Raw genomic sequence first — 144,179 nt, 5'->3', positions numbered from 1 at the left:
ATTCGAGGCGTAAAACGCCTCGTTTATGCCTGAAAATAGGTCGTGTGAACCCAGCTTAAAACTGGGCAATAAATATTGAGTTGCATTTCTCTGGTAAAACTTTCTGTTTTAGAAAAAAATATATATATATTAGATTTCACCTCTACTTTGCTTTAATTCCTGTGAAACTAAAGGGTTAACAAACTTTCTAAATTCTGTTTTGAATACTTTGAGGGGTGAAGTTTTTAAAATGGGGTGACTTATTGGGGGTTTCTAATATATAAGGCCCTCAAAGCCACTTCACAACTGACTTGGCCACTGTAAAAATTGCCTTTTGAAATTTTCTTGAAATTTCTGCTAAAGTTCTAAGCCTTGTAACATCCTAGAAAAATAAAAGGATGTTCAAAAAAACTATGCCAATCTAAAGTAAAGTGGGAGATGTTAATTAGCAACAATTTTGTGTGGTATAACTGCCTGTCTTACGAGCAGACACATTTAAATTGAGAAAAATTGTGTTTTTCACAATTAAATACTGAATGTATCGTCTGAATTTTGCCAGTAACATAAATTCCAATGCGTCACGAGAAAACAATCTCAGAATCGCTTGGATAGGTCAAAGCATTCCGAAGTTATTTCCACATAAACGGAAACATGTCAGATTTGAAAAATAAAGCTCTGTCAGGAAGGTCAAAAGTGGCCAAAGAGGGAAGAGGTTAATATTCACCGTAAGGTAAATATTTAGCAATATCATTCCAGTAATTAGGCTAATTAAATCAGTTGCCTCTAATATCAAATAGGAAACAAAAAGCTGGACACCAGAAAAAATGTGCTGCCCAAGATAGCAGTGAATGTATGACTTCTTTCTATGACTCCTATAACAATCTGCTCAGTCATAGCAGCTTATAAATAGAGGATCTCTAGAGGACATTGAGTATTTGTGGACAGAATATAAATGCTTTATAAATGCACGAGCTGTCAGGAGAGCATAAAATAAATAAAATGATATTTAAAATAAAATGATGGGGTGCGGGCAATGAGGAATGTTTATTATAGACCAGTCAATCTCCTGGGTGACTGCAATAGACTTGCAAGGCTGGAGGTGAGGTAGGACCGAGGGGGCATTAGATGTAGAGCACAGCTTTACTGAGACAATTTTAGGAAACATTTTTAGGCTTAATTAAGACTCAGTTATAATGGAACTCCTCACCCGGTTCCTAATGGTAAGTTTAACCGAGTAATATGCATATTATATCTGTGTGTGCAAAATTAGTATGCGTAACGTCCATATATACGTACAGTTGTGTCATTCTGCATTACCTGCCGCTCAGAAACAACGTCCCATTGGTTTTAGAAAGAAATTAAAGGGGTTGTCTCAAGATTAAATTTTTTCCTCTAACCACAGGATAAGTCATAACATGCTGATTGGTGGGGGTCCGACCACTGGACCCCCCACTGATCATGACAACGGGGTCTTGTTCCTCCGAATGAATAGTCGCGTACTCTGCTATTGCTGAATGTAGGGGACTTGGTTAATGGTCTTAATGACTGTAAATCTGTGGATTGTGTACAAAGAAAATATCCTGATGTTTGGCTATACATTAGTATTTTTCATATTTTACCACACTCCTGAATTACACATATTCTTAAAGCCCCACCTTGGGCACCAAAACAGCGCATCCCTCCCCTGATGTGGGCTGATGTGGATTGTGTGCCAGGGCAGTCTTACATGCTAGAACGAGCAGTATCCAATGTATTTGCAAAAGTTGTGAAGTTTTAATGTGAATTTTATGTAAACTTTCATATAGATTCTAACAGTGCCATACATAGAAGGGATTGAGCCCCATAGTGACAATTGAAATGGGCCCCCCAATATATTGCCAGATTTTGCCAGCCAGGATGGGCCCCGCTTGGTGTTTGCTCCACCCCTTTCCATGACACCAGGGCCAATTTCCCACCATTTGCTTGCTAATAATGCAATTCCGGTGGAAAGCAAAGTTGAGCACAAGTTCTCTCAACTCAGTAGCAAAGAGGATGGGACCAAATAAGGCTGAGCCGCATGGCATGGGCCCCTACTATATATACTCCCCTTGGATTTTATCTATATATAAACATTGGTGTTGACCATCTAGGGCCTACTTTACTAGGAGCAAAGAAGGAGAACAGGTTGTTTGTGTCACAAAATGCCATTTGTTCCCGTGCTTGAAAAAAAACAAAAAATCAATATCAGTCTGTGCATTTTTTTCAGATAATTGGATGTGGGTGGGAAAATTACTGAAAGCCTTAAAAATCGAACCTCACACCGCGCACATTGTGCAACTCATTAACAATCAACACATCGCTCTTTAAAAACATGAAATTCATGCGAGACTTTTCTCATTTTGTCACCAAAATCAATGCAGGCTGCCTGAATCTGAAAATCCTCTACCCCAGGTGTTATAATCCGAAAAATCTATAGTGAGACAGGAGTCTTTTTCTATCTTCACTAAACTATGGTAATTCCTGTAATTTGTTCATGACTCAGGATTAATGACAAGGACAGTGGCAGGTAAAAGGTTAACGTAATTTAACACAAGGGGGCTGCAATTTGTCCTTCCCAAAAATAGTTTTCAAAGACGACTGATTCCGGCCTCCGGCCCACAGGTGAACTGACACGTCATCTTTTAATGGCACAGCGATGGCAAGACGTCTGTACCCTCAATGATTGCTGGGCACTAGACTGCCCAGGTATACGTTTTTTTATTTGAGGTGTGGATATTTTTAACTTACTTGAATAAAGTTCTGCTCAATAGAAAACTAAGTAGCATTTAGCTTTTGTGCTAGGTGCCGTCATTCCCAATCAACGGCAAATTGTTCCGCCCATTCCATGTCAGAAAAGACTAGAATTTTATGGTAAAGTGCCGGTTTCCATGGCAACAAACAAAATATGTGCTTTCATAATCGTTTGCAGAAAAGAACTTCCGAGAATGCTGACAAATTCAAATATACGTGTTTTGTTTTTTTTGCTTTTTGAAATGTCTCCACAGGAAGACGGCTTTATGATACAAGCCATTTATTGCATTCCGAATGCCAACTGAAATGCTGGAAAAGATTGAAACAAAACATTACTGATCCTTGCAGTTCGATAGATAGAGATAGTTCGATAGATAGAGATAGATAGATAGATAGATGATAGATAGATAGATAGATAGATAGATAGATAGATAGATAGATAGATAGATAGATAGATAGATAGATAGATAGATAGATAGATAGATAGATAGATAGATAGATAGATAGATAGATAGATAGGTAGGTAGGTAGGTAGGTAGGTAGAGAGAGAGAGAGAGAGAGAGAGAGAGAGAGGTAGGTAGATAGATAGATAGATAGATAGATAGATAGATAGATAGATAGATAGATAGATAGATAGATAGATAGATAGATAGATAGATAGATAGATAGATAGATAGATAGATAGATAGACAGACAGACAGACAGACAGATGATAGATAGATGAGATTTATTCTTTTTTCTAGCAGAAAAAAGTTGCACATTTTGGCACACATCTCTTTTGCACACACATTTGCTATTTATTTTTTATTTTACGCTGCTCATGCTACTTTTCTTTAAAAAAGCGAGTGGGGCTTAGCTGGAGGGGCGGGGCCGGGCTACCCGCACAACAAATTTATTATAATTTATGCCAAAAATTTGCATACGTTATTACGGAAATCTATGCCAGCTCATAGCTATCATAGATTTCATTTTGTGGCACCCTAGCAGCCAGAGATACGCCAAATTTATTAAGAGGGCATCTGCCTCCTAATCAATTTAGCGCATCTTACTTCAGCTGACTTACTTACTGTTCATAAGACTGGTATATAAAACGCCAGTCATAGTACAGTATACTCCCCCCATTGTATCCATGAGTGCACATCTCCCTCCATGGACCCCATAACAACACCATTGCCGCTATGGTAGGTACAACTATGGTTACTGTTATACTTAATTGAAAAGTTTATTAGTTTAATGTGACCAATTTATATTCAAACGTTTGTCCGGTTTAATGTAAATAAAGTTTATTAAAACAAGCAATCTGTATGTTCCCGGTTTGTAGACATCTATTGTATGCAGACCTAGTCCATGTATGCTACACATCGGTTATGTGGTGCCCAATGAGGTTCCATTATTACCATTAGCAACCATTCAGATATGTTCTTTCATTTTTCAACATTGCTCTAGTAAAACAAAAGCTGGAATCTGATTGGCTGCTGTGGGCAACACTGACCCTTTTTCTGCATAGAGCTCATTTCATTAAAACTTAATTAAAAATAAACTAAAATATATTTCCGTACAATCAATGTAATACATCGCTCTTTAAATGACACATAGGAAACAATTAATATGCTATGAAACGTTACACAATATATTTGTAACACTGTGAAATCGGAAGAGTCTGAAAATGCTATTAATAAATTAATTAGATCGCCAAATTAAGTAACGGAATTGGATACAGTCTTTTATCCAATCACAGGAAATATTAAGCCTTTGAAATGTTAATAGCAGAACCTGAGCAAGCAGCAGCATTATCTCTCTGGAAGAAAGTAATTACTTGTCAATTAGTCACGCATCTTAATTAGAAAATCTGCGCTGATTAAAATATGTTGTACGTCATTTTTCAACATGCCGGTTATAAGGGTCTATCGACACACTGCGGCCTAATCATTTTGTGGTAATCAGGGCAATAAACCATAATTTGACCTCACGGTGTGAATAGACCCGAAGGCTGGATTAACATTTTGTGCCCGTAACGTGGACAAAGCCGTGGCCGATATGCAAGTTGGGTGCAGCTAAAAGTAGTTTAGTGGTTAATGGCCGCGCGGTATTGCGGGTATTAGATGCAATACTTCGTTGCCATTAACAATCATACTGTGTTTAGCTACACTCAATTTAAAAACCATCTTGACTTACATGGCGCCGCAGTTTCAACCGTAGTCGCAACGTGTGAATCCAAACTAATGGTGAAGTAACAACAGGTTTAAAGGCTTATAGATGCACGTTTATTAGGTTGGGTTCACACGGTGCGTTTGTGCACCGTATTTACCATTGTTTGTTTTAGTTGATGAACTCCAAATGGGAAACATAGGAATTTATCTACCAAAGCACCAAAAACAAGCATATTAAAAACACAACAAAAATACACAGTATAAACCCAGCCTACCGGTCCATTCAGACTTTGCGGTTGAGGTGCGGTTGCAACGTCAACAAACAAAGTTTCCGAAAACCTGCATGCGTTGTTACCGCGATTTGGTTAGTTTTTCGATGTGGTTGCAGTAGCCGCAATGTAGAAAAAAAACTGTTCGATTCCAAATAATTATTCGGGCACTCAATTCCAAAAATGGAAAAAAAGAATAACAGAAAATATATATTTTTATATTATATTATATATATATATATATATATATATATATATATATATATATATATATATATGTATATATATAAAGATATATATATAGATATATATATATATATGTATATATATAAAGATATATATTTTATAAAAGGAATAACGGCTTTATATATTTTCTGCACACTCAGTATCTGACATTAAAGGGCACAGTTTTACATGACTGAGTCCTTGAGATCATGTAAGATCTATGATAAATCACTTCTACTGGTACAGCAGCATGACATCCCAGTACAGCAATAGGGTGCAGGATTGTCCCACTGAATCCAGTAAATTTGGGAAATCTGGAAGCACAAGAAAGTCACCCACATGGAGAGAGAGGAGGAGGTAGGAGACAGCAGAGTAGTGCTGGTATTCATGGAGGTAACCAGGTGAATCAAATGACTTTTAAACGCTACATATCTGTATATCTGCAGAGAATGTGGGATGGTGCCTAATATACTGAATGCCCGCTCTTTGTGGAAAAACAAATAGAGACTGCCAAGGATAGTCCGACCTGACTTGCCAAAATCTCAGTCGCTGATACATCATTAACAGCTAGCGTTAAATAAAAACCAGGACACCTTGTATGGTAAAGTGGAAGTGGCCACAGCTTTACTATTAATAAACATATTAATAACTGATTTCTTAACCCCTTCCCGACATCAGCCATATATATGCGGTGGTGTCAGGAAGGGGTTCCCGCAAAACACAGTACCATTATGTCGCAGTGATAGTGCGGGCCCAGAAGCTGAGCCCGCACCATCACCGCCGGGTGTCAGCTGTAGAATACAGCTGACGACCTGATGTAACGGAGAGGACCGTAGTTAGTCTCCGATCCGGCCAATTAACCCCTCAGAATCTGTTCGATAGAGATCAGAGCATCTGAGGGTTTTTTAGCCGACCGACACCCCAGCGACGTGATCACTGGGGTGACGATGGTTGGTATGGCAACCAGGGGCTTAACAATAGCCTCCGTGTCTGCCTCATAGTTTTGCTGTGAGTTTATGACTGACAGCTCTAATACACTGCACTACGTATGTAATGCAGCATATTAGAATATAGATCAGAGATGCAGGCCTTCAAGTCCCCTAGTGGGACAAAAAAAAACAGTTCATAAAAAAACTGTCATAAAATAAAAGTTTCAAGTAAAAAAAAAAAAAACTGCCTTTTTCCCATAATAAGTATTTTATTACTAAGAAAAATTCAAAAATATAAAATATGATACATTATACTATATAATTGGTATCGCCGCATACGTAAAGACCCAAACTATAAAACGATGACGTCATTTATCTCGCACTGTGAACGCTGTAAAAATACAAAAAACAACGCCAGAATCACGGTTAAAAAGTGTTTAAAAAGTCACATTTGAAAGTCAATGAATCCGTCTTCTCACCCATATTTGTCTGGCAACGTCATTGCATTATGAACATTGTGAAAATGCAGAGAATTGCTTTATATCTCACAAGATATTGTATTCATGTACCCGTTTCATTATTTTTCATGTATCTGGAAAAAAAATAAAACAATACAAATATTTAAAAAAATAAATAAAAAAGCCACATTTACCACAAAATAGTACCAATAAAATCGACAGCCTCTCCCACAAAAAAAAAATCCCTGCTACAGCTTTGTCCACGCAAAAATAAAAAAGGTTATGAGTCTTAGAATATGGCAACACAAAAAACATGATTTTTTTTTTTTTTTTTTTAAAAAGAGAATTTATTGTGAAAAAGCTGCAATACATGAAAAACTTCTTCGTATTGACCTGCAGAATAAAGTTAAAATGTAATTTATGGCGCATGGTGAATGCTGAAAAAAAATCAATAAAACACAATTCCGGAATTGCTTGTTTTTTGTAATTTCCTCTCCCAAAAAATTAAATAAAAAGTGATAAAAAATTGCATGTGTCCCAAAATGGTACCAATAAATTCTACAGCTTGTCTCGCAAAAAAACAAGCCATGACACAGCTCCATCAAGTGAAAAAGAAAAAAGTTATGACACTAGTAATGCGGTGATGAAAAAAACTTTTTATTTTTTTACATCAGGGGTGTTGCAAATGCCAAATGGCGTCCGCAAACCATTCAAGAATAATCTACGCTCCAAAAGTCAAATACCACTCTTTTTCTTATGAACCCTCCCATATGTCCAAACAGCCGTTTATAACCACATATGGGGTGTTACTGTACTCGTGACGAATTGCTTTACAAATGGTGTGGTGCTTTTTCCTCTTTATACCTTGTGAAATAAAAAATGTTGATCTAAAACTATATCTTATTGGGAAAAAATATAATTTTTAATTTTCACGGCTGAATTCTAATTAATTTAGCTCAAAACACATTTGGGGTCAAAATTCTCACTCTGAAGAAATTGCTTTACAAATGTTAGGCTGCTTTTTCTCCTTTAGTTCTTGTGGACATTTAAAAAAAAAAAAAAATAGTTAAACCTAGATTTTATTGAAATGCGACATGGCCTCCACAAACCATTCCAGCAAAATTTGAGCTCCAAAAGCCAAATGCCGCTCCTTCCTTTCTGAGTCCTGCCGTGTGTCCACACAGCCGTTTATGACCACATATGGGGTATTGCTGTACTCGGGAGAAATGGCTTTACCAAAGTTTGGGTGCTTTTTCTCTTTTTGTTCTTGTAGAAATTTAGAAAATAAAATTGTTAAACCTACATTTTATTGAAAAAAATGTAGGTTTTAATTTTTCACTGCCTACTTCCAATAATTTCTGAAAAAAACATGTTGGGTCAAAATGCTCACTATACCCCTAGATAATTTCCTTCAGGGGTGTAGTTTTCCAAATGGGGTCACTTGTGTGGAGTTTCCACTGTTTTGGCCCCTCAGGGGCTTTGCAAATGCGACATGGCCTCCGCAAACAATTCGATCAAAATTTCAGCTCCAAAAGCCAAATGGCGCTCCTTCTCTTCTGAGCCCTGCTGTGTGTCCACACAGCCGTTTATGACCACATATATTGCTGTACTCAGGAGAAATTGTTTTACAAATGTAGGGGTGCTTTTTCTCCTTTAGTCCTTGTGGAAATGAAAAAATTCTACGTTTTATTGGGGAAAATGTTTTTTCTTTTATTTTTCAAAAAAGTATGCCAACCTAAAGTAGACATATGGGAAATGTTAGCTAGCAACTATTTTGTTTGGTATTACTATCTGTCTTACAAGCAGAGACATTAAAATTTATAAAAATGCTAATCTTTGCAATTTTCCGCTTCATTTTGGGGTTTTTCACAATTAAATACTAAACGTACCTACCAAATTTTCTCACTAACATAAAGTCCAATATGTCACGAGAAAACAATCTTAGAATCGCCTGGATAGGTAAAAGCATTCCGAAGTTATTACCACATAAATTGTCACCTCAGATTTGAAAAATGAGGCTTTCAGGAAGGTCAAAACTGGTCGCAGCGGGAAGGGGTTAATCAACAGAAAACGACTGCCCCGAAGGCTTTGTTCATTATGTTGTCTTCTTACTGTCCTTTGATGCCAACCAACCGCTGTCAGGCAGCGGGCATGTAGGGTATTTGAGCCGCCTTCAGGCCATAACCCGCCAGCTGTGACATCTGCAAGAAAGAAAAAGACCGAAAAAAACCGCAGTATGCAAAGGTACACCGGCAGAGCATAAACAACCATAGCACATCAAAATACATGCACAGAAAACAAGGGGAGGGAGGACGGGTTTAACCTCTTGCTGCAGCAGAATGTATGAGGGTGTTATGCCCTTTAACCCATCCTTTACCCTTATACTACGCCCCCCTCCCCCCTTAATCTGTAGCCAATTAAGCTCCTGGGAATTTTTCCATTTTAAAACATCCTCCTCCCTTCTCCTTGCATTCCCTGGCACTCTCCCTATGCGGTTCCCTGCCGTCAAACATCCCCTGTGGTAATAGTATAGTATGACTGTAAATTTCTAAAGCTGACTTGAATTTCCACCAATCAGAGAGCAGCACTGACCAGAAGAGCCAATTAGAACCACCCCTGAGGTAATAATCAGGCTGACTGTGAGGTCATGACTTGGAATTGCACCAGAGAGCAACACTGGGTATAAATAGCAGCCACCGCCTGCTCTGCTCATTCTGGATTATTGTTTTATGCAGTAGTCCTTTTGTTTCTTGTGAACATGTCAGAAAGAGAAAGTCTGAGAGGAAAGAGAAGAGCCACAGCCAGGAGCAGAACATCCAGGGCTGGCCTGAAGTTTCCAGTTGGCCGTATACACCGCTTTCTGAGGAAACGGAATTATGGCAGACGCTTCAGTTCTGATGCTCCAGTGTTCCTGGCCGCTGTGATGGAGTATATGACTGCAGAGATCCTGGTTGGCGCCGGCATCGCAGCCCTACGTCGTAATAGCTGCCGCATTACACCTCGTCACCTACAGCTGGCAATGCATCGAGATGTGGAGCTGGACGATCTGCTTAAAAATGTCATCATAGCGCAGGGGGGCATCGTGCCTAAGATCCAGGCCGAGCCCCGCTGGTACGTCCAGATAAACCAACGCTCTCCAGGCATCTAAAAGCCTCTCTTATTGACCCAAAGGCCCTTTTAAGGGCCACCCACATGTACTAAAGAGCAGATACCTGTGTTATTATGTGTGTTATTATGTGTGTTATTATGTGTGTATTATGTGTGTGATTATATGTGTTTTATTATGTGTGTGTTGTTAATGTCTGTGTTATTATGTGTGTTATTATGTCTGTGCTATTATGTGTGTTTTATGTGTGTTATTATGTGTGTGTGTTGTTATTGTGTGTTATTATGTGTGTGATTACGTGTGTTATTACGTGTGTGTTATTATGTGATTGTTGTTATTGGTTTGTTATTATGTGTGTGTGTGTGTGTGTGTGTGTGTGTGTGTGTGTGTGTGTGTGTGTGTGTGTGTGTGTGTGTGTGTGTTATTGTGTGTGTTATTATGGTTGTATTGTTATGTGTGTTATTATGTCTGTTATTACGTGTGTGTTATTATGTGTGTTATTACGTGTGTGTTTTTACATGTGTGTTATTATGTGTGTTATTTATATCTATTGTTATGTCTGTGCTGTTATGTGTGTTATTATGTGTGTTGTTATGTCTGTGTTATTATGTTTTGTTATTATGTGTGTTATTATGTGTGTTATTATGTGTTAGTGTGTTATTGTGTGTTATTATGTTTGTATTGTTATGTCTGTGCTATTATGCGTGTTATTATGTGGGTTATTATGTCTGTGTTATTATGATTGTTATTATGTGCGTGTTAGAATATAGATCAGAGATGCAGGCATACAAGTCCCCTAGTGGGACAAAAAAAAAACAGTTCATAAAAAAACTGTCAAAAAATAAAAGTTTCAAGTTAAAAAACCCAAAACTGCCTTTTTCCCATAATAGGTATTTTATTACTAAGAAAAATACAAAAATATAAAATACGATACATTATACTATATAATTGGTATCGCCGCATACGTAAAGACCCAAACTATAAAACGATGACGTCATTTATCTCGCACTGTGAACGCTGTAAAAATACAAAAAACAACGCCAGAATCACGGTTAAAAAGTGTTTAAAAAGTCAAATTTGAAAGTCAATGAATCCGTCTTCTCATCCATATTTGTCTGACAACGTCATTGCATTATGAACATTGTGAAAATGCAGAGAATTGCTTTATATCTCACAAGATATTGTATTCATGTACCCGTTTCATTATTTTTCATGTATCTAGAAAAAAAATAAAACAATACAAATATTTTAAAAAATAAATAAAAAAGCCACATTTACCCCAAAATAGTACCAATAAAATCGACAGCCTCTCCCACAAAAAAAATCCCTGCTACAGCTTTGCCCACGCAAAAATAAAAAAGGTTATGAGTCTTAGAATATGGCAACACAAAAAACATGATTTTTTTTTTTTTTTTTTTTAAAAAGAGAATTTATTGTGAAAAAGCTGCAATACATGAAAAACTTCTTCGTATTGACCTGCAGAATAAAGTTAAAATGTAATTTATGGCGCATGGTGAATGCTGAAAAAAATCAATAAAACACAATTCCGGAATTGCTTGTTTTTTGTAATTTCCTCTCCCAAAAAATTAAATAAAAAGTGATAAAAAATTGCATGTGTCCCAAAATGGTACCAATAAATTCTACAGCTTGTCTCGCAAAAAAACAAGCCATGACACAGCTCCATCAAGTGAAAAAGAAAAAAGTTATGACACTAGTAATGCGGTGATGAAAAAAACTTTTTCTTTTTTTACATCAGGGGTGTTGCAAATGCCAAATGGCGTCCGCAAACCATTCAAGAATAATCTACGCTCCAAAAGTCAAATACCACTCTTTTTCTTATGAACCCTCCCATATGTCCAAACAGCCGTTTATAACCACATATGGGGTGTTACTGTACTCGGGACGAATTGCTTTACAAATGTTGTGGTGCTTTTTCCTCTTTATACCTTGTGAAATAAAAAATGTTGATCTAAAACTATATCTTATTGGGAAAAAATATAATTTTTCATTTTCACGGCTAAATTCTAATGAATTCAGCTCAAAACACGTTTGGGGTCAAAATTCTCACTTTCCCCTAAACCATTCCTCAAGGGGTGTAGTTTTCCAAATGGAGTCACTTTCAGGGTGTTTCCACTGTACCTTTTACTTCAGGGCCTCAGCAAATGCCCAGAAACCATTCCAAAAGCCAAATGGCTCTCCTTCCCTCCTGAGCCCTGCCGTGTGTCCAAATAGTAGTTTCGTTTATGACCACATATGGGGTATTGCCGTACTCGGAAGAAATTGCTTTACAAATGTTAGGCTGCTTTTTCTCCTTTAGTTCTTGTGGACATTTAAAAAAAAAAAAATAGTTAAACCTAGATTTTATTGAAATGCGACATGGCCTCCACAAACCATTCCAGCAAAATTTGAGCTCCAAAAGCCAAATGCCGCTCCTTCCTTTCTGAGTCCTGCCGTGTGTCCACACAGCCGTTTATGACCACATATGGGGTATTGCTGTACTCGGGAGAAATGGCTTTACCAAAGTTTGGGTGCTTTTTCTCCTTTTGTTCTTGTGGAAATTTAGAAAATAAAATTGTTAAACCTACATTTTATTGAAAAAAATGTAGGTTTTAATTTTTCACTGCCTACTTCCAATAATTTCTGCAAAAAACATGTTGGGTCAAAATGCTCACTATACCCCTACATAATTTCCTTCAGGGGTGTAGTTTTCCAAATGGGGTCACTTGTGTGGAGTTTCCACTGTTTTGGCCCCTCAGGGGCTTTGCAAATGCGACATGGCCTCCGCAAACAATTCCATCAAAATTTCAGCTCCAAAAGCCAAATGGCGCTCCTTCTCTTCTGAGCCCTGCTGTGTGTCCACACAGCCGTTTATGACCACATATATTGCTGTACTTGGGAGAAATTGTTTTACAAATGTAGGGGTGCTTTTTCTCCTTTAGTCCTTGTGGAAATGAAAAAATTCTACGTTTTATTGGGGAAAATGTTTTTTATTTTATTTTTCAAAAAAGTATGCCAACCTAAAGTAGACATATGGGAAATGTTAGCTAGCAACTATTTTGTTTGGTATTACTATCTGTCTTACAAGCAGAGACATTACAATTTATAAAAATGCTAATCTTTGCAATTTTCCGCTTCATTTTGGTGTTTTTCACAATTAAATACTAAACGTACCTACCAAATTTTCTCACTAACATAAAGTCCAATATGTCACGAGAAAACAATCTTAGAATCGCCTGGATAGGTAAAAGCATTCCGAAGTTATTACCACATAAATTGTCACCTCAGATTTGAAAAATGAGGCTTTCAGGAAGGTCAAAACTGGTCGCAGCGGGAAGGGGTTAATCAACAGAAAACGACTGCCCCGAAGGCTTTGTTCATTATGTTGTCTTCTTACTGTCCTTTGATGCCAACCAACCGCTGTCAGGCAGCGGGCATGTAGGGTATTTGAGCCGCCTTCAGGCCATAACCCGCCAGCTGTGACATCTGCAAGAAAGAAAAAGACCGAAAAAAAACGCAGTATGCAAAGGTACACCGGCAGAGCATAAACAACCATAGCACATCAAAATACATGCACAGAAAACAAGGGGAGGGAGGACGGGTTTAACCTCTTGCTGCAGCAGAATGTATGAGGGTGTTATGCCCTTTAACCCATCCTTTACCCTTATACTACGCCCCCCTCCCCCCTTAATCTGTAGCCAATTAAGCTCCTGGGCATTTTTCCATTTTAAAACATCCTCCTCCCTTCTCCTTGCATTCCCTGGCACTCTCCCTATGCGGTTCCCTGCCGTCAAACATCCCCTGTGGTAATAGTAATAGTATGACTGTAAATTTCTAAAGCTGACTTGAATTTCCACCAATCAGAGAGCAGCACTGACCAGAAGAGCCAATTAGAACCACCCCTGAGGTAATAATCAGGCTGACTGTGAGGTCATGACTTGGAATTGCACCAGAGAGCAGCACTGGGTATAAATAGCAGCCGCCGTCTGCTCTGCTCATTCTGGATTATTGTTTTATGCAGTAGTCCTTTTGTTTCTTGTGAACATGTCAGAAAGAGAAAGTCTGAGAGGAAAGAGAAGAGCCACAGCCAGGAGCAGAACATCCAGGGCTGGCCTGAAGTTTCCAGTTCGCCGTATACACCGCTTTCTGAGGAAACGGAATTATGGCAGACGCTTCAGTTCTGATGCTCCAGTGTTCCTGGCCGCTGTGATGGAGTATATGACTGCAGAGATCCTGGTTGGCGCCGGCATCGCAGCCCTACGTCGTAATAGCTGCCGCATTACACCTCGTCACCTACAGCTGGCAATGCATCGAGATGTGGAGCTGGACGAGCTGCTTAAAAATGTCATCATAGCGCAGGGGGGCATCGTGCCTAAGATCCAGGCCGAGCCCCGCTGGTACGTCCAGATAAACCAACGCTCTCCAGGCATCTAAAAGCCTCTCTTATTGACCCAAAGGCCCTTTTAAGGGCCACCCACATGTACTAAAGAGCAGATACCTGTGTTATTATGTGTGCTATTATGTGTGTTATTATGTGTGTTATTATGTGTGTTATTATGTGTGTATTATGTGTGTGATTATATGTGTTTTATTATGTGTGTGTTGTTAATGTCTGTGTTATTATGTGTGTTATTATGTCTGTGCTATTATGTGTGTTTTATGTGTTATTATGTGTGTGTGTTGTTATTGTGTGTTATTATGTGTGTGATTACGTGTGTTATTACGTGTGTTATTATGTGATTGTTGTTATTGGTTTGTTATTATGTGTGTGTGTGTGTGTGTGTGTGTGTGTGTGTGTGTGTGTGTGTGTGTGTGTGTGTGTGTGTGTGTGTGTGTGTGTGTGTGTTATTGTGTGTTTTATTATGGTTGTATTGTTATGTGTGTTATTATGTCTGTTATTACGTGTGTGTTATTATGTGTGTTATTACGTGTGTGTTATTATGTGTGTTATTACGTGTGTGTTTTTACATGTGTGTTATGTGTGTTATTTATATCTATTGTTATGTCTGTGCTATTATGTGTGTTATTATGTGTGTTATTATGTCTGTGTTATTATGTTTTGTTATTATGTGTGTTATTATATGTGTTATTATGTGTTAGTGTGTTATTGTGTGTTATTATGTTTGTATTGTTATGTCTGTGCTATTATGCGTGTTATTATGTGGGTTATTATGTCTGTGTTATTATGATTGTTATTATGTGCGTGTTAGAATATAGATCAGAGATGCAGGCATACAAGTCCCCTAGTGGGACAAAAAAAAAACAGTTCATAAAAAAACTGTCAAAAAATAAAAGTTTCAAGTTAAAAAACCCAAAACTGCCTTTTTCCCATAATAGGTATTTTATTACTAAGAAAAATGCAAAAATATAAAATACGATACATTATACTATATAATTGGTATCGCCGCATACGTAAAGACCCAAACTATAAAACGATGACGTCATTTATCTCGCACTGTGAACGCTGTAAAAATACAAAAAACAACGCCAGAATCATGGTTAAAAAGTGTTTAAAAAGTCAAATTTGAAAGTCAATGAATCCGTCTTCTCATCCATATTTGTCTGACAACGTCATTGCATTATGAACATTGTGAAAATGCAGAGAATTGCTTTATATCTCACAAGATATTGTATTCATGTACCCGTTTCATTATTTTTCATGTATCTAGAAAAAAAATAAAACAATACAAATATTTTAAAAAATAAATAAAAAAGCCACATTTACCCCAAAATAGTACCAATAAAATCGACAGCCTCTCCCACAAAAAAAGTCCCTGCTACAGCTTTGCCCACGCAAAAATAAAAAAGGTTATGAGTCTTAGAATATGGCAACACAAAAAACATGATTTTTTTTTTTTTTTTTTTAAAAAGAGAATTTATTGTGAAAAAGCTGCAATACATGAAAAACTTCTTCGTATTGACCTGCAGAATAAAGTTAAAATGTAATTTATGGCGCATGGTGAATGCTGAAAAAAAATCAATAAAACACAATTCCGGAATTGCTTGTTTTTTGTAATTTCCTCTCCCAAAAAATTAAATAAAAAGTGATAAAAAATTGCATGTGTCCCAAAATGGTACCAATAAATTCTACAGCTTGTCTCGCAAAAAAACAAGCCATGACACAGCTCCATCAAGTGAAAAATAAAAAAGTTATGACACTAGTAATGCGGTGATGAAAAAAACTTTTTATTTTTTTACATCAGGGGTGTTGCAAATGCCAAATGGCGTCCGCAAACCATTCAAGAATAATCTACGCTCCAAAAGTCAAATACCACTCTTTTTCTTATGAACCCTCCCATATGTCCAAACAGCCGTTTATAACCACATATGGGGTGTTACTGTACTCGGGACGAATTGCTTTACAAATGTTGTGGTGCTTTTTCCTCTTTATACCTTGTGAAATAAAAAATGTTGATCTAAAACTATATCTTATTGGGAAAAAATATAATTTTTCATTTTCACGGCTGAATTCTAATTAATTCAGCTCAAAACACATTTGGGGTCAAAATTCTCACTCTGAAGAAATTGCTTTACAAATGTTAGGCTGCTTTTTCTCCTTTAGTTCTTGTGGACATTTAAAAAAAAAAAAATTGTTAAACCTAGATTTTATTGAAATGCGACATGGCCTCCACAAACCATTCCAGCAAAATTTGAGCTCCAAAAGCCAAATGCCGCTCCTTCCTTTCTGAGTCCTGCCGTGTGTCCACACAGCCGTTTATGACCACATATGGGGTATTGCTGTACTCGGGAGAAATGGCTTTACCAAAGTTTGGGTGCTTTTTCTCCTTTTGTTCTTGTGGAAATTTAGAAAATAAAATTGTTAAACCTACATTTTATTTAAAAAAATGTAGGTGTAAAGGATCTGCCAGGCACAGCGGGGTTAACTCCCAGAACTAATCAGTCAGCACCTGAGAATACATCCCTGAGACTGACTCCTGCTTCCACCATTCAGGCTGGCAGGCTTAGGAGTGGGAGAGCCTATCGTAACCTGGCCAGACTCAGCTAGCTCCCGCCCTCGGTCTATTTAAGCCTGCACTTCCTGTCCCTCGGTGCTTGTTATTGCTTGTGTTTCCCTCCTTGTGGTTTCCTGGCCCAGCTACAGCTCCTGCTATTTTTGATCCTGCTCCATACAGACCCTGGCTTACCGACTACTCTTCTGCTTTTCGTTTGGTACCTCGCACACTCCTGGCTTGACTCGGCTCGTTCACCACTCTGGTTGCTCACGGTGTTGCCGTGGGCAACGGCCCCTTTTCCTTGCTTGTGTTCCTTGTATGTTTGTCGTGTTTGTCGTGCACTTACTGAGCGCAGGGACCGCCGCCCAGTTGTACCCCGTCGCCTAGGGCGGGTCGTTGCAAGTAGGCAGGGACAGAGTGGCGGGTAGATTAGGGCTCACTTGTCCGTCTCCCTACCCCCTGCCATTACATAGTAACAAGCCCATACCCCTGGTCCCTGACACCACTATGGATCCCCGTGAGACCCTGGCTCAGCAAATGCAGGGTCTCTCCCTACAGGTCCAGGCCCTGGCTCAGAGGGTCAACCAGCCTGATGCTACCCTGGTAGTTCCCCTCACCGCACCTCTTGAACCCCACCTCAGGTTGCCCGACCGGTTCTCAGGGGACCGGAGGGCTTTTTTCTCCTTTCGGGAGAGTTGTAGGCTTTACTTTCGTTTAAAGCCTCATTCCTCAGGTTCTGAGAGCCAGCGGGTGGGTATAATTATGTCCCGGCTCCAGGAAGGGCCCCAAGAGTGGGCCTTCTCCTTGGCTCCTGACGCCCCTGAACTTTCCTCCGATGATTGTTTCTTTTCTGCTCTCGGACTTATTTATGACGAGACTGACAGGACTGCCTTTGCCGAGAGTCAGCTGGTGACCTTAAGTCAGGGTAAGAGACCTGTTGAGGAGTATTGCTCTGACTTTCGGAAGTGGTGCGTAGCTTCTCGGTGGAATGACCCTGCCTTAAGGTGCCAGTTTAGGTTGGGTCTGTCGAATGCCCTGAAAGACCTGCTAGTTAGCTATCCCTCTTCTGACTCCCTAGACCAGGTTATGACTTTAGCGATACGACTTGACCGACGTCTCAGGGAACGACAACGTGAACGTTTATGTGTTTTCTCCTCCGACTCCCCCATGATGCCTCCCGAAGCTCCGTTGCTTCATTCCTCCCCGAAAGATTCAGAGATACCTATGCAACTCGGGGCCTCCGTGTCCCCCCAACAACGTAGAGAATTCCGCAGGAAGAATGGTCTCTGCTTCTACTGTGGGGACGACAAGCATCAAGTGAACAACTGTCCTAAGCGTAAGGTTGCAGCCAGAGAACTTCCGCGTCTAAGTGATCATCAGGGAGGTCACTTGGGCGCACAGGTATTTCCAGTAAATATGAAACGTACTAAGATCTTGCTTCCCTTTCAGGTCTCTTTTGGTGGTAGGTCTGCTACCGGCAGTGCCTTCGTGGATTCAGGGTCCTCTACTAATATCATGTCTGTGGAATTTGCTATGTCCCTTGCTATGCCTCTTATTGATTTGCCTAAACCTGTCCCGGTAGTGGGTATCGACGCCACTCCTCTTGCTAATGGTTATTTTACACAGCATACCCCTGTTTTTGAACTCCTTGTTGGCTCCATGCATTTGGAGCAATGCTCTGTACCGTTGATGCAGGGATTATCGTACGATTTGGTTCTAGGTCTTCCCTGGTTGCAGTTGCATAATCCTACGTTTGACTGGAATACTGGGGAGCTAACCAAATGGGGTAATGAATGTTGTACGTCATGTTTTTCTGTTAATTATATTTCTCCCCCTAAGGAGGCGAATACGCTACCCGAGTTTGTTCAGGACTTCGCTGATGTTTTCTCTAGGGAGGCCTCCGAAGTGTTACCTCCTCATAGAGAATACGATTGCGCTATCGAATTGGTACCAGGAGCTAAGCTTCCTAAGGGTAGGATATTTAACCCCTTCCCCCTGCTGGCATTCTGGGCCCTAATGTCCAAGCCATTTTTTAGATTTTTCCATTGTCACATTCGAAGAGCTGTAACTTTTTTATTTTTGCATAGCTGTATAAGGTCTTGTTTTTTGCGGGACGACTTGCAGTTTTTATTGGTACCATTTGAGAGTAGATGCGACTTTTTGATCACTTTCTATCACATTTTTTTTAAGTCAGGATTAACAGAAAACAGCAATTTTTCCATTGTTTTTTATTTTATTTTTTACGGCGTTCACAGTGCGGGTTAAATAATGTAACAGCTTTATAGTCGGGGTCGTTACGGACGCGGCAATACCAAATATGTGTAACTTTTTTGCTTTATTGTAGTTTTTTTTAATAGTAAAGCATTTTGTAAGGGGAAAAGCTGGGTTTTTCATTTTTTTTTTTTCACTTTTTTTTTTTATTAACTTTATTAAACTTTTTTTACTTTTTTACTAGTCCCACTAGGGGACTTCACTATCCTCCGATCGCTATTATAATACACTGCAATACTTTTGTATTGCAGTGTATTACTGCCTGTCCGTTTAAAACGGACAGGCATCTGCTAGGTCATGCCTGCGGCATGATCTAGCAGGCATTCGGACCCCCGGCTGCCATAGAAGACACAGACACTCGGCGATTTTATCGCCGGGTGTCAGTGAGATGAGAGGGAGCTCCCTCCCTCTCTCCAAAACCATTCAGATGCGGTGCTCGCTATTGTGCACCGCATCTGAAGGGTTAAACAGGTGAGATCGATACTAATATCGATCTCACCCGGCAGAGCAGGGACGCCCCCAGCCCTCAGCTGCTTCTGGCAGCTGAGAGCAGGGAGATTTCACGGCTCCCTGCTCTGTTTACTTTATTCTACAGCAGCGACGTAGTTTGGCGGCGCTCTAGAATAAAGCCCACTAATGACCGCCGTAAAAAGACGTATCGGCGGTCATTAAGGGGTTAATCTTTCTTGTCCCGAACGTGAAGCTATGAGAGTGTATATCCAGGAATCCCTGGCCAAGGGTTACATTCGTCCCTCTTCTTCTCCGGTAGGTGCTGGCTTCTTCTTCGTGGGGAAGAAGGATGGTGGTCTTAGGCCATGCATTGACTACCGTGGCCTGAATAAGGTCACGGTAAGGAACCAGTATCCCCTTCCTTTGATTCCTGATCTCTTTAATCAGGTTCAGGGGGCCCAATGGTTTTCTAAATTGGATCTACGGGGGGCGTATAACCTTATTCGCATCAAAGAGGGGGATGAGTCGAAGACTGCGTTTAACACGCCCGAAGGCCATTTCGAATACCTCGTCATGCCCTTTGGGTTGTGTAATGCCCCTGCGGTCTTCCAGAATTTCATAAATGAGATTTTGAGAAATTACCTGGGGATTTTTCTGGTAGTGTACCTTGATGACATACTGGTGTTTTCCAAGGACTGGTCCTCCCACGTGGAGCATGTCAGGAAGGTGCTCCAGGTCCTTCGGGAAAATAAACTGTTTGCCAAAACCGAAAAATGTGTGTTTGGGGTACAGGAGATTCCATTTTTGGGTCAAATCCTCACTCCTCATGAATTCCGCATGGACCCCGCCAAGGTTCAGGCTGTGGCGGAATGGGTCCAACCTGCCTCCCTGAAGGCGTTACAGTGTTTTTTGGGGTTCGCTAATTATTACAGGAGATTTATTGCTAACTTCTCGGTCATCGCTAAGCCCCTTACGGACCTCACTCGCAAAGGTGCTGATCTCCTCCACTGGCCTCCTGAGGCTGTCCAGGCTTTTGAGGTCCTTAAGAAGTGCTTTGTCTCGGCCCCGGTGCTGGTTCAGCCCAACCAAATGGAGCCATTTATCGTGGAAGTTGACGCATCTGAGGTGGGAGTGGGGGCTGTCTTGTCCCAGGGTACCAGCTCCCTCACCCATCTCCGCCCCTGTGCCTACTTCTCCAGGAAGTTTTCGCCAACTGAAAGTAACTATGATATTGGCAACCGCGAACTCTTAGCCATTAAATGGGCATTTGAAGAGTGGCGCCACTTCCTGGAGGGGGCTAGGCACCAGGTAACGGTCCTTACCGACCACAAGAATCTGGTTTTCCTAGAATCTGCCCGGAGGCTAAACCCGAGACAAGCTCGATGGGCGTTATTTTTTACCAGATTTAATTTTTTGGTTACCTATAGGGCTGGGTCTAAAAATATTAAGGCCGATGCACTGTCGCGTAGCTTCATGGCTAGCCCTCCTTTGGAGGAAGATCCTGCTTGTATTTTGCCTCCAGGTATAATCATTTCCTCGATCGATTCTGATTTAGTCTCTGAAATTGCTGCTGATCAAGGTGCAGCTCCCGGGAACCTTCCTGAGAACAAGCTGTTTGTTCCCCTGCAATTCCGGCTAAGGGTACTTAGGGAAAATCATGACTCCGCACTATCTGGCCATCCAGGCATCCTGGGTACCAAACACCTCATTACCAGAAATTATTGGTGGCCTGGGTTGCCTAAAGACGTTAAGGCCTATGTCGCCGCTTGTGAGGTTTGTGCTAGGTCCAAGACTCCCAGGTCCCGACCAGCGGGCTTACTGCGTTCGTTGCCCATTCCCCAGAGACCTTGGACACATATCTCCATGGATTTTATCACCGATTTGCCTCCATCCCAAGGCAAGTCGGTGGTGTGGGTGGTGGTGGACCGCTTCAGTAAGATGTGCCACTTTGTGCCCCTCAAGAAACTACCCAACGCCAAAACGTTGGCTACCTTGTTTGTCAAACACATCCTGCGTCTCCATGGGGTCCCTGTCAATATTGTTTCGGACAGAGGGGTACAATTTGTTTCATTGTTTTGGAGAGCCTTCTGTATGAAGTTGGGGATTGATCTGTCCTTCTCCTCTGCCTTCCATCCTGAAACCAATGGCCAAACGGAGAGGACTAATCAATCTCTAGAACAATACTTAAGGTGTTTTGTCTCTGACTGTCAATTTGATTGGGTCTCTTTCATTCCCCTCGCCGAATTTTCCCTTAATAACCGGGTCAGTAACTCGTCAGGGGTCTCTCCTTTTTTTTGTAATTTTGGGTTTAATCCACGGTTCTCCTCCGTTTCACCTGGTAGTTCCAACAATCCTGAGGTAGAGGTCGTTCATCGGGAACTGTGCACAGTCTGGGCCCAGGTTCAGAAAAACCTAGAGGTGTCCCAGAGCGTACAAAAAACTCAGGCTGATAAAAAACGTTCTGCTAACCCCCTGTTTATGGTCGGGGATCTGGTGTGGTTGTCGTCTAGGAACTTGCGTCTCAAGGTTCCGTCCAAGAAGTTTGCTCCCCGGTTTATTGGGCCGTATAAGGTCATTGAGGTCCTCAATCCTGTTTCCTTCCGGCTGGAGTTACCCCCGTCTTTTCGGATACACGACGTGTTTCATGCCTCCCTCCTCAAACGCTGCTCCCCGTCCTTGGCGCCCTCGAGGAGACCTCCTGTTCCCATCCTCACCCCGGAGGGGGTGGAATTCGAGGTGGCCAGGATTGTGGACAGCAAGATGGTCCAAGGCTCCCTCCAGTACCTGGTCCATTGGAGAGGATACGGGCCCGAGGAGAGGACTTGGGTACCCGCCCGGGATGTTCACGCTGGGGTATTGGTCAGGAGGTTCCACCTGCGTTTCCCCAGTAAGCCAGGTCCACTTAGAAAGGGTCCGGTGGCCCCTCATAAAAGGGGGGGTACTGTAAAGGATCTGCCAGGCACAGCGGGGTTAACTCCCAGAACTAATCAGTCAGCACCTGAGAATACATCCCTGAGACTGACTCCTGCTTCCACCATTCAGACTGGCAGGCTTAGGAGTGGGAGAGCCTATCGTAACCTGGCCAGACTCAGCTAGCTCCCGCCCTCGGTCTATTTAAGCCTGTCCCTCGGTGCTTGTTATTGCTTGTGTTTCCCTCCTTGTGGTTTCCTGGCCCAGCTACAGCTCCTGCTATTTTTGATCCTGCTCCATACAGACCCTGGCTTACCGACTACTCTTCTGCTTTTCGTTTGGTACCTCGCACACTCCTGGCTTGACTCGGCTCGTTCACCACTCTGGTTGCTCACGGTGTTGCCGTGGGCAACGGCCCCTTTTCCTTGCTTGTGTTCCTTGTATGTTTGTCGTGTTTGTCGTGCACTTACTGAGCGCAGGGACCGCCGCCCAGTTGTACCCCGTCGCCTAGGGCGGGTCGTTGCAAGTAGGCAGGGACAGAGTGGCGGGTAGATTAGGGCTCACTTGTCCGTCTCCCTACCCCCTGCCATTACAGTAGGTTTTAATTTTTCACTGCCTACTTCCAATAATTTCTGAAAAAAACATGTTGGGTCAAAATGCTCACTATACCCCTAGATAATTTCCTTCAGGGGTGTAGTTTTCCAAATGGGGTCACTTGTGTGGAGTTTCCACTGTTTTGGACCCTCAGGGGCTTTGCAAATGCGACATGGCCTTCGCAAACAATTCCATCAAAATTTCAGCTCCAAAAGCCAAATGGCGCTCCTTCTCTTCTGAGCCCTGCTGTGTGTCCACACAGCCGTTTATGACCACATATATTGCTGTACTCGGGAGAAATTGTTTTACAAATGTAGGGGTGCTTTTTCTCCTTTAGTCCTTGTGGAAATGAAAAAATTCTACGTTTTATTGGGGAAAATGTTTTTTATTTTATTTTTCAAAAAAGTATGCCAACCTAAAGTAGACTTATGGGAAATGTTAGCTAGCAACTATTTTGTTTGGTATTACTATCTGTCTTACAAGCAGAGACATTACAATTTATAAAAATGCTAATCTTTGCAATTTTCCGCTTCATTTTGGTGTTTTTCACAATTAAATACTAAACGTACCTACCAAATTTTCTCACTAACATAAAGTCCAATATGTCACGAGAAAACAATCTTAGAATCGCCTGGATAGGTAAAAGCATTCCGAAGTTATTACCACATAAATTGTCACCTCAGATTTGAAAAATGAGGCTTTCAGGAAGGTCAAAACTGGTCGCAGCGGGAAGGGGTTAATCAACAGAAAACGACTGCCCCGAAGGCTTTGTTCATTATGTTGTCTTCTTACTGTCCTTTGATGCCAACCAACCGCTGTCAGGCAGCGGGCATGTAGGGTATTTGAGCCGCCTTCAGGCCATAACCCGCCAGCTGTGACATCTGCAAGAAAGAAAAAGACCGAAAAAAAACGCAGTATGCAAAGGTACACCGGCAGAGCATAAACAACCATAGCACATCAAAATACATGCACAGAAAACAAGGGGAGGGAGGACGGGTTTAACCTCTTGCTGCAGCAGAATGTATGAGGGTGTTATGCCCTTTAACCCATCCTTTACCCTTATACTACGCCCCCCTTAATCTGTAGCCAATTAAGCTCCTGGGCATTTTTCCATTTTAAAACATCCTCCTCCCTTCTCCTTGCATTCCCTGGCACTCTCCCTATGCGGTTCCCTGCCGTCAAACATCCCCTGTGGTAATAGTATAGTATGACTGTAAATTTCTAAAGCTGACTTGAATTTCCACCAATCAGAGAGCAGCACTGACCAGAAGAGCCAATTAGAACCACCCCTGAGGTAATAATCAGGCTGACTGTGAGGTCATGACTTGGAATTGCACCAGAGAGCAACACTGGGTATAAATAGCAGCCACCGCCTGCTCTGCTCATTCTGGATTATTGTTTTATGCAGTAGTCCTTTTGTTTCTTGTGAACATGTCAGAAAGAGAAAGTCTGAGAGGAAAGAGAAGAGCCACAGCCAGGAGCAGAACATCCAGGGCTGGCCTGAAGTTTCCAGTTGGCCGTATACACCGCTTTCTGAGGAAACGGAATTATGGCAGACGCTTCAGTTCTGATGCTCCAGTGTTCCTGGCCGCTGTGATGGAGTATATGACTGCAGAGATCCTGGTTGGCGCCGGCATCGCAGCCCTACGTCGTAATAGCTGCCGCATTACACCTCGTCACCTACAGCTGGCAATGCATCAAGATGTGGAGCTGGACGAGCTGCTTAAAAATGTCATCATAGCGCAGGGGGGCATCGTGCCTAAGATCCAGGCCGAGCCCCGCTGGTACGTCCAGATAAACCAACGCTCTCCAGGCATCTAAAAGCCTCTCTTATTGACCCAAAGGCCCTTTTAAGGGCCACCCACATGTACTAAAGAGCAGATACCTGTGTTATTATGTGTGTTATTATGTGTGTTATTATGTGTGTATTATGTGTGTGATTATATGTGTTTTATTATGTGTGTGTTGTTAATGTCTGTGTTATTATGTGTGTTATTATGTCTGTGCTATTATGTGTGTTTTATGTGTGTTATTATGTGTGTGTGTTGTTATTGTGTGTTATTTTGTGTGTGATTACGTGTGTTATTACGTGTGTGTTATTATGTGATTGTTGTTATTGGTTTGTTATTATGTGTGTGTGTGTGTGTGTGTGTGTGTGTGTGTGTGTGTATGTGTGTTATTGTGTGTGTTATTATGGTTGTATTGTTATGTGTGTTATTATGTCTGTTATTACGTGTGTGTTATTATGTGTGTTATTACGTGTGTGTTTTTACATGTGTGTTATTATGTGTGTTATTTATATCTATTGTTATGTCTGTGCTATTATGTGTGTTATTATGTGTGTTGTTATGTCTGTGTTATTATGTTTTGTTATTATGTGTGCTATTATGTGTGTTATTATGTGTTAGTGTGTTATTGTGTGTTATTATGTTTGTATTGTTATGTCTGTGCTATTATGCGTGTTATTATGTGGGTTATTGTGTCTGTGTTATTATGATTGTTATTATGTGCGTGTTAGAATATAGATCAGAGATGCAGGCATACAAGTCCCCTAGTGGGACAAAAAAAAAACAGTTCATAAAAAAACTGTCAAAAAATAAAAGTTTCAAGTTAAAAAACCCAAAACTGCCTTTTTCCCATAATAGGTATTTTATTACTAAGAAAAATACAAAAATATAAAATACGATACATTATACTATATAATTGGTATCGCCGCATACGTAAAGACCCAAACTATAAAACGATGACGTCATTTATCTCGCACTGTGAACGCTGTAAAAATACAAAAAACAACGCCAGAATCACGGTTAAAAAGTGTTTAAAAAGTCAAATTTGAAAGTCAATGAATCCGTCTTCTCATCCATATTTGTCTGACAACGTCATTGCATTATGAACATTGTGAAAATGCAGAGAATTGCTTTATATCTCACAAGATATTGTATTCATGTACCCGTTTCATTATTTTTCATGTATCTAGAAAAAAAATAAAACAATACAAATATTTTAAAAAATAAATAAAAAAGCCACATTTACCCCAAAATAGTACCAATAAAATCGACAGCCTCTCCCACAAAAAAAATCCCTGCTACAGCTTTGCCCACGCAAAAATAAAAAAGGTTATGAGTCTTAGAATATGGCAACACAAAAAACATGATTTTTTTTTATTTATTTTTAAAAAGAGAATTTATTGTGAAAATGCTGCAATACATGAAAAACTTCTTCGTATTGACCTGCAGAATAAAGTTAAAATGTAATTTATGGCGCATGGTGAATGCTGAAAAAAAAACAATAAAACACAATTCCGGAATTGCTTGTTTTTTGTAATTTCCTCTCCCAAAAAATTAAATAAAAAGTGATAAAAAATTGCATGTGTCCCAAAATGGTACCAATAAATTCTACAGCTTGTCTCGCAAAAAAACAAGCCATGACACAGCTCCATCAAGTGAAAAAGAAAAAAGTTATGACACTAGTAATGCGGTGATGAAAAAAACTTTTTATTTTTTTACATCAGGGGTGTTGCAAATGCCAAATGGCGTCCGCAAACCATTCAAGAATAATCTACGCTCCAAAAGTCAAATACCACTCTTTTTCTTATGAACCCTCCCATATATCCAAACAGCCGTTTATAACCACATATGGGGTGTTACTGTACTCGGGACGAATTGCTTTACAAATGTTGTGGTGCTTTTTCCTCTTTATACCTTGTGAAATAAAAAATGTTGATCTAAAACTATATCTTATTGGGAAAAAATATAATTTTTCATTTTCACGGCTAAATTCTAATGAATTCAGCTCAAAACACGTTTGGGGTCAAAATTCTCACTTTCCCCTAAACCATTCCTCAAGGGGTGTAGTTTTCCAAATGGAGTCACTTTCAGGGTGTTTCCACTGTACCTTTTACTTCAGGGCCTCAGCAAATGCCCAGAAACCATTCCAAAAGCCAAATGGCGCTCCTTCCCTCCTGAGCCCTGCCGTGTGTCCAAATAGTAGTTTCGTTTATGACCACATATGGGGTATTGCCGTACTCGGAAGAAATTGCTTTACAAATGTTAGGCTGCTTTTTCTCCTTTAGTTCTTGTGGACATTTAAAAAAAAAAAAATAGTTAAACCTAGATTTTATTGAAATGCGACATGGCCTCCACAAACCATTCCAGCAAAATTTGAGCTCCAAAAGCCAAATGCCACTCCTTCCTTTCTGAGTCCTGCCGTGTGTCCACACAGCCGTTTATGACCACATATGGGGTATTGCTGTACTCGGGAGAAATGGCTTTACCAAAGTTTGGGTGCTTTTTCTCCTTTTGTTCTTGTGGAAATTTAGAAAATAAAATTGTTAAACCTACATTTTATTGAAAAAAATGTAGGTTTTAATTTTTCACTGCCTACTTCCAATAATTTCTGAAAAAAACATGTTGGGTCAAAATGCTCACTATACCCCTAGATAATTTCCTTCAGGGGTGTAGTTTTCCAAATGGGGTCACTTGTGTGGAGTTTCCACTGTTTTGGCCCCTCAGGGGCTTTGCAAATGCGACATGGCCTCCGCAAACAATTCCATCAAAATTTCAGCTCCAAAAGCCAAATGGCGCTCCTTCTCTTCTGAGCCCTGCTGTGTGTCCACACAGCCGTTTATGACCACATATATTGCTGTACTCGGGAGAAATTGTTTTACAAATGTAGGGGTGCTTTTTCTCCTTTAGTCCTTGTGGAAATGAAAAAATTCTACGTTTTATTGGGGAAAATGTTTTTTATTTTATTTTTCAAAAAAGTATGCCAACCTAAAGTAGACTTATGGGAAATGTTAGCTAGCAACTATTTTGTTTGGTATTACTATCTGTCTTACAAGCAGAGACATTACAATTTATAAAAATGCTAATCTTTGCAATTTTCCGCTTCATTTTGGTGTTTTTCACAATTAAATACTAAACGTACCTACCAAATTTTCTCACTAACATAAAGTCCAATATGTCACGAGAAAACAATCTTAGAATCGCCTGGATAGGTAAAAGCATTCCGAAGTTATTACCACATAAATTGTCACCTCAGATTTGAAAAATGAGGCTTTCAGGAAGGTCAAAACTGGTCGCAGCGGGAAGGGGTTAATCAACAGAAAACGACTGCCCCGAAGGCTTTGTTCATTATGTTGTCTTCTTACTGTCCTTTGATGCCAACCAACCGCTGTCAGGCAGCGGGCATGTAGGGTATTTGAGCCGCCTTCAGGCCATAACCCGCCAGCTGTGACATCTGCAAGAAAGAAAAAGACCGAAAAAAAACGCAGTATGCAAAGGTACACCGGCAGAGCATAAACAACCATAGCACATCAAAATACATGCACAGAAAACAAGGGGAGGGAGGACGGGTTTAACCTCTTGCTGCAGCAGAATGTATGAGGGTGTTATGCCCTTTAACCCATCCTTTACCCTTATACTACGCCCCCCTCCCCCCTTAATCTGTAGCCAATTAAGCTCCTGGGCATTTTTCCATTTTAAAACATCCTCCTCCCTTCTCCTTGCATTCCCTGGCACTCTCCCTATGCGGTTCCCTGCCGTCAAACATCCCCTGTGGTAATAGTATAGTATGACTGTAAATTTCTAAAGCTGACTTGAATTTCCACCAATCAGAGAGCAGCACTGACCAGAAGAGCCAATTAGAACCACCCCTGAGGTAATAATCAGGCTGACTGTGAGGTCATGACTTGGAATTGCACCAGAGAGCAACACTGGGTATAAATAGCAGCCACCGCCTGCTCTGCTCATTCTGGATTATTGTTTTATGCAGTAGTCCTTTTGTTTCTTGTGAACATGTCAGAAAGAGAAAGTCTGAGAGGAAAGAGAAGAGCCACAGCCAGGAGCAGAACATCCAGGGCTGGCCTGAAGTTTCCAGTTGGCCGTATACACCGCTTTCTGAGGAAACGGAATTATGGCAGACGCTTCAGTTCTGATGCTCCAGTGTTCCTGGCCGCTGTGATGGAGTATATGACTGCAGAGATCCTGGTTGGCGCCGGCATCGCAGCCCTACGTCGTAATAGCTGCCGCATTACACCTCGTCACCTACAGCTGGCAATGCATCAAGATGTGGAGCTGGACGAGCTGCTTAAAAATGTCATCATAGCGCAGGGGGGCATCGTGCCTAAGATCCAGGCCGAGCCCCGCTGGTACGTCCAGATAAACCAACGCTCTCCAGGCATCTAAAAGCCTCTCTTATTGACCCAAAGGCCCTTTTAAGGGCCACCCACATGTACTAAAGAGCAGATACCTGTGTTATTATGTGTGTTATTATGTGTGTTATTATGTGTGTATTATGTGTGTGATTATATGTGTTTTATTATGTGTGTGTTGTTAATGTCTGTGTTATTATGTGTGTTATTATGTCTGTGCTATTATGTGTGTTTTATGTGTGTTATTATGTGTGTGTGTTGTTATTGTGTGTTATTTTGTGTGTGATTACGTGTGTTATTACGTGTGTGTTATTATGTGATTGTTGTTATTGGTTTGTTATTATGTGTGTGTGTGTGTGTGTGTGTGTGTGTGTGTGTGTGTGTGTGTGTATGTGTGTTATTGTGTGTGTTATTATGGTTGTATTGTTATGTGTGTTATTATGTCTGTTATTACGTGTGTGTTATTATGTGTGTTATTACGTGTGTGTTTTTACATGTGTGTTATTATGTGTGTTATTTATATCTATTGTTATGTCTGTGCTATTATGTGTGTTATTATGTGTGTTGTTATGTCTGTGTTATTATGTTTTGTTATTATGTGTGCTATTATGTGTGTTATTATGTGTTAGTGTGTTATTGTGTGTTATTATGTTTGTATTGTTATGTCTGTGCTATTATGCGTGTTATTATGTGGGTTATTGTGTCTGTGTTATTATGATTGTTATTATGTGCGTGTTAGAATATAGATCAGAGATGCAGGCATACAAGTCCCCTAGTGGGACAAAAAAAAAACAGTTCATAAAAAAACTGTCAAAAAATAAAAGTTTCAAGTTAAAAAACCCAAAACTGCCTTTTTCCCATAATAGGTATTTTATTACTAAGAAAAATACAAAAATATAAAATACGATACATTATACTATATAATTGGTATCGCCGCATACGTAAAGACCCAAACTATAAAACGATGACGTCATTTATCTCGCACTGTGAACGCTGTAAAAATACAAAAAACAACGCCAGAATCACGGTTAAAAAGTGTTTAAAAAGTCAAATTTGAAAGTCAATGAATCCGTCTTCTCATCCATATTTGTCTGACAACGTCATTGCATTATGAACATTGTGAAAATGCAGAGAATTGCTTTATATCTCACAAGATATTGTATTCATGTACCCGTTTCATTATTTTTCATGTATCTAGAAAAAAAATAAAACAATACAAATATTTTAAAAAATAAATAAAAAAGCCACATTTACCCCAAAATAGTACCAATAAAATCGACAGCCTCTCCCACAAAAAAAATCCCTGCTACAGCTTTGCCCACGCAAAAATAAAAAAGGTTATGAGTCTTAGAATATGGCAACACAAAAAACATGATTTTTTTTTATTTATTTTTAAAAAGAGAATTTATTGTGAAAATGCTGCAATACATGAAAAACTTCTTCGTATTGACCTGCAGAATAAAGTTAAAATGTAATTTATGGCGCATGGTGAATGCTGAAAAAAAATCAATAAAACACAATTCCGGAATTGCTTGTTTTTTGTAATTTCCTCTCCCAAAAAATTAAATAAAAAGTGATAAAAAATTGCATGTGTCCCAAAATGGTACCAATAAATTCTACAGCTTGTCTCGCAAAAAAACAAGCCATGACACAGCTCCATCAAGTGAAAAAGAAAAAAGTTATGACACTAGTAATGCGGTGATGAAAAAAACTTTTTATTTTTTTACATCAGGGGTGTTGCAAATGCCAAATGGCGTCCGCAAACCATTCAAGAATAATCTACGCTCCAAAAGTCAAATACCACTCTTTTTCTTATGAACCCTCCCATATATCCAAACAGCCGTTTATAACCACATATGGGGTGTTACTGTACTCGGGACGAATTGCTTTACAAATGTTGTGGTGCTTTTTCCTCTTTATACCTTGTGAAATAAAAAATGTTGATCTAAAACTATATCTTATTGGGAAAAAATATAATTTTTCATTTTCACGGCTAAATTCTAATGAATTCAGCTCAAAACACGTTTGGGGTCAAAATTCTCACTTTCCCCTAAACCATTCCTCAAGGGGTGTAGTTTTCCAAATGGAGTCACTTTCAGGGTGTTTCCACTGTACCTTTTACTTCAGGGCCTCAGCAAATGCCCAGAAACCATTCCAAAAGCCAAATGGCGCTCCTTCCCTCCTGAGCCCTGCCGTGTGTCCAAATAGTAGTTTCGTTTATGACCACATATGGGGTATTGCCGTACTCGGAAGAAATTGCTTTACAAATGTTAGGCTGCTTTTTCTCCTTTAGTTCTTGTGGACATTTAAAAAAAAAAAAATAGTTAAACCTAGATTTTATTGAAATGCGACATGGCCTCCACAAACCATTCCAGCAAAATTTGAGCTCCAAAAGCCAAATGCCACTCCTTCCTTTCTGAGTCCTGCCGTGTGTCCACACAGCCGTTTATGACCACATATGGGGTATTGCTGTACTCGGGAGAAATGGCTTTACCAAAGTTTGGGTGCTTTTTCTCCTTTTGTTCTTGTGGAAATTTAGAAAATAAAATTGTTAAACCTACATTTTATTGAAAAAAATGTAGGTTTTAATTTTTCACTGCCTACTTCCAATAATTTCTGAAAAAAACATGTTGGGTCAAAATGCTCACTATACCCCTAGATAATTTCCTTCAGGGGTGTAGTTTTCCAAATGGGGTCACTTGTGTGGAGTTTCCACTGTTTTGGCCCCTCAGGGGCTTTGCAAATGCGACATGGCCTCCGCAAACAATTCCATCAAAATTTCAGCTCCAAAAGCCAAATGGCGCTCCTTCTCTTCTGAGCCCTGCTGTGTGTCCACACAGCCGTTTATGACCACATATATTGCTGTACTCGGGAGAAATTGTTTTACAAATGTAGGGGTGCTTTTTCTCCTTTAGTCCTTGTGGAAATGAAAAAATTCTACGTTTTATTGGGGAAAATGTTTTTTATTTTATTTTTCAAAAAAGTATGCCAACCTAAAGTAGACTTATGGGAAATGTTAGCTAGCAACTATTTTGTTTGGTATTACTATCTGTCTTACAAGCAGAGACATTACAATTTATAAAAATGCTAATCTTTGCAATTTTCCGCTTCATTTTGGTGTTTTTCACAATTAAATACTAAACGTACCTACCAAATTTTCTCACTAACATAAAGTCCAATATGTCACGAGAAAACAATCTTAGAATCGCCTGGATAGGTAAAAGCATTCCGAAGTTATTACCACATAAATTGTCACCTCAGATTTGAAAAATGAGGCTTTCAGGAAGGTCAAAACTGGTCGCAGCGGGAAGGGGTTAATCAACAGAAAACGACTGCCCCGAAGGCTTTGTTCATTATGTTGTCTTCTTACTGTCCTTTGATGCCAACCAACCGCTGTCAGGCAGCGGGCATGTAGGGTATTTGAGCCGCCTTCAGGCCATAACCCGCCAGCTGTGACATCTGCAAGAAAGAAAAAGACCGAAAAAAACGCAGTATGCAAAGGTACACCGGCAGAGCATAAACAACCATAGCACATCAAAATACATGCACAGAAAACAAGGGGAGGGAGGACGGGTTTAACCTCTTGCTGCAGCAGAATGTATGAGGGTGTTATGCCCTTTAACCCATCCTTTACCCTTATACTACGCCCCCCTCCCCCCTTAATCTGTAGCCAATTAAGCTCCTGGGCATTTTTCCATTTTAAAACATCCTCCTCCCTTCTCCTTGCATTCCCTGGCACTCTCCCTATGCGGTTCCCTGCTGTCAAACATCCCCTGTGGTAATAGTATAGTATGACTGTAAATTTCTAAAGCTGACTTGAATTTCCACCAATCAGAGAGCAGCACTGACCAGAAGAGCCAATTAGAACCACCCCTGAGGTAATAATCAGGCTGACTGTGAGGTCATGACTTGGAATTGCACCAGAGAGCAACACTGGGTATAAATAGCAGCCACCGCCTGCTCTGCTCATTCTGGATTATTGTTTTATGCAGTAGTCCTTTTGTTTCTTGTGAACATGTCAGAAAGAGAAAGTCTGAGAGGAAAGAGAAGAGCCACAGCCAGGAGCAGAACATCCAGGGCTGGCCTGAAGTTTCCAGTTGGCCGTATACACCGCTTTCTGAGGAAACGGAATTATGGCAGACGCTTCAGTTCTGATGCTCCAGTGTTCCTGGCCGCTGTGATGGAGTATATGACTGCAGAGATCCTGGTTGGCGCCGGCATCGCAGCCCTACGTCGTAATAGCTGCCGCATTACACCTCGTCACCTACAGCTGGCAATGCATCGAGATGTGGAGCTGGACGATCTGCTTAAAAATGTCATCATAGCGCAGGGGGGCATCGTGCCTAAGATCCAGGCCGAGCCCCGCTGGTACGTCCAGATAAACCAACGCTCTCCAGGCATCTAAAAGCCTCTCTTATTGACCCAAAGGCCCTTTTAAGGGCCACCCACATGTACTAAAGAGCAGATACCTGTGTTATTATGTGTGTTATTATGTGTGTTATTATGTGTGTATTATGTGTGTGATTATATGTGTTTTATTATGTGTGTGTTGTTAATGTCTGTGTTATTATGTGTGTTATTATGTCTGTGCTATTATGTGTGTTTTATGTGTGTTATTATGTGTGTGTGTTGTTATTGTGTGTTATTATGTGTGTGATTACGTGTGTTATTACGTGTGTGTTATTATGTGATTGTTGTTATTGGTTTGTTATTATGTGTGTGTGTGTGTGTGTGTGTGTGTGTGTGTGTGTGTGTGTGTATGTGTGTTATTGTGTGTGTTATTATGGTTGTATTGTTATGTGTGTTATTATGTGTGTTATTACGTGTGTGTTATTATGTGTGTTATTACGTGTGTGTTTTTACATGTGTGTTATTATGTGTGTTATTTATATCTATTGTTATGTCTGTGCTATTATGTGTGTTATTATGTGTGTTATTATGTGTGTTATTATGTGTTAGTGTGTTATTGTGTGTTATTATGTTTGTATTGTTATGTCTGTGCTATTATGCGTGTTATTATGTGGGTTATTGTGTCTGTGTTATTATGATTGTTATTATGTGCGTGTTAGAATATAGATCAGAGATGCAGGCATACAAGTCCCCTAGTGGGACAAAAAAAAAACAGTTCATAAAAAAACTGCCAAAAAATAAAAGTTTCAAGTTAAAAAACCCAAAACTGCCTTTTTCCCATAATAGGTATTTTATTACTAAGAAAAATACAAAAATATAAAATACGATACATTATACTATATAATTGGTATCGCCGCATACGTAAAGACCCAAACTATAAAACGATGACGTCATTTATCTCGCACTATGAACGCTGTAAAAATACAAAAAACAACGCCAGAATCACGGTTAAAAAGTGTTTAAAAAGTCAAATTTGAAAGTCAATGAATCCGTCTTCTCATCCATATTTGTCTGACAACGTCATTGCATTATGAACATTGTGAAAATGCAGAGAATTGCTTTATATCTCACAAGATATTGTATTCATGTACCCGTTTCATTATTTTTCATGTATCTAGAAAAAAAATAAAACAATACAAATATTTTAAAAAATAAATAAAAAAGCCACATTTACCCCAAAATAGTACCAATAAAATCGACAGCCTCTCCCACAAAAAAAATCCCTGCTACAGCTTTGCCCACGCAAAAATAAAAAAGGTTGAGTCTTAGAATATGGCAACACAAAAAACATGATTTTTTTTTTTTTTTTTTAAAAAGAGAATTTATTGTGAAAAAGCTGCAATACATGAAAAACTTCTTCGTATTGACCTGCAGAATAAAGTTAAAATGTAATTTATGGCGCATGGTGAATGCTGAAAAAAAATCAATAAAACACAATTCCGGAATTGCTTGTTTTTTTGTAATTTCCTCTCCCAAAAAATTAAATAAAAAGTGATAAAAAATTGCATGTGTCCCAAAATGGTACCAATAAATTCTACAGCTTGTCTCGCAAAAAAACAAGCCATGACACAGCTCCATCAAGTGAAAAAGAAAAAAGTTATGACACTAGTAATGCGGTGATGAAAAAAACTTTTTATTTTTTTACATCAGGGGTGTTGCAAATGCCAAATGGCGTCCGCAAACCATTCAAGAATAATCTACGCTCCAAAAGTCAAATACCACTCTTTTTCTTATGAACCCTCCCATATGTCCAAACAGCCGTTTATAACCACATATGGGGTGTTACTGTACTCGGGACGAATTGCTTTACAAATGTTGTGGTGCTTTTTCCTCTTTATACCTTGTGAAATAAAAAATGTTGATCTAAAACTATATCTTATTGGGAAAAAATATAATTTTTCATTTTCACGGCTGAATTCTAATGAATTCAGCTCAAAACACGTTTGGGGTCAAAATTCTCACTTTCCCCTAAACCATTCCTCAAGGGGTGTAGTTTTCCAAATGGAGTCACTTTCAGGGTGTTTCCACTGTACCTTTTACTTCAGGGCCTCAGCAAATGCCCAGAAACCATTCCAAAAGCCAAATGGCGCTCCTTCCCTCCTGAGCCCTGCCGTGTGTCCAAATAGTAGTTTCGTTTATGACCACATATGAGGTATTGCCGTACTCGGAAGAAATTGCTTTACAAATGTTAGGCTGCTTTTTCTCCTTTAGTTCTTGTGGACATTTAAAAAAAAAAAAATAGTTAAACCTAGATTTTATTGAAATGCGACATGGCCTCCACAAACCATTCCAGCAAAATTTGAGCTCCAAAAGCCAAATGCCGCTCCTTCCTTTCTGAGTCCTGCCGTGTGTCCACACAGCCGTTTATGACCACATATGGGGTATTGCTGTACTCGGGAGAAATGGCTTTACCAAAGTTTGGGTGCTTTTTCTCCTTTTGTTCTTGTGGAAATTTAGAAAATAAAATTGTTAAACCTACATTTTATTGAAAAAAATGTAGGTTTTAATTTTTCACTGCCTACTTCCAATAATTTCTGCAAAAAACATGTTGGGTCAAAATGCTCACTATACCCCTAGATAATTTCCTTCAGGGGTGTAGTTTTCCAAATGGGGTCACTTGTGTGGAGTTTCCACTGTTTTGGCCCCTCAGGGGCTTTGCAAATGCGACATGGCCTCCGCAAACAATTCCATCAAAATTTCAGCTCCAAAAGCCAAATGGCGCTCCTTCTCTTCTGAGCCCTGCTGTGTGTCCACACAGCCGTTTATGACCACATATATTGCTGTACTCAGGAGAAATTGTTTTACAAATGTAGGGGTGCTTTTTCTCCTTTAGTCCTTGTGGAAATGAAAAAATTCTACATTTTATTGGGGAAAATGTTTTTTATTTTATTTTTCAAAAAAGTATGCCAACCTAACGTAGACATATGGGAAATGTTAGCTAGCAACTATTTTGTTTGGTATTACTATCTGTCTTACAAGCAGAGACATTACAATTTATAAAAATGCTAATCTTTGCAATTTTCCGCTTCATTTTGGGGTTTTTCACAATTAAATACTAAACGTACCTACCAAATTTTCTCACTAACATAAAGTCCAATATGTCACTAGAAAACAATCTTAGAATCGCCTGGATAGGTAAAAGCATTCCGAAGTTATTACCACATAAATTGTCACCTCAGATTTGAAAAATGAGGCTTTCAGGAAGGTCAAAACTGGTCGCAGCGGGAAGGGGTTAATCAACAGAAAACGACTGCCCCGAAGGCTTTGTTCATTATGTTGTCTTCTTACTGTCCTTTGATGCCAACCAACCGCTGTCAGGCAGCGGGCATGTAGGGTATTTGAGCCGCCTTCAGGCCATAACCCGCCAGCTGTGACATCTGCAAGAAAGAAAAAGACCGAAAAAAAACGCAGTATGCAAAGGTACACCGGCAGAGCATAAACAACCATAGTACATCAAAATACATGCACAGAAAACAAGGGGAGGGAGGACGGGTTTAACCTCTTGCTGCAGCAGAATGTATGAGGGTGTTATGCCCTTTAACCCATCCTTTACCCTTATACTACGCCCCCCTCCCCCCTTAATCTGTAGCCAATTAAGCTCCTGGGCATTTTTCCATTTTAAAACATCCTCCTCCCTTCTCCTTGCAGTCCCTGGCACTCTCCCTATGCGGTTCCCTGCCGTCAAACATCCCCTGTGGTAATAGTAATAGTATGACTGTAAATTTCTAAAGCTGACTTGAATTTCCACCAATCAGAGAGCAGCACTGACCAGAAGAGCCAATTAGAACCACCCCTGAGGTAATAATCAGGCTGACTGTGAGGTAATGACTTGGAATTGCACCAGAGAGCAACACTGGGTATAAATAGCAGCCACCGCCTGCTCTGCTCATTCTGGATTATTGTTTTATGCAGTAGTCCTTTTGTTTCTTGTGAACATGTCAGAAAGAGAAAGTCTGAGAGGAAAGAGCAGAGCCACAGCCAGGAGCAGAACATCCAGGGCTGGCCTGAAGTTTCCAGTTGGCCGTATACACCGCTTTCTGAGGAAACGGAATTATGGCAGACGCTTCAGTTCTGATGCTCCAGTGTTCCTGGCCGCTGTGATGGAGTATATGACTGCAGAGATCCTGGTTGGCGCCGGCATCGCAGCCCTACGTCGTAATAGCTGCCGCATTACACCTCGTCACCTACAGCTGGCAATGCATCGAGATGTGGAGCTGGACGAGCTGCTTAAAAATGTCATCGTAGCGCAGGGAGGCATCGTGCCTAAGATCCAGGCCGAGCCCCGCTGGTACGTCCAGATAAACCAACGCTCTCCAGGCATCTAAAAGCCTCTCTTATTGACCCAAAGGCCCTTTTAAGGGCCACCCACATGTACCAAAGAGCAGATACCTGTGTTATTATGTGTGTATTATGTGTGTTTTATGTGTGTTATTATGTGTGTGTTGTTATTGTGTTTGTTATTATATTTGTGTTATTGTGTTTGTGTTATTATGTGTGTTATTACGTGTATTATTACGTGTGTGTTATTACGTGTATTATTATGTCTGTGTTATTATGTGTGTTATTACGTGTGTTATTATGTTTGTTATTACGTGTGTGTTATTACGTGTGTGTTATTATGTGTGTTATTATCTGTTTGTTATTATGTGTGTGTGTTATTGTGTGTTATTATGTTTGTATTGTTATGTCTGTGCTATTATGTGTGTTATTATGTGTGTTATTATGTCTGTGTTATTATGTTTGTTATTTGTGTCACTATGTGTGCCGGGTTCACACAGAGTTTTTTGCAGGCGGAAAATCTGTGTCAAATTTCGGTTGGGAAGTTTGAGGCAGATTTTCCTCTGCCTGCACGACAATTTTTGCGGCGTTTTTCACCCGCTGCCATTGAGCGCCGAGGGAAAACACTGCGAAATACGCTTTCTCTGCCTCCCATTGATGTCAATGGAGGGTCAGAGGTGTAAACGCCCAAAAACAGGGCATGTCACTTCTTTCTCCCGCGAGGTGGTTTTACCACTTGCGGGAGAAAACCGCCTCCGCCTCCCATTAAAATCAATGGGAGGCATTTTCGGCCGGTTTTTGGCGAGTTTAGCGGAGCTGTTTCCGCGTCAAAAAACTCGTCAAAAAACTCTTTCTGAACATACCCGTGTCCGTGTTTAATTTCTCACATTTTTAGAAACAGCATCTAATAAACGTTCTTTCTAAATCACATCAATTTCTGCCATTATTATATAAAATGTGCCCTGTAGGCAAATTAAGGTGCCTCACTGTCTCATTGGTCATGGGGCACCATGATTGTGTGGCTGCAACTACATGGTGCCTCTTGGCCTATCGGACTGGAAGTTGGAGGTGCCATTCAGCAGGTGCAGTTGTACTCGGTGATGTAATTTAAAGAGGTATTTGAATTTACAGCAGGATATATGCTATAAATACCTGATAGGTGGCAGTCTCCTGCCAGCAGCTGCTTGATGCATTGGCGCCAATGTTTTTTTTTTGTTTGTTTTTTTAAATGCCCCATTTACAAGCTCCAGAAACAATGCATGTAGAATAATGACCGCACCACAGATTTTATAATCCACAGCATGTTCATTATTCACTTGCACTGAACTTCGCTGAATATTCTGAGTCACTAAAAATCCACGTCGGTTTTGCTTCTGCAAATCCTGACCATGTGAACGGAGTCTTATGGGGACACTGTGTCTGTCACTATTTTAGGGGGATTGTGGCTGGTAATGTTAAGTGTTTTCTGGGGATCCAGTCATGATTCAAGGGCACTAAATTGGTGGTTGGGGAGAATTTTAAATGTGTGTGACCTATATATGAATTTGTTCATTATAAAGGTTTGGACAGATAAATGCAGGTAATAGGTATATACTATGGAGGAGATATATCAAATTTGGTGCAAAGGAAAAATTGAGTAGTTGCTCTTGGCAACCAATCAGATTACACTTCTCATTTTTCAAAGGCCTTTTAGAAAATGAAAGCAGCAACCTAAGTGGTTGCCACGGGCAACTACTCCACTTTTCCTTAGACCCGTTTTGATATATTTCCCTTAGTGTTGTATAAACTGAAGAACACAACAAACGTGAGGAATTTCCCATAGCAACCAATCCGGATAACTTTATTAACAACTTCACAACCCGCCGAAGAAAATATCTATGTGCTCCTGGGCCATGTTAGCGGTGCGTTCTAGGTTTTATAGGGCCTTCAGTGTTTGTGCTTTGTTCGTTTACATAAAGTTCTTAAAAAAAAAAAGAAACGTGAGCCGTAAAGAACCTGTGATCCTCCCATCATGCTCCTAGAGCGCTGCATCCGGAAGTAGTGCTACAGGAAGCACATGGTGGCCGAGAAGGAGGCGTGCAAGTTCAGTGGCTGGAATCTTTGACTCTCTGCATCATGGTGAAGCGCGCCATCTCTCTCCTGGCTCTCATTCATCAACATCTCCTGCAGAATGGATACTCCAAGGCAGCTAGGGAGCTGCAGGTTGAGAACGGAGAGGTAACGAGGAGACGCTGCGTCTGTCTGTCTGTCTGTCTGTCATGTGCTCTGCTGTACCTGCACGTTGAACTCTGTAGCCACCTGTTATGTTGCAGTTCTGTGCATTTTCCTTTAACCCCTTCCCCCTGCTTACATTCTGGGCCCTAATGACCAGCCTATTTTAAACCTTACTGACCAGGCTGTTTTTTTACGTTTTTCCATCGTCCCATTTGAAGAGCTATACGTTTTTTATTTTTGCGTCAACATAGCTGTATAAGGTCTCGTTTTTTGCGGGACAAGTTGTATTTTTTTTTTTAATAGCACCATTTTGGGGTACCTATAATTTATTGATTAACTTTTTTTGGGTGGGTAGAAGAGAACCTGACATTTTGCCGCACTTTTTTACGTCCTAAATCTACGCTGTTTACGGTGTGGTATAAATAACAATAACTTTATTCAGGGGGTTGTTTTGATTGCAACGATAGTAAATTTGTATAGATTTTGTATGTTTTGCTACTTACACAGTAAACACTTTTTTTCAAAATTATTTGTTTTTGTGTCTCCATATTTGAGGAGCCATAACTTTTTTTATTGTTCCGCCGATGCAGTTGTATGAGGGCTTGTTTTTTGTGGGAAGACTTGTCGTTTTTATTATCATTTGAGTAGATGTGACTTTGATCACTTTTTTTTTTAAGTCCGGATTCACAGAAAACAGCAATTTTTCCATTATTTTTTTTTTACGGCGTTCACCGTGCGGGTTAAATAATGTAACAGCTTTATAGTCGGGGTCGTTACGGACGCGGCGATACTAAATATGTGTAACTTTTTTGCTTTAGTTTTGTTTTGTTTTTATAGTAAAGCATTTTGTAAGGGGAATAAGTGGGTTTTTCAGTTATTTTTTTTCACGTTTTAACTATATTCAACTTTTTTTATTATTTTTTACTTGTCCTACTAGGGTACTTCACTATGCGATCCTCCGATCACTATTATAATACACTGCAATACTTTTGTATTGCAGTGTATTACTGCCTGTCCGTTTAAAGAGGCTCTGTCACCACATTATAAGTGCCCTATCTCCTACATAAGGAGATCGGCGCTGTAATGTAGGTGACAGTAGTGCTTTTTATTTAGAAAAACTATCTGTTTTCACCACTTTATTAGCGTTTTTTATTTATGCTAATGAGTTGCTTAATGCCCAAGTGGGCGTTGTACAGGGGAGTGTATGACGCTGACCAATCAGCGTCATGCACTCCTCTCCATTCATTTAGGCAGCGCATAGGGATCCTGCTAGATCAGTATGTGCTGTCTTATACTAACACAATGATACTGGAGTGTTTAGACATTCCACGGGATGTCTATTCACAATCCCTGCACTTCGTTACTCTGTCTGTGGTAGTTACAGCAGAGGAAGCGTGATCTCGCGAGATTACGCTGTAAATGACAGGTTACAGCGAGATCACGCTTCCTCTGCTGTAACTACCATAGAAACAGTAACAAAGTGCAGAGATTGTGAATAGACATCCCGTGGAATGTCTATTCACTGTCAACACTCCAGTATCATTAATGTGTTAGTATAAGACAGCACATAGTGATCTAACAGGAACCCTATGCGCTGACAAAATGAATGAATGGAGAGGAGTGCATGATGCTGATTGGTCAGCGTCATACACTCCCCTGTACAACGCCCACTTGGTCTAAAGTAAAAACACGCCCACTTGGGCATTAAGCAACTCCTTAGCATAAATCTAAAATCGCTAATAAATTGGTGAAAACAGATCATTTTATTAAATAAAAAGCACTTCTGTCACCTACATTATAGCGCCGATCTCCTTATGTAGGAGATAGGGCACTTATAATATAGTGACAGAGCCTCTTTAAAACGGACAGGCATCTGCTAGGACATGCCTCCGGCATGACCTAGCATGCATTCACTACAGGCAGACCTGGGGGCCTTTATTAGGCCCCCCGGCTGCCATAGAAGACACAGACGCTCGGCGATCTTATTGCCGGGTGCCAATGGGATGAGAGGGAGCTCCCTCCCTCTCTCCAAAATAACTCTGATGCGGCGCACGCTATTTAGCGCCGCATCTGAGGGGTTTAACTGGTGAGATCGATACTAAAATCGATCTCACACGTTCGAACAGGGATGCCCTCAGCTACCTCTGGCAGCTGAGAGCAGGGCATTTTAACAACTCCCTGCTCTGTTTATTTATCCTGATGCAGCGGCGTGAAACGGTTATTGCATCAGAATAATGACCGCCGTGAAAAGGCTAGTTGGTGGTCGTTAAGGGACTGAATTACTTTTTATTATTTTTTTTCAACCTTTTTTCCTTACACGGCCAGGGTTGCACAGAGAAACTTGCTATAGTAGCTGCATCCTCACATTGCAGTGGTGGTCATCTAGAAATACGTGGTGCTGCCATGTGAGAGGGGCTGATGGCATTGCACGAGCCATAGGGCTTGTCCACAGGTAACGGAATTGCTGCAGAAATATTCTGCAGCAATTCCGTTGAATGTAGCACACTTTTCGCTGCGGAAAAAAACGCACCATTTCCTTTGTTTTTGACTGCAGAAAATGGTGCGTATTTTGCTGTGTTTTTCTCAATACTGAGGGATGGTGATATCTCCTCTGAAAAACGCATCAATTCAGTCCACTTTCAACAGCAGGTTTTGAGATGCGGTCTGAATAATACGCACCGCAGTTCAATTTATGCTCCGATTTGTTAAAGAGGCTCTGTCACCAGATTATAAATAAGTGCTCTCTCTCCTACATAATGTGATCGGCGCTATAATGTAGATAACAGTGGTTTTTATTTTGAAAAACTATCATTTTTGAGCAAGTTATGAGCAATTTTAGATGAATGCTAATTAGTTTCTTAATGCCCAACTGGGCGTTTTTAACTTTTGACTAAGTGGGCATTTTGGATAGAAGTGTATGTCAGTGACCAATCAGCGTCATGCACTTCTCTCCATTCATGTCCATTTGTACAGCGTGATCTTGCGAGATCACGCTGTGCTGTCACATACACCCACATTAACTTTACTGAACTGTCTTGAGTGAATAGACATCACCTCCAACCAGGACGCGATGTCTATTCACACTCCCGACACGTCGGTAAAGTTTTTGTGGGACTTACACACACAGGACAGCGTGATTACGCTGTGATGTCATTCACAGCGTGATCGTGCTGTAATTAAGTCCCACACAAACCTTACTGAAGTGTCGGGAGTGTGAATAGACATCGCGTCCTGGCTGGAGGTGATGTCTATTCACTCTCAAGACAGTTCAGTAAAGTTAATGTGGGTGTATGTGACAGCACAGCGTGATCTTGCAAGATCACGCTGTACGGAGTACAAATGGACATGAATGGAGAGAAGTGTATGAGGCTGATTGGTCAGTGTCATACACTTCTCAACAACGCCCACTTGGTCAAGAGTTGAAAAACGCCCAGTTGGGCACTAAGAAACTAATTAGCATAAATCTAAAATTGCTCAAAATAACGTTTTTCAAAATAACCATGTTTCCTACATTACAGTGCCAATCAGATTATGTAGTAGATAGTGCGCTAATAATCTGGTGACAGTCTCTTTAAATCTCGCCCGCTTTGCTGCTGCTGTATTTTCCATCCACAATTCCAGACGGAAAAATATGCAGCAACTCCGCTACGTTTGGGCAAGCCATTGTGGTTCCACCCTTTTGCGATTTGAATGCATATCTGTGGACTTGAATCTGTGTAATCTACAACCATCGTCTGAGTAGCGTGGGTTTACGGCTACTGCTCCATGCGGATTTCTGGATGCAATTAAATCAGTCACCATGGTCTCAATGCTCCCCTATGGAGGAAATAGTTATGGCAACTTGTGACAATTGTAAGAATTGCAATCTTTGGCATTCTTGTGGTTGTGATACAATTTTATCTCCCATAAGAAAACATTCAGGTGGCACGACAGTTTGTAGTAGCCTGAAATTGTCAGAGATTGTGGACTTGTCATGTGCCTTAAGCTAGGACTACATGGTGAATTTGGCTGCAACACAGGGTACGCCAAATATTGCACTATTGCCCTACCGCAGGTAATTAAGTCAGTGGGGTCGCTTTGTGACCCTCAAGTGACCGTGACACCACATTTGCTAGGAGTCCAGTGGGTTTGAATTTCTTGCGACAGGAGTTGCAGCAACTTGCGGGCTGAAAATGCGACAACATTGACTTTCATAACCTAGGTTGCAGACGGGCTGACACAGGCCGCACAGCTTATGTTGTAGCAAATCTCACCGTGTAGCCAGCCTTAATTGGGTTTTACACTGGGAGATTATAGTGCCCTGTGTAAACAGGGCAGCGTCAGCAGATGAACCAGAAAACGCTCGATCAGCTGCTGATTGTATAGTTTTAAAAGAGTTAAATATTATCGTTAGCACATCTCCCTGTGTAAACAAGGAGACGCGCTGCTGACATGATGTATGGACGCGCTGCTGACATGATGTATGGACGCGCTGCTGACATGATGTATGGACGCGCGCGATCGGAGTAACGACCGCTCGTCCCCATCTGTAGACTGGAGAAAACGAGCGCCGATCAACGATGTCTCGATCGCCACTCGCTGCACCAGCTGATTATCAGCCGGTGTAATAGGGCCTTTAAAGCTGCTCTCTTTGGATGCCCATAAATGCCTAATGCACTGGTCAGAGTTCAGGGGTGCTGTTTCTGCTTCCTTTCTGCAGGTGGTGCTTGGTGAGGCGGCGCTGTCTGTTACTGGATCTCCACCAATCGGTAGTGATGAGCTTTGTAGCTAGTCATGCAGGTAGTGGTTGAGGGGAGCCCTGTCTATCAGAATCTCCCCTTCAATCAGTGCTGCCGCTAGGATTGCAGAAGAGCCAATTGCTAGTCTTTGGTTTTTTTTTCTCCCCCTATATCTCCCATAGGAATTTATGGAAAGCACCTTGCGCATGCGCGGCCACCTCCACTAATTCTCCACCGATTGGCGGCCACCTCATCAGGTCGGACAGGTAACCCCCGTTCTGGAGTTAGGTGCTTGTCTCATAGCTTGGACCCATCGATCAGAATTTTATGGCATATCCTTTGCCTCAAACTACTATGGTGGATGTTCCCATTTAATAGCTGTGTGCGGTCTCAACCATTGATTTTCAGCCATGGCTATATCCGTGTACATACACAAACAGCTGCTAATCATTGGATAGGACGCCCACTGGACTCTTAAACCCATAGGGAGTAGGGATTTAAATCAATAATTTACAGGTTATCCTGAATCTTTAGGCACAAAATTATATATCAATGTAGCTCTTTATAACACTGTGCCCACAGAACAGACAATGTTTTTTTAATATGACGGGTTCCCCTTAACCCCTTCCTGCACCTTGCCGTTAATGCACGTCGAAGTGTGCAGTAACTTCGCGTACCGCGATGTGCAGTTACGTCTGTGCTTTGACAGTTAACCACAGCGTGGCGCTGCACCGCAGTGGTGGTTAACTGTGCAGGGTGTCTGCCCTGCATTCCCTGTTGCTGATCAGCGGCTCATCGCCGCTTATTTCGGCAGTTAACCCCTTAAATGCGGCGTTCGATTGCAGTCGCCGCATTTGAGGTATTTAGCGCAGAACGGCAGCCCCCACGTGAAATCACAGGGGCTGGCGATGGTACCCATGGCAACCGGACGCCAGACCATGACTATTCTCGTAGGCTTCCTGTCAGTGACTGTCACGTCACAATGATAGTTGGAATGCATTACACTACGTGTGTAGTGTAATGTATTCCAGCAGCGATCAGAGCTGGAAGTCTAAGTGTCCCCTAGTGGGACAAGTAAAAAAAAAAAAAATGTTTAAAAAAAAGTGAAAAAATAAGTTACGTTACATAAACAAACAATGCTTTTTTTTCCTATAATAAGTCTTATATTATATGAAAAAAATGAACACGTAAAAAAAGTACACCTATTTGGTATCACTGCGTTCGAAACGACCCCCAACTATAAAACTATAATATTATATTTCCCGCACGGTGAACACCGCAAATAAAATAAACAAAAAACAATGCCAGAATCACTATTATAGTACAACCCTCATGACAGCACTACAGGAGGTTGCCCTATTGACCTCTGTAGGGACAGGAAAACAGAGAGGTTAAAAGGCCCCTCCCACCACCCCTTGCCAGTGTTCTTCCTGTCCCCACAGGGTCAGGAGCAGAGAGACGTCGCTCCTGTATTGTGCAGGAAAAGAAACTCGGGCAGGGGGCAAGATCGGGGGGTCCGTGCACTCCCCCTTCTCTTCCCCCTAATGCCCAGGCTAACACCCCTCGAACGAGGGGTCCCTTAGCTCCCACCCTGAGATACCTACCAGAGGAGTCCTAGGCAGGGTTCGGGTAGTGTGTGGGGGCTGGGGTTTCCCAAGCAGGCTTCGGCCTGGCCGCGGACCAGGCAGGGACCGGCAGCTCCATAGACGTGGATGCATCGGCAGGGATCCTTGCTGCGCCGCATAGCAAGCCTCAGTCGCCGGCTATGGCGGCTGCACTACAAGGAAAGACGAATAGCCGACCGGAAATGACGTCGGGCTACTTCCGGTCCGCGGCCATCTTGGAAGGCGGGAAATTCAAAACTACCGCATTTAAAGGGACCCGCACAGGTATGTAGTTAGAGCTGATAACTCTAACTTGGATTATTTTTGTGGATTGCATATTGCATTGCCTGTTACCTGTCGCGGTATGGAACTTCCTCGTCCTGATGGAACTCCAGATATGTACCAGGGTCACGTGAGTCTCACCCTTGGGGTAAGGGTTATGACTCCTTATGTATGAACACCATACTTTACCTACCTTCTGTTTTCTCTAGGATAAAGATTCCTCTCAGAGACAAACTGATAAAAAAGGTTAAAAATTGTCCGACTTGTGAAAAAAAATTGCCAGAATCACATAGGAAACAATTGTGTCAGGATTGTATTGCAAAAATACTAAAGGAGGAACAACCAACGTTCATGTCCGAACTTAGGGCTATGATTCGTGAAGAAGTGGGTCCGTCAGTAGCCTCCCTCGCCCCTCCTCAAGAAACTCCCTCCCACTCCTGGGCAAAAAGACCACGGATGGAAGTGGATCAAAAATATTGTCCCCCCTCTCAGGGGTCTGACTCGGAGCAGGAGTGTTATTACCTATCAGAGGATGAGTTAGACGAAGGAGAGGAACTCTTGCCTTCAACTTCTTCCACTCAAGAGAAAAAAATTTCTTCTCTTCCGAGATGTCTGATACCTTAATTCAAGCAATACGGGAAACCATGGATATTCCCGAAGAAGACCAACCACATACCATCCAGGATGAGATGTTTGGAGGTCTAACGGAAAAGAAAACAAAGGTTTTTCCGGTTAACGAAAACCTCAAAAGAATGGTGACAACTGAATGGGAAGATTCGGAAAAAAGGCTCTTCATTTCAAGAGATTTTAAAAACAGACTTCTCTTTGATCCAGAAGACACTAAACCTTGGGATGAGATCCCAAAAGTAGATGTCCCAGTATCCAGGGTTGCTAAACTAATCGCAATCCCATTTGAAGATTCCTCTTGAAGGATGCCATGGACCGAAAGGCAGACGGGCTACTGAAAAGAGCGTGGGAATCTTCCTCTGCTTTGATCTCGACTAATATCGCGGCCACATCAGTAGCAAGAGCAATGTTTATATGGTTAAACCAGCTGGAGACCCATTTGATGATGAAGACATCACGACAAGATCTATTAGAATCTCTACCCTTACTAAAAATGGCAACCGGATTCTTGGTAGACGCTTCAGCGGAATCTATTAGATTTGCTGCCAGGAATGGGGCTCTCTCGAATGCTGCTAGAAGAGCATTATGGCTCAAAATGTGGTCAGGAGATACGAAGTCCAAGAACAAATTGTGTTCTATCCCATTTACAGGGTCTCTGATGTTCGGTCCTCTCCTCGATAACATGCTGGAGAATGCAGCAGATAGAAAAAAGGGGTTTCCTGAAGAGAAACCCAAAAAAAACCCTCAGTTTGGGAGGTTTCGCCAACAGAGGGATCCTACCTTACAGAACTACAGCGGGAAAGGGAAGTCCGGTCGCTGGAGTTACCCCAAAGGGAAAAGGGGTAGAGGGTATCTCCTTAACCCAAATAATTGATTCCAGCCCTCAAAGCAATGACGCCAAGAGCATAGGAGGAAGACTCCTACAATTTTATCCCAAATGGTCGAGAATAACCCAGAACCCCTGGGTTCTAAAGATCATAGAAGAAGGGTACAAAATAGAATTTTCCTCCATTCCTCCAGAAAAATTTCTAATAACCCAGTACCAAGCAAAATACCTTCATCAGATCCTTATCCAGGACGTCCAGAAACTACTCAAATTGAGAGCCATTTCTCCAGTTCCCCACAACGAAATATGCAAATGCCACTATTCAAAAATCTTCTTAGTCAAAAAACCAAACGGTTCCTACAGGACAATAATCAACTTGAAGGTCCTAAATGGGTGATATATCGAAAATTCAAGATGGAGTCTATCAGATCGACTATTCCTCTAATAAGGGAAGAGGCATCAATGTGTAAGATCGATTTAAAGGATGCGTATTATCACGTTCCTATCCACCCCGCGTACCAGAGATTCCCCAGATTCGCAATTCAGGACGGTCCTTCCATTCTCCACTTCCAGTTTGCCTCCCTTTCGGCATTTCCTCCGCCCCCAGAATTTGTACAAAATTTATGGCAGAGATCATGGCATTCGTAAGAAGTCAGGGTATAGTAATTATACCATATCTAGACGACTTTTTTTGTTAACGGCAGATACTCCGTCTATCTTAGACAGTCATCGGTCACAGGTTCTTTATCCATCCCAATTCCTGTAGTAGGGAATCAACTTTCAGAAGTCGAGTCTTCCTCCCCTAAAACAGAAGGTCGTCTTAGGAGTACTGCTAGACTCCTCCCTTCAACATTTCTTCCTCCCAAGAGAGAAACAAATACTCCTACTGGCAGAAGTAAGGAAATTTTGGGGAAAGACGCCTGTTCCATTAGGGAATGTATGTGGATGTTGGGAATGATGACGTCTTGCATCCAATCTATTCCATGGAGCCAATTTCACTCCAGACCCTTACAGAATCTGATCTTGTCCCAGTGGGATCGAAAACAGAACTCCCTGAATTCAAGAATTCAAATTTCCGAGACTGTGAAATCATCCCTCCTGTGGTGGCTCTGCACAAACAACATAGACAAGGGAGTCCCCTGGAGAACTTCTCCTTATGTAGTGATTACCACAGATGCCAGCAAACACGGCTGGGGGTCGGTAATCCAAGACCAGCACTTTCAGGGCACATGGCCTGTTCAAATGAAGATGTCCTCAAACTTCAGAGAACTAAAAGCCGTATGGGAGACACTTATAAGAGCTTCACCCATCATAAAAGGGAAGCATATAAGAATTTTATCGGACAACACGACAGCGGTGTCCATTCTTCGCCATCAAGGGGGAACAAGACACACGCTTCTTCAGGCCCTCTCTACACAAATTTTCAGTTGGGCAGAAGAAAATGTCCGATCAGTCTCTGCAGTCCACCTAAAAGGCTCAGCAGATTTCCTGAGTCTGGAAAAAATAGACCCTGGAGAATGGTCCCTAAACAGGGAAGTCTTTCTGTTCTTAACCCGAAGGTGGGGTTATCCACAAATAGACCGGTTTGCCACGAGGAAAAACTCCCAGGTAGAGACATTCTTCTCCCTAAATCTCAGAGACAACCCATTGGGAGTAGATGCATTGTCCCAACCCTGGGGCATGGATCTGGCCTATGCCTTTCCTCCGTTTCCTCTAATACCAATGGTATTAAGAAAAATCCAGGAAGATTTGACAAAGCTCATCATTATTCTTCCCTATTGGCCAAAAAGAAGTTGGTTTCCAATCGTAAAATACCTAGCGTTGGAAGACCCTATCATGCTCCCAGTCAGAAAGAATCTTCTCTCCCAGGGTCCCTTATTCTTTCAGGGAATATAAAGTCTGAAATTATCAGCCTGGATCCTGAAAGGTAGATCTTGAGGAACCACGGTCTGTCAGATGAGGTAATTTCAACTATCTTATCAAGTCATAAAGAAGTTACCTCAAAAATCTATCAAAATTTGGAAGAAATTCTGTTCCTGGTATGGAGACCCAGGACCAGACCCATTTTCTCCCAACATTGCGAAAATCCTAGATTTTTTACAATCGGGATTCAAAAAAGGGCTTAGTCCTAGTACCTTAAAAGTACAGATTTCAGCCTTAGGAAAAAATTTTAATACTCCCCTGGCTGAACATCGGTGGATCAGAAGATTCACTCAAGCGGTCCCTAAACTGAAACCTTCCCTAAAGAAATCTGTTCCTACCTGGGATTTGAATGTGGTGTTAACGACTCTTTGTGAGCCCCCCTTTGAGCCGCTCGACACAATTATTATGCATTTTTTAACTCTAAAAGCTGCATTCTTAGTCGCTATTACTTCAGCAAGAAGGATTAGAGAAATCCAATCTCTGTCAGTCATAGAACCGTACCTAAAAGTACAAGAGGATAAGATCATCCTAAAGCTGGATCCCTCCTTTATTCCAAAGGTATCTACTGCTTTCCATAGAGAACAAGAAATAATTCTACCTTCCTTTTATCCAGATCCAAAAATCCAACAAGAAGAAAAATTCCATTGCCTGGATGTCAGGCGAACAATTCTTCAGTATCTGGATAGAGCCTCCTGGAGACGAGATAAAAATCTATTTGTCCTGTTTGGGGGAAAGAATAGAGGAAAGAAAGGCTCTCTAGCGAGATGTGTAAAAACTACCATACAAGAAGCCTACAAGTCCCAAGGACTATGTGCCCCACAAGGCATCAGAGGGCAGTTTCGGCATCCTGGGCAGAAAGAAGAGAAGCCTCTATGGACCAAATCTGCAGAGCTGCCACTTGGTCAAACCATCATACGTTTTGCAAACATTATAGGCTCGATGTTCTGTCCGATACGGATTTAAGTTTTGGACGGAAAGTCCTTCAATCCGTAGTCCCGCCCTGAGCATTATAATCTGGTATTGCTCCTGTAGTGCTGTAATGAGGGATGTACTGGAAAATAGCAGTTAGACCTACCGGTAATTGTATTTCCAGGAATCCATCATGACAGCACCATTATATTCCCTCCCTTATTGAATTCTGATTTGTGCAATTAACATGTCAGTTATTATCCCTAGAAATAAAATTGGGTTGCATCCATCCTGGTGTAGTAATTGAAAAACACTGGCAAGGGGTGGTGGGAGGGGCCTTTTAACCTCTGTCTTCCTGTCCCTACAGAGGTCAATAGGGCAACCTCCTGTAGTGCTGTCATGATGGATTCCTGGAAATACAATTACCGGTAGGTCTAATTGCTATTTTTTGGTCACCACCCCTCCCAAAATATAAAATAAAAAGTTATCAAAAAGTCACATGTACGCCAAAGTAGTACCGATACAAACTACAACCCGTCCCGCAAAAAAACAAGCCCTTACACAGCTTTTTTGACTGAAAAATAAAAGTTACGGCTCTCAGAATATGGTGACACAAAAAATATTTATTTTAATAATAAGTTATTTTATTGCACATACGCTGCAAAATGTAAAAGCTATATGCATGTGGTATCGCTGTAATCGTACCGACCTGCAGAATAAAATATAATGGTCATATATAGCCCACGGTAAACGGCATAAAAAATAAATAAAAAACATTGTCAGAATTGATGGTTCTTGGTCACCTGGCTTGCCGAAGAATGGAAAAAAAGTGATAAAAAAAAAAATTGCATGTACCCCAAAATGGTACCAATGGAAAGTATAGATTGTCCTGCAACAAATAAGCCCTCACACGGCTCCGGTAGTGAAAAAATAAAGTTCTGGCTCCCAGAATATAGCGATGCAAAATGTGCATAGCGTTCCAAAAGCGGATAAGGTATGCTATTAAGCCTTGACCTTCAGAAAGCCTTTGACTCGCTATCCTGGGACTATTTGTTTTATGTCCTTGAAAGAATGGGCTTCGGTTCAGGCTTTTTGTCTATTCTTAAGATCTATTCTTAAGATCTTATATTGTCTTTCAATTTCGAATTGGACTGTGTGGGAGCGGCGCATGCGCAGTTCCCACACAGACGCCGTACACTGAAGTCAATGGGACGGGAGCCGTTCGCAGTCCCTATGGGACTGTGGCTGCCGTATTCCATGTCTGTATGTGTCGTTAATCGACACAGACAGAAATGGAACAAAAAATGGCAGCCCCCATAGGGAAGAAAAAGTGTAAAAATAAGAAAAAGTAAAACACAAACACACAAATGAATATAAACGTTTTTAATAAAGCACTAACATCTTTAACATATAAAAAAATAATTTGTGATGACACTGTTCCTTTAAGGTCAACCACTCCAAGTCGGTGGCAATGAATCTTACATTGCCAATCGGGGTAGTGAAGCTCCTAAAACTTAACTTTGATTTTCATTGGGATGCACGTAGATTGACGTATTTAGGTATCAAATTGACGCCCACCATAGAGTCCCTCTACAAGGACAACTTCCCTCCACTTTTTCAACAAATAGCTACAGATCTCACTAGATGGTCCCCTCTTAATCTCTCATGGTTTGGTCGTATTGCCTCCATCAAAAAGACGATCTTGCCCAGATTGCTATATTATTTTCGCACGCTCCGTATTGTGGTCCCTCAGAAGGCACTTCGACAAATCCAAGGGCTCATTATGTCGTTTATTTGGGGTTCTAAAAGACCGAGAATACAGAGACAAACTTTATTTACCCCTAAAACTGCGGGGGGACTGGGGGTTCCCAATATCCAACATTACTACCATGCAGCACGTCTGGCGCAATTTACAGATATGTATGCGAGACCATACTGCCCCCAGTGGACGCAAATTGAAACGGCCGCATGTACCAGTTTCCCGCTGGAAACGTTACTGTGGATGGAGTCCTCGGACAGGCCTCCGGTTCTCTCCCCTGTGCTTTCTCAGATGTTACAGCTGTGGGACTCGCTTAGAAAGAGATTTCATATTAAATCACCCCATAATCCGCTCATGACTATCACGGGTAATTCTGCCTTTCCTCCGGGTCTGCGTAGAATGGAATTCCGGTGGTGGCTCAATAAGGGGTTTTACAGGATTAAGGACTTCTTTATAGGGGGGGACATTAGAACTTTGGATTACTTTAAGGACTCACACTCGATGCCCCCATCGGAGCATTTTAGATACATCCAGATACACCATTTCCTGTTGGACTGGAAATCCAGGCGGGGGGACATCAGTACATTGACCACTTTTGAACGGCTGTGCTGGCTTTCTGGCCTACGACGTAAAATATCCACGATATATTCCGATCTGGTTACTCCGGAAGGTAAACTCCCTTACATGACTCGATGGGAACACGATTTAGGTACGGGGGTGGAATTGGAGCAGTGGCGGGAGATGGCATGTACGACCTCGAAACTATCTATCAATACATCCTTGGTGGAAGCGGGTTATAAGGTATTAATGAGATGGTATATGGTCCCTACTCGTATAGCTCGATTTAACCCATCGGTGGATATGCACTGCTTTAGAGTGCCCAATGGTTGCCACCTTTTGGAACCAGGTATACCAGCTTATTAACACAGTGATCCAAGTCAAACCCCCCCAAGGATGTGATTACGGCACTGCTATGCGGTCCTATTCCGGAGGTTCGGGCCCCCGCACGTAAATTTCTCCGATATGTGTTTCTGGCAGCTAAAATAACTATTGCTAGGGCTTGGCGAACACCCACGTTGTCTATGGATATGTTGATCGCTAAGATCTCATGGATAATGGTTAATGACCGCCTAACACATCTGCTGGCTGGTACTTTAGACAAATTTGATGCCATTTGGGACCCATGGAGGAATCACACATCTTCGTGAATACATAGAGATGGTTATGAAACCCTTCTACCCTACACCTTTCCTTCCCCCCCCTCCTTATCCTCCTTTTGATTATTGTGTGTGTTTTGTTTTTTTTTTTTCTTTTTCTCTCTCATCTTTCTTCCATAGAGGCCATGTTAAGGTACTCTATAAAGTAATGTGATGTCAAGGATAGTTACCTATGTTAGCAATGAATACATTTATATACTATATATTTGGCAGGAGTGTTGACATCATGACAGATATATAATGTGAGATTTATTGGAGGCCATGTTGGTCTAATACTTTGTTTAATTGTATTACTGAAATGCAAAAGTTGAGACTCTGCGAGTCTGTTTTATTACTATATTATTATTTTACAAAACTGTTTAATAAAAAACTATTGAAAACAAAAGCGGATAAGATCGGACACCATTTATTAGTGCGCCCATTATTATTATACCCTCTTATTATTCCCTGATATACTCTGCCCAGCCTATATATGCCCCCACATTATTAACTGAAATAGCCGCAAAACGCCAGAGCTACTACCAAGCAAAGTCTGCGCTCTTTAAAGCCAAATGCCACTCCTTCCCTTCTGAGCCCTACAGCGTGCCCAAGCAGCAGTTTACGTTCACCGACATGGCATCGCCATACCCGAGAGAACCCGGTTAATATTGTGAGGTGTTTGTGGCACAAACAGGGCACAACATATAGTGCACTAAAATGGCATATCAGTGGAAAATTTAAATTTTCACTGTGCACTATCTGCTGTGCATTAAAACCTTCGCGCACCACGACTTAATAGCGTGGTGTGGGGGTGATGTATAGAGCGTCTCACATCTGAGCCCGCGCCATACGCTTCGGGTGTCGGCTGTGTATTACAGCTGACACCCAGGACTAATGGACAGAAACAGCGATCGCGCTGTTACAGGAGCCTGTAAAAAAATTACAATACATTAGTATTGCAGTGTATTCTACCAGTGATCTAATGATTGCTGGTTCAAGTATAGGGGGACTAATAAAATATGTAAAAACAAAAGTAAATAGTTATTAGTGGAAAAAATTAAATAAATGTTTAAAGTCTAAAAAAAAAAAACCTTTTCACATTTTTTTTTTCTCTAAAGTAATGTAAAAAAAATACACAAAATTGGTATCGCTGCGTCCGTAAAAGTTCAAACTATTACAATATACCATTATTTAACTCGCTCTGTGAACGCCGTGAAAAATAAAGAATTTAAAACGGCAAAATCGCTGATTTTGGGTCACCTTCTCTCTACCAAAAAATGTCATAAAAAGTGCTCAAAAAGGTGTATGTGCCAAAAAATGGTGCCAATAAAAACTACAGCTCGTCCCGCAAAAAAATAAGCCCTCACACCACTCTATTGACGGAAAACTAAAAAAGTTATGTCTCTCGGAAAGAGGGGTGAGGGAAAAAGGAAAAGCAAAATCTGGATCAGTCCGGAAAGGGTTAATTACTTTCTAATGAAGTACCGTTTGACCACATGTGGGGTATTGCCGTACTCGGGAGAAATTGCTTTACAGATGATGGGTCACTTTTTCCTCCTTTTATCCTTTGTGAAATAGAGAAAATTCAACATTTTAGTGGAAATGTTAATTTTCACGGCCTAATTCTAATAAATTCTGCAAAAGACCTGTGGGGTCTAAATGCTAACTACCCCTAGATAGATTCCTTAAGTGGTGTAGTTTCCCAAATGGGTTTACTTTTGGGGGGCTTCCACTGTTTTGGTCCCTTGGGGGGCTTTGCAAATTCGACATGACACCCAAAAACTATTACAGCTAAATTTGAGCTCCAAAAGCCAAATAGCGCTCTTCTAAGCCCTGCTGTGGGTCCAAACAGCACCTTATTACCACATATGGCGTGTTTACGGAATCGGGAGAAATTGTTTTACAAATGTTGGGGTGCTTTTTCTCCTTTATTCCTTGTAAAAATTAAAAATGTTGATTTTTCCGGAAAAATGTAGATTTTTACCTTTACAGAATAATTCCAATGAATTTAGCAAAACTGTGGGGTCAAAATGCTAACTTTACCCCTAGAAAAATTCCTTGAGGGGTGTAGTTTGCAAAATGGGGTCACTTTTGCGGGTTTCCACAGTTTTTTCATCCCTCCAGTGCATTTCAAACGCGACACGGCACTGAAAACTATTCCACCAAAATCAGAAATCCAAATGGTTCTTCTCTTCTGAGGCCTGCTGTGGGTCCAAACAGCAGTTTATTACCACATATGGGGTATTGCTATAAACCGGAAGAAATTGCTTTACATATGTTGGGGTGTTTTTTCTACTTTATTCACAAAAAAAGCAGATTTTCATCTTCACATACGAACTCAAATAAATTTAGGAAAAAAAACTGTGGGTTCAAAATGCTAACCATTACCCCTAGATAAATTCCTTGAGGGGTATAGTTTCCAAAATGGGGTCACTTTTGGGGGGGGGGGGGGTTTACTGGTTTGGCACCACAAGACCTATTCAAACCTGACATGGTGCCTAAAATATATTCTAAAAAGGAGGCCCCAAAATCCTCTAGGTGCTCCTTTGCTTCTGAGGCCTGTTTCAGTCCATTACCGCACTAGAGCCACATGTGGGATATTTCTAAAAACTGCCGAAGCTGGGAAATAAATATTGAGTTGCATTTCTTGGGTAAAACCTTCTGTGGTACAGAATTTTATTTTTTTTATTATAAATGAATTTTGGCAAAAAAAATAGAAATTTGTAAATTTCACCTCTACTTTGCTGTAATTCTTGTGAAACGCCTAAAGGGTTAAAACACTTTCTGAATGCTGTTTTGAATACTTTGAGGTGTGCAGTTTTCACAATGGGGTGATTTATGGGGACTTTCTAATATATAAGGCCCTCAAAGCCACTTCAGAACTGAACTGGTCCCTGAAAAAATAGCCTTTTGAAATTTTCTTGAAAATATGGGAAATTGCTGCTAAAGTTCTAAGCCTTGTAACGTCCTAGAAAAATAAAAGAATGTTCAAAAAACGATGCAAACATAAAGTAGACATATGGGAAATATAAACTAGTAAGTATTTTGTGTGGTATTACTATGTTTTACAAGTAGATACATTTAATTTTTGCAAATTTTCTCTACATCTTGGTGTTTTTTACAAATAAATATTGAATTTATCGACAATTTTTTCACTGACATAAAGTACAATGTGTCACGAGAAAACAATCTCCGACTCACTTGGATAGGTAAAAGCATTCCAAAGTTATTCCCACATAAAGTGACACGTCAGATTTGAAAAATCTGCTTCGTCCTGAAGGCCAAAACAGGCTCAGTCCTGAAGGGGTTAATATGGGAATGGTGGAGGATGAGTGCAGGTGATCTTTGATCAACAGCTATCTTATACCCTGGCAATGTGTGACTCTTCTATTGATGTTACCAGTCCCAGAATGCACTGCCAGATATAGCTGTGCTAAGGTCGTAACCTAATACGTAGTGGGCCTGGATATGTGGGGACTTGTACTTGCTGTGCTGGTTGTCTTGTTGTAGTGTTATGTCGTGACATGGCCTTCAGGAAACCTAGATACATGTAATGATTGTGTGATAGTCGGTGCAAGTAAACTGTATGTAGTGCGTTACCCCTGCTGGGTTTTTAATATTAAAGAATATATTTAAATAGAGTTTATCCATTTTTACCCCTTGCGCTTTTGGAAATGACAACTGAGCTCTGGTTGCTATGGGCAACAAGGCCAGTTTTTCTGCTGGGCAGCGTAGTAAAGTGAGGCCTACTGTAATCATTTAGTCTCCATAAAAACCTTGTTGTTTGTTCATGAACAGTGACACATTTTTTCAAGCGTTTTGTGAAGAAAAAAAGTAAAATTAAACACAGGGTATGTGCACACGATAACGTCAATTACGGCTGAAATTACGGAGCTGTTTTCAGGAGAAAACAGCTCTTGAAGTTCAGACGGAATTGCTCGTACTCGCGTTTTGCGAGGGGTCAATTACGTACGTAATTTGGAGCTGTTCATTGGATTCAATTAAAAACTGCTCCAATTACGTCCCAAGAAGTGTCCTGCACTTTGACGAGGTTGTTTTACGTGCCGTCTTTTGACGGCGACGCGTAAAACTACAGGTCGTCGGCAAACCCATTGAAATGAATGTGCAGATGTTTGCCGACGTATTCGAGGCTTGTTTTCAGACGTATTTTCGAGGCATAAAACGCCTCCATTACGTCTGAAAATAGGTCGTGTGAACCCAGCCTTAGAGAAAAAGAGCACGGAAGCGGCACTCAAAAGAAAAAAAACGTGAAGTTTATTCACCCAACAAATGCGACGTTTCACTTCCTCAATGGAAGCCTTTTCAAGCAAACAGTGGTAGTAACACACAGGTTATTAACACTGAATGTCCTACTTGGACTCTTATATTATATATTTTTATGTACGTGGTCACATTGTTACATTGTGCGATTTTTATGAGTTTTGTATAAATTGCTATTAATTAGTCTTTGTTCACTGAACTATGTTCTCGGTATTTATACCTGTGTGTTACTACCACTGTTTGCTTGAAAATGTTTCTATTGAAGTGAAACGTCGCATTTGTTGGGTGAATAAACTTCACGTTTTTTTCTTTGAGTGCTGCTTCCGTGCTCTTTCTCTTGCTGTATACTATATGGGGAGAAGTCACTCCTACTATTTGAAGCTTGGCACCGACCATTCATCTGGTTTTTTACACTAGTGCTGCTCCTACCTGCCTTACGTTTTTACATTTACTACAGTGGTGCACGCTATCTAATATATTTGGCGTAACTCCTAAAATAATAGACCCACTCATGGCTGTCATGCGTGTAGACAAGTATTTTGCGCCCAAAATAGCGCTATTTCCGTAGTCATTTTGACACCATTGTGAGCCATTTAGCCATGCCCCTCTGATACGTCGCTTGCGCCATGTTTGTAACGTCAACTGGAAATGTGGAGGTGTTGCTGCTTTCATTTTCCAAATCTCATCTGAGAAATGGAGCTGAAATCCGTTGCTATGGGCAACTACTCCAATTTTTTTTAAATATTTTTTTGGCCATATTAACCAGTCACAGTGCAGCATTTATTATTCCCGAGCTGGTTAAAAAAATTACAGCAGAACTTTAGTTGCTATGGGCAACAAGGCCATTTTTTTCTGTTCGACCGTCTTGGTAAATTAGGCTTTTTGTGCCACGTGCAAGGTATGTATAGGAATGGCGCAGTCTTTGTAGCAGTAAAATCTCCCCTCGGACAGAATGACTGTACATTACAGCTGGGAGTGTGTGTCACTTTTTTCAATTGGCTTTATTTATATATAAAAAAACAAAAAACCTGCCGCCATTAAGTGGTGGTTTATACCAGATTGTCTTCTAAATGGGAGGAATTATTATTATTATTTTTTTGTAAGTTTCAATGCACCGTGAATGATCTGGTCAGTTACCGCTATTGCGTTATAACCAAGACTCATTTCTTTTCATCTGTACAGAAATTCCCGTCAGAGACTGTGTCACTCAATGAGATCTTCGTGCACTGGAAAAAGTAAGTTATTGGCTTCTTACCCTGATCACATGAAGGGTTAGAAGGAATAAACAAAATTTAAAGCTGCAACTTTAAACATGACCCGGTTTATGGGGTGCTGAATGGCTTTAGATGATTCTGGTATTAGAGGTTTTCTTTAGGCTAGTCAATCCATGTGTAATCGGTGGAGGTCCAACTACCGGGACCCCTACAATCGGCTACACAAATGGGCATTGACATTCCAGAGAGTGCAACAGCCCCTCAGATGTTTATCCAGGCACAGCAAAAAAAAAGGGGGTGTTTTGGGTGCGTGATTTCACATTGTGGGAGGTCTGGCGGTCTCAGCCACACAATGACTCGCTGCTCTCACTCCTCCTTCAGCCTCCACTCTTTGCGTGGCACATGTCCTGCTGCTGAATATGAGCGGTTGGCTCTCTGTTGCCTTGCCTGACGCAAGTCCTGCCGGCACCAATTTGGCATTTTACCTAGTCCTGACGCTTCTGATGGTTTTTAGGGCTAGGTGGGCCTGGCAAAGTAGGAGTGTCCAATCAAAATCAGACAGCACACACACTTATTCTATTTTTAGGTACTTGCTGGAAGTCCTACCTTCACCGATCACACATTAACGGCCTATCCTACAGGTAGGCCATCAAGGAGTTTTCTCGGAAAGACCCCTTTAAGACGTAACATTGGTGTGTTGACCGAGCATAAAAGAGTAATAACTTGTATGTAATTAATTATGAGGTAGTGGACAGAATGTCTCCAGGCCAGTTTCACACACAGCATTTTGGCGTGTTTTCGGTGGCGTCTTGCGTTTTTTTGTTTAAAAAAAAAACCTGCTGAGGTCAAACATTAGTTCAAAGTATATAGTGAAGTATGAGCGCCAACGCACTTAGGGGGGAATTTAGTAAGACTAGCCTTTCATACACCAGTCATAATACGAACCAAGTTGGTGTAAGAGGCGACAAATTTATTAAGATCTTATCAATGGCTGTGTATCCTCTGTCAAAACAATAGTCTCTGCAAATACGTTTTAATGAAGTTTCTTCGTACTCGCCCTCCTAAATAACCCGTGCAAAGTCTGTTGTCCCCTCGTTGCTACTGGACACGTCCTCTAGGAGTTCTTCACCAGTCGAGCATGCAAAGATCATCCCTGCTGTTTTTCTATGGCATCTCTAGCTCTCCCTTTGCAGTGAGTTTGCGCATATCCAGATTCCTTGTCCTCGCCACTCGGGGCGAGCAGGCGCAGTGAAGACTGTAGATTGCTCCCCAGCATTCACTCTGGCGTTAGGCTTCCAGCCCCAAAAGGCTCAGAGGTGCTCACTGCAGGACGCCTCATTGGCTGTTGTGCCTCCATCTCGCCTTCTTGGTGTTTCTAGTGTTATGGGAAAAATCGAGGTAAAATGCCAAGTTTTTTTTGCCGCAAATTTTTGATAAATTGCAGATGAGTGATTCCAGAATTGTATCCACCAGAGCCACCAATAAGAAAAGGAGAGCACAGGGAGGAGCTGGGCAGGAGGATGCTGGGAAATGTAGTTTCCCAGTGCAAAGTGGGAGTCACGTGTAGCGAGTTGCAGGTCTCACAGCAAGCAAATGAAGGAACAATAATTACAATGTAACAGCACAGATTTAATTCACGTAGTAAGGTGATATGGGGACGTGGCTGTATGTTTCTGAGTTAGGGATGTACAGGGCTTTTAAAAAAAAACAAAACATAAAACGTGCTATTCTGGTCTAACCCCTTTAAGAGGCGCATGTCTCTTAATAATTTTGTTGCATCTTCATCAGTCCGTGAGTCACTGAGTAAAAATCTGCCAGCCAAGACCTGGCATAGATTTTATTTTATTTTTTTCCTCTAGATTTTTCCACCATCTTCTGGCGTAAATTGTAGTAAATGCGTCATGCGCTGGTGCTCCTCCCACTTTTTCGTAAGGAGGCCCAAAAGTGCATGTTTTTAGACTTTTTTGCCATTTATATCTTTCCTACACTAAAAAAACTGGCACAGAAAAGTTGATAAATGCAGCAAACTCTAGGTATGGCTGTTTTTTTTTTTTTCTTGCAATTTCCCCATAAAATTTTTCCTATAGAACTTACAGGAAAAAAAAAACTGTACAAAGTAACTTGAAATAAAAATGCTTCAAATGCATGCCACTTTTTACACTTGAAAAAATAGTGCGTGTAGGCCTAATCTAATACCAATGTGATTTATTTTCTTCCGCCTAGGAAAGACAAAGAGGAGGCGGCCAGTAAACTGAATGTTTCTCAGAGCAAGAAACCGCGGGTTCAGGATCCCGTCAGCTCTTCTGAATCCTCTGAGGAAAAAGGTAAGAAAGGAGCAAAGATCTTGTCCCTGAGGCCACTTTCACACGGCAGTATTTTGCTCCAGTGTTTGTAAACCAAAATCAGAAGTGGATGCAAAATTTTGAAGAGGTGCAAATCTTTGTTCCGCTTTTTCTCTGACGCAGATTAGTGGTCTTCTGGGAATCATTGGACATAATAGCTTAGTGTTCACTTATCGAACTTCATGGCAATAACTACCAAAAGTCAGGAGCTCGTTATTAGTTTTATTTCTATTTTTATTAGTCTAGTTAGTTTTTGTTTTGTTATATTTATGCCACTAGTGGACGACTAGCGAGGATCACACTCTGGGTTCAGATGTTGTGGATTTAGCCGCATGTTCACGGCTGATTTGACGTAGATTTTGTAGCAAATGTTGCCCTTTGCATTGCAGGGTTAAATCTGCGGTGAAAATCTGCAATTGAATTTGAAAAGCACGTCCTATGTGCCACTTCTTTTTTTTTTTTTTTATTAAATGCTACATGTGGAAGTATTTGAGGCTTTTGTGTGAAATATCTGCACTGAATCTGCTTCAAACCTGTGACATGTAAATTTACCCTAATGAGTTGTGACCAGTACATTTTTAAATTTTTTATTTTAAATGGTTTTTAATTTTTATCTTGGATTTCTATTATCAATCTTTTTTCACTTAGCTCATCCAAAAGGAGCAGGTCTGGTGGTCAAAAGCAAAAAGGTATCTGTCAAGAAAGCAGCCAAGGTAAGCGTTTTTTTTTTGTTTTTTTAAATACATTCGTCATACTAAGTTTTTTTTTTTTTTTTTTTTTGTTTTTGTTTTTTTCAAAAACAAGTGTTTACTTTTTGAGATACAGCTTCTATGTATCCTGGATACATAGAAGCTGTATCTTGCCCTCAAATCTGAATGTCACGTCAGCAGGACTGACTACTTCGGTGACAGCGGGTCCTGCGTGTCTGCTATCGGTCACATCGAAGTTCATAACTTGTGATCAATAACAGGTGGATTCTGGTTTCAAGGCAAGATACAGCTTCTATGTGTCAAGGATATATAGAATCTGTTTCTCAAAAAAAAAACTTTTTTTTTTTTTTTATCCAAATAACAATTTTGTACTATACGCTATAATACACTGTTATAGTCTTTAACGGTTTAGATGGCCTTTGAACTTTTTTTTTATCGGACACACTAAGAATAATCACGTTCTTGGGGCAGTGCTTCAGCTTTGCTTGTACACTAGAAACCTCTTCCATTATTTATTTGTTTTTTTTACTGGTCACCCTATAGCTCCAAAGTGGCTGATCTCCTTAAAGGCATCAGTTCAGTTATTGACCTAACTACGTAAGATAGAATAGGTGAGCTATAAAAATATAGTCTAAGGGTCCTTTTACACCGGCCAATATTGGACATAAAAATGAGCACCGATCAATGAGACATTTCTTTTATCGCACTCGTTTGCGCCTTTCACGACTAAATATATATAGGGGACGAGTGAACATCACTACGATCGCTTGTCCCCATGCATTTGCATCAGGTTTACACAGGGAGCTGTGCTGCCCACAACGACAATATTTATTGCTGCGTAAACAACATGATCAGCCAATGAACAAGCGTGTATTTATCGGCTGATACTTGTCCTGTTTACACACTGCGGTGATTTGGAGCGAATGTTCATGTAAACGCTCGTTTGCCTGATAATTGGCGCACGTAAAAGGGCTCTTAACCCTTTCCCGACATTTGACATATGGGTACCGCATGGAAAGCTAGTCCTTCCCACATTTTGCCATATTTATACGCCAAATGCTTGGCACCGGCTCAGAAGCTGAGCCGATGCCATCATCGCCGGATGACAGCGGTATCATACAGCTTACATCCGGCTGTAATGGCGGGGACCGATATTAGCTTTTATCCCCGCCATTAACCCCTTAAATGCAGTGCTCAAACGCGATCACTGCATTTAAAGTGTTTGCAGCTCATCGGAACCCCAGCAATGAAATTGCTGGGTTTCCGGTGGCTGCAATGGCAACCGGAGGCCTAATATTGGCCCTCTCGGTCTGCCTAGCACGGAAGCCAGTCGGGACCCACCCGGCGGCGGAGCCTTAACGGCTTCCGTAGCCGCCGGCAGGATGGCTCCGGCTCAGCTGACATCCACCTGTAACGGCAGGAACCGGAGCTAGCTCCGATCCCTGCCATTAACCCCTTTGATGCAGCGATCGCTGCATCTTAGCCGTTGCTATCAGACCGCCAGCCCTGACAGGCAATCAGGACTGGTGACTGCTGCTATGGCAATAGGAGACACAATGGGCTCCTGCTCTGCCATTACGGAAGCCGATTAGGCCCCGCCGGGAGGCGAAGCCTAATCGTCTTCCTGTCAGCGAATAACTGACCGATCTAATACATTGCACTACGTAGGTAGCGCAATGTATTAGGAAAAGAAAAATCTGACCGTTGGACCTTCAAGTCCCCTAGTGGGACTTGAAAAAAAGTTAAAAAAAAACAGTTTCAAGTAATAAAATAAAACACAATCGCCCTGTTCCCTTATCAAGTCGTTTATTATTGAAAAAAATAAATAAACCATACGTATTTGGTATCGCCGCGACCGTAACGACCTGAGGTATAAAAATATTATAATGCACACGGTGGGTAGCGTAAAAAAAAAACCCGTAAACTATACCAGAGGTTTTTTTTTTTTGGTCACTTTGCCCTATAAATATTGGAATAAAAAGTGATCAAAAAGACGCACATATCCAAAAATTGTATCTATAAAAACTATAGCTCGTCTCGCAAACAACAAGCCCTCATACACCTCCGTCGACAAAGTTAAAAAGTTATGGTTCTCACAACTTGGCGACAGACAGAATACATTCTTTTTACAAAAGTAATTTTATTGGGCAAAACCTTGTAAAACATAAAAAAGTGCTATGAAATATATTACCGGAGTCGTCCTGACCCGCAGAATAAAGTTAACATGTCATTTCTAACACATGGTGAACGCTGTATAAAAAGAACTAAAAAACTATGCCAGACTTGCTGTTTTTTGGTCCCTTGCCTCCCAAAAAATAGGATAAAAGGTGATCAAAATGTCGCATAAACCCCAAAATGGTACCAATAATAACTACAGCTCGTCCCGCAAAAAACAAACCCTCATACCACTACGTCTATGAAAAAATAAAATTAGTTATAGCTCCAGTAAGTCAAGAAATAAAAAAAAATATGCGGTTGTGCAGCCTGAGGGGAACATTTCTTCTATTTCAAGAGGAGATTTATCAAAGCCCTAAAATTAGGGAACCAGGAAGGGGAGGGCCCAAACATATCCGCTGGAAGCGAGGGTGCCTGTATTATACCAGGACAACACTTTAACAGCAAAATTCCCCAAACTACAAAGGTGTCGAGTGTGGACCAAAAGGGGAATAAGAAAGGACGCCATATATCAGTGCGACACTGGCCTGTGCAGAAAGGATTGTGTCACAGCGTAACACACATCTATGGATTATTTTATTGTTTTTTTTTTACCCCATTATTATACCACCTGACTATGCCCCTGATGTACTCTGCCATTATAAATGGAAACACCAGCAATACTCAAACAAATCTACCAAGCAAAATCCGCTCTCCAAAAGCCAAATGGCACTCCCTCCCCTCTGAACCCTACAGTGTGCCCAAACAGCAGTTTCCTTCCACATATATGGCATCGCCATACCCGGGAGAACACTTTTAACAATTTTTTGGGTGTCTCCAGTGGCATAAGCTGGGCACAACATATTTGCCACTGGCATATCTAGGGAAAAATATAAATTTTTAATTTGCACCATCCGCAGCGCAATCATTTATGGAAAAGACCTGTGGAGTGAAAATGCTCACTACACCTTAATAAATGCCTTGAGGGGTGCAGTTTCCAAAATGGGGTCACTTCTCAGGGGTTTCTTTTTATTATTTCACATCTGAGCCTCTGCAATTGTGAACCAATACTTTGTAAATTGCCAAATTAGGCCTCCATTATACATAGTACTCTTTCACTACTGAGCCTGGTCGAATGTCCAGGCAAAAGATTAGGGTCACATGTAGGGAGTTTCTAAAACTGTAACACCGCATAATAATTAGAGGGCTGTCTTGTTATGGTGGCACAAGCTGGGCACCACATATTGACATATCTATGGAAAAAATCTAATTTTCACTCTGCAACATCGAGGGCACACTAATTTCTACAAACACCTGCAGGGTTAACATGCTCACTACACCCCTAGGTGAATGCATTGAGGGGTGTAGTTTCCAAAATGTGGTCACTTATGGGGGGTTTCCACTGTTTTGGTCCCACAGGCGCCCAGAAACCAATCAAGCAAAATCTGCACTCCAAATGGCTCTCCTTCCCTTCTGAGCCCTGTCGTGTGCCCAAACAGCAGTTTGTGACCACATATGGGGTATTGCTGTACTCAGGAGAAATTGCTTTACAAATGTTGGGTTCTCTGTTTCCTTTTTGTTGAGAAAATGAAAAATTTTAAACTAAAGCTACGTCTTATTGAAGAAAAAGGATTGTTTTTATTTTTACTACCCAATTCTAATAAATTCTATGAAACATCTGTGGGGTCAAAATGCTCACTACACCCCTAGATGAATTCCTCAAGGGGTGTAGTTTCCTAAATGGGGTCACTTGTTTGGGTGTTTTCATTGTTTTTTTCCCCTCAGGGGCTTTGCAAATGTGACATGGCCGCCGCAAACCATTCCTGCTAAATGTGATCTCCAAAAGCCAAATGGCGCTCTTTCACTTCTAAGCCCTGCCGTGTGTCCAAACAGACGTGTATTACCACATGTAGGGTATTGTTTTACTCGGGAGAAATTGCTTTACAAATTTTGCGGTGCTTTTTCTCCTTTAGTCATTGTGGAAATTAGAAAAAAAATCGCTAAACCTACATTTTCTTTGAAAAAATGTTAGTTTTTAATTTTCACGTCCTAATTCTAATTTCTGTAAAAAACCTGTACGGTCAAAATGCTCACTACCCCTAGATAATTTCCTTGAGGTGTGTTTCCCAAATGGGGTCACTTTTGGGGGATTTTCACTGTTTTGGCACCGCAAGAGCCCTTCAAACCTGACATGGTGCCTAAAATATATTCTAATAAAAATAAGGCCACAAAATCCACTAGGTGCTCCTTTGCTTCTGAGGCCGGTGCTTCAGTCCAGTAGCACGCTAGGGCCACGTGGGATATTTCCTAAAACTGCAGAAACTGGGCAACAAATATTGAGTTGCATTTCTCTGGTAAAACTTTGTTATAAAAAAAATTGGATTAAAAATGAATTTCTGCAAAAAATACTACTTTGCTTTAATTCCTGTGAAACGTCTAAAGGGTTAAGAAATTTTTTAAGAAATTGCGGTTTTGAATACTTTGAGGGGTGAGGTTTTTAAAATGGGGTGATTGGGGGTTTTTAATATAAGCCCCTCAAAGCCACTTCACAACTGACCCGGCCCTTGTATAAATAGCCTTTTGAAATTTTCTTGAAAATGTGAGAAATTGCTGCTACGGTTCTAAGCCTTGTAACGTCCTAGAAAAATTAAAGGATGATCAAAATACGATGCCAATCTAAAGTAGACATATGGGGATGTTAATTAGCAACAATTGTGTGGTATAACTGCCTGTCTTATAAGCAGATAAATTTAAATTGAGAAAAATAAAAATGTTAGCAATTTTTCGCTAAAATTTGGTGTTTTTCACTATTAAATACTGAATGTATTGAGCAGATTTTGCCAGTAACATAAAGTCCAATGTGTCACGAGAAAACAATCTCAGCATTTCTTGGATAGGTGAAAGCATTCCGAAGTTATTTCCACATAGAGCCTCATTTCTCAAATCTGACATGTTTCACTTTGTCAGGAAGGTCAAAAGTGGCTAAAGAGGGAAGGGGTTAATGTAGGTTGCTGCCCTCATTTAGACACCGATGTCAGTGCTATCACCAAAACAGTTTTTTATGCACTCATATATAAACCTTTTCATGCAGCTTTCCGTAGGCTGTACTATGGCATATGGACAGCGTAGAGCCTTCTATGAGCCAGAGCATAGAGCCGTTAATGAACAGTCTCTTGACTGACCCACCATGTTGTCCTTGCAGCAACTTCTGAAGCCGGAACTGCGGCGATCAACTGATCACGGAGACACCGTCGCTTGAAAAATGGGTTATCATGGGACAAACCCTTTTAAATGGGTTGAGTGGACTATCCTACTGTTGGTAATCCCTGCAATCAGCTGTTATCACCTAGGAGACACTTCATAAGTGATCACTTTACCTGCAGTGTAAAGCATTACATAGTGTTCATTGAAATCTGTTTCTTTCTCCAGAGTATCTTCTGTAGCTGTCTCCACTTTGGTTAATTGCTACTTTGGCAGACATCAAACTTCTAGGCCTATTGGCTACGTCACTCCTGGGATTCGCACTGCCTTAATAACTTATTTGGAAAGGTTGTCTATAGGGGACGTTTGTTTTTTTGTTATTTGGGTTTTTTTTTAACCCCTTAATGACCGCCGATACGTCTTTTTACGGCGGTCATTAGTGGGCTTTATTCTAGAGCGCCGCCAAACTACGTCGCTGCTGTAGAATAAAGTAAACAGAGCAGGGAGCCGTGAAATCTCCCTGCTCTCAGCTGCCAGAAGCAGCTGAGGGCTGGGGGCGTCCCTGCTCTGCCGGGTGAGATCGATATTAGTATCGATCTCACCTGTTTAACCCTTCAGACGCGGTGCACAATAGCGAGCACCGCATCTGAATGGTTTTGGAGAGAGGGAGGGAGCTCCCTCTCATCTCACTGACACCCGGCGATAAAATCGCCGAGTGTCTGTGTCTTCTATGGCAGCCGGGGGTCTAATAAAGACCCCCAGGTCTGCCTGCAGCGAATGCCTGCTAGATCATGCCGCAGGCATGACCTAGCAGATGCCTGTCCGTTTTAAACGGACAGGAAGTAATACACTGCAATACAAAAGTATTGCAGTGTATTATAATAGCGATCGGAGGATAGGGAAGTCCCCTAGTGGGACTAGTAAAAAAGAAAAAAAAGTTTAATAAAGTTAATTAAAAAAAAAATGAAAAACCCAGCTTTTCCCCTTACAAAATGCTTTACTATTAAAAAAAACTACAATAAAGCAAAAAAGTTACACATATTTGGTATCGCCGCGTCCGTAACGACCCCGACTATAAAGCTGTTACATTATTTAACCCGCACTGTGAACGCCGTAAAAAATAAAATAAAAAACAATGGAAAAATTGCTGTTTTCTGTTAATCCTGACTTAAAAAAAATGTGATAAAAAGTGATCAAAAAGTCGCATCTACTCTCAAATGGTACCAATAAAAACTGCAAGTCGTCCCGCAAAAAACAAGACCTTATACAGCTATGCCGACGCAAAAATAAAAAAGTTACAGCTCTTCGAATGTGACAATGGAAAAATCTAAAAAATGGCTTGGACATTAGGGCCCAGAATGCCAGCAGGGGGAAGGGGTTAAAGGAAGCTTCTGTGAATGATTTTCAACACTAGGACAGCCCAGGTGTACCTTCTGGTGGACGAGATAAAGTCCCTCAGAGTCGGGAGGCGGTGTCACTCCTATGTGGGAACGCTCCCTTTTCCATCCGGTTCTGCATGCAGATCCATATGCAAAATTTCACAAGGGGCCCCTCCAGAAGACTATTCTCGTTCGCTAGAACAAATCTCAGAACGCACTAGCCAAGTTGATCCTCCTACCCTCTTTGGTTTGTCAGGAGCTTCTCTGGTGGGAAGCTTTGCAAGCCATTCTTCATGTTCGTTTCTCTCTCCCCCGCCAATGGATCGCCATCTCGACTGATGGCAGCCTATTTGGTTGGGAAGTAGTTTTCAACCTTCACAAATTTCACACGGTTCAGGGCACCAGGGGAGTCAATCAACCACCATGAATTAAGAGCTGTCATTTGTGGCCCTCTCCCATCGGACTCAACTTCTCCAAGGTCGTCGAAAGATAAATCCAGAGTGGTTGCCTATCTAAACCATTAAGGCAGCACCCGGAGCCCGGCTGTATGTTACAGCTGACACCCTGTTGTAATGGCAGGGAACGGAGCTTGCTCTGATTTCTTGCCAGTAACCCCTTAGATGCCCCGATCAAGTGATTGCAGCATCTTTGTCGTTTGAAGCTGTCTGGCATCGCCCAATGTGATCGTGGGGGTGCTGATTGTTGCTATGTGGCTAACAATGGCCTCCTGGTCTGCCACTTATGGAAGCCCAGAGGAGGGCCTAATAGACTTGCTGTCAGTGAATGACTGACAGCTCTTGTACACGACTGAGGTCTGGCAGTGAAAAACAGTCCGTGTTTCGGCTGGATTTCCCGGCCCACCCACTGTACAGGTGAACAGGACTGGTGTTTTTTTTTTATAGGTTTTATGCATTTGATATCAGTCCAGTCTGTACATGATCACAATTTGGAATGTATTTTTGAACGAATAGATCATAACATGTCGACTGGTCATATATATATTTTTTTCTTTTCTTTACTTTTCTGTGTCCATTTATTTTATTTTTTTCCCACGACATGAGCCATCTAGTTTGATCTAGTTTGATCTAGTTTATATCCATCCATCCTGTCAAGCCAGTCGCTGACTTTCCTCGTCACTGAGTTTTGCATTATTAAAATGCAGACACTCGGAAGAGAATGTGTCTGGTTCTATTCTGTTTCTCAGGGTCATGCAGATGAGAGGTAGATGCGCCTTTCTGACTGTTCAGGAAGTCGTAGTTACATCTAGCAGAGCGGACACTTGGAGCTTGGGTTCTGCTTATTATTCTGGGAGAAGTGCCATGCGTGTGTGCTCACGTGTTCATTCCTACAATGATACTTCATTAAAGGGTAAGGAAGGGATATTCTCATCCTTGAATGGAGCAGCACGCCCTACATTTATTGCTCACTGAGCCCACAATATCTTGAGCAAGTGATATGTGCTGACAATGTTCTCCACCTGGAGAAGCAACTCCCACCCAGCTGTTTACCCCGAAGGGAGCTCCATGGAAGGGCTCGTCTTCTGCTTGCGTGTCTTCTATGACAAGTTTTGAAGGTCGGCATCATTGTAATATCTGCAGGTCTCGGCTCCTGTTGTGTAACCTTTGAAACCACTTCATCTGGGAAAGAAAATTTGCAACTTGAGGGATTCTTGCTGGACTTTTTAATAAATATATAATGTGTGTTTGTCTTTTGGGTATATACATTAATAGCTCCTTTCAGCAAATGGCATTCCTTGGTGTTTTTTTTTTTTATTGCCCAACTGATTTAACCATTTACAGCAACTAAGAAACTGAAAAAAATGGGCTTAATTTCATGTCTTCTGTCTTTTGGACCAGGTCAAAACTGAGCTTGTCACACCCAAGAAAATGAGTTCTGCTAAAAAGTCAGCAACAAAAGTGAAAGCCACCCCGAAAATCGACACATCGTCTCTAAGTGACAAGCTTGTGGCTACTGAGACTCCAGCCGCAGCTTTGACAAAAAGCAGCAGTGACTCTGACAGCGAGGAGGAGTTTGTTCCACCAAAAGCTGCATTGGTAAAAAGTAAGTAGTGGCTGAGGGGGGGTGGTGTTAAATGTGTGCTTGGTGTCATTTATAGTGTTTAGTAGGTTATTTTAACAAAAAAGCTAAACTTTAGGACTTCTCAGATGCGTTTGTCCTAAGTAGTCTCCTCTGTCAACCCTTCCCTTAAAGGAACAGTGTCATGGCAAATAATTTTTTAATATGTTAAAGATGTTAGTGCTGTAATAAAAACGTTTAAATTCATTTGTGTGTTTGTGTTTTACTGTTTCTTATTTTTACACTTTTTCTTCCCTATGGGGGCTGCCATTTTTTGTTCCATTTCTGTGTGTGTCGATTAACGACACACACAGACATGGAGTACGGCAGCCACAGTCCCATAGGGAATGTGAACGGCTCCCGTCCCATTCACGTCCGTGTACGGCGTCTGTGTGGGAACTGCGCATGCGCCGCTCCCACACAGTCCTATTCGAAATTGGCGCCGTCCGGCGCCATTTTCCTGTGGACCGGAAGTCGCGGCCGGACTGTAATATTACTACTTCCGGTCGCGGCTTCCGGACTTGTGCACATGGAACAGCGGCAGCAAAGGGAGCGGACGGGCCGGAGGGAGCCGCGGCGGCAGGAGCAGGTAAGCGATTTCAATGTATGTTAGTGTTTGTGTGTGTTTACTACTGTATGTAAACCTACTACACTGTGGGTTACCTCAAAAAATGGCGACACACAGTGTAGGAGGTTAAACCTTTCAAACCCCTCGTTTATCCCGGCACTAGCCAGGATAAAGGAGGGGGGGATGCTGAGAGCTCACTAGAGCGAGAGCTTTTAACCCAATGTTGCAATGCTGCAATTTTGGGAACTAGCTCAAACTAGCTCCATCTAGTGACCAAAAATGGGTAGTATTATAAATTTGAAAAAATTTATAATATTTCCTGACTCGCGAAAAAAATAAAAAAAATTTGAACAATGTTTAATCACCCACACACTAAATGTTTAAATTTAAAAAAAAAAACATGTTTTTGGGGCGACACCATGCCTTTAAAGGGAATGTGTTGCCAGCAAAACATGTTGTTTTTTTTTTTTTTAATTAAACATTTAGTGTGTAGGTGATTAAACATTGTTCAAATCTTTTTTATTTTTTCACGAGTCAGGAAATATTATAAATTAGATTCTAATTTATAATATTTCCCAGTGCTGGTCACTAGATGGAGCTATTCCCAAAATTGCAGCATTGCATGTGGTAAAGCAACCACATTGCTTTTTGCTGCAAAATTGAGAAAAAAGCACTCGCTCTAGTGAGCTCTGAGAATCCCCCCCTCCTTTTATCCTGGCTAGTGCCGGGATAAACGAGGGGATTGAACGGTCTAACCGCCTACACTGTGTCGCCATTTTTTGAGCTAACACAGTGTAGTAGGTTTACATACAGTAGTAAACACACACAAACCCGAACATACATAGAAATCTCTTACCTGCTCCTGCCGCCGCAGCTCCCTCCGGCCCGTCCGCTCCGTCTGCTGCCGCTGGTCCAAGTGCACAAGTCCGGAAGCCGCGACCGGAAGTAGTAATCTTACTGTCCGGCCGCGACTTCCGGTCCACAGAAAAATGGCGCCGGTCGGCGCGCATTTCAAATTGGACTGTGTGGGAGCGGCGCATGCACAGTTCCCACACAGACGGCGTACACAGAAGTGGATGGGACGGGCCCCGTTCGCAGTCCCTATGGGACTGTGGCTGCCGTATTCCATGTCTGTATGTGTCGTTAATCGACACATACAGAAATGGAAAAAAAAAATGGCAGCCCCCATAGGGAAGAAAAAGTGAAAAAATAGAAAAAAAGTAACACACAAACACAAATAATTAAAAACGTTTTTAATAAAACACTAACATTAAACTGACATGAGAAAATTTTTTGTGGTGACTGTTCCTTTAAGCTTCAGGAGCTTAGAAGCTTTATGGGTACTGCCTATGATGAACCAGCTTGCTCTGGTAGCTTAGGAGACTGTAAGGCATCTACATCGGCAACTGTGTGCAGTTGCACACGACAGAGGGCCACTCGGGCCGTTTTCCACGGCATACGAGTGGCACCTGATAGTTTTCACGGACCTGTTCACTTTAGCTGGTGAATTGGGTCAGTGAAAATTTACCCGAATATCCAGTCTGTGGAAAGATAGGACATGTCCTATCTACACGGATCACAGATGGGACCCGGCCGACGCACACAACAGTTGTATGCATTAGGCATAAGGAGTTTTGTATGAGAGGCTTCTAGCATTGTACATTGCAAAATCATCAAGACTGCCTGCTTTCCTGGCCACGTTTCCCACCATCACATAAACCTTAGACAGTATACGTGGTGGGCCACATTGGTTTTATTATGTATATGGTCATTCTCTATTTTATAATTTTTGGCGCCACTCCTTTCAAGATGAGATTTTAAATATTTACTTGTAAAGTTGTTGCCGATTTCCTGTGTAATCTATGAGCAAAACCGTACAAGTTCTTTCTACACAAGTCAATGCATTGAGTGAATGTTGCTACTAGTTGGATCTTGCTGGCATCACTAAAAACACTACTGTATTTCAAGTTTGTCAATGCAGGTTTTAATTAGATCTTGATTGTGTTCACTTATCCTATAGAAACCCCTGTAAAGCCTACCCCAGCAGCAGACCTGAAGAGCGCCATATCACCCATGGACTCTAAGGCAGCGAAACGTGTAAGTGACCAATTTACATATGCAGTTCTTTTTAACTCACAGATTTCCTACCGGCTCTTATTTCCATTGGCCTCCGTTCTGTACAGTCTATACAGTTACCAAATTAGTCCGAATGGTTCCCTGTGCTTGAAGCTGTGTTAAAGCGGTTGAATGGAAAAGAGGTACAATATTTGAAACATCCCATGGACAAGAGTGATGCTGTTTCTTGGGGAAGAAGTAGACCCTTTATTTTTCTAATCCTGGATAACTCCTTTAACAGGTTTAAAAGGTTATTTATACGGCCAGCGGTCAGGGTCTCTAAAGTCCGCCGTATAGACTATTTACGGCGGCACTTCAGAGACTGTGCACGCGCAATCGCGTGCACACAGCTCTATGCCCTAGCTGGCACTGGGCAGAATGTCAGGGGTCAATCTTTTGGCCCCTGAACATGTGATCGCTGTGACAACCAATCACAGCGATCACATGCATTTCTGCATAGTAAGCAGTGTGCACGCGATCGCGTGCACACAGCCCTGTGCCCACGCTGTTACCAACAGCTCTGGGCACTGGGCAGAGTATCAGGGACCAATCTGATGGTCCCTGAACATGTGGTCGCCGTGAAAACCTATCACAGCGACCACATTTGTTTTATTTTGACTTTTCTGGCAGTAAATCTCCTGCCTCTTTTCTTCTCCTCAAACATTGTTTCAGTTTGAGGAGAAGAAGAGACTCGGGAGAATTGCTGCCAGAAGATTACAGTTACAGTTACACAAAAAATACAGTTACACTCTAAAACATTCTCTGTATAGATAGATTGTATAGATAGAAATCTATCTATCCATCTATCTTTTTTTTTTCTATCTATCTACCTACCTTTCTATCTTTTATTCTATTAGAATAGGCAGGTAGGGAGTATATAATTATATATATATCCACATATATATAATATATATAGCAATAGCGGTTTATTTTTTTGTTAGCGGTAGTGTAGATATATATAGCAGTTAGTTTGTGTGTTTTATAAAAAAAAAAAAAAATTTGTTTAGTTAGTGTTAGTTACGTTATGGCGAGGAAGTTGTTTAGCGCCGTGGAGGCATACGCCATGCTGTGGTCTGAGTCGGAGACCGCATCAGAGATAGCGTCAGAGATGGAACCTGTTTTAGGTAGTGACGATGACGGCGTCACTTCAGGTTCATCTTCAGGGGACGTTGTCCCTGATGCAGTTGAATCTGCAGAACATGAACGCGCAGGGTCAAATAGCGCTGTAGCACGGGACAGCCTGGTCCCTTCAGTCCAGGCTCTTGTATGGGCACCTGCCCCATCTTTTGGGCCTAGAATCCACGGATTTACTGCCACTCCTGGCATAACCGTGGACAATACAAATTTTGTCCAAATGGATTACTTCCATTTATTTATAACGGACGACATCCTAAATCAGATTGTCCACGAAACAAATTTATATGCCACTCAATATATAAGGCAGAAACCTTCATCCACCCATGCCAGAGATTGGACGCCCACCAATTTGCAGGAATTAAAATAAATTTTGGGGCTCACCCTAAATATGGGTATTGTCAAAAAGCCCTCCATTAGGTCTTACTGGTCAACAAGACCCGCCCAAGCCACCCCAGTATATTCTGCAGTAATGCCCAGGTCTCGTTATGAGACAATAATGAGGTTCCTCCACTTCAATGACAACGCACAGGCCCCCCCAAGTACCGATGCAAACCGGGATCGGTTGTTCAAAATAAGACCGCTAATAAATTCCCTCAATAATTTATTTCTGCAACTCTACACCCCTGAGCAGAATGTAAGTGTGGACGAATCCCTCCTCAACTTTCATGGCAGACTTCGCTTTCGCCAATATCTACCTTCCAAAAGGGCAAGATATGGCGTTAAGCTCTACAAATTGTGTGAAAGCGGGTCAGGATATACCACCGCCTTCAGGATTTATGAAGGGCGGGACCGCACAATAAATGTTCCTGGATGCCCCCCTGATCTTTCCACCAGCAGTAAGATCGTGTGGGAGATAATGCAGCCTCTGCTTCACAAAGGGTACCACCTGTACTGTGAATTTTTATTCCAGTGTGCCCCTGTTTAGGCATTTGCATGCTGCAAGGACTGGGGCATGTGGTACCATGCGCAAAAACCGAATTGGTTTTCCACAGCAATTAGTGGGGAAGCGCATGGTAAAGGGGGACTCCTGTGCTTATGCATCTGAGGAATTGCTAGCGGTCAAGTTCAGGGATCGCAAAGACGTGTATGTGCTAAGCACGATTCATACCGCAGGAACAGTGGCAGTGAGGGAAACGGGGGCAACATCGGACAAGCACAAACCAGTGAGTGTCCTAATATAACAAGTACATGGGGGGGGGGTGGATTTAAGCGACCAGGTTTTACAGCCCTATTTAGTAAAACGCAAAACTAAAACCTGGTACAAAAAGGTGGCCATTTATTTGTTACAGGTGGCCATCCACAACTCATTTGTGCTCTACAAAAAAAAGAGGCAGAGACACATACCTGGATTTCCAGGAGAAAATTATTGAAGGCCTCATATTTGATGTTCAGGACACCCGAGAATGCCCCCAGTCTGAGGATGTCACGCGACTGACTGAAAGACACTTCATCAGTCGGATTCCCCCAACACCAACCAGAAGCAACCCTCAGAAAAAGTGCCGCGTCTGCAGAAAAGACGGGCACCGCAAAGATTCCCGATATTTCTGTCCCTCATGTCCCTCGCAACCAGGCCTGTGCATTGAGCCATGTTTTAAAAAATACCACACTGTTCTGCATTATTAGATTTTAGTTAATTCGTTGAAAATATATTTGCCCTACATTACTTTTTTATTTTTCCCCTGATTTTACTCCAAGGGTGAGGGAGGGAATGGGTGGGGGGTGGATGTCATGTTTGCATATTCTCTAAAGTTCATCTGCTGGAGAGCTCCATTTGCATAAACCTGCAATTTCTTATTTTAGAAAACCCAAAAAAATAAATTCCCATTATACCCCTAGATGAATATTTTGGGATTTCTGCTTCAAGAGCAGATATTTTGGACGTGTTATAGAAACTCTGAGTTTTGTAAAACCAGCTTTGAAAAAAAGCGATTTGGGAAATAAGCTTCTTCTATCGTCCGCCCTCCTACATCTCTATGTGATAAATTAGGCACATGTATTGGGTATCCCCATGCACGGGAGAAGTGGCAGAATGTGAAAGGAGATGAATTTTGGCCGTGGTCTATACCGTGTGTGAAAAATGCTGGTATAAACTGACGCATTTGCTAAAAAATTGCAAATTTTTTTTTGATCCATCTTATTCAAGAAACTTTCAGAAGAAAACTGGACTGTCTAAAAATATGATAAACCCCTTGAAGAAAACCTTGTGGGGTCTACTTGTGTGAATGAAGTCATTTATGGGGTGTTTCTAATGTTTCAGCAGCATTACACCCCCCAGAAAACAGTACGCGGCTCTAAAATCAAATGCAAAATTCCTGGGCCGAAAAGGCCAAAAAGCTTCCTTTTATGCCAAGCCCTGGCACATGCCCGCACAGTGAATAAGGCACACATATTTGGTATCCCCATGCACGGGAGAAGTGGAAGAATGTGAAAGGAGATTAATTTTGTCCGTGGTCCATACCGTGTGTGAAAAATGCTAGCATAAACTGGCGCAATTGCTAAATTCTTGCATTTTTTTCCAATTTTGCCCACTTTAGAGAAAAAAATAAAAATGATATATACTGACAAATGCCACTAAAACAAAGCCCTATCTGTCCTTTAAAAAGTGTAAAATTCAAAGATGAACTTTATTCACCTGCTGAGTTATAGTCATCTAAAGAAGCGCATAGCAAAATTGTGACATTTGCTCTGGTCATTTAGCTGTAAAACAGCCTAGTCCTTAACCGGTTAAATTGCCTGATAAAAGCCATTGTAAATTTGATATTTGCTTGATACCTGCAGTCTAGAAAGATACCTCACTTGGTTAAAGCCTAACTCCGCTGAAATTACAAATGCAGGGTAGCATTAGTGTCCTTTTGGCCTGTTGTAGGCTGGTATAGGTCTGTATATTGCATAAAATACAGTGTGGTAAAGCGTAGTAGTCTGCGCTATTTAAAATAAAGAGAGATCACGTAAATAAAACAAAACGCGTGTTTTTTTTTCTCAAACCTGGCAGTAAGAGATGCATTCTAAGTTATAGCATCTGTCACAGGCATAAACTTAATGTATAAATCAGGATCTTTTCACGACTTATACATAACGTGGATGCCAGATTAGCCTAGGGTGACGGTTGCCACTGTTAGACACCCGTCACGTGCTCGGCTTAACATATACGTTGGGAGCTTTTCCTGCTGTATACCTGAGACCGATGTCACAGGACGTGATTTGATCATAGTGGCCTGGTCAAGTCATTAGTTAAATTAGAACGTGGTTTTCTGATTTGTCTTAGACAAAGACTGTCGCTGCTAAAGTATCAGCTGCCGCTGCAAAATCCCTTTCAGCTTCCAATGGGAAAGCCGTGGTTAAAAAGGACGTCAATGAGAGTTCTGGGAGCAGCGATGAAACCGACATTGAGAAACAGGTGATTATAAATCTGAAGCATAAATGAGGGGATAAAGACACATGGGAAGGGGGGGGGGGGGTTCTCTGCCATGGACAATACCTCTTTATTTAAGTGGTTCCTGTAAAATAAACTAAATACAGTGTCTATCTGTTGGAAGCCCCGGCAATCTGCTGTGATCTGTGAGGAAACCTGGCAGCAAGTGTTCAATTCCCCTGCAGTGACACTAAAGGGAAAATGGACTGACGTGAAGCTCAATGGGCTTTCTGTGTAATTCATGGGCATGTTGGGTGCTCCAGAGAGAGATTCTCTTTGTCATTGATCTCCACTTTCGCTAGTTAATGGTGGGCTAGGATCCGCGACTGTGCAATGTTAAAGTAACCGTAAACCCAGAAATAAAGGGGTATTTACGTAGTCTTTTTCTTGCAGTTTCGCTGCAGTTTTTTGCCACAAAGAAAAAACGATTTGTTAAAGTGTTCTGTTTCACCACATTCTGAGAGCCATAACTTTTTTTATATATATTTTTTCATCGATTAACCGGTGTGAGGGCTTATTTTTAGCCGGACGAGCTGTAGTTTTTATTGGTACCTGTTTCCGTAACTCCCATATGAACTGAATAGTAGTTACGGAAATAGCATGCATGCCACGCTGCTTCCGTAACTGCCATTCACTACTATGGGAGTTACGGAAACAGCGTAGCTCAGCGAGTTGCACTATTTCCGTAACTCCCGACCATGTGATCAGTAAGTGGCCGGGAGGCAGCGTGAGCACAAAAAGCTAGAACAGGGTTTAGGGGACCCCGTTCCAGAGATGGGTGGAACCTGCTTCTATCTGACATTTGACATATCGTGTGGATGGCATAAATGTCCTTCATCTGAAAACCCCCCCCCCCCTCTGTCACCAGATGTCCGTATTGAACTATCAACAGGCTATTATAGATTAGGCTAACCTGATACTCAACGTGTATGTCTTTCCAGAGTGCCTCCTTTGAAGACAAAAAGCTTTTTGTATTTATAGAAAATGAGCATTTTGGAGCAACGAGGGCATCACTGCTGCTCAAACACCCTCTCCTCATTTCCCAGTCCCCCCCCCCCCCCCATTGCTTCATTTTGATTGCCACGTGCCAGACAGCGTACTGGGCGAGTTCACGCCTGGCCCCGTAGTGAATGAGCGCGCATTCCACATTCTAATCGGCGCATGTGCAGTAATGCTGATTAGAAAGATGAGCATAAAGATTACACTGCGCATGTTCGGATTAGGATATGGCGTATGCACCGCAAAACCATGCGCGCTCTTTAAACGAGGCACTCTGGAAAGACATAATACGTGTCCGAATCAGGTTAGCTTAATCTATAATAGCCTGTTGGTGGTTCAATACAGATATCTGGTGACAGACTCACTTTAACTAGTTTAACGGCCAGGAACCGTGCGCTTGCTGTTCCTGGCAGAGCAGCATGTCCGCTCCAAACATCCCCCCGGTCCATGGGTCAGGAAGGAAGCGGTCAGTGACTGCCGGCTATAAGACGCAGGGACTTTTTAGCAAGATTTATTCTTGCTAAAAATTGCGTCTTATAGGCCGAAAATTACGGTAAATTGTATACGGGAGATGGACATGCTCACACGAATACTGGGTCTGCAGGATAGTCTACATTTTCCTGAAACAATCTTCTCAATCCTGCGGAGAACGGGGCTCATTTCCTGCTGATCTGTTACATTTTTTGGCAAGTAAATGGGTGGAGTTAAGCAAAGGTGGTGGGGCTTAAAAAAAAGTTCTGTCTTCTGATGTAGCTACTTACCTGCAAACGCCGATGCTGCTGCAGAATCATCTGTAGCCGATGTGGCCGACACGATGCAGGACCTGTGAGTGACGTCACAGTGCTGCACTGCCAGAAGCTGGGCGTTGTGAAGAGAAGTGGATGATACTTCTATACACAACGCCCAGCTAGTAAAAGTAGTAAACACGCCCCGATGTACGCACATAATACACGCCCAGTTGTACTTTTACTTTTAAACATGCCCAGTTGGACTTTTGCAAGCCTCATTTGCATAAATACGAAAATGGTCATAACTTGGCCAAAAATGCTCGTTTTTTAAAAATAAAAACGTTACTGTAATCTACATTGCAGCGCCGATCTGCTGCAATAGCAGATAGGGGTTGCAAAATCTGGTGACAGAGCCTCTTTAAGCGGTTAAAATGAAAAAAGTTATCCATTTACCCTTTTGAGTGGCTGCTGCCATACGTAAACATGACATCAATGATGTTTTATTTGTAACACAATATCCATAAGGTCACATGGGATAATATTTGGCCATATCATCCAGTCAGCGGAGGGTTGTACAAGTCCAGCAGTCTAAGATCAGGTAAATAGAAGGCCCCATCTTTCATTGTATCCCATAGTACTGGAAAATGTAGTGAGATTTCATCCTGATTCAATGACCACACAATATTTGTACATTTCCTTCCAATAAAGATCCTTATTTGGGCCTCTATTATGTCAGCAGCAATGGCTAGATAGTGTAAAATACCCCACCCTCAAAACCCACCTGTATGTGACACTGCTGGCATTATAAGCGCAATAATATAGACTTAAGAATTACAAATTAGAAAAAGCAATTGGCCAATGTGCTAAATAGAGTTTGCAAATTAAGGTTGTGTTTTTAAATGTAAAGCTATGTAAATTCTTAGTAAATCCGTATACACGAAAGTTCCCTCAATCTGGCATCTGGTAATCCAGAAATCCTTCTAGTCTGCAGCAGAAGTACAGCTATGTTCACCCCTGCGTCGGGTCTTTTCGTTCTGCTCTGTCAGAGGCGCAGCACAAGAGAACTGGAAGCGATGGTTGTTTCACCACGGACACCGACGGAAGTCATTGACTTTTAATGGGTCCTGTCGGGGTGTCCGTGGCTTTAATGGATTTATTAGTGCAGCATACTGCGCTACTGTTTCAGGTATTCACAGCCAGATCTCAACGGTGACCCCTAACTGATCCTCTGACACAAATGTGAACAGAGCCTACAAGATAACATGGTGTTTCATGAGACTGAAATCCAAACACTGAAGAGAAATCAGTTGTAACTCCTTTAAAAACCAAAATTATCGTAGCCTTTTATTTCTAAGAACCGGTTCACTTCAGTTTCTTCCCGCTAAGGGGTTCCGTCGGAGGCTTCCATTGAGAGGTTAACCTAATGGAAAACCTCCGACGGAACCCCTGAGCGGAAAGGAACGATGATGTGAACACCGCCTAAATATCTTCCGAGATTATGTAATCTTATTTTAAATCCAAGGAATGATGCTCTGAGTATTGTGTATTACAAGGTTTTCACTCCCTGTGTGACGTCCACAGCGCGACCTCTGCGTCCAGGAGAGGGGTGCCTGCCCATTTACAGGTTGCGGTGGTTTCTGCACTTGCATAGTTTATGCCTGTGCAGGATTTTTATGTCCTATATCTGCTAATCTGACATGGGATGTTTTTGTTGCATGCCAGATTAGCGCACTTTTCAGACCGTTAAGAGCTAGTTTAACGATTTCACTGTATATAGATGTTATAATGTATTTTGTCTGTCTTCATATTTCTCACTGTAGCCAGTGACTGTGACTCCAAGCGTCCCAGCGCCATCCAGTGTCAAGGCCTCCAAGAAGAAAAATCCCGTCGTTGTGACACCAGTAAAGGGAGATAGTTCAGAGAGTAGTGAATCCGAAAGCGAGGAGGAGCCAGTGAAACCGGTAAAAACATTTGCTAATTTCCTTGGGTTTGTGAGTATGTAGTGATTTGTGTCCTTCACATTCATGGGATACGATCAGTAAGGAGCACTGATCCCTACATACTACTGGTCCAAGTTCTCGATTTCAGTCAATGTTGTTTTTATGTTATATGCAGGTTAAAGGCTATGTATTTTTTTACTGTTTAGGATACAGTTGCTAAGTATCCTGTATACATAGAAGCTGTATAATTATACTGACGGTTCTGTCAGTTCATCTGAAGTGACGGCTCGGCTGAGAGCTTGTCCTGCAAGTTATGAACTTAGACGCAATCGATATTTGCTGGATCTTGTGTCAGACGCACGCAGGACCCGTCCTCCTCTGAGCCGTCGGTTCACATGAACTGACAGAATTGTCGGCGAATGATACAGCTTCTAAGTATACAGGATGCCTAGAAGCTGCATCGTAAAAAGTCAATTTGAACTTTACTTAAAAACACATTGATCTATTTACAAAGGTGTACATGGCTTTTAAGCCTTGTTCTGTAGGTGCTAAATTTGGTTTAATGGACCCATACTGGATTAACAGGAATTTACTAGACAGTCTGTCATCTCTTTGCGCTCCAAAGTGCTAAGGGTAAGACCACACTAAGCGGGGGTTTTACCTGCAATAATTGCACCAACAAACACAGCCATTCCAGAACTGCACTGACTTGAGGTAGAACTGCATGCCGGTGTGGCTTTTAGCTGAGACGTGGCCACTAGGTGTGGCCTTGCCCTAACACTAAAGTAACTTGTGGAAAACCGCAGGGCTCACATGTTTGCAATGACGTGCATCATCCGCGACAAGCCCGCGCACTATGGAGTCTGCAGCGTCATTAGTATATCCGTGTCAGTGCCTTTAGAGCCTTTCTGATCCTTGGGCAATGAGGAGCCGCCTTCATGGTAGTGGCCAGTACAGCCGATGGGTTGGAATTAAACACCTCAGCGGTTTTGAGATGCCGCATTCTCAGAATTGCTATATGTGGCTTACTTGTCGAACCTTTGTAGTGATTTTCCAGCTAAGGGGCCTATAATTTTAACAAAAATCTTATACATCTTGATTTGAGAAAAGGAAGATGTGGGAAATACTGACACTATTCATTTTATTATCCGTGGAAGTTTGTGGGTGTAAGACTGTATGGAGCCGTAATACGGCCGTGTGCAATGTCGCTTCTACATCTTACTTTTTATGTAGATTCAAACTTTGCTTGAAGATGTTTTACTTCCTTATCTAGGATTGCAGTATTTTATATCCTTTTTTAATATTCCTTATCTTTTCTGACCTAGCAGAAGGTGCCCATCCCAGCAGCTTCTCAGGTGAAAGTTGCCAAGACCCCAGTATCACAGGTGAAAGCCGCAAAGAGGAAATCCATAATTAAAGCTACAGTTACCACGCCAGCATCGCAGACAAGCACTGCAGCAGTGAAGACTCCTGCCAAGACCGCGGAAGATGAGAGCAGCGAGGACTCGGACAGTGAGGAAGAGGTAATGCTCCTCCTTTTTAAAGACCGTGTCTGTCTGACCTGCTATGTAGATATTTTTATTTGCCAAAAGGAATTGATGGTATAATGTAGAAAGTAGCAAACGCCAAGTCTGTCTGTATCGGGTATTGCATGTTTTGAAGGGACCATAACTTTTTGTGCTATTGATTAAACTTAAACATTTCACACTATTTAACCCGTTAGTGACTGCTAATATGCCTATTCACGGCGGCCACTAACGGGCTTTATTCTGATGCAACGCTGTGAAAAGACGTATGCATTAGAATAAAGTAGCGGTGCTGGGAGCAGTACTGGAATTAGCTGAGGGCTTGGTGCAGCACTGCTCGAGCGGGCGGATTGAAATCTGCCAGTTTAACCCCTTAGATGCAGCGCTCAATAGCGAACGCTGCATCTGAGTGGTTTTGGAGAGGGGGAGCTCCCTCTCACCCCACCGGCACCCTGCGATGCGATCAATCGCAGGTTGCCGATAACTTCTATAGCAGCCTGGGGTCCAACAAAGGACCCCAGGTCTGCCTCTAGTTAACGCCTGTTCGGCCATGCCAGCCAGAGGTGTGGCGTAACAGATGCTGACAGGCATAATACACTGCAATACAGAAGTATTGCAGTGTATTATAAAAGCGATCAAACTATAGTGAAGTTCCCTAGTGGGACTAAAAAAAGAAGTCGATCGGAAAAAAAAAAACCTTTTCCCCTTACAAAATGCTTTATTATGAAAAAGCAAAAAAAGGTTTGGTTTCGCCACAACCGTAACGACCCCAACTATAAAGTTATTACGTTATTTAACCTGCTAAAGTAAAAAAACAATTCCAGAATTGCTTTTTTCTGTTCATCCTGCCTTCAAAAAACACTGATATAAAGTGATCAGAAAGTCGCATGTACTCAGGACGACTTCTAGTAATAACTACAAGTCGTCCCGCAAAAAAAAAGCCCTCGAACAGCTGCATCGGCGGAAAAATAGTTATAGCTCTTCAAATATGGAAACGCAAACAAATTTTGGAAAAACTGTTTTTACTGTGTGAAAGTAGTAAAACGTACGAAAACAATATGAATTTTGTATCGTGTACAACCCGCTGAATAAAGTAGTTTGTTTACCGTGTGGTAGAAATAAGTAAATTGAGGACAGAAAGAAACAAAAAAAACATCCATGCCAGTGATTTAAAACCTTTCTAACCCATTGACGATGTGACCAGAAACTTAACACTGGGATATATATGATCCAAAGAATAGGCCAATACCTGTCCCTTCCATCAATGGAGTACTGGACGCATATGAGCGGTCCCATTCTTCTTACATGGGAGTTATGACCTTTAGAGGTTCTTAGAACTACCATTAATTTATCACTCGTATCCCCTTCTCCATATAAAGTATGGGATCTGCTAAAAACAAGCACATGATGGTTCCCATAACTCTCTGCTTTAATGGATGGGCCTGAAGCCAGACCGCTCTTGGAATTAGAGGGAGGTCGCAGCAGCCCGACTCCCACCAATCATAACGATTAGAATAGGATTTCTTTACGTGTCTTATGTTTTTAACCCATTGTGTAGAAAATGTTTTTTCTTTATTTGCAGTTGGCACCATCGTCTCTCAAACCTACAGCTCCAAGTAGTGTTCCGACCCCAAATACAAAGGTGCAAATCCCACATACTGTGCAGATGTCGGAGACGGACAGTTCTTCAAGTAGTGAGGAAGAGAGCGAGGAGGAGAGTGAGGAGGAACCTATAAAACAGGTATGAGCTATTAGTATGAGCTATAACCAGAAGAAATAAGCATAATGAGGACAAGGACCACCAATAGCCTGCACGGTGACACTACAATCCCTGCAGAATTGATTGTCCATGTCCTGTAAGGTTGGGATATGTACAGGACTAAAGTGGTTTACACTAGCCAATTATCATGACGCTTTGCTAGTTCCCGTGCCTTTGTAACAACAATTGACCAGTGTGAATGAAGATCAATAAGAACTCTTTCTTGTGTCTCCGTAACATGTATCACTGCACGATCAGTATATTCTACTCATGGTAACCTCTACACAGGGCATTGCTGTCTAGCCCACTGTTCAATTGAGTGATAGCCTTCGCTATGCAAAAATGTCACTCCTCGCTGTGACTTAGGCTTGTTCACACATTCATATCGCGCGGTTTGTGTAACTCCTGTAGAACACTGCCTTATGTTCGATATTCATTAGATCTTCTACCGCGATTGTTTAAACACTGATCATTTGTTGGTGGTTTGAAAAATGGGGTGTAAAAAAAAATGTGTTATTTTTTTGGGGGAGATGGAAGTGCCTGTTGCAGGTCAGCACGATTCAAGTAAATAGAGCTGACCTGCAATACCAGACACCGCCTATAGACAAGAACGGCAGTTTTTTTTGCTGTTTTAATCTTGTACAGCTACTTTAAGCCATAGCTGCCTGCGTTGTAGTTAATATTGCCAATCTCCTGTAGAGGGCGCAAGTGTATATATACTCTGTGGGGGATTCTTTCTGTAATTCAGTAATTTGTGAGCGGAGGTGCACTTTTTTTTTTTTTTTTTCCCAGAACAAAACAAAGGGTCCATGATATTGTGCAAGTTTGAGATTTCTGTAATTCATAAGTCATTGATTTCAAATGCCATGTATAGCCGATGTAATGCCATGGAAATAATTGGTGCTTTCTGGATTTGCTCCATAAATGTTAACTGGAGGGTCTGTGTAAACCCTAGAATATTGTGAAACTGCGATGGATTTCATAAATGACAGATTAAGCCCTTGTCGCGCATCACGACATTACTGTACTTCGTGGGGAGGACTTCTGCTCCTTGACCTAGGTTTACATCGAGGTGATGGCACGGGCAAAGAAGCTGTCAGCCCCATTAGCAGTGGGTACCGGCTGCTGATCCTTAACTCACATGCTGGCTGTTTAACCCCTTAGATGCTGTGGTAAATAGCAACCGCAGAATCAAAAAGTTTAAGAGGGAGGGGGCTCCTGAGAGAGAGAGAGAGATATTCTACACATGACTTAAGCCGTGAAGAATTGGTACACTAGTTAGTTACTGTGGATGTTTCTGCACATTGAGTAGAGAATAATTCTATCTCGTTAGAATTCTCAATCTGGATTTTTTTTTATTTTTTTTTTGCAGAAATCGAAGACCACGGCATCGCCAAAGAAAGGAGCTACCCCTGTGTCTCGTGCAAAACCCGCTAGTTCCCTGGCTTCTAAGCCTGGGCCTGAAGGCTCGGAGGACAGTGACTCCTCGGATAGTGAGTCAGAGGTAAAAGCACCCGTGGTAAAATTGTTAAAGAATATATATGGTCTTGGATTCCAAATAGCCACTATCCATATTGTAGTTTATTGGTAGGTTCTTTAGGATATGCAGCCAATCTTCTAGCTATAGTTAGTTTAACTTTACCCTGATTTCTGACCTAGTGAAAAACTGATCAGAATACTGGAAGCTAGTGTCCGTTGCATGACCGAAACCATCAACATCAGACGGAACCTATTGGTCCCGCCGGTTCTCCGTTATTTTGACTGACATAATTTCGCTGTATGATCTATCTTGTCCTGCAAAAAACAGACTCTGACGTCAGCCCCAACAGAGCTCTGACGCAGATGTGAAGAGGGACGAAGTGTCCCTATATGTATCCGGTAGTCACTCGTCTCCTTCCATAGAAATAACACGCCTATTCCTATAGGGATAAGGTAGAGACCAAGGTTTTAACACTACACAAATCCCAGCTCTCTGCTTAATCTGCGTATATGTGGTTCATTTCAACAGAAAGCTGCCAATGATCTCCCTGCTTCAAATGCGAAAAAAACAGTTCCATGTGCAAAACAGCCAAAGGCTACATCACTTACACCAAATACCGGAACCCCACTGCCTGCCCATGTAGATGACACTTCAGAAACAGACGACTCTGATAGCTATGAGGAGCCGGCGGCCGAGGTATGGTCGTGCGTGCGTGTGTGTTGCTACTGGAAAGACCAGAACCCTACTGGAAACAGCAGTAGCTGAAAGCTCCGAAATTGACAGCTCTGATAGTGATGAGGATCTATGATATTCACTCTAATACCAGCTTGTCTGTATATATTCTATGAAGTCGTGTCTAAAATAGAAATGTACATTATACCCTGCAGCTCTCCCCAAATAAGAAAACCCAACCCGTGAAACCATTGAGAGCAACGGCAGCTGCTAGTAAGGCGGGAAACTTACCGAAAGCACCAACAACCGCAGATGACACTTCAGAAACCGAAGACTCTGATAGTGATGACAATCAAGAGGCGGAGGTATTGACTATGCGCAATTGAATTGCCGCTTGTGTTAAAGGGGTTTTCACATCAGGACAACCCCTGTCCATATGCTCTATGGGGACACATGGATGTCGACAAGCAGCGGCTCTCGCTGTAACACAGACCATTAATGTCTTACATGGAAAGTCATACATTCATTGGCTGCCGTGTAATTCTAGATTGCCCCTGAAGCAGACACTGCTTAGGAATCGTCTGGCTAGCCGTGACTTCACACGGCAAAATCGTCTCTTTCTTGGTCCCGTAGCGATTATCTAATCGCTGCTGCAGCCGCAATGTTAAAGGGGGGGTTTGTGATCAGACAAACACCTTTCATGTCTCTCCGATCCCTGTAAATGTGTTAATGGTCTATAATTATTGTGTTCACCATGGACAACTATTTGTTTGTTTTTGCCAGAAACCAGCCAGTAGTCTCACTGCGTCGATCTTGAAAACACCATCCAGAGGTGCCAAACAGCCTGTGACACTGGCAGCAAATGAGGGAAAGGCCAGAACCGCACCGCTTGCAGATGACCGCTCCGAAACAGAGGATTCCGATAGCGATGAGCCGTTTGCTAATGTACCAAAACCTCACAGCACTATCCAGTTTGAGAAAATAGTGAGACAAAATTTGTCAAATCTGACTCGCCTTGTCCCGTATGGCTCCTCCCCTTCCCAGGTTTGATCAATATACAGTTGATAGTAAGCTTGTTCTGTGAATAACACTAAGGGTATGTTCACACAATGAACAAAAAACGTCAAGGGAAAACAGCCGTTTTTTGCAGGGCGTCTTTTTCGGTACAGGACTCCGTATTTCCCAATGAAATCAATGGGCAGATGTTTGAAAAATCGGAAGCAGAACGCCTACAGACGTTTTTCGGGACATTTACGGCCTGAAAAACGGCCGAAAATAGCCCGTGTGAACATACCCTTATGCCTCATGCACACAACCGTTGTGCTACTCAGGCTGTCTTTGACAGCATCCGAGTGGCACCCGATAGTCTTCACGGACCCATTCACTTTAGCAGGTAAATCGGATCCGTGAAAAATGGTCAGTCTCCGATCCGAGGAAAGATAGGACATGTTCCATCTTTCCTCGGATCACTGATGGGACTCGGCCAGCGCACACGGTAGTGTGCATGAGGTGTAACTATGTATTTTAGGGCATAAGTGACTAGCAGTTTGCAGTGTGGTCTGCGGTTATCAGAGCTGAATGCTCATTTGCTTTAGGGAGAAGCGGCATTATAGGGGTTTGCCCATCACGGACATTTATGACCGATCTACAAGATATGCCATTAATGTCAGGTAGATGCGGGTCCCACCCCTGGGGCCCCCTAATCCCCGTTCTAACTTTCTTGGTTCCCACTACCTCCCAGTCCACTTTGTAATTTCCAGCCATGTAATCCGGAAAACCCATAGAAGTGAATGGCAGTTACGAAAACAGCGTAGTTCAATGTGCTACACTGTTTTTGGACTTTCCGTTCATGTAATCGGGAGGCGTTGGGAACCGAGAGAGGGGGAGCTTTAGGGGCACCCGTTCTACAGATAGATTCAGGTCCCAGCTCAGACCCGCACCTATCTGGCATTTATGGCATATCAAATGTCCCTGGTGGGAAAACCCCTTTAAGAGAGAGCTGCTTATTGTATAAGCGCTCCGCGATATTAAAAGGGGAGGGAGAACATGAAAGGGTTATCTGAACCAGACAACCCTCCAAAAATAACAGTACAGCATTACTGTTAAATATACACGAACAATGCGTCGTCTATGTAAATACTTTGCTTGTCATCTTCGATTGATCGGGAGTTACATGATTTCTTTTATGTCTGAAGCTAAATTCAGAGTCTTGCTGGTTTCCAGAGAACAGTGGATTGCTGGAGCAACGCTATCAATGTGTTTACAAATGGGGAAAACATTGTAAAAATACAGTATGTTGTGAAAGTATTCACGCCCTTGATGATTTTCCTGTGTTTTTGGGGGTTTTTACCATTTTGATTTTACACAACATGCCGACCACCTTAAAGTTGCGATAATTTATTTAATTTTTTTACACCGTACCGGACAAAAAAAGGAGATGACTGTGCATAAGTATTCACCCCCTGAAAGTCAGTACTTTTGTAATTGCAGAAAAGGTGGCTCCACAGATTCAATCATGCCAAGGATTCTCAACTGGATTGCTGTCTGGGCTTTGACTAGGCCATTCCAAGACCTTTAAATATTTCCCTTTTAACCCTCACCCGTCACTAACATGCCTATTTACGTCGGGAAAGGGTATTTAAAGATGGTACCCGCTCAGAAGCAGAGCGGGTGCCGGATCTCAGCTGTGTTACACAGCAGGGACCCGGCGGCAATGCTTGCTTTAAACATTTCTGATCGAACATTTAACCCCTCAGATGCCAGTGTCTGATGTGACCACCGGCATCTGAGGGGTTTTTGCTGCCCCTTTAACTTCAGTGCCGGTCACCGGCTCCAACACAGCGGGAGCCGGTGTACTCCTAGAGCAGCTGGGAGCCTTGTGAACGCTACCAGTCCTGTTATAGGAAGGTTCCTGTTACCTGCCTATGGCAGGTCTCAAAATTAGTGCAATGCTATTGGCATAGACTGCAATATTGTAATATTGCAGCCTATGGCATAAGCAATCTAATGATCGCAGGTTCAAGCACCTAGGGGAGCTAAATAAAAGTGAAAAAAAAAGTTTAAAAAAAAATAAATAAACACATTCTGTATCCCCTCGTACAAAAATGCCCGAACTATAACAATTTAAAAATACTTATCCAATACGGGGAACGTCGTAGCGGGGATAAAGGTCAAAATGGCCGAATCGCAGTTTGTTTTTTTGCCACTTCAACCCCCACAAAAAATTTAATAAAAAGTGATTGAAATGACCGACATTCTCAAATGGTATTAATAAAAACGACATCTTTCCCCATAGAAAGACTCCTTACACAGCTCTGCACACAGAAATATAAGTTATGTATTTTTACTGTACTAAAACGATATAAATCTGGTATCACCGTGATCGTAGTGACCCGCTGAATAAAGGAAATGTCATTTTCACTGTACATTGAGCACCGTAAAAAAGAAACCCATAAGAAAATGGCGTAACTGCTGGTTTTTTGTTTTTTTTCCCAATTCCACGCTAGGGTCCATAACTGAAACAATTGAAACCTATTGGTCCCGCCAGATCTCAGTAATTTTGACTGATAGAATAGCGCTGTATGCTGCTCTATTTTGTCCGGCAAAAACGGAATCTGACAAGTCAGCCCCTAATGGAGCTCCAATGCAGAAGTGTCCCTATAGGTATCCGGTAGTCACTCGTCTCCTTCCATAGAAATAACACGCCTATTCCTATAGTGATGCGGTAGAGACCAAGGTTTTAACACTACACAAATCCCAGCTCTCTGCTTAATCTGCGTATATGTGGTTCATTTCAACAGAAAGCTGCCAATGATCTCTCTGCTTCAAATGTGAAAAAAAAGGTCCCATGTGCAAAACAGCCAGAACCCCATTCGGAATACCTTTTTTTTTTTTTTCTCTATTTCCCAGTACATCTAACACATAAAATTGGTGCCATTAGAACAATTTGTCCCTGTAAAAATCAAACCCTCATGTCTGCGGCAATGAAAAAATAAGGGTAAAGCCTAAAAACGAAAATTAGTCTGGTTCTGAAAGGATTAAACCCCTCCAGTGTGGCTTTATTAGTATGCCCTGTATTTTACTACCATCCATCTTTGCTTTTAATTCCGATCAATTTTGCAGTCCCTGCTGGTAAAAAGCATCTACCCACAGCATGAATCTGCCACCACCGTGCTTCACCGTGGGCATGGTGTTCTTGGGATGATGGGAAACGTTGGGTTTCTGCCCAAACTGTTTTCCACGATGGCCAAAACGTCTTATTTTAGTCTCCCCTGACCACGGACCCTTCTTCCATGTGTTTGGGGAGTCTGCCGCATGCTGTTTGGCCAACTCAAATTGTGTTTTCTTATGTTATCTTGAGGTTGTATATCATTGGTGTCTTTGTTGAAGCTCTGATTAACCCTTTCAGGACCAAGGGTTATCGATGCCTCAATGACCAGGCCTAAATTTAAAGTTTTGCCATACATTATTTAAACTGTCAGAACTGTTAAACTACTTTGGATAACGTAACCTTTTGTTCTAAAAAGAAAAGGGAAAAAAAATCCCTTTCAAAAAATATATAGTTTTACTACATACGTAACAGATATTTTATATTACAAACAAACAATTGATCGCAAAAAGTGGGGGGAAAAAAATCACTTTTTTTTTTATTTTGGCTATTTTTTTTGCCTTTTTAAATTTGTAGAACATTTTAATCAAGGCCTAAAACACAGTAGGCTACTTCTCCTAAGTTTCAGGATACCACAAAAATTTGCGCAACCCTTCCTTTTCGCCATGTTATAGCATCCAGAATCACAGATGCCCCTATTTACTTTCAGTTGGCATTTTTTGCATGAACCATTTCATCACACCACACTGCGTTTGTGCTAAACCTGTGGTACCAAAATATCAAAAGTGGCCAGCAATGTACACCATTTAGTAGACCACTTAAGGTATTCAAAAAGGGGTGTATCAGAAAATTGTCACTTTAAATGTTGTTTCTAATTTTGCTAGAGGATGACACCAAAAAATTTAAATTCACATTTTTTTTTTTTACTTTGGTGTCAACTCGGCGGCATTTTTCTTGCACACACCACACATCATGGTAAAAAATCACCATATTAACTATACGGCAACTTCTGCTGAGCAAAAAGATACCCCAGTTGTGCATGTAACCCGCTTTTTGGCCATGTTATGACGCCCAGAGGCAAACATGTACCTTTTATCGTTCAAGTTGCGTTTTTTGCATGAACCATTTTATGGTGCCACACGGTCGTTGCATTCCACCTAAGGAGTAAGAACATCAAGTGACCTTAAAAGTACTCCACTTAGTAAAGTACACCACTTATAGTATTCAAAGAGGGGTCTATTGGAAAATTGGCATTTAAATTTTTTTTTACCAGAAAGCAAAAGTTATTCCACCCACCCTCATCAGTTTAAGTGGCTACGTTTGTATGAAAACACAAAATAAGAAAAATAAATAAAAGAATGATGGCATATATTTCTAAAGTTGCTGATGGAATTTAAAAGCGGACCTTAGTGTGGTAGGTTTTATAGCATTCAATCAGACACAGGGGTGGCAGGGACGGGCAATCAGGGCAATGATACAGAGTATCCCTCCTTTTGCCCCTTTTGGTGCAGACACGGCATTTTCTTTTTTTTTTTACAATGCCAATTACTAGTGTAAGCATCAGAAACTTTTCCTTTTTATTTGTGGGTGTCCATTTTCCTGCCCTTGTGTAGTAGGAGGATGAGTTGGCTAACAAAAATTGCTCAGCATAGAGGTTTGTCTGAGGAAATAGATTTAAATAAATGGTCATCAAAAAAATGATGGAAAAATTCTAAAGGGCCAAAATCTGTAACATCAGCTGTTACGCCAGGGTCAACAGTAAATTCAGGAACAAAAGGAGTGCCAGTACTTGGGGGTTCCCAATGTAGAGCCAACTCAAGAACTTCAGGTTCTTGGCCATATACAACTTCCATCTGCCTTTACGCTTCTGCGCTAGTACAAGGCGGACTTGCCGGCTGGAACAGAGATCTGTATATACACGCCCTGGCAGCACTGGGTAGGTGCGAAAAGTACGTGTATCTACAGATTGTCGGCATGAAAGGGTTAATGACCTCCTTGCCCGGTCTGTGAGTATTGGTGGGCGGCCTTCTATTGTCAGGTTTGTACTTGTGCCATTTTCCTTCCATCTTATTATAATGGATTTAATGGTGCTCTGTGGGATATTCAAAGTTTGGGATTGTTTTTTTGTTTTTTCTTTACCTAACCCTGATCTAGGTTTCTCCACAAGCTTGCCTCTGACCTGTTTGGAGAGCTCCTAGGTCTTCATGGTGCTTTCTTAGTGGTGGTGTAGACTATAGGTGCGTTTAAGAACAGATTGTATAGACGTCATGTGACACTTTGATTGCGGACAGGGAGACCTTCAACTAATTATGTATCTTCTGAAGTTTATTTGGTTTGACCAGACCTTTACTCAGGGGTTGGATACAGACACACTCGCAACTTTTCAGGTTTTGTTTCTTGATTAAAGAGGCTCTGTCACCAGATTTTGCAGCCCCTATCTCGTATTGCAGCAGATCGGCGCTGCAATGTAGATTACAGTAAAGTTTTTGGTTTTTTTAAACGAGCATTTTTGGCCAAGTTATGACAATTTTTGTATTTATGCAAATGAGCCTTTCTTAAGTACAACTGGGCGTGTTTAAAGTTATGTACAAGTGGGCGTGTTATTTGTTGTTTTTTTGTCATTCTGCTGTAACAATTTGGTCTGTTAGATCCATTACATGAAATCTCATTTCAAATCCATTTTAGTTCCAGGTTGTAATGTAACAAAACAGGAAATACACCAAGGGAGGTGGATACTTTTGCAAGGCATAATTAACATTTTAATCTAAAACGGTGGAACGCTTTACGCCCTTATCTGTGATTGCAGTATTACACGTCTAACCTTTTTTTTTTTTTTTTTTTTTTATCGTTCAATAACATGGAATGGACTGTAACTGCACGGATATGCCACCAATGTCCCATCAGTGGAGCTCTGACCTCTGACACCCATTGATTGATGGGGTGAACTGGCAGCTGCGCTGGGAAGCACTTTATTCATATTCTGCGCAAGTCGGCTTTTATTTTTTTTTTGTACTCTACACGGTTGGTAGATGCGGCCTGTGAAAAGCCAAGATGCGTTTAGGGGCAGCTATTTCCTACTGCCACTGTGTTCAGCTGGGGTCAAAGCTCCAGCATTGAGCATTGATTGCATATATCTCTCTGCTGAATATTGATTTATCTTTTTACCTTTATTTTATCACACTGAGGAGATGGCTAATGTTTTGTCTTTCTTTTTACCGTCTTTCTCTAGCCTAGTTCTGCTATAAAAGCTTCAGGTCTGACCACAAGCACCCCATTACCTAAACCATCTGCAGCAGCCGCTGCATGTGCTCCAGACTCGGATGCTGACTCTGAAAGCAGCGACTCCTCCGACTCAGAAGAGAAAACGGTTTGTTTACAATTTCGCTGCCAAAAACGTATGTAATATGTCCTAACTAGAGCTTGGATCTTGGTATTAAAATAAAAGCTCTTGCTGCAATAGTTGGGGTACACCACTTTTTTTTTTTCTTTTTATTACATTTTTACAGCAAGCCGGATTAATAATGCATATAGCAAGCATAATAATCTGCTCAAATCTGACATGGTAAGGCAAAGAAAAATTAGGTAGGTGTAATTAGGTTTTCTTTCCCTTTTCTCTCCCTCCCAGAGTATAAATTTTTTTGAATTAGGAACAGATTGAAAAGTTTACTTCTGGCTCTGTGCATGGGAGGGGGGACTGCAATTCATAGGAAGAACACAGCCTGTTCAGGCCAACTCTAACCCTACACAACCCCTTCCAGTTACCCCAAGGTGGGGGGTGTAGAAACTTTATCACCCCTATTACAAATGAGTGAGGATATGTGTGCTCTGATAGTCACCCCTTCGCCTAATTAGGACACATATTGACTTTGTGTATCTGATGCTTACTTTCATCTGGATCGGAGGTTTTTGGTGTCAGTTTTGGTGAAGATGTAGGCAGAAGTGGCAATTATGGTCATAGACTATTGCTTTAAGGCCAGTATCACACGCAGTTTTGATGCAGTTTTTGGGCCAGTGTTTTTTTTCGTTTGTTTTTTTTTTTAGCTTGGGCCAGAAGTGGATCCGAGAGGAAGAAAAGGTGTAAAGATAAGACTAATGCCTCTCTTTTCTTGTGTGTCCACTTCTGTGTTTGACTCAAAAAAACAGAGCCAAAAACTGCATCAAAATTGTGTGATCCTGGCCTTAGGAAGTTTTGTGGGTCTCCGGCTCTGCTTGGGTTAGACATTTAGCTAAAAACGTAGTTTTATTTTTGGTGGTTTGTTTTCTTTGCATTTTTCTTTCTTTAGACTACATTACGCTTTTGATGCAGAATTGCATGAAGGTGCCTATTAAAGAGAATCTGTCACCATATTATAAGTGCCCTATTTCCTACATAAGGAGATGGGCGCTATATTGTAGGGGACAGCAGTGATTTTTATTTCGAAAAACAATCTATTTTTACCACGTTGGGAGCGATTTTAGATTTATGCTAATTTGTTTCTTAATGCCCAAGTGGGTGCGTTTTTTTACTTTAGACCAAGTGGGCGTTGTACAGAGGAGTGTATGACGCTGACCAATCAGTGACCATTTAGCGTCATGCACTTCTCTCCATTCATTTAGTCAGCGCATAGTGACACTGCGTTATTCACTACGTGCTGTCTTATACTGACACATTAACGTTACTGAAGTGTTTAGACAAGGAATAGACATTCCTTCCAGCCAGGACGGGATGTCTATTCACAATCCTGACACTTCGTTAACGTTTCTGTGGTACTTAAAGCAGAGCAAGCGTAATTTCGTGAGATCTCGCTGTAGATGACAGGTTACAACGACATTACGCTTTGCTCTGCTGTAAGTACCACAGAAACGTTAACTAAGTGCAGGGATTGTGAATAGACATCCCGTCCTGGCTGGAAGGAATGTCTAGTCACTGTCTAAATACTTCAGTAACATTAATGTGTCACACTGCGCTAACTAAATGAATGGAGAGAAGTGTATGATTGGTCAGCGTCATACACTCCTCTATACAAAGCCCACTTGGTCTAAAGTAAAAACACGCCCACTTGGGCATAAAGAAACGAATTAGCATAAAGCTAAAAATCGCTCAAATTGGCAAAAATAGATCGTTTTTCAAAATAAAAAGCACTGCTGTCCCCTACATTATAGCGCCCATCTCCTTATGTAAGAGATAGACTGTCACCACATAAGTGCTGGTGGCATTTTGACACTGTGCCAGATGTTTACTTTCAGAAAATATCTAAGACTTTTTGTTTGTATGTCAAGCATGAAAATGGTCTTGGCCATGAAACTTAAACGGAAAGTTCACTGTCGCAAATGAAGTTGCTACATTTTAAACGCGCTGAAACCAAAAAAATAATTGCAAAATTTCTCATCAATATCATTGGGGGACATAGCGCTATTGGTATAGGGCCTTTCCACCTTATTCTGCGGCAGTCCCATCGCCTCTGCAGAAATTAGCTTCTTGCTGTGGCCTGTGGGGTGCCATGCTGGCCTGTGAGACCAGTTGCTCCCTGGAGAGAGGTGCTCTATCAACTACATTTGTTAGACCATGGCACAGATAGCTGGTGTCCATTGGTATGGCCTTGCTAATTTAGCCCCCCCGGCGGGCTAAGCTGCAGTTTTCCTGCCCACTATTAGTCACGTGTCTCTTGTTGGCCGCTCTGTCTGCTGTCCTAGCATCCTTAATGCAGGCTTTCTCTTGGGCGGTATTCCTCTGCAGTGTGGCCTTCCAGCGAAGCGTTCTCTTTATCTGCACCATACCGGTTGTCAGCGCCATCCAAGAGGAGTTGTTCAGACCTCCTCCAGCCTGCCAGTCTGCCCCCAGAACTCCTCAGCCTCCTGTTATCGTGACTCCGAATCAGGGATCCAGTAGGCCAGCTCAGAGACCTATTTTTAAAAAAAGTTTTCCTAGGTCAATTGTTTTTTTTCCCCTCTGGTAAAATGGCAACGACTTATCAATAATTGATTTGTGCTGTCAAACACCTCACATGTTAAAGATGTCTTCTCCCTCCTCTTACCGGGGAGTGTTCTTTCTACTGTCGTTGGCGCCAGCCTCTGGTTTTTCCAAATCACAGCGAGGTAGAGTATATCCTCTCCAAGGAATCGAAACACCCTGACAGGTACTTGCCAGCCTCCAAGAGGACAGATATGCTGTTCCCTTTCCAGGTAAATTTGGTTTCAGAGTGGGTGGACTCTCCCTTTTTGGATCTGCCTGTGTCTAGGCTTTTCAAGGACATTACTCTTCCACTATTAGATGCAGCATTCCTAAGCAATTCTCTTGTCAAGAGATTGGATTCCCTAGCCAAATTTGTTGTGCCAGGTTTTCCCCTTTGCCCAGAATTCGCTGCCTACTGGGTTAGTGAAGCTTGCTCTGTCTTTGCTGAAAAGCTCCACCAGGGCATTGCAGGAGGACCTAACTGAACTGAGCTTAGCCTCTTATGCGAGGCCTCTCGAGTTAGCTCATTTTGTTCGCAGTGACTGCTGATTCGGTAGTGATACTCTGCACAGCTTGGCTCAATTCCTGGGTGGTGGATCCTGCGTCTAAGAAAGCTCTGATTCGCCAGGATGCTTTCGTTTCCGCTCACTTTTGCATCTGGGTGCTGGGCAGAATGGTGTCCTCCTTCGAGGCCATCTCTTATGCCCAATTTCAAACTAGGAACAGGTTACAGAATTCCCCTGGTCAAGTCGACCCTCCTGCCGCCATGGGTTCACCAGGAGTTGCTATCTCCCAGGGACAATCCTTCGTGCCTCTCCAGTGGCTTGTCAACTAGATGAATTCCAGCCTTTCAGGCTTGTGGGCGGTGTTTTGCCTACTCACACCTGAAAGCACATGGTCCAAGGATGAAGCGCTGCTGTACCATCAACCAGAGTTGATGTCCATCTTCCTGGCACTTGGCCATTTCACATCTCCTCCTTTCCAGGGTCGTCTGAGTCCAGACTGAATTCTGCAGTGGTCACCGATATGATTTATCAGGGTGGCACCAGGAGCAGAGCGGCAATGTGGGCGTACTCTTGGATTCTCCACCGTAGACTGCCTCATACAGGAAACTGGTCACATCATGCAAAGACTTTCCTCAAGATCTACTGGAAATGGGGCACATCTTGGTGTCTTCCACTATGACCCGACCTCCTTTCCCAAGGTCTGCTATTCCAATCCACTTTACCTCAGATGTGTTTAATGGCTTGCAGTCTCTGAACCAGTAATTCCAACTGGCTGACTTGAGCATAAATTATACCCAGTACTTCTTGGAGGTCTTGAACAGGGACTTTGCTCATCTTTCCCTAAGGGTCAGGTCTCTGCTCTGTCTATCCTTTCAGTGAGCGTTGGCATTTTCGCTCTCAGATAAAGACCTTTTTTTTTCTTTTTTTTTTTTTGCTTAGGCAGTTTCTCTTTAAAGGAACAGTGTCACCAAATTTTTTTTTTTTAATATCAGTTTGATGTTAGTGTTTTATTAAAAACGTTTGTATTAATTTGTGTTACTTTTTTTTATTTTTACACTTTTTCTTCTCTATGGGGGCTGCCATTTTTTTCCCATTTCTGCATGTGTCGATTAACGACACATACAGACATGGAATACGGCAGCTCAGTCCATAGGAGTCAATGAACGGGACCCGTCCCATTGACTTTGCACTATGGCTCTGTCCTGCGCAGACGCAGGTCAGAGTCAGACAGAGCAGAGCAGCTGTTTGCAGGGAGAGAGCAGGCGCCATCTTGAAGACCAGCTGCACTGCAGGTAAGATGTGTGTCTCTGCATGTCCCACTCTCTACCTCACAGACCCCCGCTCTCGTGACCCCCGACGGGCACCCCCACCCGACCTCCCCCCGACGCCCCCCCCCCCCCCCCGAAACGGCCCCCCCCTCCCTTGTGTGAAGCCCGTCCATCCAGCCCTTTCCTGGTTATATCTGCGTCTGGGAAAGCTGGGTGACCACCATTACCCCTCATACTGGAGTGTTTAGGGATGTGACTAATGAACCTCTCACACTCCAGTAGGAGGGGTAATGGTGGTCACCCAGCTTTCCCAGACCCCTGAACGGTAAATCCCTCTAGTTGTTCTGAGACTGTTTGGGGATGTGACTAATGAACCTCTCAGTCTCAGCACAATTAGACAGATTTACCGTTCAGGGGTCTGGGAAAGCTGGGTGACCACCATTACCCCTCCTACTGGAGTGTGAGAGGTTCATTAGTCACATCCCTAAACACTCCAGTATGAGGGGTAATGGTGGTCACCCAGCTTTCCCAGACGCAGATATAACCAGGAAAGGGCTGGATGGATGGGCTGAGGGTGCACAGGGTTTTTGGTGACCCCCTCTGTCATGTGATCGGACCTAGGTTACCGGTTCATCAGACGGGGTTCATGTGACTATAACTCTGTCCATAACAAGAGACAGTGCACTCGGGACAAGCCCTGCCCTCATGCCATAGTTGTGTGGTTCTGTCTGCGGTGATGGCGGTGGGTGGCTCTGACACCCGCCTCCCCCGTTGGGTCATCTCAGGACAGAAGGGGTGTCCGGATTGGAGACACAGCGCCGCACCTGTCCTCAGGTTGTGTCTGGTATTGCAGTTCACCTCCATTGAAGTGAATAGGACAGAGCTGCAATACCACACACGACCTGAGGACAGGTGTGGCACCATGTTTTCCTGGACGACCCCTTTAAGACTTTTCCCGTGTGTGTGGCAGAGTGGAGTGTGCACGGGCGCAGCTGATACTTCATAGCCGCTTATCAGCTGTTTTGAAGAATCAGCGGCGAGAACACACACACACATCCCCCAAACACACAAAATCAAGTGTAATCAAGCGTTTGTGTTTTTTTTTGCACGTAAAATGTGCAAAAAAAAAAAAACATGTCAAATACACGGCGTGTGAACTGGTCAACTGAAAAGTCATTCACTTCACTTTCATCATTCTAAGGCTGGGTTCACACGACCTATTTTCAGGCGTAAACGAGGCGTTTTACGCCTCGATTTACGCCTGAAAAGACGGCTCCAATACGTCGGCAAACATCTGACCATTCATTTGAATGGGTTTGCCGACGTACTGTGCCGACGACCTGAAATTTTACGCGTCACTGTCAAAATAACAGCCTCGGCAAAGAAGTGCAGGACACTTATATACATTATATGCAGGACACTTCTTGGGACGTAATTTGAGCCGTTTTTCATTGAATTCAATGAACAGCTCCAAATTACGGCCGTAATTGACGCCTTGCAAAACGCAAGTACGAGCAATTACGTCTGAAATGACGGAGCTGTTTTCTCCTGAAAACAGCTCCGTCATTTCAGACGTAAATGCAGTTAGCGTGTGCACATACCCTAGGGGTATGTTCACACACAATGTTTTCAGCTGAAAAATCGGAAGCAGAACGCCTACAAGCATCTGCCCATTGGTTTCAATGGGAAATACGGCGTTCTGTTCCGACAGGGCGTTTTTTACGTGGTAGTTTTCCAAAAACGGCACGTAAAAAGACGCCCGACCAAAATGAAGTGCACATCACTTCTTGGGACGTTTTTGGAGCCGTTTTTCATTGACTTTATAGAAAAACTGCAGTTAAACGCGAGTTTGATTAAAAAATGGCTGAAAATCAGGAGCTGTTTTCCCTTTGTTTAGTAAGCGTGTGAACATACACTTAGCCTTTTGGTGTGTCCTATAAGGCCTCATTCACACGAGCGTGGCGTTTTTGCGCACGCAAAAACGCGGCGTTTTGTGTGCGCGAAAGCCACTTAACAGCTCCGTGGGGCAGCAGCATATGATGCGCGGCTGCGTGCTTTTCGCGCAGCCGCCATCATTATGACACTCCATTTGGATGTTTGTAAACAGAAAAGCACGTGGTGCTTTTCTGTTTTCATTCATCCTTTTGACACTGTTGCGCGAATCACGCTGTTCGCACGGAAGTGCTTCCGTGCGACATGCGTGGTTTTCACGCACCCATTGACTTCAATGGGTGGGTGATGCGTGAAAAACGCCCAAAGAACGGACATGTTGTGACTTTTTTTCAGCGGACTCACGCTGAGTAAAAATCACGGACATGTCAGCACAGCCCCATAGACTAATATAGGTCCGTGCAACGCGCGTGCAAATCACGCGCGTTGCACGGACGTAATTCACGTTAGTCTGAATAAAGCATAACTTCTTCCAGCTGCAGAATCACACCCAATATGGCTGCCAGACACTGCTTAGCAATTTGAAGACACCTTTACCTGGCTTGTGAGAGGGGGGGTGAGGTTCCCTCCCACATTTACAGCAGCTGTGAGTCAGGTTGCTTTGCCTTATTCACCTTGCTGTAATTCTGGGAAGTGCTCCCTCTGGTGGCCAACATTGGAAAACATGTCAAATTATTATTTAATTTTTAATACTTTCCACCATACGGAAAAAAAAAAAAAAATACAGCAAAAAACTTAAAAAATATAATAGAAATAAGTAACGACACTTAAAAAAAAAAAAAGGTTTCATTTGCGACACATTCCCTTTAAACATCCCACTGAGCCTTGGTGTACTAATTTGGTCTTAAGGGGGCTCTTCATGTAGCTCCTTTCAAATCCATGAGAAGTTTTCCTGGAAAGTTACCTTCCTGTTGGTTATTGCATGCGTCAGATGGATATCTGAACTAGCTGCTCTCGACGTGGTAAGATCAGTCCGCATCTATCAGTTTAACGCTTCGTTTTCCTTCACGTTCTTCCAGAAGGGCAGCCCAAGGGATTGGCAGCATTGCTCGTTTGATCTGGTCTGATTTCGAAAGCCTATTGTTCCATTGATAAAGCTCCCGCCCTTTGGGTCACTGTTCGTTCCACGAGGGCTGTTGGTGCCTCCTGGGCAGTAATTCACTATTCTTTAGTTGCTTGGGTCTGTAAGGTTCTAATTGGATTTCTGTGCACATCTTGACAATTTTACCACATCCATTCTTTGGCCTGATGCCAGGGATGGGTTGCAAGGTGCTGCTGGCAGCTGTGCATTAGAAGGGTTGCATGGCTGGTTTCTTACATTCTTCTTTCCCACCCTCTTGGACTGCTCTGGGGTGTCACATGGTGCGGTGTCCCCCAATGATATTAGCAAAAGGCTGACTTTTTCATTTAATTTTTCTGCAGGCCCGCACCTGTTAAATTTGTATTTTTAAATGTATTTTTTTTTTGGACATGTTTTTGTTTTTTGTCTTTTTTTTTATACAAATTGATTTACTCGGTCTGTGGGAAAGGTTTGGCCTGTCTAGGCAGAGCCAAGACTCTTCTTACCTACTGTCAGCCTCCTAGTGGAAAGGGCCTATACCCATAGTGCTATGTCCACCAATGAATTCAATAAGAGAATGTTGATGTCAAGGAATAATTGGATTCTTGTACTCCACATAGAATCCCTCTGAGTAAACAAAGATCGGAGATGTTTGAATAAAAACCTGTGATCGTTTTACCCCTGGAGCCAAACGTTTCTAGAGAATTTGGGAAAGATGGCTGTTTCCTCAGCAAGAATTTGTTTTTGTGTATATTGCCAGTTTAACGGGGGTTTCATCACACACTATGGGGGGGGATTTATGATAAAATTTTGCACCTGTACTTTGCCGTAAAGGCGCAAATTTATTCGCACACTTTGCGCAACAAATTGTGTATTTTTTTCACTTGGTGCCAACACTACTTTTCTTAGTGGGTGGGCTTAGCTGTAGAGGCCACCAGTGGCCTGGCAAACTTACTATAATTCACCCCAGAAATTGGCATAAGTTGTAGCTGAAATGTACACCAGTTCAAAGCTACTGCAGATTTCAGTTTGACAGCCTAATATGCAATAAGTGTAATAAAGGGGTTGTCCGGGTTCGGGGCCAGTTTTTTTACTGATGACCTATCCACAGGATAGGTAATCTGTATATGATCGATGGGTGTCTGACATTCGTACCCCACACCAATCCGTTGTTACGGCTGCCTCCGGGCATCGGAAGCTATGCAATGATACCAGAAGCAAATGGCTCCAGTCACAGTAAAGTGGCCGTGTTGGGTTACTGCAGCTCTGCTCCCATTCACTTGAGTAGGAGCAGAGCAGCAGCACAGCCATTATGCAGTATATGGAGCCTCCTGCTTCCGTAACTGACCACTATATATCTTCCGGCTCCACCCCCCCCCCCCTGAAAAACAGCCCTGAACCTGGACAACCCCTTTAAGAGGCGTGCGCCACTTAATTTAATTTGCATCTCATGCAGCCGGCTACTGTCTGACTGGTGTATGAAACACCAGTCTTGGTTAATTTAGGCCCATGTCCTGGTGACTCCATTAAACATTTACTTTAAATTAGTGAGTGGCTCCCAGCATGCCATGCCATTTATTTATAGTGATTGGCTTAAAAAATGACACATTTTTCTTGTAAATGTTCAATTGTTGTTTTTTGGACCTTTTGTATATAAGTATCTTTCTTTTTACTTCCCTGACTGCACAAATACAGAAAGCAAAAGTAACCGCAGCAACTCCATCAGCGCCAAATAGAGCGGCCAATGAGAAGACGCCCACATCAGGCAAAGTCACATCTGCCCAAAAGCCATCAGCCGATACTTCAGAGTCCAGTGACTCCTCAGATGATGAGATTTCTCCACCAGCCCAGGTACATTGCCTTCAGTAGGTGTTCATGGGTGGAAAAATTCAATAGCACAAGCTAAGCATTTAGTTATTTTCTCCATTTTAATGAGGACCAGTCACTTTTCCTGACATGTATGTTTTTTAGTAAATACTTGTATTCTCTATAAAATAAGAATTCTGGAGCATCTTTTCTTAGAACTTTACGTGGTGCCGTTCCTCTGTTTATTCCTACTACAAATTTACAAATAATTTGACTGCTGGGTGTTATTAGTTGGGGTTGTCCTTGCAGTCAGACTGTCCAATCAGTGCTCATGGTCTCAAAATGTAGGACCACGCCTCCTTGATAAAGGGAATGGTAACACCCAATTGCCAATTTTGTGTAAATTTCTAGGCGTAAGAGGAATGGCAAAATTTAGAGTTCTTAGAAAAGATTTGGTTTTTCTTTTAATGGGAATTTAAAGTACTAAAACAGACATTTTAGGAACGCTGACAGGTCTTCTTTAAAGTGTCACTTTATGATGAGACATGGTGATCTATGCTAGCTTGTGTTGCTTTTCCATTCTATACTGTATGTAAATTTGTACAAGTTAATGTGTAGCTTCAAAATGGTATTAAAGGGAGTCACCAGAAATGTACCTATCAAACTAGTAATTGGGTAATCTGAGGCCTAACATGGAAAACTTCCAGCCCCCGCACGGAGGCGGTGCCTGAAAGGCTTCCGTAGCCGCCGGCAAGATGGCGCCGGCTCAGGAGATGAGCCGGCCTCATCAGCGGTGGATATCAGCTGTATGTTACAGTTAACATCCACCTGTAACGGCAGGAACCGGAGCTAGCTCCGATCCCTGCCATTAACCCCTCAGATGCAGCGATCGCTGCTTCTTTGTGGTTGCTAGTAGTTTGCCAGCTGTGCCCTGCAGACTGCTGACTGCTATTATGACAACAGGAGACCTAACAATGGTCTCCTGCTCTGCCATTACGGAAGCCGATTAGGCCCTGCCCGGAGACTAAGCCTAATCGGCTTGCTGTCAGTGAATGACTGACAGATCTAATACATTGCACTACGAAGGTAGTGCAATGTATTAGAAGAAAAATCAGACTGTTGGACCTTCGACTCCCCTAGTGGGACAAAAGCAAAATGGGAAAAAAAAAATATTTAAAAAATATAAGTTAAGTAATAAAATAAAACTCCCTTTTTCCCTTATAAAGTCCTTTTTATTATTGCAAAAAATAAAAATGAACCATACGTATTCGGTATCGCCGCAACCCTAACGGCCTAAACTATAAAAATATTCCACGCGGTGAACGGCGTAAAAAAAAAAAAAAAACGTAAAAAATAATGGCAGAATTTCTGGTTTTTGGTCAATTTGCCATACAAAAATTTTAAAAAAAAGTGATCAAAAAGTCGCATGTACCCCAAAATGGTACCAATAAGAACTACAGCTCGTCCGGCAAAAACAGCCCCTCATACCACTACGTCTATGGAAAAATAAAATTTGTTAAGGCTCAAATAAGTCAGGAAATAAAAAATATGCAGTCTCTGAAAACCATTCCTGCTAAATTTTGGCTTCAAAAGCCAAATGGCGCTCTTTCCCTTCTCAGCCTCGCCGTATGTCCAAACAGCCGTTTATTAGCACATATGGGGGGTACTGTTTTACTTGGGAGAAATAGCTTTACAAATTTTGCAGTGCTTTTTCTCCTCTCCTTGTGGAAATGAGAACAAAAATAGCTAAACCTAAAATTTTGAATACTTGGAGGGGTGAAGTTTTTAAAATGGGGTGATTTTTTTGGGGGGGTTTAATATAGAAGGCCCGCAAAGCCACTTCACAACTGACCTGGCCCCTGTAAAAATAGCCTTTTTGAAATTTTCTTAAATGTGAGAAATTGCTGCTAAAGTTCTAAGCCTTGTAACGTCCTAGAAAAATAAAATGTTCAAAAAACGACGCCAATCTAATGTAGACATATGGGGGATGTAAACTAGTAACTATTATGTGTGGTATTACTAACTGTCTTACAAGCAGATACATTTAACTTTAGAAAAATGCTGGTTTTTACAATTTTTCGCTACATTTTGGTGTTTTAAACATTTAAATACTGAACAGATCGAGCAAATTCTGCCAGTAACATAAAGTCCAATGTGTCACGAGAAAATAATCTCAGAATCGCTTGGATAGGTGAAAGCATTCCGACGTTATTACCACATAAAGTGACACATGTCAGATTTGAAAAATGAGGCTGTCAGGAAGGTCAAAAGTGGCTAAAGAGGGAAGGGGTTAAAGGGATTCTTGACACTGACAGCCTTGGCTCCCTGTCTTGCTTTTGGCTACAACTCCTGGTTTAGCGGCTCCGACACAAAGCCAGCTGCAGGGGAGGAAAGCTCAGATGGCAGTGACTCTTCAGATGTCAGAGGAGCAAGCAGATACTCTGGTACTGCGTTTTGCTTGATACTACACCAGTAGCCAATATGTACCGTTAATGTTACGTGATGTCTCAGTGATTGTTACCTAAACATCGCTACGTTTTATAGAAGAAAATAGATGTGACTCCTTTGTCAAAGCGGAAGAGGTCTACACCTAGTTCCCTATTGATGTCCCCTCCATCTACAGCCAGTCCAGGCAAGAGTAAAGCGGGCCTGCCTGCAAAGAGTCCAAGAGCTGTGGCCTTACAGAGCAGTAAATCAGAGAGCGATGGGAAGAAAACGAAAAAGGTATATTATGGGCATGAAGTAGAATATTTGGGATAATTGGTTTTGTGGGTGCCGAATTCACAGACATGCTTTTGGCAAATCTAGGTTGGGGCTGCAGCAACAACTCCTGCTAAGGCAATGGTCAAAAGAGGAATAGACTCTTCAGCTAAGACACCCACACCTTCCAAGGTGGGAACAGTAAAGTCTTCAAGTCGAGATAAAACTCCTGTTGCACCGAAGCAAGTGACTCCAGAAGTGTCCGGCCAGTCCTCCGAAAGTAACGCCTCAGACGAGCCATCCCCTAAGGTACATGCTGATTTTCTTTTTTATATTTGATTACACTACGAGAGAATATCATCCCAGTAAACGAGTATATTAACCTCTTAACGCCGAAGGACGGATATATCTGTCCTCTGCAGCTACTAGTTCGCGCAGGAAGACTGATATATCCGTCCTGTGATGGCGCGGGTACTGCCACTGTACCCACGCGATCAGCGGCAGGAGCACGGCTGTTATACACAGCCTGGCTCCTGCTGTAACTGCTGGAATCTAAGTGCGCGCCGATTCCGGCAGTTTAACTCATTAAATGCCGCTGTCAATAGTGACCGCGACATCTAATGTGTTTGACAGAGGGAGGGAGCTCCCTCTGTCACCCCATAGGCGCCCTCGCAAAGAAATCGCGAGTCGCCGTCGGGTTTCCATGGCAGCTGGGGGCCTAACAAAGCCGGAGGCATGACCTAATTGCCTGTCAGTTTTACACTGACAGGCAATAATGCTTTGGTATTCTAAGTATATCAAAGCATTATATATGCGATCAGCAGATCGCATAGTGAAGTCCCGTGGTGGGACTAAAAAAAAAAGTAAATCAGTTAAATAAAGTTTGTGAAAAAAAGAAATAAAATTACAGTGAAAATCAAATAAAACGACTTTTTTTTTTTTGCCCAAAAAGTGGTTTTATTTAGTAAGAAGTGTCAAAACAAATAAACAGATACACATATATGGTATCCCCGCGATCGTAACAGCTTGAATAATAAAATGAACACATTAAACTGCCGGATGAACGGCGTCCAAATAAAACGGCAAAATTCTCTCTTCTCCCATTCCCCCCATAAAAAATTAATCTATAAGTCCTATGTACCCCAAAATAGTACTAATGAAAAACTACACATTGGCCCACAAAAATCAAGCCCACGTATGGCCACATTGAGGGAAAAATTAAAACATGACGGCTCTTGGAATGCGGCGATGCAAAAACAAGTAATTTTTTTCTAAAAGGCTTTTTATTGCGCAAACCTAGGAAAACATATAAAACCTTTACATATTTGGTATCCCCGTAATCGTGCCGACCCATAGAATAAAGTGAACATGTTATTTACGCTGCATAGTAAATGGCGTAAATTTATAACGTGAGTCAATGCTGGAATAGCTGCTTATTTTCAATTCTCTCCTAAAATAAAGTTAATAAAAGTTAATCCATATGTTATAAGCATCTAAAAATGGTACAATTACAAAATAAAACTCGTCCCGCAAAAAACAAGCCCTTATACGGCTATGTCGACAAAATAAAAAAACGTTACGACTCTTGGAATGAGACCGTAAAAAAAAAAAAAAATAATCCTTGGTCATTAATGTGCAAAATGGCCCGGTCATTAAGGGGTTAAAGAGCTTTCCTGACGTCTGCTTGTGCAAATACTACTTTGAGCGCTGAACTGTCATTCCTCTGTTGTTCCTCCTGGAAATGTATGAATACATTTACAACTGAGTGTTACCATTCCCCTTGTCAAACGGGTGTGATGATACATAGTCTGACACTGTGATCACTGCAGTCTCCGAGTTTTACACTTGGAACTCTCACTTGCAAAATGACCATTTACACCTGATACTCAATGAGCTGTGTTTTTTACAATATTTCTTGATCAAAACAGGGAACAAAACAAACCTCATCCGTGCAAACCAAACTGGAAAAGTTTTTTGTTAAATCAAGGCTTTCAAATCTGAAGGCCAAAACCCCATCTGAGCCCCCTGCAACACTGGCTTCAAGCACAAGTGAGAGAACGGATGGTGAGGAAAAGTCTGCAGAGAAGGTACATCGCCGTGTATTGCCTACCTTATCGGATATCCGAGCAGTACAAGTATTGCTACAATTGTTTGGTCTTATTAACCCCTTAGTGACCAGCCTACTTTAGGCCTTAATGACCTAGCTATTTTTTTACGTTTTTCCATAGTCTCAAAGCTATAATGTTTTTATTTTTGCATTCGACATAGCTGTATAAGGTCTTGTTTTTTTGCGGGACAAGTTGTATTGTTTAATAGCACCATTTTTTTTGTACATCTAATTTATTGTGTGTGTGTCTCTGTCTCTCTCTATCACACACTGCAGTCTCACTGCTGTTTCGTTTTATATATTATATACTTTTTTTTTTTCTTCCATTTTATTTGTTGTTTGGCCAATGAAGGAACCTGCACCAGCTGCCCTTAAAACACCACCGGTAGTGCAGTCAGACAAGGTGGTTAGGACCCTTCGCTCATCCACCTGTGCAACTCCCAAGTCCAAGGTCACCAGCCCAACTAAAACACCAGCTGGATTAAAGCAGGCGGCTGCAGAAAGTTCCAGCGCGTCTTCAGATAGTGAGGAGGACCTTGCAGCGAAGGTAAATTTCATTCTGAAGAACATTACAGTAGATCATCTAAAAATCGATTTCCAGCTGGTATGTGGAGTCCTGGCTAGTCATGGTGACAAAATTCTGGGTAAAATAATTGCATTGACCATATTGAACAAACCGAAGGCCCTGTTCACACAGTATTTTGCAGGCAGAACAAAAAATCGAGCGAATAGAGAAATTCCCTTTTTTTCACCGTTACCTAGAGTACATTTTTACTATAAAACTCAGCTGCAGCAATGACAGAAGCCCCCCCAGTGCTGATTGGAATGAAAGGGCACACTGTTAGAGGATCTGTCACATTTATGTTGCCTTGTCTGAGAGCAGCATAAAAAGTGAGACGCTGATTTCGACAGTCACCTATTCGTTATTGTTCCATAGTTTAGAAGATTTTAATACTTTTACTTCACGCACGTGGCCAGAGCTGCAAGTATGAGTTCTGATATAGTCGCACCCCCACACGCCACCCGCTGATTGACACTTTTCTTGCTATGCACAGTAACAGGGAGGAAAGTGTCAATCAGCGGCGGGGGAGCCTGAATATACTTGGGCTCATGCTTGCAGTGCCGCAACACAAATATAAGTACTTAATTCTCAAAGTACTGAACATTAAAGGAATTTTCCAGTTTCTGAGATTGGATGACCTATCAACCGGATAGGTCATCAGTACATGATCTGCGGGGGTCCGACACCCGGCCCCTGCACAGATCAGCTGTTCCGGTGCCTCCGTGCACCGGACGTACAAGCCAGAAGCAGTTCACGTCGGCCACGGAATAGCGGCAGTACTGCAGCACGGCCGCTATGTTATGTACGGAGCCAACTGCTTCCGGGCTCCGTATATAGCATTATGTGCCGCAACATCCAGTGCCCGCAGGCTACCGGAGCGGCTTATCGGTGCGGGGTCTGGGTGTTGGACCCACACTGATGACTTATCCAGTGGATAGTTCATTAGTTGTTGGACAACCGCTTTAACTAATAGGTGATTACACACGGAAATCGGTGTGTCCTCTTTTAAAGGGAATCTGTATATAGGACATTATTGTACAAAATCTGCTTGCGTAATTTGTACTGCATGATCACATTTGGTGCTAAAGATTTTTAGCACTAAATTTATGCCACCCTTTGTGTCCAAAATCTAGCAAAAAAGGATTGAGTCTTTGAAGTGGGTATTTAATGTAAGCATTTGTGTGGGGCCAAGCTCCTAAACTACATATTTCATAGTCTAACGTGAACTTGATGCGATTCTTCTCTGTACCAAGCACTTCTAGGGAAACACTGATAAAAAAAAAAAACATTGTTGAGGTTTTTCTTTGTAGGATGTCGTGACATATCATTCAGATTTAACTTCACTTCCTGGTTAGTTGGGGGTCCGATGTCTGTGACTTCCACCGATTCCCATAATGAAGTGCTTACGTTCTGTGGTTCCTTCAGCTTTTCTCTGCACGGGAACTCCCACGGCGACCTCCTGTGTGGGAGAACTGGAGCGATGTTGGAGTTGCAGGTGGGCAAGAGTGCCGCTGGGCAAGAGAAATGCCAAAGGAACCGGTCCCTTCGTTTTTTGCATGAGTGCAGCTCCTGGAGGTCAGAACATCACCGAATAATGTTATGGCATATCGAAGCGATTTGCCATAACATTTACCTATTCTAAAATGGGATTTCCTCTTTAACCCGTTAATGACCAGGCACTACATGCTATCCAAACAGTGGGTGGTCAGGAAGGGATTAATACATTTTGTACCGTTTCGTGACGTTTAAAAGAAAAAAATATGTATATTTTAAATATAATTTTTATATATTTTTTTTTTTCCCATTTTATTTGTTCTTTGGGCAATGAAGGAAGCTGCACCAGTTGCCCTTAAAACACCACCGGTAGTGCAGTCAGACAAGGTGGTTAGGACCCTTCGCTCATCCACCCGTGCAACTCCCAGGTCCAAGGTCACCAGCCCAACTAAAACACCAGCTGGATTAAAGCCGGCGGCTGCAGAAAGTTCCAGCGCGTCTTCAGATAGTGAGGAGGACCTTGCAGCGAAGGTAAATTTCATTCTGAAGAACATTACAGTAGATCATCTAGAAATCTATTTCCAGCTGGTATGTGGAGTCCTGGCTAGTCATGGTGACAAAATTCTGGGTAAAATAGTTGCAGTGACCACATTGAACAAACCTAAGGCTCTGTTCACACAGTATTTTGCAGGCAGAAAAAAATCTGTACATTTTGACCTGTCTGCGTGTTCTCGGTGCGTTTTTCGCCCACGGCCATTGTGTGGCATGAACAAAAAACACAGCGAAACTGCCTTTCCTGCAGCCAATTGATTTTTTTTTTTAATGGGAGGTCAGGTGGAACCGCGGCAAGAGAGGACATGCTAGTTTTTTTTTGTTTCCGAAGCCCCCCAGTGCTGATCGGAATGAAAAGGTGCAGTTAGAGGTTCTGTCACATTTATGTTGCCTTGTCTGAGAGCAGCATAAAAAGTGAGACGCTGATTTCGACAGTCACCTATTCATTATTGTTCCATAGTTTAGAAGATTTTAATACTTGTACTTCACGCACGTGGCCAGCGCTGCAAGTATGAGTTCTGATATGTTCGCACCCCCACACGCCAGCCGCTGATTGACACTTTTCTCGCTATGCACAGTAACAGGGAGCAAAGTGTCAATCAGCGGCGGGGGAGCCTGAATATACTTGGGCTCATGCTTGGTGTGCCGCAACACAAATATAAGTACTAAATTCCCATAAAGTACCGAACATTAACTAATGGGTGATTGCACACTGAAATCGGCGTGTCCTCTTTTAAAGGGAATCTGTCACCAAGTTTATGCTGCCCTATTTTAAAGCAGCATAAAGTAGTGCCGTAGCCCCTGATTACAATGCTGTAACTTGTCAGCGATCAGTCGTTTTTGTAAAAATCACTTTTTATCCAGCAGCTCGTATTCGCGTCCGGTGGACAGGGTTAGCTGCAGCTGAAGAATAAGAGCGGCTTGGAGAAAGTGATTTTTACCAAAACTACTGATGACAAGTAGTACAGCATTAGAATCAGGGTCTCTGTCCCCAGGTTTATGCTGCCCTATATGAGGGCTGCATAAAGTAGTGCCAAATTCCCTTTAAAGAATAAAAAAAAAAAATCTGCATGCAGCTGCCACTAGGGGGAGTTTTTTACTTGCAGATTTATACAGCGAGTATTGAGTTGCAACGTAAGCTGTATAAATCTTTATGCAGAGAGCGCTGTCTAATGGTGGCTGCAGGCAGGAATATTAGGATAACCTAAAACTATGCTATAACACCACTGATACTAGTTAAGCCTTCATACTTTTGCAAGTCACTGTATATGTCATAAATGTCTGATAGTGGTGGGATCCGCACCTATCTGGAGAATGGGGTCCCGGGTACTGTTTCTGCAAATCTAATAGAAAGAAATGGAAAGTTCCACCCGCTCCTATCTCTCCATCTGGAGGAGGCATCTGCCTCACCAGGGGGGTAGTTGACGGTTGTTCTCCAGATATTTTTTAAGGAATGCCTTCCAAAGGTTAAAGAGAATCTAGTGAAAATTTTATATTTTTCTGCAAGATACAGTTTTGTCATGAAGACCATTGATGATTCCACATATACACACACCTTTTCAGGATGGATATTTTGTGTTTGGTCATCTGGAGTCACACAAGGTCTCCATGACGGCACCGCACTCAGAAGGGGACATGATGTCCTCAGAATCAGGAGTACAGTTTTTGGCTTTGGTCCTGTAATTCAAGTGATTTTTGTTTTCTGGTAGGTTAAGACTGAATAGGAAACTCAATATGTTCTCTTGTTCTAATTTCTCCTCAAGGCAAAAGTTGACATTTCCGCTGCTGTCTCAAAGCGAGGAAAATCTTTACCCACAGCGAAGTTGACGTTTTCCTCACCAGTGAAGACCCCAGTTGTGCCTAAACTACTTACAGATGAGAGCTCTGATGTCACTTCAGACAGTGAGGAGGAGGCAATGGTTAAGGTGTGCAATAATGTATGCAAATGAACGACCAGACAGTTTTTGTTTGTGGTTTACTGGGACCGTTTTTTGTTCCATAGTCTTAAAGACTCTAATTTATGTTCTGCTTGGTAAACCACGGCTTGACCAGCATTGTTTTATTGTTTATGGGCCTCATTTACTTAAAAGGCCTGTTCACACTGCTTATTTTCAGGCGCATTTTTATGTTGAATCAATGTTTATTTAAAAAAATAAGAGTCAAACAATACATAAGGAGAAAAAGAAAATAAATTCAGGCGTATTTTTATGCATAAAACGGGAAATACACTGTAGTTTGAGGCATGCTTTGTACCCTGCAGAATTTAAAAAAAATGGCTTGTAAAGAAAAAAGAAAATGAAGTCACTTTGAGGCATATTATTACAAGCTGATTTTTCCATTAAGGCTGGGTTCACACGAGCACATTACGTCCGTAATTGACGGACGTATTTCGGCCGGAAGTCCCGGACCGAACTCAGTGCAGGGAGCCGGGCTCCTAGTATCATAGTTATGTACGACGCTAGGAGTCCCTGCCTCTCCGTGGAACTACTGTCCCATACTGAAAACATGATTACAGTACGGGACAGTTGTCCTGCAGAGAGGCAGGGACTCCTAGCATCGCACATAACTATGATGCTAGGAGCCCGGCTCCCTGCAGTGTGTTCGGTACGGGACTTCCGGCCGAAATACGTCCGTCCATTACGGACGTTCATGTGGTCGTGTGAACCCAGCCTCACACTACAAAAAAACACACCAAAAACCAGCCTCAAAGTACACCTCAAAAACTATTTGAAAACGCCTGGATTTAGAGGCCGTTTTCTCTACAAACCAGCCTCAGTTTTTTTTCTGCCTCAAATATATGCTGTGTGTCCATACCCAAAGACCATTTCCATAGTTTGGTTGAGTGACGTGGCCTCCTGATCGAAGAGATCTGGTGGTGTTGGAGAAAACAGCCAATTGTGGAGGCAATGTACGTGAGGGGGAGGGGTGCTGGCTGAGCGGTGTCTTTCGAAGAACATTTGGAGGAGGGATGATTGGCAGTTAAAGGAACAGTGTCGCCACCAAAAAATTTTTTATATCAGTTTGATAGTGTTTTATTAAAAACTTTGTATTTATTTGTGTGTTTGTGTTACTTTTTTATTTTTACACTTTTTCTTCCCTATGGGGGCTGCCATTTTTTTTCCATTTCTGTATTTGTCGATTAACGACACATACAGACATGGAATACGGCAGCTCCAGTCCCATAGGGACTGCGATCGGGGCCCGTTCCATCCACTATGGTGTACGCCGTCTGTGTGGGAACGGCGCATGCGCCGCTCCCACACAGTCCAATTTGAAATGCGCGCCGTCCGGCGCCATTTTCCTGTGGACCGGAAGTCGCGGCCGGACAGTAAGATTACTACTTCCGGTCGCGGCTTCCGGACTTGTGCACTTGGAGCAGCGGCCGCAGACGGAGCGGACAGGCCGGAGGGAGCCGCGGCGGCAGGAGCAGGTAAGTGATTTCTATGTATGTTCGTGTTTTACTGTGTGTTTACTACTGTATGTAAACCTACTGCAGGTATATAGAGAAGAAGTCCTCCAGCTCACCTGACACTTGCTGTGTGTGTCGCGGTCATCGCACGGGCTCTCGTGTCGGCACACGATGGGTATAGACAGGCAGAGGCAAAAGGGTTGAGTCCAGCGCTGAAGAGGGTAAAACGGAAACTAGTTCCAAGTTTACTAAATAATCGATTAAAAGGTCCAATAGGTTGGAGTCCTGGTGTGCAAAACGGGAGTAAATATCGATCCAGTCCTGAAGCCACAGGCTTCAGGACTGGATCGATATTTACTCCCGTTTTGCACACCAGGACTCCAACCTATTGGACCTTTTAATCGATTATTTAGTAAACTTGGAACTAGTTTCCGTTTTACCCTCTTCAGCGCTGGACTCAACCCTTTTGCCTCTGCCTGTCTAAACCTACTGCACTGTGTGTTAGCTCAAAAAATGGCGACACACAGTGTAGGAGGTTAGACCGTTCAATCCCCTCGTTTCTCCCGGCACTAGCCAGGATAAAAGAGGGGGGATTCTGAGAGCTCACTAGAGCGAGGGATTTTTTTTCCCAATTTTGCAGCATAAAGCAATGTGGTTGCTTTACCACATGCAATGCTGCAATTTTGGGAATTGCTCCATCTAGTGACCAGCAATGGGAAATATTATAAATTGAATCCAATTTATAATATTTCCTGACTCGTGAAAAAAATAAACATTAGAACAATGTTTAATCACCTACACACTAATTGTTTAACTAAAAAAAAAAATACATTTTTTGCTAACACATTCCCTTTAACTATAAAAGTATCACCTGCATACATGAGTATAATATATCATGTACTTGTCCTTAGTCTTAAAGTTTTATCTTCTCTTTTACTTGTTCGGCAGGCAAAAGTAGTCAACAGCCAGAAGGCCGCTGGGAATAGTGATGGCAAAGTCTCAGGAGTTGGTAAGCAATGGCCGCCATGCCACGAAACTATCCTAGTGATCAAGATGGTAGTGAATAACTACAGCCTTTTTTCTTCTAACATAGAGCACCAAATTCACTGCATAGACATAGATTTTAAATAATATGCCGGCTGCCTGCAGTGACCACTAAAGGGAGCTTACTTAACACCTTAATGACCGCGATACGCCTTTTCATGGCGGTAGTTAAAGAGGCTCTGTCACCAGATTTTGCAACCCCTATCTCCTATTGCAGCGGATCGGCGCTGCAATGTAGATTACAGTAACATTTTTTTTTTTTTTTTTAAACGAGCATTTTTGGCCAAGTTATGACCATTTTTATATTTATGCAAATGAGGCTTTCTAAAGTACAACTGGGCGTGTATTGTGTGCGTACATCGGGGCGGTTTTACTTCTTTTACTAGCTGGGCGTTGTGTATAGAAGTATCATCCACTTCTCTTCAGAACGCCCAGCTTCTGGCAGTGCAGACACAGCCGTGTTCTCGAGAGATCACACTGTGACGTCACTCACTTCCTGCCCCAGGTCCTGCATCGTGTCGGACGAGCGAGGACACATCGGCACCAGAGGCTACATTTGATTCTGCAGCAGCATCGGCGTTTGAAGGTAAGTCGAAGTAGCTACTTACCTGCAAACGCTGATGCTGCTGCAGAATCAACTGTAGCCTCTGGTGCCGATGTGTCCTCGCTCGTCCGACACGATGCAGGACCTGGGGCAGGAAGTGACGTCACAGCGTGATCTCTCGAGAACACGCTGTGTGTCTGCACTGCCAGAAGCTGGGTGGTAACGAAGAGAAGTGGATGATGCTGATTCGTCAGCATCATACACTTCTATACACAACGCCCAGCTAGTAAAAGAAGTAAAAACGCCCCGATGTACGCACATAATACACGCCCAGTTGGACTTTTGCAAGCCTCATTTGCATAAATACAAAAATGGTCATAACTTGGCCAAAAATGCTCGTTTTTAAAAAAAAAATAAAAACGTTACTGTAATCTACATTGCAGCGCCGATCTGCTGCAATAGGAGATAGGGGTTGCAAAATCTGGTGACAGAGCCTCTTTAAGGGGCTTTATTCTAGGTCGCCGCCTTTTCATGGCGGCCTAATAAACAACCTGCACGGGTGTCCTGAGCAGGCTGGAGCCGGGGCTCGGCTGTCCGGCCTGCCGCGCTCCTGCTCCAACGCTAGTGATCGACGTTTACTTAGATCGCGCCCGTTTAACCCCCTCAAATGCAACGGTCATTAGTGAACGATTCATTTGAGTTTTTTACAGAGGGCGGGAGCTCCCTCTGTCAACAATCGGTGGCCCGCAATTGCGGGCGTCCAGTAGGGTGCCATGGCAGCCGAGGGCCTAACAAAGGCCTCCAGGTCTGGCCTGGCTATATACCTATTAGGACGTGGGGTGCCCGTCCGTCTTATACGGACAGGCAATAATTCTCTGGCATACGAAGTATACCAAAGCATATCTGCGATCTAAAGATCGCATAGTGAAGACCCAAGTGGGACTGAAAAAAATGTGAAATAAAAACTTGACACATTAAAAAAAATCCCATAAAAAAATAATTTATTTAGTAAGTGTAAAAATAAAGCAAACTACACATATATTGTATCCCCGCAATCGTATGACCCAAAAAATAGTTAGCATATTTAAACCACAAGATGAACAAAAAAAATAATTGCAATTTTTTCCCCATCCCCCCCTAAAAGTAATAATAAAAGGGTAACTAAGAAGTCCCATGTACCCCAAAAATTAGAGCAATGAAGTCCCGCGAAAAACAAGCCCTCATGGCGACGTCGACCGAAAAATAAGTTATGGCTCTTGGAAAGCGGCTGTAATGGCGGGGAAGGGAGACAGACAGGTGAGCCCTAATCTACCCGCCACTCAGTCCCTGCCTACTTGCAACGGCCCATCCTAGGCGACAGCGTACAACTGGGCGACGGTCCCTACGCTCAATAAGTGCACGACAGACAAACAGACAAGGGTACACAGAAGCTAAGGGAAATGGGGCAGTTGCTCACGGCAACACCGTGAGCAACAAGAGGAGTGAACGAGCCGAGTCAAACCAGGAGTGTACGAGGTACCAAACGCAGAGCAGGAGAGTAGTCGGTAAGCCAGGGTCAGTATGAAACGAGGTCAATAATCATAGCAGGAGCAGCAGAGCCAGGAAACAAAAGAATCGCAGGCAAAGGAGGAGCAGGAAATCCAGGTATAAATAGACAGAGGGCGGGAGCTAGCTCCGTCTGGCCAGGCTGTGATAGGCTCTCCCACTCCTCAGCCTCCCAGCCTGATTGGTAGAAGGAGGGGTCACTCGATCAGACTTAGGAGCAGCTGCAGACTGACTAACCACGGGTGTCGACACAGAAGCTGTGTCTGGCAGATCCTTTACAGCGGCGATGCTAAATAAAATTATTTTAGTTCAAGTGTTTTTGATTTTAATGTTTTTAATTCTGCAAAAGTAGTAAAGCACAAACTATACACATTTGGTATTGCAGTAATCGTACCGACCCGTAGAATAAAGGTAGCATGTTTGCGTCGTATGGTAAATGTAAAATGCATAGAACAATGGCTAAATTGCTGGGGTTTCTTTTATATCTCCGCCCCCCCCCCCCCCCCCAACTGTGCCATTGAAAAGCCCTCATACAGCCATGTCCACGTGAAAATAAAGTTCTCTTTGGACGTGACAATGGAAAAGCAAAAAAAAATTGCTTGGTCATTAGGGCCTGGAATGCATGCAGGGGAGGGGTTATTATTGTCATACATTGAATTCAATAATAACAGTATGTTGTAAGCTCCCCCTAGTGGTGGCTACAGACAACCTGAAAGTTATGTTTTAAATCTGTTTTAAGCAGGACAAGCAAGCTAATGGAGCTCTGACCTCTCTAGAGCTATTGGGAGATTAAGCAGTTCAGAAACTTGGGCGTCTAAACCGCATGATAAAAGGTGCAGATTTATTTTAAGCACATTTCAAATTCTTGTCTTTTTTTCCTAGCGCCCAGTAAACCAACTGCTCCTGTAAAAGCTGACGACTCTGCAGATGAAACAAATCTAAGCGAGCCGGAAGAATCTCCGGTATGTGCAGCTCTGGAGTAAGACTGGCTCCTCTGTATACATCTGTTCTGCTTCTACCAATCCCGATGTACAATATAAACTCTCATTTTGTTCTGTTTCTGGCTTTTCTCACTGATTTTTATTAAAGCTTCTCACAGCCCAACTTCCTGAAAAAGCATCAACTAAACGAAAGCGAGCCTTGGAGAAGGAAGACAAGACGACTCCCGCTAAGGTAGTCTCAAAGCCAAATAAAAAGTCCGAAACCCCAGCACAGCCCCAGACACAGCCCCAGACACAGCAGGCTCCAACTACCCCAAGAGGTTCGTAAAATTGGTGTTTGGGAATATAGCACTGAACAGTAAATGCCTCAAAAGTACATCTTGACTGTATACAGTAAATGTCCTCCCTCCGATACCATTTTTTTAATTCCTTCCCGACATTCGCTGTATATATACCGTGCACGTCTGATGGGCGAGTATGGAGCGGACTGAGTCCGCTCCATAGAACGAGGGTGCCGGCTCTATCTTAGAGCCGACACTTTCAGTGTAACGAACGAGAAACGGGGGCGGCCCTCAACAATGTTATAACGGCCACAATGCGATCGGGGGTTGCTATTGGTTGGCGTGATGAAGGCCCCCAGGTCTGCCATCTCTACTCATGCAGGGCTTCATAGGAGAGTGTCCGTATCATGATATACTGCAATACATTAGTATTGCAGTATAATCATGCAAGCGATCCAACGATCGCTGGTTCAAGTCCCCTAGGGTGACAAGTAAAAAAGAAAGTAATACAGTAAGTTTTTTTTTTTGTTTTTTTTTATGATTAGGGAAGAAAAAAAGGAAAAAAAAATTCCTGTAAAAACAATTAACATAACTGGTATCGACGCGTCCATAAAAGTCTGATTTATTACAATATATCCTTAGTCCGCAAAGTGAACACCGTAAAAATGAAACCGCTGTAATTGTGTTTGGTCACCTCATCTTCCACAAAAAAAAGAAATAAGTCTCGTACCCCAAAATGGTAACAATAGAAACTACAGCTCGCCCCGCAAAAGTAAGCCCTAATACCGCTCAATCAACGGAAAAATTGTAGGGTTATGGGTGAGTGTGGTGGCAAAACTCAAATTTTATTTGTAATCAGGTTTTTTTTCCTTTGTGAAAGTAGTAAAGAATAAAAAAAATAGACATTTGGTATCGCCGTAATCGTATTGACCTGCAGAATAAAGTTAAGATGCCATTTATACCGCACGGTTAACGCCGTAAAAACAAACACCCCCCACCCCCAAAAAAAGATTGAATCAGTTTTTCCCGAGTCCACCTCACAAATCATTTTCTCCCAATTTCCCTGTACATTATATGGTACAATAAAGTGTGCCTTTAAAATCTACAACTCGTCCCACAACAAAGCAAGTCCTCATACGGCAATACTGATGGAATATTAAGACCGTTCTAATATCCGAAAAATGGCTGCGGTGGGAAAGGGTTAATGTAATTAGTTTGAAAATTCTGTTCTTATTTTCCTAATATCTTTTGAGATCAGAGCTCCAAACCTGAATATACATGGATTTAAAGGCTATGTAAACCTTTGAAACGTAACATATATTTTTTTTTTAATAAGAATGTGTATCCGTGTTCTGTGTAACTTTGTACATTTTAATAAATTAGTTTTGTTTTTGTTTTTTAGATACAGCTGTTCTGTTTTCTCTATACAGTATCGCTGTATCGAGCGCTATTCACTGAACCAGTCCCGTGGACCTGACGGGTTCAGCGTCGGTGGGTTGGATCCACCTGTAATCTATCACATCTAAGTTATAGTTTACAGGTGGATCCTGCGTGTCCGGCATGCAGGACCCGCTGTCACAGGACCCATCAGGTCGGCGGTACTGACTGATTCAGTGAATAGCGCTAGATGCAGCTGTATGTGTACATATTTATTAAAAACGTGTTTTACTTTTTTAAAGTTACGCAAAACCCAGATTTAAAAAAAATAATAATAAAAAAAATTGCCTTTCAAAGGTTTTCCATGGCCTTTAGCCAGTTAAGGACCGGGCTATTTTAAGCCTTCAGGACCATACACCGTTTAACTAACGCGTGCTTAAAATGGCGAAACAGCTATAACATAATTGGTTAGGCTAGCAACGTGAGTTTTGTGATGGTTTTTTCCTGTAGACAATTCAGGCTTCTTATAATTTTTTTTATACACATCCTTTTTGCTATTTTAGAATTTTTAGGCTTAAAGATTGAAATTAATAGTAAAAAAAAAAAAGATTTTTGTTTGCTTCTTGGCTATTTTTTTCTGGTAATAGTTTTACCCTAAAATAGACCCTTTTTTGTGAGTCTACCGTAAACTTTGATATATTACATGTCCATATTAGGTTAATTGTCAGGGCTAGCGTTACTACAATGATTGGCGGAGGGGGCAACGTTTTTGGGGTTGGTATTTTATGTGTATATTTAAAATGTGCACATTTTTTTTGAACTTTTTTTTTTTTTTTTTTATATTAGTCTGTCCCTCAAAGGTCAGAAAAGACCTTTTGTGGGACTTTTTATATTTATTCGTATACACGTCGCTCTTTGAGCACCGTGTAGAAGAGATCAGAAGATAGAAGCAGCTTCGATCTTCTCCTCGGGGTCCCTGGCAGTCACTGACTGCTAGAGACCCGACATTCAGCTGCCCGATCACTTGGGCAGCAAGCTAAAACATACGTCGTAAATAGTCTATGGCGCAGGTTTTACGGACCCCGACCTCCAGACGTGTATACACACATCCAGCGGTTGCGAACCAAGAGAACCTATTCGCTGCCGGCATCCACCACTAGAGGGAGCTTGAGAGATTACTACATAGTTTTAATGTATAAATAGTAGGCAGTAAGCACATAAGCTCCCTCTAGTGGTGACTGCAGGTAGTGAGCATGTTAACGTTTTTGTCTAGGCAGGTGATCTTGAGGCTTCGTATCAGATAAAATATGCTCTGGCTGCTATAAAGAAATATTAAGACATTTATTAGCATAGAATTTTGGATTTATAAATGACACGATAAAAGCTGAAGATTTACTTTAGTCACTCACTTTGCTGTGAAAGGAACTTCCTAATATTTAGAATTCTAATATTACACTAGTATTAGCAAACTCATTAGCAAGCACTGAGCTCGCATCTAGGATTTTTAACGTTCCTGCTGCAGCCCAACACCCACAAACTGCAAAATGTCAGCAGCCGTTCACAATAGTTAGCAGATAAGAATGTAGTTGAGATTTCAGTGTCCGCCGTAGTAAATGTATTGCCATTAACCATTGTGCACAGTGTGGCATTTTCTTATTTGTTGGAGTTCTATAAGATGTATTTATACTATGGGAAAACTGGATGTGGTGCGTTAAGATCAGCGGTTGTTCGCTTGGTGTCAACCATCAGTCAAACCCTGGTTTCACTAGTGCTAGAACATCCCTGGCATCTTTGGTGACCAATAGCATTTACTTCTGCCAACAACATTTGGCAGAAATGCCACATTTTCAACCACCACGTGGTGTCCAATGTGCTATTACTAGTTCAGCTTTATACAATTTAACATAAAGGGGCCTGTCCAGGTGTATATTCTGGCAATTTCTGGTTCCATCTGGTGGGATTTATCTATCTTTGTGTTCATTGTGAAAATTAAGCTCTTTTTGTTTATGGTCCTATATAGGTCTGTTGGATTCTGAAGAAGAGACTGTTACGGCGTTATTAGAAGGAAGGAGTCCAAAAAAGGCAAAGACAAAAAAAAATCCCTCGAAGAAGGCTGTAGCGAAATCTCCGGTTGTATCTGCTGCAACAGCGGCTGGGCAGGATAGTAGTGTCCTGGAGAAGAGCCTCCCAACACTCTCCACTTGGGTCCCTGAGAGTCCGAGCACAGGAGATGAGGGAAGCAAGAATATTAATACAAAATCCCCAGCTGTCCCGGAACTCGGACAGTCGTCTGAAAAGAAACACAAGAGTGGCAAGAAACGCAAAAGTTCCTCTGAGGATGAAGTCGCCAAACATAGCGATAAAAAGGCCAAGAAGGCAAAGAAAGAGAAAAAAAAGAAAGAAAAAAAAGAGAAGGAAGCCAGCTCAGCAGGAGACTCCGCCAAACCTAAATCTTCCAAAAAGGAGAAAAAGAAATCTGATGAGCAAAGTAAGTGTTAAGTTAGCCCAAGTCCTGCAGTAACAGTTTTTGTAAGGCTGGACTCACACGAGCATGTTCGGTCCATAAAGGACGGAACATATTTCAGGTGAAAGTCCCGGACCGAACACACTGCAGGGAGCCGGGCTCCTAGCATCATAGTTATGTACGACGCTAGGAGTCCCTGCCTCACTGCCGGACAACTGTCCCGTACTGTAATCATGTTTTCAGTACGGGTCAGTAGTTCCACGGAGAGGCAGGGACTCCTAGCGTCGTACATAACTATGATGCTAGGAGCCCGGCTCCCTGCAGTGTGCTCGGTCCGGGACTTGCGCCCGAAATACGATCCGTCGATTACGGACCGAACATGCTCATGTGAATCCAGCCTTATACTTCTGTCCATTAGGCTGTCTGCATGATAAGAGTTGTAGTCTTACAACAGCTGGAGAGCGACAGGTTGGGGAAGACTAAGCTTCAATGACTAACAACCAGCAAAGTTGATCATGCTGTAGCTGCACAGGGTTTGTGTGGTTCCCGTCACCCAGAGATGGAGCAGGGAATTTTAGTTGGTCTTTATATTTTGTCACAGTGCAGTGTGGGTGTGTACAAGGGGGAGTCGAGGAAAAAGTCGAGTGGCAACCAATCCGATCACCGTTCTCACACTCCATTCATACTTTGTACTAGTTAGTTTGTCCGCATTGGACATTCTCTTTATTTGGAGGGTCCCCTGATGAGCTGATCAGTGTCCCGCTGTTGGGTGCCAATCTTCTGTAATTTGTAAGATGTGGTAGCGAGTGGTCAAGATCCCTGCAGCGTCACCACTGGTCAAATGAAGCATTACTTGGACCCCATTGAAATCGATGGTCTGTCTGTGTAATGCCTGGGTTATTGTCACCCCACTGGTTTTCTGACCTGCTTTTATACTGCGCTTTTGCTTTTCCTCCAGAAAATAAAGACTTAAAGAAACTAAAGAAAAAGGGAAAGGAGGTGGCACTAAGTCTAACTGCTCCAGTTGGAGAGTCAACAGATTCTGGAGTCGGCCTTCAGACAAAATCCCCAAAAAAGGCAAGTATCTGCGATGTGTGTGGATTTAGTTTTGTGTGTAAATGTTCATGTGGGGAAAAAAAATATGTAATTTTTTTATTCAGAAACATATACAGCTGTGAAAAAAAATTTTTAAATGATGTGAAGGAAAAGCAAAACAGTTGCCCGTAGCAACCCATCAGGTTTTTTTAATTCTGAAAGCTGCAATATAATTGGTTGCCATGGGCAACAGCTCCCGGTTTCTTCTGCACCAGTTTCAACCCCATTAAAATGGGTTGGCCAGAGAAAAAATATTTTCTATAGTGTCCCCCAGCCCTGGTTTGCCTTCCATAGAACCCCCTAGTAACAACCTAACGAGTTTGTTTGATCTCAATCGTCACTGCTGCTCTTTCTGTTAGTTTACATCCCTTGCTTCTGGTCCTGTCTATTTCCTGTCTTGTAACCCACCATACCCATGATCCCTTGCTGCATCTTAGGAGACAGCTTACACCCTCCTTCCTCCCTCCACAGCATCTCAGTTATTTGCATACTGCCACACCCCTTTATGTTCACAGGTCATTCCCTGCTCTAATTACAGGCACCCAGCTGCCCCCCTGCATACTGTCACACACACCCAGTAATTATCACACAGGGGCGATGGCGGTTTATACAATCCCTGTGTATAACCCTCATCATCCCGCTTCCGGGAGAGCAGAGACACGGCGTGTCATCAACTAGCTTACAGGCAGTGGGCCGGGGGATGTTTCATGAAAGCTGCAGTGCCCCGACTCCGGTCCCACTACCTGGCTGAGCAAAGACCCGGAACGTCAGAGGAAGTGAAAAATTTACTCTGGGTGCGGTACAGGTTTATATGATTACGTCGATACCAAATTTGTTTTACTACTTTAAAAAAAAAAAAAAAGTTTTGTGTTGCCATATTCTAAGACATAACTTTTTTTTTTTTCCCATTAATTTAGCGGTAAGGGGGCTTAAATTTTGCGGGGCGAGCTATAGTTTTCACCGATACCATTTTGGGGTACATGTGACTTCTTGATCACTCTTTATTCCGTTTTTTTTGGAGAACTAAGATGACCAAAAAACAACAATTTACATACCGTATTTTTCGGACTATAAACACTGCGTTTAGCAAGAATAAATCATGCCAAAAAGTCCCTGCGTCTTGTAGTCGGCAATCAGGGGACCTGGCATCGCCGGGCCCCCTGACCGCTCCTTACTTAACCCCTTCCCAACCCGTTATGTGCCGACACATCATCGAGCGGGGAGGGAATGATGTATAGAGCGGGCTCACACTGAGCCCGCTCCATACACTGCAGGTTTCACGCGATGGCGTGTTGCAGGGGGCGCCCCCTTCCCCCGATTAACAATTTCAATGTTATGATTGACCGCGGCATTTAAGGTGTTAAACGGGCGGAATTGAAGTGATCTTGCACTGAGGTGTCGGTTGTATAACACAGTAGTCACCCGCTGAGAATGGAGCGAGCTCAGCCCGTGAGCCCGCTTCATACTTCCCCTTAACGGCTGGCGTGTACTAGTACGTGACATGTCATTAAGGGCTAATAAATATCAGCACCAGTTTTAATACATATTAGATGACATCGAAGGGAAGGTGTGGTAAGACATGTCAGTTTTCTTAACTTTGGGTGCTAAGACAGCAATTGTGCACCCTTTCCTATTTCCATGTGATAAGGCAAGGAAAACTTAGGGACCAAAATGGGCTTTGAAAACTAGTGCCGATTGAGCGCATTTCGTTGATTGGCGCTCGTTTGCTCCTGTCAGACAGAGCTTTGGTTGTTTGTGTATGGGGATGAGCAAGTGTTTCTCCCCGTGCTTATGCATCATGTAGGTACACCCTATTGATAGGGAAAATGACAACCCCTGAGGAGACTGGGGGAACCCTCAGGGTTGTCTGTTCTATAGGCCTGGTGCGAGGGCACTCTGTTGCCCTAATAGCAGCGTGTGTCATAGTGACTGTTGCATTAGGAGAACACTAATACACTGTAAGCAAAGAATAAAGTTATCCCTTCATAGGATTAAAAAAGAAAAAAAAATGTAACAAAACATTAAATAAAAAAGTGTAACACTGAAAAGTGAGACTACGTATAGAACCGAACTTTATAAAATGTTGTTGTTTTTTGTCTTCTCTACAGAAGAAGGTAAAAGTTGACAAAGACTGAAGTCCTAATGGAATTAAAGGTAAAGTACAGTTCAATATTGTCTAGTGCCAATAATAGTTTCCTATATAGTTCTATTTTTCAGCTCCTACCTGGAAAAATACAACATTTTTCATAATATCCGTCATGTATACAATGTAGAGGAGAGAGATCCAAGGCTTCGGAGTTTCCAATAAAACCTTAATATCTAGTCATAAAAAATGACAGGTGGTGACGTTTCGACCTCGCAGGGCCGCCTTCAAGTCATCGATGTCTTATCGGTGGGGGTCCAATCTCCGGGAACCCTGCTGAGCAGCTTCATGAAGGGTTCGCGGCACTCATGCAAGCATCTTAGGCACAGCCGATCTTCTAAACAATCTGTTGCCTATGTAAACAGACGAGGGGAAACGGTGCTCGCAGGAGTACTGAGGCACCTTCATTCTGCGGATCGGTAAGGATCCTAGATGTGTGGAGACCATCAAATTACCATTGTTGGCCTACAATCTGGATAGGCCATCAATGGTGGTCTCTGAGAACTCCTTTAAAGTCGTGTTCTCAAGGAAATGACTTAAAGGGCTTGTCAGGATGGGACTACCCGTATTCGTATGAAGGGTAACCCAAAGATGTGCCGAATAGCTGTTAGCACTGGGATAAGTGGCGAGCCAATGTTCATTTTTCCCTGATTCTACAATGCAGAAAAGAACGATTCATTACATGGTGTATATTGAAATGAAGGGGCCATCCGTATAATCAAAGACGAGGCTGGGAGGTACAGCGGGAGTGCTGCTACATCTAATAAAGGAATCCCGAGCAAGGGCCTCCCTTCCTTGCATGTTAACGCCTTAATGACTGCCAATACAGGTTTTCATGGCCCGTTATTAAGAGTACTTTTGCCACAGTGGCATATAAAGGCGGTGCTGTGACGTAAGCCCGGCATGGGTGTCAGGCTTGTCTATAGGCAGCCGGGCATCTGGTCTAGTGGGCGTGATCTAAATCTGCATTGATCCAGCCCGGTAAATACCTTAGATGCCACGGTCAATAGCGACCGCGACATCTAAGTGGGTTTTAGTGGGAGGGTGCACCCACGATGCGATCGGCGGCTGCCGATTGGTTTTTATGGCAGCCGAGGGACTCGTTAATCCATTAAGTGTGTACCCCAAAATGGTGCCATTAAAACGACAACTTGTCAAGTAAAAAACAAGTCCTCATACAGCGATGTCGACAGAAAAAAAGCGATGATGGAAAAATTTAAAAATGACTGTGTCATTAATAAGACTGGTCACTAAGTGGTTAATGCAGTTTTTTTTTTGTTTTTTTTTAATGGTATGCCTTCATGCATAGAAGTAATGTCTAATTCTATTTCCCTTTCAGGACTTGACTGGATGGAAGACACAAGCCATTGTTTTATATTTATATTTTGTATACATAATCATGACCGGGTAGCCAGAAGATGATGATCTTATTTTTTAAACTTTCCGCAAGGTGGGAAGCGTTACCCAGTCTCTAGAGATGTAGACACCGGTCAATCCTGTACAGGCCAGTCTTGGACATGGAACATTTCAATCTGTGATTTTGACCTGTTTTCTGATGCCTGTGCAGAGATATTTATAAAGATGATCATTAACAATGAAGCTGGGATGCCGGTCACATGCTTTGTGTGAATTGAACAATATTTTTTATTTTTTTTAAATACTTGTAAGATATTTTTATACTTTTTAAGAAGCTTTATTTTAGTGAATGAAGAGATTTTTTATTTTTTTTTGGGCATAAGGCTTGCAGTTTATTGGTATGACTGTGATGGCAAGAGTCACCATTACTTTACCAATTACTATTCCTTTGGAAATGAAATAAAAAGGTAATGACATTGTGTTTTCTGGTACCTGAACAGTAGATTTTTTTTTTAATATTTTTTTTTTTATATACATTTTTATTTTCTTTTTATAAAGGAGAATTTAAATTAGTCTAAAGATACTTACAAAATACTAAACGCTCTGCATTGATTTTTCAACTTAGTTGGATCAAGGGGGAAAGGGAAGGGACCTGGCACGGGCCTCTAAATTTTTAAGCCCCAATGAAATCTTCGACAGCTTGCGTAGATTTCTGCTATAGTTTATTCCAGTTTCTAACGTAAATGATAGTAAAATTGTCTGGCTGTGGGTGGCCCCGCCCCTTTCCACTAAACCCCACCCACTCCTTTCAAAAGTGCCATGAGCAGCGTTAACTGCCCAAAAGTCGCAATTTTACCTGAAAATTGCGAGTTTGGGCAATTTGCTAATTCATTACGCCAGAAAATTGAGGTATGAAAGGTTAATACATTTCCACATTGGTGTTTAAAAGGAGGAAATTCACTTTAAACTGCCCATAAGTGTTTTGTTGGAAGATTCCACAGTTTCATCTGGATCTACTGACAGTCCTATATCTCCGGGTGCCAACAGACCCCAGCCAGCTGTATATTCCCAGGAAGTTGTGGGGGTATCGGCCATGTGGGATTTGTTTTAGGCAGTTTTGTATAGAGAACACGGAGGACTGCCAAGGTGTCCTGGGAGAGGGGAGGACTCTTGGTGACCTAAAAATTTGCACCATGATTACAAATATGGCTGACAGACAGCTACTTTCTGTCTCAGATCTCGAAAACCATCTAACGAGTAAGCTTACCAAAGAATGGCCGCCCATAAATCACATCACTGTACTTGTATAACTTTTTAATTGATTCTCTGCATATCAAATACATAATTCAAATGGAAAAAAACAGCCAGGTTAAATCATTCATTATCTGACCAGACCTTACTATAAAGCGTTATGCCGACTTTATTTTAACAATGCAGTTATAAGCGCAGTATATAGAAGCTGTTATATACTACTGTTAATAAAGTGCTGTATATAAAAGACATCATTTGCCCTGTCTTATTTGGCTACATGAAGTATTTTGCATATAAAGTGCTTTAGCTCAGCAAAGTGATATTTGAGATTGGAAAAAAAAAAAAAAATTTTAATAAATCAATTACAAAAATACTTTGTATCTCTCTTGCAGCAGGGACCATTGTACAAGCGGTAGTCTGACCTTAATATTTGCTCTTACAGTGGTTTCAGCGGATCCCGAGTAATATGATATAAGCTATTGTGTAGGTTACGGCTTTAGACATAGGACATTGTTATCCTTAGAGTGAATATCCTCCTTTTAACCTATTGTTTTTAGGACTAACATTCTGTGCTGATTAATATATTATAGCGGTCGGAACATTGTCTAAACCGGAGCTTTGGATCAGAAAAACATATTCAAACTGAACATTCTGGCTGCCTGCAGCCACCACTAGAGGGAGTTTAGGAGATTACTGCAATATTGTTCAATGTATACACAGAACTCCTAAGCGCACTCTAGTGGTGGCTCCAGGCAGCCGGATTGTTCTCTTTTGAATCTGTCTTATGCAGGGTATTTGGCGCTTTATATCAGAAAACAAAGCTCCCATTGCTATAAAGGAATTAATCGGCACAGAATTTCTAAGCTTTTTAGATTAAAAGAGCAAAATAGTACTATGAAGTGGACATATGAGGGACATTTATGACCGATCAACAGGATGTGTCATAAATTTTCAGATAGATGCGGGGCCCCACCTCTGGGACCTGCACCTATCTCTAGAACGGGGTCCCCTAATCACCGTTCTAGCTTTTTGTGCTCACGCTGCCTCCCGGCCACTTACTGATTACATGGTCGGGAGTAACTGAAGCAACGTAACTTGCTGAGCTACTCTGTTTCCTAACTCCCATAGTAGTGAATGGCGGTCACGGACGCAACGTGGCATGCGAGCTGCGCGATATCTGTAACCCCTATTCTGTTCTATGAGACTTACGGAAACCGAGTAGCCCAGCGAGTGACGCGGTTTTCTCCTTCATGGTCGGAAATCAGCTGGAACACAGAGGTAGAGCTGGGTTTAGGGGTCCTGTTCTAGAGACGGGTAAAGGTCCCAGAGATGAGACCCGCATCTAGCTGACATTTGACACATCCTGTGGATATGTCGTAAATGTCCCTCACTGGGAAATCCCTTTAAGCTTTATGCACGTGACTGCATTACAGTTCCATATGAGTTGTACAGAGCACTAATATGATGGTAATGCTAACTTAGGCTACATGCACACGTTGCATATTTTGCTGCAGGCAAAAAAACGTGTTTTTTTTCACGTTTTTGGGGCGGTTTTTACGTTTTGATGCGTATTTCGGCACTTTTTCATGCTGCGGGTTTTGGTGCGATTTTTCCAGAGCCATAGGCAGGTACAATTCGCAAGTGGAAACCCAAAATAAATTGATATGCTGCAGATTTCAAAATCCGCACCACGTGTCCATTTACGTGTGGAAAAATACCACAGCGTGTACATGAGTTTTCCTGAAATCTCATTGACTGTTCTGATACTATATTACGCTGCGGTTTTGCGGCCTGCAAATACGCACTGCAAAACCGAACATAATACGCATCTTGTGCGTTGACCATTATGGAGGTTTCTGTGTGGCCGTGTGTTATACCATGTTTGTATGGAGGTGGGGTTGTATATTGTACCACTATTTCACATTTCCAATAGCTATGAGAAAAATCAATGTGTAAGAACCTCCGTAGTAATTTTCTCCCCTAGACTGGTTGTTAAGCAAAAGATACATCGGAACTTGGCTCATCAAATCTTCTCCATTCAAGTGCATGGAGTGAGCTGCATTACCAAGCACAGTCCATGGACAAGAGTGGCTCTATTTCTGGGGGAGAAAAAAAAACCACCCCTTTAAGTATTCTGACCCTTGCAGTATGAAACCCTCTTGGATGTAAATGGAACCGGGTCTGGACTGGACTTGTTGTTCATTATGGAATGATCTTACATGGTGTTTTTGAGCGTTCTGCAACATACAAGAGAAACTCTTCCACCTGTTTGCAAAACCATTCAGATGGCCACGTCCTGTAAAACCGTTTGATGAAAAACAGATATTTGTACTTATAGACTATATACATACTCTTTTATATGTTCCTTTATCTTGGTGCATTTTTTAACTAGCTGCATATTGCTAGTATTGCATATTGGTTTTTCCAATTATGGCATATCCTTCGGATATGCCATAAGTCAAATAGATACGGGACCCACCTCTGCGACCTGCACCGATCTCTAGAACAGGGCCCCCTAAACCCCAGTCTAGCTTACTCTGCTCCCGCTGTCTCCCTGCCACATCCCGGTTAGGTGTTCGAGAGTTACGGAAACAGCACAGCTGTTCCCGTAACGCCCCTAGAATCGAACAGGAGTTACGGAAACAGCATAGCACGGTGAGCTACGCTGTCTCCGTAGCTAGAGTTCCGGAAACCGCATAGCTTGCTGTGCTACGCTGTTTCAGTAGCTCACGTTCGCTTCTATGAGAGTTACAGAAACAGAGTTGCTCACCGAGCACTCGGCTGTTTCCGGAAGTCCCGACCACCTAACCAGGAGGTGGCCGAGAGGCAGCGGAGGCGAGTTAACTAGAACAGGGTTTAGGGGGCCTCATTCTTGAGATAGGTGCCCGTCCGAGAGTTGGGACCCGCATCTATCTGACTTTTATGGCATATCCTGTGGATATGTTAAAGAGGTTTTCCCATCTCAAACATTTATAAGGCTGACCTGTCTCCAGGAGTGGTGCTAGAACTGTTAAGAGAAGAACATTTTGTGAATAACCATATATTATAATTTGATTTTGTGAGTTCATTTGTCAGCGACTTACATCAGAAAACTGATAGTAGCCGAGTCAATCCTGTCAGCAAATACTACAGGGATTGCTGACAGCTCCACCTGCCAATAAGAAGTGTTGAGCAGGGCTGCCATCAGGGTAGTACAGAAGGTTCTGCTGTAAGGGGCCCAGCCTCATAGTGGACACATCTGTCAACGATTGTCAAAAGATTATCATTAGGGGCGCATGCGCGCAGCTGAACATGGTGGACGCGTTCTAACCAGGCTCCGCACCTCGTGAAGGCAATCCAGCATATATATCGCTAACAGCAGACATCGAGACCCATAAAAGAAAGGAGAGGTACCTTAGAGGTTCGGGCATCCACCTATGGCCAGAGGGAGTGGAAGAAGGGGTAAGCAAACCCAAGCTCAGAGGTCCGTGGCAGATATGCTGATGGCGGCGCCGAACATGGCGGAGCAAGGCCTGCTGCAGCAGCAGCAGGGGACACAGATAGAATCCAGTTCGGCGGTGTTATCACAGGATTATCCTGTGCTCCTGCGGGAAAATAGCAGCACATCACTATTGCAGGCACAGGAGGATTTACAAGAAGAGGGCCCGATCCCAGACCTGGGACTGCCGCAATTAGCGCCCGTTCACGTCTCACAGCACTCGCCCATGCAGCCGGCCATTACTTCCGGGTTGACAGAGGACGCCATCTTTTCCTGCATATCAAGAGCCATGCAAGCTCAGATGGGGGAAATAAGCTCCAAGATAGCCGCGGTACATCAAGATTTACACAAAGTGGGGGCGCATATGCAGGCTATTGAGACCAAAATGACCTCAGTCACTGCAAGAGTTAACCAGAATACTAGATTTATGGAGGATCTGCAGGAGCAATTGGAGGAAGCGAACATCAGAATTGAGGACCTGGAAAATCGTTCTCGACGCTATAACTTCAGGATCAGAGGGGTCCCGGAATCTCAGACGGAGGTACCGGGGGTGGTTCGCCTGCTACTCACTACCTTGATACCTGATATATCGGAATCACATATGGAAATTGACCGGGCCCATAGAGCTTTGACGGCCATGAGGAGGGATGGACTTCCCAGAGATATTATAGTGAAACTCCACTATTATTCGATTAAGGAGAAGGTGATGGAAAGAGCTAGGAAGCTTCCGGTGATCACCATTTATAATACAGCGGTTCAGATATATGCTGATTTGGCTCCCCAAACCATTCAAAAAAGGCGGATGCTTCGCCCTATTCTGCAGACCCTCAAACACCATGCGATTCCATACCGGTGGGCATTCCCATTTCGTCTCCTCTTCATGCGCAATAATAGGCAATATGGCTTCTCTACGCTACAGGAGGGAGAGGACCTGCTGAGGGACTTACATATTCTACCACCCCAGGATAAAGCCAGTTCCTCCCGACTCCCCATACGGGATCCCCCGTTGTCACCAATATGGCGTACCCAAGGAGGCCGTCCAGAGTTTCCTCGGGAACAGAGGGTGGAATCTCGTCGGCAACAATTGAATCCGACATGACGGAAAGGAGGTCGATTATAGAAGCAGATAGGTTCTTTTTCTTTCTCTTTCTTTATTCTTCATATCGGCCGGAGATGTCTTCAAGCAGCACGGAGGCTGAATTTCAGCCGGATACCGCCATTTGCAGTTCTCAGCGGACTGGGAGCCGGGGATCCATACGTTGGGGGGGATGTGGGGATTTCTTTTGCTTCTCTGGACTCCCACTTATAGTAATGGAAATTTGTTTATAAGCTGACCCGAAAAAGGCGAGGAAGGGTTTGGATGGGTCAAGTTCGCAGTGAGTTGGTACTCTGGCTATAGATATGTTTGTTTTGTTTTTTTTAAAAAATATGAAAGTTTGCTTTACCTTATATTTAACATGTGAATGCCTATTATGCTCAGGGTTGATATAGGTTAAGGGGTTGAATGTCTGGATATATATTTTCGGAAATGCTGTGCCTTCACGACGGTCTGCTGTCCCCCTGTTAGCAGTCTTCCTTGACTGCCTAGTCGGTAGACTATGTTCGGTACTATTGATACCTTGTGTATGTCTTATTTTTGTTCTGTCTTTTACCCCCTTCCCTTTCCTTTCTTTCCTATTTCTGACCTTTGTCTCTATGGCGGGATCCTAATACGCACATGGTTCTACCTCCTGCTCTATGATGGCGGCCATGGAATCTGCTAAAACCTTTAGCTTACTCACACATAATGTGCAGGGCCTTAATTCCCCGATCAAGCGTCGAAAAGCTTTCTTGTATTATAAATCCTCTCATGTTGATATACTATTTTTACAGGAAACGCATTTTTCTACCTCCTCTGCTCCATCGTACTTTCATAAACACTACTCACAAAAATTTTTGGCTAGTGCCTCTACTAAGCACAGGGGAGTGGGCATATGGTTGTCTCGGTCGGTCCCGTTTACACCTCACAACACGATCTCTGACCCGGATGGCAGGTACATCCTGGTCTCGGGTCTGTTACATGAATCTCCAATAACCTTTATTAACTACTATGCCCCGAACTCCAATCAACCGGCGTTCTTCCAGGGTATGTGGCGCAAGATCCATTCATCGATAGAGGGCCCGATAATCATGGGTGGGGATTCTAATATCGCCTTGGACGCGTCCATGGATAAATCCCACGCATTCAGGGTGCGACTTATACCTCCTACGTCAACCAGCATACAAGTAGCACGTTTCTTCCATTCGGTGGACGTCATAGATGTCTGGCGGGATTTTAACCCCACAGCAAGGGATTATACTTATTTCTCCTCAGCCCATAATATCCACACCCGTATTGATCATGTTATGATGTCAACTAGCTTACTCCCTAAGGTCACGGATGCTAGGATTTTAGCTACACCCTGGTCTGATCATGACCCGATTGTGGTTCGGTTGTCAGATTTATGTGGGAGACCGCCTATCTCCTCTTGGAGATTGAATGAGTCATTACTATCGGATCAGGAGATAGTTAAAGAAATCCAAAGGGAATTGGACACATATTTTCTACTTAATAAGGCACCAGACACCTCAATTATGTCCAATTGGGCGGCTCACAAAGCAGTGATTAGGGGGAAATTCATCCAGATAGCCTCGCGTAATAAGAAACGGTTGAAGGAGGTTCTGGCGTTAAAGGAGAGGAAGTTTGCGGACCTGTCTAAGAAATTTAAAACAGACCCCTCAGCAGTTATTAAAGCAAAATTAGCAGAAGCTAGAACAGAATTAAATTTATGTCTGACAAGTTGGGCGGAAAAAAGTCTGCGTTGGTCACAACATAAGTTTTTTACACAAGGGGATAAACCGGGAACATTACTCTCTAGACGCCTCACGCCCCGATTTAACACCTCAACACCACCGAAACTGCGATTGGCGGATGGATCTTTATCACAGAATCCCACAAAAGTTGTAAAGGCCTTTCAGGATTTTTATTCAGCGTTGTACTCAGCTCCACCTCAGTTTGATAAAAATAAGGCTAGGGTCTTGTTGGAAAAAACATTCCCTACTAAACTTTCCCAAGGGGATAGAGAAACACTGGATGCTGAATTTAGATTGGAGGAGGTATTGGATGTTATTAAAAATCTGAAGGCTCACAAAGCCCCGGGGCCAGATGGGTTTTCCTCAGGTTATTACAAACACTTTAGGGAGGTCCTGGCCCCGCACATGGTTGAATTGTTCAATGCTTATCGGGAGGGTAACAATTTGCCCCCTTTTTCGAATCTAGCCTATATACATCTTATCCCCAAGCCTCATAAGGATCATACAGATCAGGCTAACTATCGCCCGATATCCCTCCTTGATGTGGATCTTAAGATTATGACAAAAATTCTGGCGGTTAGATTGAATTCATTCCTAGCCACATATATACATAAGGATCAGGCGGGATTTATACCCCTCCGCCAGGCGGAAGACCAGACGAGACGGGCTGTGGACATTATCTCAGCTGTTCGTTCGGGGTGGGATGGCACTTCCGGACGTCAAAGTATGTTATTAAGCCTTGACCTTCAGAAAGCCTTTGACTCGCTATCCTGGGACTATTTGTTTTATGTCCTTGAGAGAATGGGCTTCGGTACGGGATTTTTGTCTATTCTTAAGATCTTATATTGTCTTCCTACAGCAAAAATAAATTCTAGGGGATTTATGTCGGGAGCTTTTCCAATATGCAGAGGAACGCGACAGGGGTGCCCGCTATCGCCTTCCCTGTTTGCGCTGGCTATTGAGCCATTGGCCAACCTCATACGAGATTCTCCCGACATTAGGGGGGTGAAGGTGGGAGGAGTAGAACACAAATGTGCCTTGTTTGCGGATGACATACTGCTTTTCATATCGACACCTCTCACATCATTGCCGAATCTCTTTCATATTCTTGATCAGTTTGGCAAGCTGTCTGGGCTTAAGGTCAATCACTCCAAGTCGGTGGCAATGAATCTTACATTGCCAATAGGGGTAGTGAAGCTCCTAAAAATTAACTTTGATTTTCATTGGGATGCACGTAGATTGACGTATTTGGGTATTAAATTGACGCCTACCATAGAGTCCCTTTACGAGGACAATTTCCCTCCACTTTTTCAACAAATAGCTACGGATCTCACTAGATGGTCCCCTCTTAATCTTTCATGGTTTGGCCGCATTGCCTCCATCAAAATGACGATATTGCCCAGATTGCTATATTATTTTCGCACGCTCCCTATTGTGGTCCCTCAGAAGGCGCTTAGACAAATCCAAGGGCTCATCATGGGGTTTATTTGGGGTTCTAAAAGACCGAGAATACAGAGACAAACTTTATTCACCCCTAAAACGGCGGGGGGTCTGGGGGTTCCCAATATCCAACAATACTATCACGCAGCACGTCTGGCGCAATTTACAGATATGTATGTGAGACCATACTGTCCCCAGTGGACGCAAATTGAGACGGCCGCATGTACCAGTTTCCCGCTGGAAACGCTACTGTGGATGGAGTCCTCGGACAGGCCTCCGGTTCTCTCCCCTGTGCTTTCTCAGATGTTACAGCTGTGGGACTCGCTTAGAAAGAGATTCCATATTAAATCACCCCATAATCCGCTCATGACCATCACGGGTAATTCTGCCTTTCCTCCGGGTCTGCGTAGAATGGAATTCCGGTGGTGGCTCAATAAGGGGTTTTACAGGATTAAGGACTTTTTTGTAGGGGGGGACATCAGAACTCTGGATTACTTTAAGGACTCACACTCGATGCCCCCATCGGAGCATTTTAGATATATCCAGATACACCACTTCTTGTTGAACTGGAAATCCAGGAGGGGGGACATCAGCACATTGACCACTTTTGAACGGCTGTGTTGGCTTTCTGGCTTACGACATAAAATTTCCACGATATATTCCGATCTGGTTACTCCGGAAGGTAAACTCCCTTACATGACACGATGGGAACACGATTTAGGTACGGGAGTGGAATTGGAGCAGTGGCGGGAGATGGCATGTACGACCTCAAAACTATCTATCAATACATCCTTGGTGGAAGCGGGTTATAAAGTATTAATGAGATGGTATATGGTCCCTACTCGTATAGCTCGCTTTAACCCATTGGTGGATAAGCACTGCTTTAGACAATGTGGTGCGGAGGGTACACTAATGCATATTCTATGGGAGTGTCCAGTGGTTGCCACCTTTTGGAACCAGGTATACCAGCTTATTAACACAGTGATCCAAGTCAAACCCCCCAGGGATGTGATTACGGCTCTGCTATGCGGCCCTATTCCCGAGGTTCGGGCCCCCGCATGTAAATTTCTCCGATATGTGTTTCTGGCAGCTAAAATAACTATTGCTAGGGCCTGGCGAACATCCACGTTGTCTATGGATATGTTGATCGCTAAGATCTCATGGATAATGGTTAATGACCGCCTAACACATCTGCTGGCGGGTACATTAGACAAATTTGATGCCATTTGGGACCCATGGAGGAACCACACATTTTCGTGAATACATAGAGATGGTTAGGAGACCCTTCTACCCTACACCTTTCCTTCCCCCCCTCCTTATCCTTCTTTTGTTTATTGTGTGTGTCTTGCTTTTCTCTCTTATATTTTTTCCTTAGAGGCCATGTTAAGGTACTCTATAAAGCAATGTGATGTCAAGATTGGTTACCTATGTTAGTAATGAAGACATTTATATACTATATATTTGGCAGAAGTGTTGACATCATGAATGATATATAATGTGAGATTTATTGGAGACCATGTTGGTCTAATACTTTGTTTAATTGTATTATTGATATGCAAAAGTTGAGACTCTGCGAGTCTGTGTTATTATTATATTACAAAAAACTGTTTAATAAAAAACTATTGAAAACAAAAGATTATCATTTGGAGCATTGGCATTGAGACTCACCAACAATTGCTAAACAAAGGGCTAGAAGGTCTTTAGTAACCACTGTGCCCCTTCAGTTGCTGTTGGAGTTTTCTTGCTTCCATGAGGATGGACCGATAGACTATTAATTGCCTTCAGCTAACTGCCCCTCTTGTCGGTGACGGCAGTCGAAAGGGCACAGTGCTTAGCCATGACTTAGAGGAGATTGACTAAAATGACCGTGAATTGGAAAGTAATTATTGTCCTGCTCAACTTTCCTTACATGCTTGATACTATTGGTGCATTGGCAGATGTATAGGTTCATAAGTTAGTTTACTTGGTTTGGATGGAACCGGTTATGGAGAGCGGTTTCAGTGACACATACACGAGAACCGCTGAATGAATGTGCTATTACGCACCATGTAATCCTATAAGGGGGGGGGGTTTACAAATCGTACGTGGAGTGAATTTAAAATTCCACGTTGTAATCCCCAACTGTACAATCTGCACAAAAAAAGCCACTAAAGCGGAATGTCTTTAAAAATTGCCACAAGTGGATTTAATGGTGTTTTATTCTGCAACGTGTGAATCCAGGCTTAGGCTACACGCACATGTTGTGGTATTTGGTGCAGAAAATCCACATCAAACCCGCAGGTAAAATCCGCACCTAATATTGTGTTTTTATGCTGCGGATATTGGTGCTTTAAACTAGATCGATACAAATTGTAAGTGGAAGCACAAGATAATTTGACATGCTGCAGACTTGAAAATACACACCGCAGGCCAATTTATGTGCAGAAAAAAAAAAAAAATCTTAATCATTTACTTTGCTGGTACTGTATTACTCTGCGGATTTGCTTCACCAAAATACGCATCATGTGCATTTGGCCTTAGGGTAGGAATACACGCAACGTATTCAGTGCGGATATACTGCGTTAAGCTGCGCAGCGTAGCCGCCCTGAATGGCGCCTGGAAAATGGCACCACATTTTGATGCGGTTTTCCAGCAAAATTTCCGTTGCGAAGGGGTGCTGGAAAAATAATAAAAGAAACGTTCATACTTATCCCCCCCCCCCCCCCTCCCTCTTTGTGCGTAGTCTGGCATCCTGGGATGATGATGCAGGTCATGTGACGCTGCAGCCTGCGATTGGCTGCAGCGGTCACATGCCCTGCAATGTAATCCAGGGAGGCTGGACTGGAGAAGCAGGGAACTTTTATATATTTTTTTTTTCTTGCGGTTTTTGCGGCGCACCACTGTGATTGTGCCACAAATATTGCAACACACTGCTTTGTTGCAGGCTTAAGCACCCTCATTGAATTCAATGGGTAAACCTGCAACAGAAGAGTTGCGTATCCGCAGAATTAATTGTCATGCTGCGGATCAACCGGAGGTCAATTTATGCGGGGTTTTTCCCGGCGGATATTTACCAGTGTGGGGACAAGATTTGCTGAAATCTCACCCACACTGCTGCTGCTAGAATATGCTGCGGATTTTCCGCAATTAATCCGTTGCGGAAAATCCAGTGTTTACGCCTAGTGTGGTCCTACCCTCAGGGTGAATTCGCTGCATATTTTATGCAGAAATTTCTGTGACTCAAAATAAGTTCCATTCATCTGACCAGAGTTTTCTGCAGAAAGCGCATGGTGCATTGCTGCACGTTCCATTCAGATGAAAGGAGCAGTTGCTGAAATTTCTGCAACAAATCTGCTGTGTGGGAATAGACCCTTACTAGTCAAGCAAATGTTAACATTTTTTTTAATGATTACTGTAAGTTCACCGGTATGCCTGATAAATAATAATGATTTTCATAATCGCTCATTAGCATTATCTTATGACTCGGAATAAATGAAGTAGTTACACCCCTGACACAACTGGTTTTATTCTAAAAGAACAGCAAACGGACTAAATTACAAAGCTTGTGCTTGAACCAGGCAGCCTTGAGTATGGGGATTGCGGTTTTGCAGAATCACCAATTATCTTCTTCATTCAGATTATTTTTCACCTGCAATTTAAAATGTCATAGAACATTACAAGAATGATAGAGTAATGAGCGGTTAAAGGGTTAATGCATTTAGGGCTTCATTACACGGCCATATTCCTGACGCACTGCATCTCGCTTATTGATTTCCTGTTATATAGCAGAATGTCATGCTGGGCATAGTCTTTTGGCACACATCGGGTCAATGGGGCGCTATGGCGGATGTATGCACATATGGTACATACGCCAGTGTTTATAGAGGCTAACCGCTCCGTTTTGTACAGAGCCAAATTAGGACTGCCATAGGGGTCCATGAATCTGATAAATAGAAACAATAATCTGGCGTGCTTCAACGTACTCTGTAGGAACAGATATTTCGCTCCTGACATAGTCCAAAGACGCCTGTACTGCAGCAGTGAGATTTGTGTGGCCTCTGTAGGCTTCGTCCACACGACCGTAAAAATCGTCCGTAATGGTGGACCGCAGTTATGGACCAATTCACTTCTGTTGTCCACGGTTTATTTACAGGAAGGTGTCTGGGTTGTGGAAGTGTCCCGCAAAAGATAGGATATGTCCTATCTTGCTTTTTACGGATCATGCTCCCATACTATGGGAGAATGGGCCAAAAATGCGTCCGGCCGTGCCCGCAATCGCGGTCTGTGAATATGGGCACGGCCGTGTGCATGGGGTGTAAGTCAGTAAAAGTATAATAAGATTGTCTCCTGTTGATAAATGGAAACTGTCAGCAAGCAGGTCATCTGCTAGTTGGATCTGTCTTTTACTCGTCTTTATTATTTCTTTAGTATTTCGGCAGACACAATTATGCACTCAGGCACTGGGCAGTAGATCTTAAAGCGACCCTCCAGTCTAAAGTAAGAATTTGACCATACCCTGCAAATATACAGTAGTGCCCTCTTCCTGAATAGTCCTGCCGCAATTCCAGAATTCTGGTCCCCATTGTCATCCCTCTAAAATAGCTGCTGCAATGTCAGACTTCCTTATGTAGGGCGTTCTTAGGAAGTCTGAGACACCTACCCCCCCCCCCTCCACTGCCCTTCAATGGGGGCAGCGTAGATGATGTCATCAGTGCTTTGTATAATCAGTGGGCTATGGAGGAGGCGTGTCTCAGACTTCCTAAGACTGTGGTGGCCATTTTGGAAAAATGACAACTGGGGCCAGGATCGTTCAAAAGGAGGGCACCATGTATGTTAACTATACATTTTCAATGTATATTCAAATTTTTACTTTTGACTAGGGGGGGGGGGGGGTCACTTTAATGGTGTATTAGTAGGGTCACTCACAGAATTTCTGAAGCAAATCTATTTCATTCATCAGAATGGGGCTATTTCTGCAGCACGCGCAGGACAACTGCTGCTCTGGACTGCAACGTGCAGCAGTAGGGGGAAGTGCTGCCGGTATGAAACCCCCTATGGATCTCAAACAGCAGGAATCAGGTGAGTATCACTTTAAGGGTATATTCAGACTTCGCTGTCATGTTACGGTTTTTTCGGTGATTATACCATAAGGCTGGATTCACACGAGCATGTTCCGTCCGTAATGGACGGAACGTATTTCGGCCGCAAGTCCCGGACCGAACACAGTGCAGGGAGCCGGGCTCCTAGCATCATAGTGATGTACGATGCTAGGAGTCCCTGCCTCGCTGCGGGACAACTGTCCCGTACTGTAATCATGTTTTCAGTACGGGGCAGTAGTTCCACGGAGAGGCAGGGACTCCTAGCGTCGTACATAACTATGATGCTAGGAGCCCGGCCCCCTGCAGTGTGTTCGGTCCGGGACTTGCGGCCGAAATACGTTCCGTCCATTACGGATGTAACAGGCTGGATTCACACCAGCATAAGTGTGGTGCGTACGTATTCCCTGTGGGTAAAAGTGTCCAGGTCACCAAGTGGGGAAAAAAAACCTGTATATTTATTACTGTATTTGCTTCAATCAATATATTTGAAAGGTAAGAACCAATAACACATAGCGGTACATCGTGCACTTACCGTGAATGAATTAATAATCCACAAACGTATTCATTGGTTCATCCATTGGCTCAGTAATGACTGTAGGAAAAAAACAAAGTCTCTTCATTATATGGTACATGGGATGAACTGCTATGGGCAGAAGCCATTACTAAGCTTCCAATGGTTTATTGCTATGTGGATTATATCAGTGGTCCCCAACCTGTGACCCTCCAGCTGCTGCAAAACCACAACTCCCAGCATGTCCCGACAGCCCGCGGCCCTATGATTTCTGTGTATGTCCCCGTCTGCTCCATCTGTTTTCTTCAATGATGAAACCCCCACAACATGAATTCTGTTTATTTAAACCATTTATATTCCAATAAGCCCCTCATCATGACTGGTGCCAACATGGAGAACGTAACTGCGATGACTTAGAGGCTGTGCTTACCTGTGCAGTCAAGTCTAGCCCGAGTCCTGGTTTCTGGGATCTCCGTTCCATTTTTGTAGACACACCAGCAGTATCCTGTGCTCCTCCAGCATTGAATGGGTGTGAAGTTGCCGTTCTCATCGCATTGGGGCACGTAGGTACCAGGAAAAGAATGGATTTGGGTTTTTAGTTGGCATGGAGTCATCACTGGGGCACCTTCGACATAAAACAATGTATGTAAATAACATGCAGGCATATGTGAATTAGTATTGTTTCTGTTTGCAATACCATTGATTCCAATGGTATTTTTTTTTTATTTCACGGTTTGCCTCCATCCCTCTAGGTTTCAGTTTTTTTTGACAGAAACAATAGTGTAGCGAGCTACGTTATTCTTTCAGTCAAAAAAAACGGAAACCTAGCGGAACGGAGGCAAACAGTGAAATCAACTGAAAGAAAAAAATACCATTGAAATCAATGGTATTGCAAACAGACACAATACTTTGCGTCTGTCTTTGCGTTCATCTGTTCCTCTGACGAAACAGATGAACGGAAAGACCAAACGGAAGGCAAACGTAATGTGAACAGGTCTTTACTGAGACGACTTCAGTTACAGGGGAGACATAAACCAGTCACGTTATATAAAAATCCAAGCGTTACCAGAAAAACCATGAAACATGGCGGATTACTGGTGAATTCTTTATATCTGCTATAATTCACTATTTGCAAGTACTAATAACACTCAAATATGTACCTACTTGTCTATACGAGATGGTGGTTTGCTTCATAAAAACTCTACACACACACACACACACACACACACACACACACACACACACACACACACACACACACACACACACACACACACACACACACACACACACACACACACACACACTTATTTAAGAATTAGATTATTTTTCTCCTATGCCAACCCACACCTTCCAGCAGGTGGCAAAATGGCAGTTTTTGCCAGCGGAGGGGTATTACAGGTTCAGAAAATAGAGGTAGATTTATTGCAATATGCTTTATCAATTTGTCATGGTTTTTTAAGATCTCTGCTTGCTGTCATTCAATACCTTCAGTATTTACTTCTTACTTCCACGTGATGTAAATCTGTCCTGGCCGTATGATGATCACACCGCTGCAGGGCTCGTTGCAGTACAGTTATCTGAGCTGTGTCTTGTAACAAGCTGTGCATCTGTGTGTCCATCACATGACCAGGACAGATTTTTATCCACTGGAGACCATAAAAGTTCCTATTAAATAACAACAATAAAAGATCT

The 144,179-nt window shown here is 42.4% G+C and overlaps 8 protein-coding genes across 12 annotated transcripts in view; 7 read left to right on the top strand and 1 right to left on the bottom strand.

The window, feature by feature from the left end:
- Positions 1-9,537: 9,537 nt before the first annotated feature.
- On the top strand, positions 9,538-9,927 carry LOC142750332 (histone H2A-like). Its single transcript, XM_075859329.1, has one exon. It carries the CDS (start codon positions 9,538-9,540, stop codon positions 9,925-9,927), a length of 390 nt encoding a protein of 129 aa, XP_075715444.1.
- Positions 9,928-13,926: 3,999 nt separating this feature from the next.
- LOC142750331 (histone H2A-like) lies at positions 13,927-14,316 on the top strand. Its single transcript, XM_075859327.1, has one exon. It carries the CDS (start codon positions 13,927-13,929, stop codon positions 14,314-14,316), a length of 390 nt encoding a protein of 129 aa, XP_075715442.1.
- Positions 14,317-24,491: 10,175 nt separating this feature from the next.
- Positions 24,492-24,881, top strand: LOC142750330 (histone H2A-like). The gene has a single exon (XM_075859326.1). The coding sequence runs from the start codon at positions 24,492-24,494 to the stop codon at positions 24,879-24,881; it is 390 nt and encodes a 129-aa protein (XP_075715441.1).
- A 3,974-nt stretch (positions 24,882-28,855) lies between these two features.
- Positions 28,856-29,245, top strand: LOC142750329 (histone H2A-like). The gene has a single exon (XM_075859325.1). It carries the CDS (start codon positions 28,856-28,858, stop codon positions 29,243-29,245), a length of 390 nt encoding a protein of 129 aa, XP_075715440.1.
- Positions 29,246-33,226: 3,981 nt separating this feature from the next.
- On the top strand, positions 33,227-33,616 carry LOC142750327 (histone H2A-like). Its single transcript, XM_075859324.1, has one exon. The coding sequence runs from the start codon at positions 33,227-33,229 to the stop codon at positions 33,614-33,616; it is 390 nt and encodes a 129-aa protein (XP_075715439.1).
- Positions 33,617-37,556: 3,940 nt separating this feature from the next.
- On the top strand, positions 37,557-37,946 carry LOC142750326 (histone H2A-like). The gene has a single exon (XM_075859323.1). The coding sequence runs from the start codon at positions 37,557-37,559 to the stop codon at positions 37,944-37,946; it is 390 nt and encodes a 129-aa protein (XP_075715438.1).
- Positions 37,947-39,893: 1,947 nt separating this feature from the next.
- TCOF1 (treacle ribosome biogenesis factor 1) lies at positions 39,894-129,394 on the top strand. Of its 4 annotated transcripts, none has more exons than XM_075856161.1 (29): positions 39,894-40,116; positions 59,421-59,473; positions 61,676-61,776; positions 62,443-62,507; positions 71,095-71,299; positions 73,903-73,979; positions 78,400-78,531; positions 82,094-82,234; positions 83,542-83,736; positions 85,322-85,480; positions 86,871-87,002; positions 87,507-87,674; positions 87,866-88,015; positions 88,434-88,694; positions 94,988-95,125; positions 104,170-104,325; positions 106,825-107,004; positions 107,089-107,289; positions 108,909-109,067; positions 109,440-109,634; positions 111,480-111,674; positions 113,459-113,620; positions 116,053-116,113; positions 119,120-119,199; positions 119,327-119,498; positions 122,857-123,324; positions 124,259-124,377; positions 126,504-126,549; positions 127,878-129,394. In XM_075856161.1, the coding sequence occupies exons 1-28, from the start codon at positions 40,015-40,017 to the stop codon at positions 126,528-126,530; spliced, it is 4,254 nt and encodes a 1,417-aa protein (XP_075712276.1). In that variant the 5' UTR covers positions 39,894-40,014; the 3' UTR covers positions 126,531-126,549; positions 127,878-129,394. The 4 variants fall into 4 exon arrangements, with proteins under 4 accessions (XP_075712276.1, XP_075712275.1, XP_075712278.1 ...); XM_075856160.1 differs by having other exon boundaries at positions 83,539-83,736; XM_075856163.1 differs by lacking the exon at positions 108,909-109,067 and having other exon boundaries at positions 83,539-83,736.
- Positions 129,395-140,375: 10,981 nt separating this feature from the next.
- The window catches only part of CD74 (CD74 molecule), a 24,925-nt gene continuing 21,121 nt past the window's right edge, over positions 140,376-144,179 (bottom strand). For both annotated transcript variants that reach the window (XM_075856164.1, XM_075856165.1), the window contains 3 exons: positions 142,915-143,109; positions 142,506-142,565; positions 140,376-140,523 (listed from right to left, as the gene is read on the bottom strand). In XM_075856164.1, coding sequence (XP_075712279.1) covers positions 142,516-142,565; positions 142,915-143,109 — 245 coding nt within the window. In that variant the 3' untranslated portion in view covers positions 140,376-140,523; positions 142,506-142,515. The remainder of the gene's footprint in view (positions 140,524-142,505; positions 142,566-142,914; positions 143,110-144,179) is intronic.

This window comes from Rhinoderma darwinii, chromosome 3 (genome assembly GCF_050947455.1).
Source record: "Rhinoderma darwinii isolate aRhiDar2 chromosome 3, aRhiDar2.hap1, whole genome shotgun sequence".
NCBI classification, from domain to species: Eukaryota; Metazoa; Chordata; class Amphibia; order Anura; family Rhinodermatidae; genus Rhinoderma; species Rhinoderma darwinii.
The sequence above is the reverse complement of the archived record's forward strand: the minus strand, read 5'-3'. Positions and strand labels throughout refer to the sequence as shown.

Bases quoted from the DNA above. Each gene is read 5' to 3' on its own strand.
- LOC142750332 (XM_075859329.1), top strand. From the start codon at position 9,538: ATGTCAGAAAGAGAAAGTCTGAGAGGAAAGAGAAGAGCCACAGCCAGG.
- LOC142750331 (XM_075859327.1), top strand. From the start codon at position 13,927: ATGTCAGAAAGAGAAAGTCTGAGAGGAAAGAGAAGAGCCACAGCCAGG.
- LOC142750330 (XM_075859326.1), top strand. From the start codon at position 24,492: ATGTCAGAAAGAGAAAGTCTGAGAGGAAAGAGAAGAGCCACAGCCAGG.
- LOC142750329 (XM_075859325.1), top strand. From the start codon at position 28,856: ATGTCAGAAAGAGAAAGTCTGAGAGGAAAGAGAAGAGCCACAGCCAGG.
- LOC142750327 (XM_075859324.1), top strand. From the start codon at position 33,227: ATGTCAGAAAGAGAAAGTCTGAGAGGAAAGAGAAGAGCCACAGCCAGG.
- LOC142750326 (XM_075859323.1), top strand. From the start codon at position 37,557: ATGTCAGAAAGAGAAAGTCTGAGAGGAAAGAGCAGAGCCACAGCCAGG.
- TCOF1 (XM_075856160.1), top strand. From the start codon at position 40,015: ATGGTGAAGCGCGCCATCTCTCTCCTGGCTCTCATTCATCAACATCTC. The intron at 73,980-78,399 runs GTAAGTGACCAA...GATTTGTCTTAG, and splicing joins ACTCTAAGGCAGCGAAACGT to ACAAAGACTGTCGCTGCTAA. The intron at 88,695-94,987 runs GTTTGATCAATA...GTCTTTCTCTAG, and splicing joins ATGGCTCCTCCCCTTCCCAG to CCTAGTTCTGCTATAAAAGC.